Source organism: Cyrtonyx montezumae, unplaced genomic scaffold (genome assembly GCF_038088225.1).
Source record: "Cyrtonyx montezumae isolate F1298 unplaced genomic scaffold, pur_monq_1.0 scaffold_6, whole genome shotgun sequence".
Lineage (NCBI taxonomy): Eukaryota > Metazoa > Chordata > Aves > Galliformes > Odontophoridae > Cyrtonyx > Cyrtonyx montezumae.
The window spans coordinates 14,285,609-14,429,787 of record NW_027072067.1 but is presented as its reverse complement, the minus strand read 5'-3'; the positions used below and the strand labels follow the sequence as shown (position 1 = coordinate 14,429,787).

At 38.5% G+C, this 144,179-nt stretch overlaps 1 protein-coding gene across 1 annotated transcript; it reads left to right on the top strand.

Annotated features, from left to right (window-relative positions):
* The first annotated feature begins 34,484 nt into the window (after nt 1-34,484).
* Nucleotides 34,485-140,956, top strand: SUCLG2 (succinate-CoA ligase GDP-forming subunit beta). The gene is made up of 11 exons (XM_065749572.1): nt 34,485-34,606; nt 58,555-58,696; nt 87,211-87,310; nt 87,438-87,528; nt 91,483-91,635; nt 92,614-92,703; nt 95,090-95,186; nt 100,182-100,343; nt 101,390-101,532; nt 136,147-136,267; nt 140,693-140,956. The coding sequence occupies exons 1-11, from the start codon at nt 34,523-34,525 to the stop codon at nt 140,806-140,808; spliced, it is 1,299 nt and encodes a 432-aa protein (XP_065605644.1). The 5' UTR covers nt 34,485-34,522; the 3' UTR covers nt 140,809-140,956.
* The last annotated feature ends 3,223 nt before the right edge of the window (nt 140,957-144,179 follow it).

The following is a 144,179-nucleotide window of genomic DNA, read 5'->3' as shown; positions in this document are numbered from 1 at the left end:
TGGGTTGGAAGAGGGAGCAGGGAGTTGGAGACTCCTGGTAACAGATGGTAGAGCAAACCTAACTCTGCTCTATGCCCTGGGAATGACACCCATACCATCATCCCCATTCTGGCTTTCAGGGAGGCTGAACATGGCAGTAAAGAACACAGCTTAGCAGTCTGCACAGGGGAAGTCACAGGAGACAGCTTGGCTGAGTCCAAATAGAGTGTGCTGGTATGTTATGCAAATATTAATAACAGCTGCCGGAGATTTGGAAGAGCCAGCCAAGTTGGAAAATGCCCTACACAACTGCCCTTTTGTAACCACATGGCCAGCACTTACTCTGCCCATGCCAGACACTATTCTCTGTCTGAGGCATTACAGTTGGCACACGTACCCACCTGTAACGCTGCCAGTACCTGGCAAGCGTGCTGCAGAGAGCAGTTGTTCTCTAGTCCCTTACCTCACCACATTCACTGAAACCCCTCCAAGCCTGCCAGTGCATGGCAAGGGGGGAAAGGGGTTATTCCCTCTTCTCTGCACTGAACACAAGGAACTAGGGAGTGCTTACTATTTGATAGCACTTCTGGCTACAGAAATATGCAAGAATATGTTTCTGAGAATGTAGCCTATTACAGACCACTGCATTTGTCTCCTTCAGCTGGTTGCAGTGATAAAGCCAGCTAAGCAGGGCCCCTCACACCTTTGGATGGATTAGCCCATTGGTTGCCACACCAAAGGCATGTGTACATGTGTGCCTTTGGGTTCTGTCAGTGCATCCAAACTACTGTTAAATGAACTGATCACAAAGCAAAATGCAGCAGCCAGAAAAAGCACACATCTCACCAGCAGAGGTGGTGCTGGGCTTTGTTAATTAATCCAGCTGTTACCTTGCCATTACTGCAATAGTCTCAACACCAAGCTACATTGTTTAAAGCTACCCTTGTCAGTTTATAAGCTCTAAACTCATTGCATTACAGACATACCCTGAGATCACATGGTGATTACTGCCAGGAGGAGGTAGAGAAGCATGCCATAGCAATAGAAACCACTTCATCTGTGAACACTGCATTTTTGGTTAGTGATAGAGTACAGAACGCAGCAGGCTCAAAATCCAAAGTTTTTGATAACCTTCTTACATTCCTACATCTTTTCTTGGTGCATAATTATAACTGTGTCTATATGTACTCATCTCACGCACCATAACTACTACTGAATGCATAGGTTTTGTTGAAGACAGAACAGTACAGAAAGAAATTTTTCCACTTAAAAGTATTCTGCTCCAATGAATCACAACTGTCATTTCAAAACCATTTATTGTGTTAACAACGTTTTTTCCAGAGACTGTTTCATGTAGACATTTGGAATGTAAGGATGATTGCAGAGGAAAAATAAAGAACCATGCAACCATAAGATCAAAAATCCACAAAGATTTCAAAACATATAAAAAGAGATGCATTTTTAAAAGTCCTGGACATGCAAAGTACAAGAATCAGATTTAATTCTCATAGCTGTAAGGCTTTTGCTTGCTATTCATGAGAACTATGGAATTCGCTTCTGCCTGACATCAGAAATGCAGATTCAGTGAATTCATTTAAGACAAAATTGAAATCTTATCTTTTTAGTCTGGCTTTTCCAGCATTAAATGCAGCTCATTTTTAAAGCTCCTAGATATTATTTTATGTAAAGCTGTTTGAGATCCTTTGTATTTTCTGCACTGTATATATTTAGGTTTATTGTATTTAGTTCACGTACATTATAAAATACAAAAATAGTTGAAAGATGACAAACTGGATAATGGGAAAGGCAAAGTAGCTATTTGATAATGCAAAAGAATAAATACTGCAGAAATAGAATAAGGATACCTCTAAACCATTTTTTTAACTACAAAGAAGTATTTAGTGAATGTGCTACAAGGAATCCTATATCCTAATTCTTTAGCTGGCTTGCACAGCTCTGTGAGTAATGGGGCCAATTAGAAATTGTATGGCTCCACCATACAACTACTCCTCTCTTTCCAGAACACAGCACTTCCCAGCATTCCTCTTTTTTCTTCCTTAATTTTGAAGTCTTCATCTATGCTCTCCTCATACGCAGTTTATATCAGCTGATTATGGACTACAGTACCAGTGTTACCAGACTGGGTGGAACAGATGAGTCTGCTCCAGAGCCCTAACAAAGCAAGGTCAGCAAGTCAGGATGGCAGAAGAGCAATCATTAACCAGATAGTTAATAGAAGCAAATTTCAACCTTGCAACCTTTTCTGAAGGCTCAGAAACTCTTCAATAGTCCTATAAACACCCATTTGCTCTCAGGTGCTGAGGGATTTGATTTAGTAGTTCAGTGGGTAGGGATGGTGATAGGAGGATGGTTGGACTAGATGATCTTGTAGGTCCTTTCCAACCTAATGAACCTATGAACCTATGAATCGTTATTTGTAGAATCATAAACTACTGCTTAAAATGTTGTGTTGAGTATGGACTTCCCTAATATTTAGCACTGCACATACATAGGAACCTGACAAGATTCATTATGTTATTGCTTGGGAAATGTCTAGGAGCGAATCAGGTCAAAAAAAGAGGAAATCGATCTAATTTATCTCAGTAGATCACAAACTATAAATATCAAAGGTGATTTTGGTGAAATCTGTTATAACTTGAATATTCTTTGAGTAAGCCTGCTCCTCGTCGAGTAAGCCTGCTCAAAGGCTGTTCTGCAACAGTGGCCACTGAGAAATAACAGCACTAGGAGTCTTGAATTGTAAAAAAGGCACAAAGACTTTGAACTTGAGGAACCGAAGCCTGAACATTATAGTAGAACTAGCAATAATCAAAAAGCAAAGGTCTTCATTAAGGTAAATTGATGTTGCTCTAGTTAACTTTATTTTAATCAAGCTGCTCTAGCAAGGAATTTTGCTTGTATCTTCTACGTTAAAAACCCAATATGCAGTATAAAATTTCAACAACTTCCTAAAATAATATTATCTGAGCTAAATGATGTCATGACTGTGAAAAAAGCACAGTACACAAAGAGCAGAAGACGAAAGGCAGATGGGTACAGTGAGTAGAGAGATCAAGGTGCAAATATATAATTCCAAATATTCTAAACAATTTAAATATTCATCAAAATACTATTCTGTATTTTACAGTTCATTCACCTGCAACTTCAGGAGTCACACGATAGCAGGCATGGATTGAATTAGGAAGCCCATCTATTCCAGCTTGGTATTCATGAAAATAGGTAAATAGTATTTCCTTTTTCTCTGGGTTTCCCATGCCATGCAGAAGAACGAATGATAATAATCATCCTTTTTATGATGCTTTGAGATCTATGATGAAAAAGTCCTCTGCCAAAGCTTAGATAAAGCGATGGTGTAGGTAACTTTCTCACTGAGTCTGTTCTTCCTTTTACGCAGTGTCAATCTATGTGAGGTGTCCTTCGGAAAATTGTCACAATTTCTATGACAAACTCACGTTTGTCCCCAGGTCTCTTAAGATCTGTGTCTTTTCATTCAATCCCTCTGTGAGTCCCACATGCACAGATGATCAGCGGGCATGTTTCTGAGCTGTCACACTAGCCCTGGCTGTCACCATTTGACTGACCAGACTCGCTGTGAAGGGTCTCTTCACACTTGCTTGAGGGCAAGCCTTACATTTTGAAATGTATCACATCTGTGATAATGACCTGAGTTGTGGCATCAGACAGATAAATGCATTGGTTTTGTGATTCAGATTTAGTTCTGGAGTAGCTGAAAGGCAGAGAGTCTGGAACCAGACAGTTTTTAAAATAACCCAGTTCTGACAGTACATTCATTTTATGCTAGGTATATATCCCTCAGATTTGCAGAAGTTCATGTGCAGCCTTTCCATGTGTGCATAGGTCTGAACTGGTGCAAAACTCGCTTCCATTGGCACTCTCCAGTCTAGACTACATTGTGTTCTTGGCACACACAGTAACTATTTTCACTGCATCCTTGTTAGCTTGTTCTTCCAGGAAATGCATTCTATTTCCCATTAAGTCCTTTCTGCATAAAGTAATTCTTACATCAAGTAGCCTGCCAAGATTTATTTATCCTTGACTGACCTTTGCTGGGTTAGTCTGGCTAATGCCCTGTCTATCAGCTCCGTTACCCACAGTCTGGTGCTGTTATTGAGGGCAATGCTTTCCAGGAAATAGACATAGCTCTGCAAGCAGCCACTTCACTCATCTAATATCCTAATGAGGTCTATACAGTGTCAAAATCTCCATGTTTGATCTTTAAGTGAGAAGCCGCTTGCTTATTTCTGTCCCAGGTGCAATGCTTCAGCTCTGAAGGCTGGATTTCCAGCCTCTTCTGGATGGGAACAGTTCTGCACCAGAGCCAAAATGCATTGTTCAGATAAGGCTGTGTATGGTAATCAATGTCATCCCAATCCAGTCTTTAGGAACTTCGTGCAAAATCTAAGAGCACTGATGTCTTGAAGATTTAACTGGAATCCTGGTTGCTCTAAAAGAAGACTGCACAGAGTTTTGCTTTCTGCCAAGGAGCAGCAGTAAGTTTATAGCCCTGCCAGATCTAAGAGGTCATTTTGTCTGGCATCTTGTGTCACACAGTCTTGTGAATTTTATCCAGTTCAGATACTGAACCCATTACTACCATTACTGTAACCTTTACCATTTGCTAAGTAGTATGATACAAAGAGTTAACGTCCCAGGCTACCAATAGGCAGTACGTGCTTGGTTTTGAAATGAAAACAATACAAGGACATCTAAAAGAATGTAAATTGCATCACTGCTGAGAATCAGGAAAGCAATGTGATGATTCCTTGTCTTTGATCTGCCTTGTTGTGTATCACTGTATTTCTGAAATGACAGAAAAGATGTACATTTCAAGGCACCGAAATGTCTGAACTACGTAGGAATTGTGGCCTTGAATCAATTCTGGTTTCATATACTGCGTCTTCACAGGCAATACTTCCAAATCAATTCCATCTCTTAACTAATTGTTTAAAAGCCGTGACTTCATTCCCATGTTATAGGAATATCTGTAGCAATCACAATTAAAGCAAAAATATTTACAATAGCGCACACAAAGGTATTGACAATGGTAAAAGTTTCCACATGCAGGTCTTTTGCTTCTGAGCATGCATAAAATAGCTTTCTAAAGTCTGAAGTGTCTATGTTAGAAAAACACAGGGTACCTACTTTAGCAAGAAAACCAGACATCATTTATAATTCATGTGAGTATATTGAAGCTTTCCACTGCCATCTAAGAAAGATGGTTTCAAATCTATGGAGTGCAATAAGCCAATATTCTGAGTAGTAACTTCTATATATCTCATATAGATTTTACACAGGAGATCATTTCTATACTGAGATCTTCTCTTCTACAACGTGATACATTCAAAACCATCATTTTCTCTGCATATCTATCAGTGCTAATTTGTCAGTTTGTACTCCATGTTATTTTCATAAAGGCTTTAGGGACATGGATTTGTTAAACAGATTGAAGACAGAGTTAAATGTAATCCGGGAGTTATCAGAAGCAAGAGGAATTGTTATCTCAATATTACAACTATATTTTTATTCATAGCCAATATAAAATCCAAAGAGAAATAACGATAGCTCTGGTCACTTCCTACTGCACTGATGGGCTGATGCAAAATTGCAGTATATCACTCAGCTATTTCCTACAGCCACATAGAATTTAAAAGCACAACAAGCCAGCTGCTAAGGGAAGTTCATTACTGTTCAACCACAAACAATTCAGTCCTACTCAAACACGGGCAGAGATTGTATTTTCCAGTATGAGAAATTTGAACTATGGCTGCCTGCAAGGCATCTAAGATATCCAAGACTTCTTTAGAACACAAGAGCAATTCCATTTTCAGCTCATTTTATTAATTCTCCAAAACATGTAGTCTCTTAAATAATCCTCTGAAATTGGAGGGTTGATGTTAAATGACTCTGTCCTAATGTATAAAATCAAGTTTTACACTTCAGTCAAAACTCGTGGAGAACTTGATTTCTAATAAAATTTCCCTCCATCTCCACTGCTGGTGACAGTATTTAGCACAGAGCAGAAAAGGCTACAGACTATATAATGCATCACAAATGACTTTATTGGCTGTAGTGTACTTTAAAAGGCTTTGTTGTGCACTTGATTAATTTGCAAAGCAGTTTATTTCAGATACTGAATCTGCTTGTTCTGAAAGATTATTAAAATTAAGCAGAAGAAACAGAAGCAAGTATCCATTATTGTCTAGAAATAATGAATGCAAAAGAGGCAGGCACTTGGGATTCAAGGAGGTGACATTAATGTTCAACATTTCAAAAACAGCAGCATATCAAATTATTGATGGAAAGCATTTCACGACTGTCTTTAAGAGGCAGGGACTGTCTAGACACGATCAGATATCAAAGTCTACGAGTTTTGCGATCTGATCGTTTTGTTTCCCTTTTGCAGAGGTAAAGAGGCGCCTGTCAGTGTTTGTCAGGCTGCAGACACAATGATTACAACAACAATAAGAATAACTGCTCTCTGTAGTACTATCATCCTCTGAATAACTTTGTCAGAAGAACTCTGTTGCAGTTTGTTTACTTGTTTGTTCAGTGGTTTGTTTGCTTTTTATCTCTTGATGGTGGGGAAAATCTGTGTTTTGTGACTCAGTTACAGTTCCCATTGGACAGGGATTTAAACACAGATCCCAAACCAGTCTTGAACCACAATGGAGACACTAAGTGGCAGCACCTGAGGAAGCTGATTTATAAAATATTCCAGACCAGGCAAGTTTGTTTGCTTTTGTTTGTTTGTTTGCTTATTTGGGCATAAGGGATACAATCTGACTTAACTCTTCATTTGCATTCTTCATCAGCTTCTCATCTCACGATTGTTGAACAAGATGCTGGCATGATGATTGTAACAATAACTGCTCTTTTTAACTTCAGCCTCTGATAATGGATTTCCAAGTGATGTGCTATAAATTTAGCACGTGCCAACAGCGCTTTTAGGACACACTGTGTGCTTCTTTTATAATTATAATTCCATAAATCTGTCAATGTTTCTTTTTTTCCCAAACTCCATAGTTGTCCTTTTATTAACAGAAAATGGCAATACCTTCCTCCAAAGGAAAATTCAAAGTCAGATCAACATTGAAGTATGTAGAAAGCACAAAACAGATGAAGCTATAGTTAGGGCATTTGATTTGCTTTTTCCTTTGTAGTGGATTGTGTGGACAGAACTTGCTAAAGTATACATAAGAACAAATTCCCAACTTGGTATTAGTGTTTGATGTGGTTTAGACAATGATGCTGATGTCATTTGGATGAATACCTACGAGAAAAATAGGATAAGACAGCTATTTAATGGGAGACTAAGTGATTCAATGTGGAACGTCACAACTGTAGTTTATAGAAATAGAACGTGCTCTGACTCCTGAAACCGAAACTGTTCCACACTGTACTATAATTTTATATTGTCATCTCCAAGCTTTCAAATGACTTTTAAGTAATGTCATCACATGATACTGTGTTATGACATTTAAGCCTCTGGGTAAGAATACCAAGCCTGCGTCAAGTCATGCTGTCTCATATCCAGATGTTAAACCACACGAAGAGATTTTCAAAGGCATTAAAACCACACTGTGCCCAACTGCTACTTATCCATCTCCACTCCTGTGAAGACTGGTCTTCCTACTGGAGAATCAATTTGAATACTGCAAAAATGATAGTCTTCCCCATTATTAAGAAGCCTTTAGACAACTGGTCAGTAGCCATTGCTCATGGCAGCCAATGCAAGCTTCCAGTGGAAACTCAGACTATTAATACAAATAAGCTTTGTAAATCTCACCTATAATAGGTGTTTCCCATTTCTCAGCTTAAGGAAATTTTGGGGGTTAACTAGTGAGGTTGAATTTTGCTTTACAAAAGCAATACCATGCTGTGTTGAGCATTAGATGCACACATGTTAGGAAAACATACTTGCCCTTACAAAGTGATCTATATAGATTGATCAGAAAAAAATTGTGTGAAAACTGCAGCAGAAGCAGGAAGTGAATTCACTTCTAAACGTGCACAAATCATCTTTCTTTTGCATGAAGTCAGTAAGTTAAAGACAAGAAAAAAACTGTGAAAACTGCAATTTAGGCAACTGGGTAGGATTGAGGATAATGAGCGAGTGCCTTGTAATCTTTGCATTCAGTTAAAATGCAACTGCTCCAAGGACTTATTCCCTGAAACCCATGGCATGATGCTGAGCCCTGTTTCTCAAGGTCTGAAATACAACGTTGTCATCACTTTGGCACTGCCTGTGAGCTACTCTTAAAACTTCACAGCTGGCATTTCTCTTACAGATGCAGCCACTGGGACATTTAGGTGCTTAAAGGTGCAATGGGCTGTGTATGATCCGTAGCAGCAGTGAATCCCCATATCACCTGCAGTCACTGCATGACAGCCTGCTTCACATAGAAGTGTAGGTGTCAAATATGTTCCAGGCCTTGCTGGAACTTAAGAGACTGAAGCAACAAGCCACCTGAATGACGGGAAGGTTCAGGGCCTCAAACTGGCTCTAGTCCTGAGTAATGTCCCATGGTGTGCAGCACCAAAGGCCTTGATCCACTCCTCTCCCCGCACCTTGACAAATAACCCTCACAATATTGACAGTGCACCCGTGGGATCCCTAACAGTGCCTAAACCCCTGAGGGATGAAATACAAACTTGGGAGTCTTGGATTGTTTTTACATATTTAAGAACTTTTCTCTGCACATCCAAAGTCCCAAATGATTTTGGATTCTACAGCTGAAAATGCAGTGCTTTTTAACTAGACTATATGTAGCTGGGATTCCTACTTAGTCAAAGGTCAACCATGTCAGTGCCTGATCTACGTCTTCCCTTCTAACTGCATAGCTTCGATTCGCTATGGACTTCTGATACCTCCTGATCTGTATTATGAATAATGACAGGTAAGCAGATAACACTGTCAGGCTGCCCTACATCCATCTCCACACGGTGAACATCAGCTCGTCAGTAGAAGCCCTGAGCCTTTTGTCTCTGAAGAAGCCTTCATCTGTTAACTGCTTCTTAATGAGAAAAGCGTGTCTAACACCAAATGGGAGGCTTTATCAGGCAAGGTTTACAACACAAAGACAAAGGAGTCATTATTTTAAAAGTTAGTTTATAGCATTGCACACAATTGACCACAAATGTCAATTGCTAGGAAGAAGAGCCACAGGATACTTCATGAAATCGCAACCATTGCTCAGGGGCACTTATATTTGAGTCTTTCTGACAACATCTACAACACTCTAATTGAACTGCCTGGACATAGAGGAATTGCTTCTTGCTACTGCAAAATAGCTAGCAGAATTACAAAAATGGCGTTCCACAAAAACATAGTGTATTTTCAAGCTTTTGAAATGTCACACTCCTGGGCACCAATTTATCTGAGTTACATTGCAACATTACAAATAGCCAGCAAGTCCTACAGGGCCATTTTTCACAATAAAAATACTTCCCTAACTGCTATTTTACTTCAGTAATGATTGTATAGATCTGTTTATTATGCATTTATATTTTTCCCTAAATAATACCTTACTGTTGGCAACATATTGAGGCAGAGGAAAGTGTGTAATATTAATGGGGCTAACCACTTGTTTCAGCGTAAAAATATTTCTCACTTTTTTTTTGTTTTGTTTTTGTTTTGAGAAAAAAACCTGTAAAAAATCCATAAAGAAAACAAATAAATCCTTCAGCAATTTTTCTCATTTAATATTACTTCTACTTGTATCAATTGTCTTCAGGACAATGGCCATTACAATCATAGAGAGAAGATTGCATTGATTGCAGAATGCCAGGGAAGCTGTACTAAAGGTCAATAAGGAAAAGTGGTACATCTCTCTGCTGGAGCTGTGATTCAGCCTCTTGAGATTACTTCTTAAGAAATTTCCGTTGTTTCCTCTTGTATGTAGGAGCACAGATAAGCTGCCACTTTTATAAAAGCACAGCCAAAAATACAGACAATTCAGCTTTAATGCACCTGTGCTGTACTAGTTACACAGCATCAGTATGGAAGCCTCTGCCCTTGGAGCCTTCCTTCATTAGCCCAGAGATAGCAGCTGTTGCTGGTGCAAATGCTGCACTTGGCCAGGTTAGCTGGCTCTAAGGACTGAAACTGGGATTCCTAGCTCCAAACGCTCTAGACATAGTGCTATGTCTCCAACTAACACTCTTCTCTCTCTTTTCTCTCTCTTAGGAGGAAGCAGCACTCCTCACCGAATACACAGATCTGAATTTGACCATGTAATACATGACCCTTTTGGTACCAGAAATTGCAGCAGAGAGTTAACTCACTGCTAACCAAGAGCAATATCAAATCGTGAGGTGCTAAAGGACACATTTTTGGGGGGAAATATTAGTAGTAGGTGAATGGTTGGACTAGATGATCTTGGAGGTCTTTTCCAACCTCGGTGACTCTGTGATTTACACCCATGCATCTAGAGCACTGTTTCCTCTTGCACCTGGCCTCAACCTATTGAGCAACAGTTATTAATGGTAAATTAACATGCAATTAGCAATAGCATACTAATTAATACACTTCGCAAATTATTTTCATGTGAAGGTCAGGACTTGATTTCAATGGAACCTATGCGATTCCAAGTGCATCCTTTAATTTATGTGCACATCTTATATACATTCATACTCCCCTAATGCTGGGAATTAGAGGTGCAGCTGAAAACAATAGATATATAGGAATGGACTTAAAGTCATATTTTCCTTGGTACTATTGAAACAAACTAGTTCCTAGTTCCTAATTCCAAGTTGTTATTTAGGAAGTTCCAAGCCAATGAAGAAATGGGATAAACGTAACCTATTATTTTCCTCTGACACAGAGTAGATCCTGTTTTAATCCCAGCTTAGCTCAGCGTATAAGCATGTACCATGAAATGCCTGCATTATAAGTACAGTAATCCTACATTGCAAGACAAAGTTCTGTACCTCCAGAAGATGCCTTAGACTATGTTGGACTGATTCATATCTGAAGAAGTTAGTATCACTACATTGCCTACAAAAGCAGCCTAAAGGGAAGAAACATTTTAAACTCCACCTATAATTAGCGGGTATGAACACCCACTCTAAGCCGAATTTCTCTGACAAAGGAAGGTTTGGGATAACATCCTGGCTTTAAATGCCAGCAACTTCCTAACAGAAGGAGCCGTTAAAGGAATAGCTCTGCCACTTGAAATAATGGCTGTTTTTCAAAGAATTAATTACTGCCAGCTTGCTTGGCAGAAAGAGCAATTGAAAATAGCTAGTGTGTCTTATATAAGCGCAAATTGAAATGTTTTAGGACTCCTTAGCCTCATGGTCTGATGTCATGCAGAGGTGAGAAGAGACTTTGGATAAGTATTTTTTACACGGCAATAAAAAAGTTTAAGTACTAATAACTACTGTTCACTGTTGGCACGATTTTAATACAGCACCCTTTGTCTTTGATTTTTAGAAGTGTGGTACTACAACCTGGAGAAAACAACATTTATTCTTTATACAGACATGAAGTAATTCTGTGCATATATTCGAAACATATGCCTCACCATGGACTACTACACTAGCTGTGCATGTCTATAAAATGGACTCAAAATAAACTGGTAAGCTTCCAGATTAATTAGCAAATAGAAGAAGTAGAAAATAGTTCAGACAGTGGTTTTGTATGTGAATAACGTCCTTGTTACAGTCTACATTTATTTTTACTTTTAAAATGTATTTCAGGAATGGTTTGAGGAATTACAACTATTGCTATAGAGAAACAACAGACTCAAGAAGAACCTTGGGTTAATCAAAAACTAGCTAGAAGCTAAAAAGCCAGAATACAGTTATTTTGAAGTGAAACGTGCATGTGACTCCCATCACATCGAGACAGGCTATCAGCAGTCATTAGTTTTCTAACATTTCTTTCTAAAGAGATTTTCTCTGTTTCTTTGATCTCAATGAGTTACTCCTCCCTCTGTTTTGTGAAGTGGGAACATATCCATGCAGCAGCACAAAGGAAGGAGGCACAAATAAGGGTTCAGTGAGGAACATGCAGACATGAAGAGATGCTGACCCACAGTCAGCCTCGTGGCTCAGGATGCTGAGGCTGATATTCAGCAGGTGCCAGCCTATTCACACTTGTTAAATTCCCCAAATGTCAGCTTCCCATGACTGGACTTTAGTGTCTGCACATCTCAAGGGACAAAGGCTCTTCCTGCTGCAGCTGTACCATGACTTTGCTCAAGTTATCATTTCTCTCACAGGAAAAAGTTTAAGTGACTACGTGCTGCTGAAGAAATCCAACAGGAATTGCTTACAGTTTCCTGCCCTTTCCTCTACTCTGAGTTTCACTATATGTCTGCCAACAGTGACTGCATGCTTCATCTATCATTTGATGGGAAAGACAATTGTTTTATTAAACAGTGAATAATTAAAAAGCAATATGCAAGAATGTAATAAAATCTGTGTAACTAGTCAATGTTTATGTCAATGGCAATTCTAATTTCTAGGCAGTAAGTAATAAAAATTTTGTCTTCATTATCTACAAGATGATTCGTGTATTATAAAAATAATTCCATATGGCTTTGGGTCAGCAGATAAATATCCAGTTCACGGGAAGGTGATCCAGCTTAGGCACTGAACTGAGAAGCGTTATTCAGGGAAAATAAATTATAGTTTACTTCTTCAGGTCTCTAGCACATTGTGCAGAAATGAGTTTAGTTCCTTTGAGAATATCTGTCATATTCAAGCAGAGAAGAATACCTTAATAGGATGTGCCCATTTCATAATGCATACAAGCAAGATGTCTCTGGAGGAAGGAGAGGAACTGTCTTGTGTTTAGAAGTTTCTGAGAACAAGCTTTGATAGGAAAGTTAGAAATCAATTACAAAAACTAATCTACTCAATGAATTATTAGTGTTTGTTAGTAAAGCAACACCGGTGTGCCATAATTTCATTAACTATAACAATACACATGCTACACTGCATCCTAGTCTTCATTTTCTTTAGCAGGAATAGCAGCCAGTTTTTTAAAGCCTCATGCGAGTCAATGATTGGCAACTAATCAAATCAAAGGAAACAAAAACACTAATCCTAAGGATTTTACTTCCAAAGGAATTTAAACCCAAATGGTACCTATCAGTTGTAGTGTTTGACAGAAGCACGTACAAGCATAGCAAAAGCAGCCTACAGATTGAAGTGAGATACCTCTGTGAGCAGACCTCAAAAATGCCTGAACATATTTCCAAAAGGATTTGTTTACGCCAAGAAAAACAGTCTTTCTTCAAATGTTGTTCAAGGTGCCAGGCATGATACCAGGTCCCAGAGACAAGGCCCAAAGCCAGACACAGGCAGCTCATGTGTGGACTGGAAATGAGCTGAAAAGCACAGTCTGGTTCACAGAGCTCAGGCTGAGATCTGTATCTGTAATCTCAACCTTCCATGTTCCTGAGTCAGTCTGAAATCAGGCTCCTTGCTCCAGACCCCTCCCCTACTTGCCTTTCTGAATGAATTTCTTGTTCAGAGCAGAAACTAGGGGTGATTTAACATGCAAACAGCACAGCTCTGCAGCAGCAAGCACATGAAAGATAATAGACAATGTAAAGTAAGCATCAGAGTTTGTTTTGCATTTTGAGCGAGGACATAGCTACTGAGTGCAGCATTCCAATACAGACTGCATCTGACAGAGAGGGAGATGAGGATAAAAACACTCCATGATGTCTTCTCCAACCATACAGTACCAAAAGAGATGTCTGATTGCCTACGTGTAGAGCAATGGCAAAGCACAACGTATCTCTCCTTTTTAGACTTCTGTATGCCCTATAGAAGTTTAGACTGAGCAGCAGAAAATTGCTCATATCCTCCCCCAGCACCCCCTGCCTCCCTGACTGCAGTTACACCATGCCCTGCAAAGACTTTGTAACACCTCCAGTCATAATAAGAGAGGAAACAAATTATTACTTCCCCAGCACATCAGCAGAAGAAGCACCACTGGTTTCTCTGCAGGAGCTGCATATCTGCGCTTTCATTAAAGTTACAGTGGAAATCTCACCCTGCTGAAGTCATCAGGAGTTTGGCATGCATTTCATGCCCTGCAAATGACTGTTACACCTCTTGAAAACACTGGCTAATATCTTAGCATCCCCAGGCTAGTAGAGACAAGAATTTCTAGTTAGGAGATTATCTCACCAATAGATTAAGAGGTTTTAGAAAAAAAAAATATATATATAACTACAGTGGGGACTGTTCAGTAAAGAACGCTCTGTATAACACGAACAAAAGCTCCTACCTCTATACCAGGGACAGTCTTTATGCAATTGCACACAAAATATCTTCAGATGACTGGCAAAAGTTCATAGTGAACACATGGCTGGGCACAGCCCCAGCTCACAGTGCACATCTGTCCAGCTGTATGCTGGCTGTGGGCACTCCAAAGAGGCTGCACAAGGTTTCACAGCTGCAGGATCTCCTCCTCTCTGGGCTTCTCTCAAAGGTCCCCAAGCTCTATAAGTCCATGTGTTATCCCAGGAGACATTTTAAAGCACTGGGAAACATGGTGACACTTAATGGAACATTCTTATCCACGAGCACACAAATGTTTAAAAGAAAATATTTTTTAAATGTGTGCAGCAGTGATTTGACATCTTCACATTAAAATTAACTAATTTTACAGTGTTACCTTCTGGCTGATGCTCATGACAATTTAGAGCTTGCAGTTGCAGCCCATTGTAAAAGGGAAGGGCTGTAAGACTGTGTTAACTGCCTATTTAGGATATAAAGCACCACACAGTACACAGATTTAAATTCAGGTGCAGTATAAGGTCAGCCTTGAGTTGTATGTATAATATGTTTGTCAGGCACCCCATGTGTAAAACTGACAGCTCTAACCTAGTTGCCACAGGCTGTTTTATACAGTTGGGAATATTATGTCTTCTTGGCTTCGGTGATGTACACTTGAAAATAAAATTGTTTTATTTGGAGGAAATTTGGAAAGCCAGAGACTATTGCAGTAATGAAATGTACTTTCTAGCTAAAAAGGCTACTTGGAATTAATTTACACATCTCATGCCACAATTACATGTAATACTTACACGTTAATAATATCAATAATAAAATAATGAAGCTCACATAACCCAGATCTCCTCCCGTACAAATGACACATGTGAAGCCTGCCTTTGCTCTGCTACATCACAAACGTGAGCTGAATGCTTTGAGCACTCCAGTCCCTGCTCAACGCATGACTGAGAGCAGAGCAGGGAGCCAGCAGTGCTCACAGCTCCTGCAGCACTTGAACCACGTGTTTTCTGCAGGATCCTGAAGAGCACACTGTGCCATGATTAAGGGATTAATTTTCCCTCAATAACTTTAAGACACAAGTTGTTTTCCCCTTTGCACCATCATCCTGTGAAGCTGGCAAACTGTGGCCGTACCGATTCCTAGTCAACATTTAAGTTTTGTATTGTCCTTGTTTTATACTGCAACAGGGACAGAATAACCCGACCACTGAGGGAAAGTTTGAGGTGGGGCAATGCTCCAGCCCAAACAATTTGGATTTAAACACCTGTCCACTTCTCACCTACAGCAATCCTGCCTTTCAGAAACAAAGGGGTAACTGAAAGGGTTGCTCTGAAGAGTGTGCCCGTGAAGAAACTGAATCATAAAGTAGCAGTATAATTTGCCAAACCCATATAATGAACCTGGGACAAATTTTTTTCCTAATCTATGACCTGAACAGAAAGCCCTCTTTCAGTTGCATTCAGCCAGCAGGACAAATCAGAGGAGAAATACTGAACAACAACTGCAAAAATGTCAAAACCAGGGGCTCTGAAGAGGACTCACCAGTGAGTCGGTGCTATGATACCATCTCTCCATTATGCCCTAGAGCTTTCTTCCAGAGAACAACAATGCTGTTCCCCATCATTTCTCCCTCACTTTCTCAGAAGAAATGGCTGATGATTTATCAGGCCATTGCACACTGATATAAGAAGTTCAGCTCTTCTTAGAATGGTCTGAAGATGCCAATATTTTTTTTATTAGCATTCCTGGGAGTCAGTTTCTCAGCTGGTGCAAAACATGGAAACGTACCAATTTGCATCACGTGTGGATTTTACAGCTGCATTTCTTATAGAAAAATTCTCAGTATCTTTCAGTCACCTCCCTAAAAGGTGCAATTCAGACTGAATATTTATCATCCTTCTATATTTCTTATCTTCACTTTAAATTGGAATGGAACATAAGCTGTCTGCAGAGTAATCAATTGCTATAGTAAACATTACTTTAGCATACAATACAGTACTTATCTCTGTTCGCTTTAATTAAATCTGTGGTGTATGTTGTCATTTGTCTATGCAGAATAAGTGTTCTCAACAGTTAGAAAGTTAACTCAGGTAATTAAGTCTTTGGTTTTAGAACAAATTAGGTAACAGGTTAAAGTAGCCTGATTTTCTTCAGATGGTTTTCTTGTTTCCCATATGGTTGCAGAGCAGTCATTTCTACCCATCAACACCTCTGATGCACAGTCTGCATTACTGATCTGAACAAGCAAAATTCAGCACTCACCTGTAAAGATAGAAAAAATATTTATAATATTTTACTGTGATTCTGTGATAATATATAAGAAAGGCCACCTTTATAGACTATATTTATCTTCTTATGATGAAGATTATTCCAAATCTGATGTTTTACTGAATACATGAATTTTTTAAGCTGGGAGGATCACACACAGGCACTATGATACAAAATACTTTGCACCATTGGTTAAGGGCAAAAGAATGAACAAGACACTCAAAACAGAGGTAAGACTGATGATTTCAAACATTTAAATGAGCAAATGTTTAGATTTGAATTGCTAATGTGCACAGGTATATAGCACAAGTATGAAATCTAAGGGTCATATGTTCAGCAGGTGTACATCATTAAAGGTCCTTCTACATCAGAGAAAAACAGGCTTATGTCAGTAAAGTGTCTCATCCTATGATCTAAAGAGAGAGGCAGTGTGCTGCTATCTGGGCAATGGCTTTAAGAAAAGTGCAGCCAAACCCAAGTCTTTCCTTCACTGAGAGAGCTCTCACAAAGGAATTTTAACTAAAGAGTTTAGTTATTGAACCTAAGAGACACTCGAAAGTGAGATGTCCAGAAAGCAATACATAACTTCCTCCAACTGAGCCATTCAACCCCAGTTCAAAGAAGCTGGCCAAGTGATGCAAAAGCCCAGAATCTGCACAGAAATCAATGACAAGTGAACAATGCACCAAACTTGATCATACAGGTTTAGGACCTCATCCTGCTTCCCAGATAATATTCAGGCCTTGGCTCGCTATCAAACATGAAGCATAGTTTCTGAAGTAATGGGAAGTTGGAGTCAGTGATCTTTAGAGGTATCCTCCAACCCCTACAATTCTCTGATTCAGTGATTCAAATGCTGTCACACACACAAATAATCAACCTTGGACTATCAGAAGCAGTAACAAGCACAGCAGTGGTTGGAAAACATTGCCTGAATTTTTGTGAATGCCCTTTGGAGGTATGACATTTTCCTCTTGTGTAATATTTATAACAGTATAGTCACACCACAGAGTTAGTGCACGTTCTTGAGAGAGAGGTGAGGAAAACATGTTGTGTTCTATGGTAGGGCCCATGGGCACTGATATAATTTCCCTGCATCACAACAAGGCATCTGTAATATCACAGCAGAACCTACGATTGAGTTGGAGTTAGCACAGCTATCACAGCACTAGTGAAGTGCTGTCATTTCAATTTTTCATGCTTTTTTTTCCTGAGGAAAGTCTCATCTCCCAAGTCTAATAGTTTCAGCTAATAACCATCAACAGTTGTAACAATGGAAAATGTACTGAAAGAAAAAGGAATGAGCTACACTGATGGAACCGAAGTTCACATTGTTGGTCCAATCCTAAGTTGAGGGAGTGGGGCAAGAAGGACATAAAAGCCTCTTCTGATCAACTTCCTAAAGGAAAACCAGGAAGCCATGCTGCTTGTCCTTCATAGTGGAAAAAATACCAATGTGACTAAAGGTTTAGGGTCGTGAAACCAAAATGAACAAGAGTGAAAATGCCTTGGGTTTTAATCTCAAATGAATTGACATTTGGAAGTGTATTTTGTGGTTTAAATTAGAATATTTCCTATTGAGAACGGCTGTTTACCTTACATAAATAATTAAAAGAATTGAACTGTCAAAAATATAAGTTTTGCCAGGAAATTTTCATTTTTCTTGAACCTATATGGATATGACATGCTTGAGAATTGGCCCTAATGAATTTGCTGGGATATTACAAACATTAGTAACAAAGTCACATACCACATCAAGAGTCTCTGCATGCCTGTTTTCCATATCAAATTCTACTGGTACTTTTATTTGTGCAAACTCATTATCTGTTCCTGGAGTTGTGCTCATGAGAAAAAGATTCCATAATTGATCAGTACAAGGGACAATACAACAGAACCTCCTTGGAAAAGCTTAACATATTGCAAGATCTCTTTCACTAAGCATCTATTTGACCTGTCTTTTTCACCCCTTATTAACATATTATAAAGGAGAAAGAACAAGATCAGAGCAATGGAAAGCACACAAATGAAGGAGCTTACAGAAGGCAGTGCCACCCATGCATATCAAATTCAATTTCCAAGCAATCTACTTAGACAGTAATGGCACATAGCAGGGAATACAACATTATACTACCTTTCCTTCAAAGACCTCAATGTGCTATAAAAGCATAAATTTATTAAACCTCTTAACACCTGTAAGAGGCAGGTAAAAGATCTGGGTCTACTTTATCTGTCTTTGATCAGGAGCCACAGCAGCTGTTTAATGGTAGATTGCAGCATTACACATCTGAGAAGGAAAAGTAGGGAAAGAATTAATATACCCAATGGAATACTTGAAGGAATTTAATTCAGACTGATCCTGCATTCTTACACAAACTATTCCATAAGCTTTATAAATCATAGGTACTTAGGGTCTCTGTTTTATATACCATCAGTTCCTCTGGAAGGCACTGCTGACCATATCACCAGGGCACAGTTCCTCCTTCAGCTCACAGACAGGCACAGCTCATTCTAAAACCAATTAGGCCTTCCTGCAGAAGTGGGTGAACTGCATCTGACTCTTTTGTCAGTTACCTCTCTTTGTGAGTTGCAAACAGATTCCCGTGTCAGCTACAACAACTCTTCACAGTACAAAAACACTAGCTTAGAACAGTAGAAATAACAACTGGTATCTGCAAGCACAGACTATTCCTTTATTATTCCCCAAATAAACTTTACATAGATTGACTTCAGTAGTTAAGGTTTAACAATAATAAAGAAAAATATGTAAACAAAATTAGATGCATGTGTGAACATCCAGACTACCCTGATAGTATTCATTCCTTTCCTAGCTGCATAAGATGAATATTATGATTTTCATAAAAAAATTGTAAACTGTAATGCACACAAAAAATGCTTGCCAGCTGCCAAAATTATTCTCCAATGATGCTAAATAACATTCACTGTCATTTTTACTTAGACAGTATATTAAACTAATAAATTTGGAGATGAAATACTACATAATGCAAAAGGAAATATGTTTATTTTTCTAATAACTTCTATGTTTTTTAATCAGTTCAATGTGAATTCAATATAGCCAATCTTCTCTTGCTACTGCCTTCGTTATTGAAATCAATTCTTCAAAAGGGAAGGGAATAAAATATATGAAAAAATGTAAATGTCTGAGTTGCAATCAATGGAAATAATTCCAGTCCACTCCCAAGAACCAAAGCAGCTGTGGGCTCTGCCTTCAAACTTGTGCAAAGGTAGAAGCTGGCTCCCAAAAAAGTACTCAGATGTGATGTGGTTTTGACACCATGGGCATGACTCAGACTGGTGAGTATGCAAATTTGCCTGGCACTTCTGATGACTTCTTTATCCCTTATGGTATTCTCACAAATAAATGCAAGAATTGTTACCTAAGCTCATAACCAAGATAATATGAGTCTTCTCTCCCTTATTTGTTACCTACTAAGAACTATAGAACAGTACCAGATATTACATAGAAGAGACTAAGAGCTTTAGCAATCTCCTACTGTTGGAAAAGATAGGAAATGGTTCATGATTTGTTCTGGCTGAGATGCAGAACAACTTTTCAGTGACCAAACAGCAACAACTCCACTCAGCTTAGCTACTGGACTCAGGGTAACACATTGAATCACAAGTCCTAGGACAGCCAAGTTCATACTCTATCACTTAAATGGAAACTTGGGAATGGTAGAGAGAAATCACAGTCAAACAGAACTATTTGACATTTTATTTTTTTGACCAGAACGTCTCCAGAAGAAATCTGTTTTCTCATCTTTTTCTGTGTCTGAATGTCAGTTTACATCTTCAGTTGGTCCTATGCAGTTTTTACTAGGGAAAGGACATTGGCTCTTCCTTGTAATAGAAAGAAAAGAGTTAGCCTGTCAGATGTTCACCTACAGTTCGCTACTTGAAAGCATCTGAGGCCCAGGGTGAAAGCCTCAGATCAAGCATTCTTGGCCTAAGTAATTTGGATAGGGAACAATCCACCCAGCTGGGGAGAGCTTTCTTAACAATAATGGAAAAGATCAAGTGACTGAGCACCTGATCACCTAGCAGTAATCATTATCAGAAACCTAGAAAATACAATGAAGACAGCAAGTAGCTTCCACTCACTGAATGCACTGCTCAGAAACATTCAGCCACTGCAATCTTCAGGTGCTGCTTCCAATATGCTTTGTCAGGGTGGCTGACTCTAAGCACTGCAAAACAGTTGCAAGGTTGAGGGGAAGACATGTAAAAAAGGATTCAATAAAAAAAAAGCAGAACACAAGAGACCCCTGTGTAAGGTTCAAGCGACTAGCACTGATACTTTCCTGAAATACTGAAATATCATCTTAAATAAAAGTAGCATCCCTGAGTGAGTTTGTCTTCACAGACTGTTTACTGATTAACATTCAGTTTCTTTTATGCATTGCAGGCATTTTTGACATCTGTAGCTTGTGTGAGTGCTACTAACTTTCAGTCTACACTTGAATGCATCCTCACCTGACAAGTTTTCTGAGAAAAAGCCCCTTCTTCCCCCTCCTACAGGGATGTGCTTTTTGAATGGAGTACATTGAGATGATTTCAGCTGAATGGGTGTCTTTTAGAGGTAGACTCTCACATCTTTTACACCGAGTTCTTAATTTCTTTTGTGATAGCAAAAGCAGAGCCTATTTATTCAATTACCATGTGCCAGAGCCTACAGGCTTTGCATACTTCTGCCTAACTAAAATAACTCGCTCCACTGCTGAAATCTAATTGAAAGAGTTCTGTGCAGTCCCATTATGAATTATTCTGTGTTATGCTCAGGAGGCTAGAGGTTGTGAAACTAGTTATATCAGCAAAGCTGGCATCTGATTTCATTAGCTTACACTGTAATTGCTTTACATATGATGGGCCTGATACTACTAGTACTGCTCAGGGAATATCCACTGTCTTTGTGTCAGAGCTGTCAGTTCTACTTTGGGAGCTTATGGCCCTGTGATTTTGCACATCATTCTTCTATCCAGACTATAATGAATAGTACTACAAGGAGTATCTGGCTGACAAAAATATTCCAACCAGTCAACTCAGGACAAAAAACCATGTGTACAACTTACACAAAAAATGCTTCCACCAGTCTACTCTAGCCTAGTAGAGATTTGACCTACATCATTTCAGACTGCTCTTGATCATTACAGTCCTTCTGTTTCTTTGGAAGGGCTGGGCATGACATATAGAGGTGGTTAGGCTGAGCTTCACTTCCCTTTTAAGAAACTTTTTTCTTATACCTAATCTGAGTTTGAAATAATTTTTCCTTGTTCTGTCACAACAGATCCTGCTAAAAAGTCTTTCCCACTATTTTTTTTAGCTTCTGTTTCCTTGCTTTGACTACAATAATTATGTTTCATAATCCACACACTTTTTAGCTCAAGGAATTCACAAGGAATTCTGCAGGCAATCTCAAACTATAGGCAGAAGACATTCTATTAATTTTTTAACACTGTTGGCCAGTTCTGTATAGTATTCACAGTTGTCTTTCCCACTTGTAAATTCTCTGAGCATCTGCAGTCAGCATACCATGGAAAAGAATATATCAAGCATTTCAAGAAAAACTGTGAGCTTCAGTCCTCTCCTTGCTTCCATAGTTAAGGAGATCACAGTGTGCCTTCTTCTGAAGCTTCAGATGATGCACACAAGGCCTCTTCACATGTCATTGACTGAGCTAAAGCTGACATGCTCCTGGGGATCCAGACCATCAAACCATAACACCAGTACTAAGAGTCACAGCAAGAATCACATTAAACATCACCTAGCACATCAACCCAGATCCTCTCAAACTAATTGGATAAAAATAGTGCAATTGTTCCAAACACAGCATTCTGTATGATCTTTGCAGTTCCAATTAGGAATTTTCTTTAAAAATATACACAGAAGTATAAAGTTACTGGCATCTTTAATAGCTTGCCACTCAGTTTCCTCTGACTTCTACTGAATGCTTAGGAATTGTTTTGATATAGTTAGCATACAATTGTTTCAGTAAGAAAAGAAGGTAAATCATGAATGCTTTTTAGGCACCAGCTATAAAACAGTTGGTCATAAACCAGCTAACTTGCTGCAGAACATAGGTTGATTACAACACACTCCACAAAAACGTTCTATAGGTGTGATATTAGCATACCTTACTACATTTGCCATTGCTTCTGTTGTAGGAGGCAGAAGGCAGCAATAAAGCCAGAGTACATTTATTTGATGCTATGTACTTGTGGAATACTCCTTTCATTTATACAAAGCTCCCAGCTATCCTATGATTGTTCAGTTTGGGGCTTTTTCTTCATGCTATACTGTGCAATTTTTTGGAACACAAGATAAGAGTTGGCCATGCTTTGCTACAAAGACTTGTTCTAATGGGGTATAAACTGCCGATTGATCTCAAGCAAGAAGGCATAATTACATAAACAACAATGCAGTATTTCCAATGAAGTTAGACCAGGAAGTCATGAAGGCACCAGCAACACCCTGTCAGCTGATGGCAATGGCTGACAAAGAAGCATAGCATCCCCTGAGACAGAACAACATGGCTGAATCCAGAAAGGCATCTTTCTGCACAAGAAGGCACTGATGGCAATATCATCAACTACACTAAAACCAGAATCTAGCAGAAAATTGACCTGTAAGATCTGAGAACACTCTTAAGGCAGTTGGCCATCTAGATATCGTGTAATAATAAACCACAACATATGCTCATTGCTTTTTACTACACATTGCTATTGGATATTTCTACATCCCAGAATTTTCTTTTTTACGAAGCTTATGTATTTTATTGTGGGAATAATATCACTAGTGAGTAAAATAAAGGTGCTCCATCTTCTGTGTCACTCAAACGCAATAAAATTTGCTCTGAGAGCAGTTCTAGCCCCTTCTGTTAAGGCTCAGACTCTCTTCCAACTTATCTGATAGAAAGCCTCTTTATCAGGAGTCCTATATGAATGTATAAATCCTAGAAATGTGCTCAGAAAAGTTCACACTATTCAACTAAAAACATTAAAGAGGGCACAAAGGGAGGATAATCCTTTCAGGATAAAATATGATTTCTGTGCTTCCTTTGGAAAGAGTAACAACAGGCCACAATCTCAAGGGAAATTGTAAATTCTCCAGGGAACAGACAAGATAGCTGAAAACTCTGAAGATTAATATTTGAATTAAAAGGTTTCAAATTAAATATTCACAATAATTCTGTTGTTGATTCATGCCTTTGCATTGTAACTATGTTAGACTCCAGTACAGAGATAAACAAGCAATGAACTGGAGACCTCTGGACCTAAATATATCAGCTATTTCTTCTCAAGTTTAATGACCAACCCTGTAGCTAAAAGCGGTAACAGCATATCATCTGTGGATTGGGACCAGAGAGGATAAGGAAGAGGTACTGACTACTGGCCAATAAACACTTAATCATGTCTATCCATCTCTCTTAGGGTTTTATACTACTGTCCATCACTGTACTATCTGAGCACCTTCATGTAAAATCAATAGCAACAGTGAATTCTCCAGGGGATGTCACAAACTCTAACACATCTCCCATTTCTGGGAGAAACTTCATGTTTGCATAGTCATGCTTTCTGATTTTAATGAGACTAGTCTTAAGTACTATATGAAGAAAGCTTCCTGTAATGATACAAACATTAAACTACTCCTCCACATATTGCTGCTAACAAGAAGGAAAAGGTTCAGATACTTCATTTTTTCCTAAAGCTTAAAAATTCACCCAGAATATAACTCCCAAAATCACGAAAAAGCTAGAACATTGAGTTCCCCTATAAATTATTCCATACAAGTGAAGCCAAAATGGAATTCAGCACTGATTTCCTCCAAATGTTAAGCAACATTCCTAAAGAGTGTCAGTATTTAAAGTAGTTCTGTTGCACCTATGCAGAGACTTACACAGCATGTTTTGGTACATTCTTTCACTTAGTTTGAACATATGATGAACAAATGACTTCATAGTTTTCCCATCATCTGCACCCTTTTCATCATTTATTATCAAAAAAAGGGAAGAGACAGATCTAGAAATGCTTCCAAAAAGAGCAGTCTCATTTCATAGAGGAAGCAATTTACTATCTCTCCCATTTACATCCTTTGTCAGTGTTAATCCTGTATCACTGTACCTAAATGATGCTACTATTGTCTACTGTCATATTGATGTCTGCACTCCATTTCTCAGCATACTCAATGCTTCACATCAGTTATGAACATGTGTTTACACATATAGACAGTTTCATTTAGTATCTGTTGTCAGACTGAGGTTCTGTTATGCTAATTCTTAATGACATATTTAAATACAGTTTTGATTTTCAACAAATCTTTCTTTTCTTTAAGTTCCCAAATGCTAATGATTCCCTAGAAAAATCAGTCAAGATGCCCATCAGGAAAAGGGTGGGCAAACAAATACACCAATAAAATATATACATACTTCTCTTTACAGTTCACTGAGACATGGTAACAAAGAGCTCCTCTCCTAAGTTTCAGAGCTGTTGTTTCATACCCACATTTCATGAACACAGATGCCATTTCAGATGCATAACTGAAAGCTCTGACAGCAACAAAGTTCCCTTCATGAATCAATGTTTTGTCTCTTATTTCCACATTTGAGGAGCAAGTTAATATGACCATTGATATATTAAGAAAAACTTGCCCTGAATATTCTCTCTACTACCATATGCCAAACACTGGGGATCTGCAGACAAGAAACAAAACAGTTTGAGACAATACATGGGTTAGAGTATAACGTATCTCAACTCCCTACTGACCAACTGCAATACATATGCCAGCTCAGGTCAAGCAACTTCATTTCTACCATTCCATGTGACTGTACATTTCAGATTTGAAATAACAGTTGCTTGAGTTCAGAAGTATTCTCTTAGTAAGCTTCTTTGTTTCCACCAAAAACTATTTGACTGTTGCTTTCTTGCAATTTAATGTCCAGACTGAAAATAAACTAAGCTTAATTTCCAATTACATCAGGAATAAAAAGTAAATGAATTTCAGTTTATTGCCATGCATATAAGCTTTCATTAACAGTGAAGTTGAATCACAGAATTATAGGGACTGGAAGGGACCTCAGGAGATCAACTAGTCCAAGTCCCCTGCCACAGCAGGCTGAAGTGTAATATGTAGATCACTTCGCTTTAAGGCATAACTTCTCCAATCACATACTTCATAGGTCTATACTACAGGTATTTTCTGGATGCTTGCAAGAGGATCTTGCATGTTACAGTTTGGCTTCCTAGGCACAGAAAATGCCTGATATTGAAGGAGGAATCTTTAGTGGGATTGTCTCTTAAAATGGCCTCTAATATATAACAGTACTTAATAATTGGAATGGGTTGCCCAGAGAACTGGCAGAGTCCCCATCCCTGGAGGTATTTAGGAGATGGGTGGACATGGCTCTAAGGTACATGGGTTAGTAATGTGCCTTGGTAGGTTGGACTAGATGACCTTGAAGGTCTTTTCCAATTCAGATGATTCCATGACTGTGCAATTCCTCACCCTGCTTTTGCCACCTTTTGGGGGCAAATTGCACCTTGAGGGCTCCTCCTTTCATGCAACAATCGCCAGCCTTCCTTTCTTCTAACCCCAAAATTAGAGTTACATCTGTTCCTGTGTTTGTATGTTCTTTTCCTTGCTAATCACCAAATTTCTTCCCAGAAAAAACTTCCATAAATTTTTAGAATGCTACAGAACTGCAGAAGGAATGACAACAGTGAAAACATCATAGCATATCCTCTTATCCCCCAACCCTCAACCTTATATTCTCTGTAATTAGAAAGCAATTTCATTGCTTTTTGTTTTTCCAGAATAACTCAACTTTAAGCAAAGAACATATCTGGAATTACTTCTATGTTTTAAACATAGAGAAAAATGTTCTAATGAAAGTTAAGCTGCACTCTTTCCCATAGCATTTCCTACTGAGAAGGTTACTGTTTTAAAAAGTCTGTTTATACTGTACCATCTGTTAGACTTCTTTAAGCTCACTTTATTCTTTATTGTGTGCTGTAATTAATGAGGTTTTCTGTATTATTACCATGGTAGCTGATGTTTTCCTTTATAAATGAGAAGCAATAGTTCCCAGATGAAAAATTTGTTTTACTTCAACAAATGAGGGGAGTTTCCTTGAGCTAGGACCTTTTTTGTTTAGGTGTCATTATGGTATCTGAGCAGAAGCCTTATAAATAGCAGAGACCACTTGCCTAGAGACACCACAAGAATTAAGTTTATAGATGAGCTGGATTAAGTTAGTATGTCAACCTAATCTGTAAAGGATAGTCACCATAAATGACTACTACATAGATTGGCAGGTAACAATGGGAATGAGGAAAAAAGTCAACATCAAACCCCTCCACAAGCTTTTGCGTCAGAATATATCACAGGTAAGGTCATGATGTTGATGCTTTTTGGACTAGAATAACAGTTGCTGCAGACCCATGTCTCCTCCTTTTTAATTTTATTTTTCAAGTTGCAAACCATCTTATTTTCCTGGGGTACAACTGAGTGTTTATAACTACATCAGCATTCTTTTCAAGAACAACAGAAATTGAATACCAAACACGAACACTGGGTCAGTTCCACATAGCTAAGGAAAAGTGCCACGTGATTAAATGATCTCTGGCTTTCCGTTCATCAGTAAGCATGCTAACCTAAAAGAGATGATTCTTCTTTGAATTTCTCTTTTCTTTAACTTCCATCTGTGAAAAGTACCCTTTGCTCTGCTGTACATAAGAGACTTCTGAACTTGCCATTTAATCTTGGCTAAGGCCTAGGGCATAATCAACATTGTCTTAAATGACCTCTGATGGTTGCCTTTCAAAAACTTAACAGCCTACCTTCAAAAACACATTTCTCCATCTGCCCGTCAAGAAAAATGACCTCTGATGGTCCACACTCAGTACTGAGGGATGATTTTCCTCATTCGGGTGGGGTTCTATAAAGCTGATTCTCACTCTTAGCCCTTAGGAGTTTTTAAGTACTACTTACTGTCAGACATGCTCAATTTGACATCACTGGGCTACATTAACAACATAAACATGCAATTAATCTTCATTTGCTATTAATCTCTGTAAAATTAGGTGCACTGAAACTTAATTTTGAATAGCACAGGAAGAAAATGGAGGCATTATGGAAAAAATATTGCAGACATTATGTCACAAAAATAGTAAATGATTTTTTCCTCCTACATTATCAAAAAATATTCTGTCAATAAAAGACTGCATTACATATACACACACACTTATACAAAAATATACAGGTAGTGATTTGTATCTTTGACTTACTGTTCCCACTGGTCTGAAAAAGAGTAAGAGGCTTAATCAGGATTTAGTAATAAAAAGTCTATAGAAGGTGCATTGCTACTGCTTAGATCTGTGCTTCTAATATAAGACAGCAGGAGTCTGGCTGTTCCCTATATTGTGATATGAGTTAGTACAAAGACTAATTGCTGCTTTCCAGAAACTCTGGACAAGAGACAAATCTCTTGCCAAGCCTTTTCTTTGCCTGTATATTGACTAAAACTTATATTTACATGCTGTATCACAAGATTATACATAGCATTAATGCTGACTGATTAAATCATAATTATTGCCAAACAAATCCTTCACAGAACTCTGATGTATTTTTCAAATTTCTCAATTATTTGTTGTTCTTAAGTAATGAACTGAGTGGTTTCAGTTTCACAGAATGAGAATAGCTGCATTTTCAGCTGAAATGTGACAATCAGTTGCTTATGTTACACGAGTTACACAACACTGTTTTGTTACTTCTTCCTGGCTGGCAGCATTATAGGTGATTATTAACTAAAATAAAAATTTCATTAGAATTTAGGGGAGTGTCTGGCAATATATTTTTAATTATAAATACCACCTGATGACTTGGGCATTCTTACTGCTAAACTATATTATGCACTTATATTCATTTATATTGGTTAACTACTCTGGTGTAAATTTAATATTTCATACATATGGGTCACAAACACTGTAATAACTACGCTCCCAGAGACCAGCAGAGATAAGATCAAGACAGTTATCCTTTCAAAGTCTCATATTTGTTGGGAATCCTACTTTGAACTGCATAAACCACTCATAGCCTTGAGTAACAAGCAGTCATTTCAGTAGGTAGCTTAACACTCACTAAAAATAAGTTAAAGTAGCTAAATCTAAAGTGAATAAATGAGTAATTATCTCAGAATACTACACTTTAGATGCACATTACCTTAATTCTAAACATAAAATCGTCACAGCCTTTAAATGAGCTGTCCTTGTAGATTTTCAATCGTTTCCCTGAATTTTTATTACTGTTTGCATTTTAAGCCTAAATGATCCTCAAAACAAATCACATACCTCCTATGGCAGTTGTTTTTAATGAATTGCTCTTCACTGCTTTTCTGCTCAAGACAAAACTCAGCTTCTTCTGAAGCACAAACTGACAGTACGCAAATACCCACTGGGGTAAAGTCTTGATTGTAGACTCACGTTTATGCATCAAAACACACCCAGGTTTCCTAGAGAAACAAAACCATCAGAACATTCTTAATAAATGTTTTGTTTCTCCTTAATAAGGACGAACAATCAATGTAAGCAGGAGCTATATCTGCTTTGTGTTCAGGTATTGCAGATTTCTCTAGTGGAGCATTTAGATTTTAAGATTTTTTTTTTTTTTTACACAGTGCTGCAGTTCTCTGTTAGGCTGTTTAAAAAGTTTATGGTTTCCATGAACTTCCATAACCACTGAACCACTTGCTGATGTCCAGCCAATTGTAATGAAAGTGAAACCTGCGTCCATGCCAAGGAGGTTTTATTGAAATAGGAAGACACAGCACGCAATCTACAAAATCCACTGAAATGGTACCCCATGACCCCAAACTAGCTAGCACAGAAAACTACATTTAAATCAATACTTAATTCGGCAGAAAAATCAATTTCTCTCCCTCTGCAATCCATAAAATTCATCAGGAAAAAATTACCCCTCACATATTATCAGTCCCTTCAGCCTACAGGCTTAGAATTTAATTACAATAGACAATTTCAAGCCCTGTAACAGGTTGGGGGTGACATGCTATAAAGTATTTTGCAACGTATCAGTTAAAACATGGATTAGATGTGATGTGAACACCTATAGCTTTCCTGATTTCTCAAGCCTTCCTTCACCAAAAAAGCAAACATTGCTCATAGGAATACTATTTAGTTACAGCTGTCTCAAGTGTCACACTGTATCCCTCCACCTCTGGAAAATGCTCAGCTTTCTGCAGAGACTGTGCAGGACTCAGACAGCCCTACCTAACAGTGAATCCATTTGGATTCAAATTCTCTTAAGGTGGGTCATCTTGCCTTTATTCTACATGGGTATTCCAGCCCAGTATGAAACAGAGAGCTTCACTACACGGCACACAGAGTCCTTCAATCCCTATTAGGAAGCATTTGCCCTTGGGTATTGGATATTGCATATTTAACTGTTTGGGCATCTTCTTCATCTGTGAACTTTCCTTTACACTCTAGTTAGCTTGCTGTTGAATATGTTTTTTAAATACAATGGCTTACTGATAAATATGTTAATATAATTTACAGAATATATTAACCTACTTTCTGTTTCATATTTGATAAACCAGTGTTTTGTTTTGAACAATATTTAACTCAGTAATAAACTGAATTACTTAGATACACAATAGAAACTGGCTTTTCATTACATCACTGTTTTGCTGATGATCTAACCCCATCTCTTTCTCTCATGTAAGAGAAAGGTAAAAAGTAGTGGGTTTTTTTTTTTTTGATTGTTAGATACTTCTTTCCTGAATTTAGATTGTCTATATTTTTAAAGGCTTCAAAGTCTCTGTGGAGATACAGCCACATCTTATCAAAGAGGTCCAGCCTCTCAGTTTTTCTTCCACAGCATCCCACAGCTCAGATCTCTACACTTTTTCTATTCACAGCCCCATACTGTCTCTGACAGAAGCTCAATAAAATTGTCTTTCTATCCACAATATCAGGATTCTCAACATTGTTGAAACTGAGTGTTATAGACCTATAGTCTATCTCTGCTGAGAAACCTGAACTTCCCTGCCTGCTTTATTAAACAGCAGGCCGCTGGCAAAAGGAAGATATCATTTGTAAATTGATGCATCACTTCTACTGTTTTCAGTCAATTAATTTATGACATAATTCCTTAACGTTTCCTTTTCACTGAGGAAAACATTTAGATATCAAAAAGAAACATTACTGCTCTGCCACTGCTATCGGAATAGCCTCCCCTGCTAAAAATATTTTTAAAGTAGGTTGCTTCATTACTTTTTCTCTTTATTACTACATTTTATTACTTGAAGCCTTCCTCATTTTAGGTACTTATTTCCTGTTTCTAGCACTAACTACTCTGTCAAGTTATCACACAGCATCACAACATGGCATTCTGACTTCTCACCCTACCATATACAAAGTTAAGGATCTGTTTTGAATTCTCCCTTTATTCTCTTGCTCTTAGCCATATACAAGCTCCACTAGATATGTCTGAAGTGCATATAACTTGAAAATGAGAAAGGCAAGCTGTTATTTAAATAGAAAGACTGTCTGACAATGCAGCAATAGATACAGCTCACATACACATTCAAGACTTCCACCAGAAAAATCCAATCCTAGGTCATCAAAAAACATTCCATCTTTCTAGCTTTCTGGAATCCAGACATTATATTCAAGTAATTATTTAACAAATAGAAGTTTTGTGGCTGTGTGCTATGACTGAACTCACTGACCTGGAAGGTCATTTACAAATTCTAATACTCTAATTTCCACATTTTAACTTTCATTTTCTGTCATAGCACTAAATGCTCCTATTTTTATTTTAAACTTCTGTTACTCGTCCTTCACTTAGTGGTTTATTTGCCACTTGAAAGAAGGAAAAGGTCATGGTAAGTTCTGTATTTAGAAGCAAAACAGGAACAGAGAAAAAGGATGAGGAATTCTGAAGTAAGAATCAGCCCTGTAGGCTGAGAGGTACCTGCACATTTTAAGACTCAGCCTATGATTTTATTTTCTCTACTTCAACTACATTCAGCGGTACTACCCTAGTGAACCACCTATAGTTTCATTATACGTGCATTACCCCTGGGAACGTTGCACGCAGAACATCTTTTACACAGCACAATTCTACAATGGAATGGAAAGCACTGCCATAATAGCAAGGTAGCAAAGTCTCTGGCTACAGCCAGTGAGAACAAGCTCAAATGCTGAACCACAGAAACGAAGGAAAGGAGCTACTTACCTTTACTAGGCCTCAGGTTCAGACATCCAGGAAAAGAGGCCTTCACCTCCACTGCCAACCCTTAAATGAGGTTTGGGAGGGGGTGGATCCTGGCTCCAATTACACGGTACATTGCATGCACCTGAGCTGTGCTGCTTTCTCACCAGGTGCTTGATCACTATTTTAGTAGGCCACGACTTAGCATTTGTGCTATACAGAGAAACATACTCCTCAGGAAACGTATCTGGATATGAAGACCACGTTTTGCTGCTGATACAAGTGTGATTACTAGGTAACATATACACATAATGAAATGTCTTTCCATCCATTGTTAACAATGTTCTGAAATCAAGGCTGGAACCCATCAAAAACAGATTAAGGCAACTGTATTATCAGTGATAAGGAAGGCTCACCAGGCTCACAGGTGCTCCAATGAAGATGTAAGACTAATCATTTGAATGAGGAAAGATTTTTTTGTCTCAATTTTATTTCCATCTAAATTAGAAGACTCTACTTTCTGTAAAAGCATAAATGTTCCCTGCTTCATTACTGTAATAATGGTTTTGTTCCTGACATGTATCAGCATGAGCTCAGTTACATTACTCAGGAAAAATTATTAAGAAAAAACTCCATTCAGCTCTGCTAGCTATAATGAGTTTGTATTTGTCAAATGGCTTTATGGTTAAATGGAAACTTAATGATAAACAACCTTTCTGAACCTCTGGGTACACCATCCATGTGCTGGATGTGGTGCTCATCTTTAGCAAATAATGTTTTGGGAAGTAACCTGTATGGATGAGAAAATGAATGTACTATTTCATCTTTAATAAACATTACTGCCATGAACAGGAAATGTAAGAACATTAAAAATGTGCTTTTTTCCACCTGTGATAACTTTTAGAGGGAGTGTGTTTTCACTTAATACTACATAGGCTTAGGGATAAGTTCATAAGAGCATTACACAGCACATTATACAATGTTTTTTTTTCAAACCTTACTGAGTTTCAAAAACATTACTGGTTGTTTTGCATTAAGCGGACCACTGTCAAAATGCTCGACTACAATCTAGCTTTATATGCATCCTGGGGTGCTGCACTCCCAGGAGAGGTACAAGGAGGAATTTTGGTAGCCTAGAAGGAATGTGCTTTGAAATCAGTCTCCCTTGTCCCCATTTTTATGTTGCTGTGAGAATTGTGCATTGGGAATGCTTCTTAACTGATTCCAAATTACTACATCACAAGTGAGTTTCCTGACAATAATCCACATTGGTGATCTCATCTCAAACATTCACACACGTATCCTTTTACCCCACATGGCGAGAAAGCTGGCTCTTGCTTGCCCTGCTGTGTGTGATCTACTCAACATATATTGCTTTGGTTTATATTTATTTAGGAGACTAAATATGAAGACAGTGAATCTTTATACTTTTTCCCTTCGTACATCAAAAATCAGATATCTTCTACCCTAGAGATACACAAAAATCATCTCTTGGTGACAAACACAGACTGTGTGTTTGCAGTGTTTTTCCATTTACCAAATCTAAACAATAAAAATACAGTAAAGAAGGTTCTCCACTACTTATATTAAGCAGTGAAAGTGCTCCACGTAGCATTAAATGATAGTGTTGCATGCAATGCACACGCATTATCTGAAGGCTTATATACCTGTTATATATCTAAACCTAATACAGACAGGCATAATAGTTTGTATGAATAGGAAACACTGTGCTTATTGAGCCACAGTCATGAAACTAAAAATGAAATTATATTCCTCTGTCATAATACCAAAGGCAATATATAACATTTTGAAAGAACAAGCATGCAGTAATACCTAGGTTAATACTGGATACCATACATTATTGCTCAATGCTATCAAAAAGCTGCATCTTCAGATTCTTTATTGAAACATATTGCATTACTTAAATTGTTGAGACAAAGACAAAACTGTTCAATTTCAGCTTTTCCCAGCATCTCTGTTTTTGTTTTTTTATGAAATTGCGGATTTTTTTTTTCTAATAGAAGTGTAATTTATTTACTGATTAAAGTCCTATAAAGGAGATATCCAGTCCTGATTTTTTTTTAAGACCATGTTTAGGATTAAAAGTCCAAAGTCTTGACAGGAAAATTCTCCTTTGCTCGCCCTCACACCCTGGATTAGAAGTTTCACTGCCAAACACTGAGCCAACAATGTTCAGCATTGTGCCTTCTTCCAGTGCTCATCTCTGCATTCATTCTTCCATATAGGCGAACTTAATTTGAGCTGTAATAAGGGTATCTCATTTGCTGGTCAATTTTCCAGTTGTCTTTTTCTTTTGAAACCCCCATCATCACTCCCCAGTTCGTTGTGAACTGTTTCAACGCTCCGTTCCGCACGGAGTAACCAGAAACAGACAGCCGGTCTTGGTGTAGGAGCTTTGCCAAAAGCAAGCCACGCAGACACGTCACACCTGCGTTCACTCCATCCCCACGTGGATGGGATGAGGTGATTTAGTGTCTCAGACTCAATAGCGTGAGTAGGGCTTAGTAGGACGAGTTCATAAAAGGGTCAAAATTAAAGCAGCGCTTTTAGTCTGGAAAAAAGCTACCGCAAGCAGCACCGTAACCCCGCCGCAGCCTCCCCTCCCCACGTCCTCCCCTGCAGAAGGATAGGACCCCGAGGGCCGCGCTGCGCTTCCGCCCGCGGAGCGGGGCAGGGCGGAGACAGCGGCGGGCGGGCGGGCTGCGCGGCCAAGATGGCGCTTCCCGCGGCTGTGCGTGCGGGCTCCGCTCTGCGGGACCTGGCCCTGCGATCCGCCCGCATGCGGGGCAGCTTCCCGGTGAGTGAGCCCCGGAGCCGCCTTGCTCCCCGTCCTTCTGTGCGCAGCTCGCCGTCCCTAGGAGCCTTTCCCCCCCGGCTCCCGCTGGGCTCTGCTCAGCCGCGTGGTCTCTCCAGCTTTTGCTTTCCGTCCGCTGTCGCTGGTCGGGTTACGACTGCGAGGGATGTGCTGAGCCTGAGACCCCGCTGTGTTTGCAACAGACAAACGCGTGTTGCTGCAGACAAGCATACTTGTAGCATTAGGAGCAAACAAACTATCCCTTCTCGCTGGCCCGTACCCGGGGCAAAGGTCCGGGAGCAGCGGAGTGCGGCTCTGCCAGAGGGGTTCGAGGCTTAAATTGGTCTTTGGGAGGAACTTGCGTGGCCTTTTGGTGCTGGTTAGTTTGGTTTAGGTGTCACTTGGCCACTTCCAGTTCCACTTGCGAGTTCACTGGGGCAGCTGTGCTCAGCTGGTGGCTCGGGCTCTCACCGCTAGGGTTGGGCTGCACCTCCACCGCAAAACACTGAAGACAAAATGACATGCGTACATTTGGGATAGTACTGTTCCCTGCCCCTTTATTTTGTCTTCTTACCTACCAGACGGTGGTCTTCTTCGGTCCGTGCTCCTGAACGTTGTTTCCCCAAAAGCAAAAGCCTCCTGGGGGAATGAAGCTGGCTTCGAGCTTGGATGCTCGTGGCTGTGTGCCATCTGAGCTGAGTGGGATTTACAGTATAGGTTGTCCTTCAGCCTGGGGAAGCTTGCTTTTCTGATGCTGGGTGCAGAACTCAGAGCAGTTGAGCAATTGGTTTATTACACATCTATTCCCTATGCGTGTGGCTATGCGTTTTCACTTATCAGTGTATATACATGACGATCTTTGCCTTGATTAGCAATCCTGCTGCTCCTGGCAGGGTTTGGTGCTCATGCTTTGTGTTGAAGGTGTGTTTCTGTTGTAATGGCTGAATGACTCTGACCCTACAATACCAAACCCAGAAGCAGGTTCTTTTTGTTTCTGTAGAGCTCTGATTTGGAGAGATCTTATAGGGCATATCTGCTCAGATTCTCAAAATTAGTGAGAAATTAATGTGTCAAGTTCTTAAACGCGTTTCTATGTGACTTATGAGATGGAGCCATTGAACTAGTATGGTAACTGACATGTTCTTGTGTCTGAACTGCCAGGTAATAAGAGCATCTCCCAAATTTTTCTCCTTCCATACAAACTGTTTTCAAGAACGCATTTTATACAGTGTAACAGCAAATCAATTCCTTTTTTTTTTTTTTTTCTCTGAAGAAAGGCATTTTTTCTATGGAAAGGCCTTCATTTTTGTGATTCTGCATTATAGAATTCATACCTAAATCATCCTCTAACTTTGATGGTATCTGACTTCAAACTGCAAACCTTTCTCCGCGTGTGGTGCCCTGTGTTGCAGTGCTACAAGGTAGCAAGGCGTGGGAGAGTCCTCCCATTGAAATCTCTGCTTTCGTTTGTACCATTCCCTACTTAATTCCGTCCAGAACTTGCGCCAATAACTTGATTTATTTACCATAAAACAGTAAAATCTGCTTTCTCCCTCAAAGCCCAACGCAGCAGCAAATAATCTTGAATTTCTCAAAATGTTTCTCCTGGGATTCCCCTCATTATTCCATGTTTGGAAAGCTCTGGTCTTGCGACCAGCTGAGCATGTGCTGGAGCAGTTTGTTGGAGCTCTGGTACCGGGATTCTCAGGCAGAAGCACTGTGGATCAGTTTTGTTTCTGAACCAGTGCCTTCTGCTGTTTTCATAACCTCGCCTAAGTGGATGCCTGATGAGATTTAAAATCTTTCCTCATAAGCTTGATGATAGCAGTGGTGTTTGTACATTTTGTGGCAGAATTACTCATTTTGAAACCGCTGGTGCTGCTCACAGCTATGTTGAAACAAGGGTTTTGAGAAGTTCTGTTGTGTGCTCTCATAAAAATCTATGTGAACGAACATTTGTTTTCTCTGTAACTTTAAGGGTGGAATAAATGATGCTTGATCCTATCACATGAAAATATTTTATCATCCTCCAACTTTCCCTTTGTTTCTTTAACTTCTCAAATCTTATTATTTTCCTTTTTCTTTTTTTTCTTGATGGATTCAGTTCTTTGTGCTCTTGGAGTTTAAATCTGACCAAATGTTTCAAGAAGATAAAAGATAAATTTCGGTTGTCTGCAGTGCTTGTGGACAAGCGTATTTAGACCTGCTCTTACTGGAGCAGTATTTGTAAAGAGCTGTGACAAACGCTCCAGGGAACATTCTGCAGCAGAATTCAATCTTGTTGGCTAGCAACAAATAGGCTCCATTGAAGGCTGTTTATTTGAATGGGAGTTGGATTCGGCCCTTTGGGAAAATGCTGTGTTTTCAAAATAGCTTCAGATCCAGTGAATTTCAGCGATGAATATAAATAAGGAGCAATTAAGTCAGAATTGTAATAAAATGCTTAAGGTAACTCAAATTTTCTAATACAATGATCACTTAATAGCGAGTGCATTATGCAGCCCTATCCTGGCCTTCTAAGCTCATCCGCAGTCCTGCCGTAATATTTCCAAATTTCATGCATGTTGAAAATATTTCATAATAAATAAGAAAAGATTGGATGCAGCAATGTTCCTGTTTTAAAATCTACTGAATTCTGTGTGGGTTAAAAATAGACAAGATTGTTCACTGCAGATGCTTTCAGTTCCTTAAACTTGACAACTTGTGAAGCCTCGTTAATGCTGAACAGAGGAAGTTTTGTCTTTGTTAAGAAGTTATCAGCTCTAAGTGAAGTTAATGATCTTCCATGCAAGGGAAAACGTTATTGAAAATAACTTGTAATTTATGACTTGAGCAGCTACTCATTCCCCAGAAGTCTTGCTTTTTTCTTGTCTTTATGTTGCTGTTGAAAGTTTCTTGAAGGTTCAGTCTGCTTCTACGTTTGGCTTTTCCTGATTGTCAGTCTTGCTTTAATTTTTAATATTTTACACTTGGGGCAGGCATTACATGAGCCTACTGACTTCCATGAGCAATATTTTTTATGTCCACCTAAATAAAAAAAACCCTACATTCTTTGAGCTGTAGGCTGCACTGAAATGCCAATATGCAACAGAAGTTTGGCCTGCTCCTTCTGGTAGTTCCCTTAAACACACCTCCTTTTTGGAGATGGAAATGAAGTTGTGGATATAATCTTAAGACTAATTTAAATTGTTTTTGTTTTTTTTTAAATAGCTTTATACTGATGAATCTTCTGTTTTAGAGACAACATGCGTTTGTTTACAGTGTTATCTAGAAGCAGCAAGTCATTGCTGTTTTCTATTTTTATTGGCCATTCTTTGTACTTCCATCTAAGTAGAGGATAGGGCCAATGAGCTGAGAAGGGATAGGCTTCATGAATGTGGCATTTGGTTGAGAACTACCTGGGATGCTTATGTTCTTAAACCTGGCTATAGATCAGTGAACTCTTTCACCTTCTGAATTCCCAACCAGTTCACCCAAAGATAGCTTTTGCTTAGGTATATTTAGGATTAACTAAAATTTTTGCTATAAATGCAAGTGTTTTTTCATTGATCGGCCTCTTGAGGTGTTAGGTACTGTTGTAAGAAGACAAACTGTGTTTCCTTTATAGGTGTCTGAGAAGTTTTCTTCTTTCCTCCTGTTATTTCTCTCTGGAGTATTGTCAGTGTGTATGACTGTTCACTTTTTTTGATTGTTTCTTTCTCTTTCATTTAGTCTAATGTTGGCTGATGACTGCCAACAGGAATGCTCTGAGGGATGTGGGGAGATGGTGGGATTCTTTTGGAAAGTGAGGTGTGTGCAGAAATGCTTGAAGCTTGGTTGTTTCTTGCAAGTAGAACATTTTCCCCCTTTTGAATATTTATTTTTAGTTAGAAGTTGATTTATTGCCTAGAGATGATCCCCTACCCTGTCTTGAGGATGCACTTACCTGGACAGTTCTGGGATTACTGAACCCTTCCTGATTTGTTGCTGTGGTCCACACCTGCAGCAAGCAGTTCAGCTCGTTATTGCCTCAGACAGTCCAATCTTTCTGTGCATGCTTGAGACTATAATCTGCAGCTTTGAGCACATACCCTAAGGATTTTCTGCGGAAAATTCCCTTCTTTAATATTCTCTGCTGATGAAGCCAGTTTCTAGCCATCTGTGTATCAGAGCTGAATGCTCATCTCCCACCTCAGCATTTTAATAAAACACAGGACGCAGATAGGAATCAGGTTGTCACCGCAACTGATTATGACAGTAACTTTGGGAATGGTAATTAAACACTGATCCATAATTAATAGTGAGTTATTGATCTTATTTTAACTAGGTAACAGTAAGTGTAAGTATCAAACTGAGGGGAGAAGTTAAGATAGAATACTGTGAAAAGTGTTGTTTGTCTTAAGGAAGGTGGACCAGCCACAATACTGACCTTCAGCATTTGGTGGGCATTAACTCGATTTAGACCAAGAGGATTTTTGTGTATTTGTTTGCTTTTGATGATTAAATTGTTAATGGGGTGATTTTTTTGTCTGGAAATGGTAGATGTTTTGAGAGCATCAGCAACTTCACCCATTCATACAGCGTGCATTTAGAATACTTGTGGAGCAATAAGGAAGCTTGTGGGAGCAATAACTGGGAAAGATGAAAACAGCAAGGTAGTACAGGGATAGGTAGACTGAGGAGTATAAACAATGAACAGGAATCTTAGTTCGTGTCAGGAGGAGAGAGAATCACTCTTTCTATAGTTACTTCGCTTTGGTGTTTAACTCCTGCCCACTTAAATTCTTTGAGAGATGTGAAAGTTTTGGAACAATTGCCTGGAATGGAAAATTGTGGACAAGTTTTTGATTATATGTGGTAGAGTTGTCTTCTTGCTTGAGACTTTTGACTAAAAAATCTGAAGCTGCAAATTAAAAGCCAGGAACAGTTGCTCATGGAATGCTGTGTTGTTGGTTTTTTTTCTTCCTCTGAGGGATCCATGGGCAAAAGAACAGCTTAATTTGACATCTGCTTATTTAGTGGCAGCCAAGAAAGCAGCTACAGCTTTGCAAAAAAACAAACAAACAAACAAAAAAAAAATCCCCCCAAAACAACGAAGTTTCTCCTACATAGTATTGGTATGAAACTGTCTGGGAAATTACAGTTATGGGAAGGATTACATATGCAAATTATAGATAAGTGATAGGTAAAGAATACAGATATCTGTGAAAATTACAGATGAAAGTGCTATTAAAAGCAGTAGAATACTTTTCATTATCAACATCTTCCTTGCTTAGCTGTTTAAGGTCTGAAGATGGCATAAGAAATTTATTTTCCCCTGAATTATTTAGCTTCTTCAACTCTGCTTCTCCAAACACATTGGAAACAGTGAAAGTATTTAATTAAATTCTTTCATGCAGAGTTTCAGTTTGGGTTTGTTTCTCACTTAGATGGCTCATTTTAAAATAGTCTACAGCAATGCCGTAAATTTAAGGAATAGAGGAGCTGGTATTTAGGGCTTGTGTTAAATGTGTTGTGAAACACTGTGAGAGGGCTGGGGAATAATATGTACTCTGAGAGTATTCTTTTAGGGCTGCATTTAATTTACCTGAGATCTGTGTTAGGGCTGCTATAATTTTGGGTTTTAGGAGCAGCATAGATCTTATGTCAGATGTCAACCAGGGATGGAGGAGCCTTGCTGCACAGCCTGCCTATTAGGGACCTTTTTCCATGTCCTTTCAGTAATTATTTCTCTAAGTAGTGTTAACGGAAGTTACTTTGGTGGATCAGTTTTCTAGCTACCATGTAGCCTATACAAGGAAACAAAGCCATGACACGCAGAGGAAGCTGAGGGGTTACTTAGTTTAGATTCAGGGTTGCAGTGTCTGGTCATTTCTCAGTGCTTTGTGGTGTTGCTGACCCTACGGAGTTGGTGCTTTACTTCTTGTCCCCCTCGTGCATGGGACTTGTGACTTCAGTTCATTACTCTGCTGTCTTTTATGAGCAGCCACTTGGGTTGACAGTGGCTTCATTGCTGCCCTTGGTTGCTTAGTGCCTGATTAATGTTATCAACTTGCAGGTAGGTAGTTTTTCTAAAGAGCTACTTGACGGACGTTTTTCTGGTGAAGGATTGCTCTCCCCTACCTCTCAGCTCGCTGATGAGCTTTTATTGTGCACTGCACTTCTACATGTCTGAAAGCCTCAATCCTCACAAACAGCTGAGCACAGGCGGTGAATGTGCTTGTGTTTGCAGAAGGCGAGAATCTGCAGATAGCTTTGTTTTAAAGATGACTTAAAATAGACTTTCATTTGCCTGGAATGTTTGATCAGTGGTGTAAGAAATGTAGAAATAGACTTTAAGGTCAGTCTGTTTGATGATGAAGAGATAATGCTGCTCGTGATGTCCTAGACTTGCTTTGAGATTAGAGGATGGCAGCAGGGTGAGTTTTCAGAGTGAATAATGAAGAAATATTAATAAAGAAGAAGTGTCCTGCAGAGTAAGGAAAAGTGCTCGTAACCTTTAGTTTCCTATTAAGAAGCATACTTTCATCTTCTGTTCTGTGACAGGTTTTGGTTTCTGTGCAGCAGTCCTAAAGAAGCCAGGAGACTGTCTTCCTCTTGTACATTTGTTTCTTTGCATTCATTTCATATAGGTCTAAGTCAAGTGGTCTAAGTAAAACCGAGTGCTTTTAACAATAAGAGGTGGTTTAAACAAAAGCTATACATCAGTCAGCTTTGTGATGCTTCTGGGATAGAAAATGTTGCAGTCCATTCCATACAGTGCACTTGTTTGTTAACCACTTACGACTTAGGCATGCAAGTAAGACTGTTACTGCAGATACTTCTCTATATTTCTCTACTGCTGTGGACATTTGCATGTTTATTGCTTTGGAGTGTTAGGCTGCTTAGTGCTCAAAGCCGTAATCTCTGTGATGACATAATTAGGCAGCGTGGAAATTATCATGATTTCACTGCAAGTATTGAAGAGCAGGAACAAATACTGTGATTATGTTTCATATTTCCTTCTGTATGTTGAGAAATAGAGCTCAGACGATCTTAATTGACACTTAATTGGTGTTTCTCTTAAAATACCAGTGATTTCTAATGCTTGACAAAGTATTTTTCCAGGGCATGGCAAGTGCAAGAAGCTTCTTTGATAGGTATGATTATTTGAGTCAGGAATTCAGAAACATTCCTGATCAACTTACTGACCATGCTTTGAGGTTCCTGATAATTCAGGAAGCTTAATTAGGGAGAGCTTTAGGAAAAACTCATAGTGGGCTCTTTATATTCATACTCTTTATATTTCATGGTTGGTGGCAAGGTAGTTTTTTTTTTCCTGGCTGTATTTAATATGTAGGACACTTCTTCATATTTGCATAAAAATATGATTTAAATCTTGTAAAAATGAGGAATCTTAAACACTTCGTAAGGCCAGAGCAGAAATAACGTTTAAAATAGATGACTATTTCTGATTTATGTGAAGAAGGTTACACAGTTCCCTTTTTGGCTAAGTAATGCATATCACCACCAGTCTGCCTTCATTTACAAAGGCAGGTAATGTATCATGGTATTTTCTGCGACTGATGACTCAGTTATATATGGTGGTAAGTTTGTTTTCATCAGATACTTCAAAGCCTTTATTATTTTAGGTCAGGAAAGTGTGCTTTTCTAAAAGCTTTGAAGTGTCAAATAAACAAAGTGGGCACAATTTGACTAAGATTAATTACTAATGCAGAGGAGTGCTATTGATAGCTAGCACAATGAGAAAAGGAGAAGCTGGATCTGTGAATTTGTATTCTTATTTTATTTTTTGAAACTGATTCCAGAAGTGCAAAGCCTTTAAATGCTAAGCAGAGTGCATCAGAGAACTTGTCAGTGTCTAAAATGCGCTGGCGCTAAATTTGCAGCAATTTCTATTTTAGTGTTTGTATGTAAATAGAGGCCTTGCCACTGCCCTGTATTGTGGGGCAGGGCTGTGAGGGATTTGGCCATGCACCCCTTAATTTGAGATGAATCCGTGGTTGCCAAACAGAACCTCATGCTGAGCAACAGGTGGCAAGGTGTGGGAAAGGGAGCTGTGAGCTCAGGGGCCTCCTGTTGTGGGGCTGTTCTTCCTACCACTGCCCCTTGTACTCCTGAGATCTGCAGTCCTCAGTAAAAACGTGTCCACAGGCACTCATGAAGGTTATCTGGGTGATAGCTGCTAAAATCTACCTTGTAGTGCAAAAGGAGGTGGGCTCAGATGCTGGTTTTCGAGATAAGGAGAATAAAGCTGACAGAAAGAGCTCAAGTCTGGCCCTGTCCTTGTTCCTTGTACTCCACAATGGAGCTTAGTGGGTGGGAGAGCATATTTACAGAATAGCTGTCAAGATCCCTGTTTGTAAGCAAGCTGTAAAAAAAGTCTGTAAAGTATAATCATTACTGGAGGCTTTAAATCTGTAGTGAGTGAAGGACTCATTTGCGTTTATTCTTGTCTCTGCTTCTATGCATGAAATGTAAACAGAAGGGCAAATCAGAAAGCTGTGGTGTTTTTGCGACTTGAAGACACACTGGAACAGAATTGTGTCGTGTTCTTTTTATTTATTTATTTATTTTCCTTGAGCTAATGGTCCAAGTGAAGTGTGGTGTGTAGGAACACAGCAGCACCACAGCACATCATTTCTAGGGGAGAGCAGAGGCTGAGCTTGCGAACAATCAGTTTGCAATCAGACTGATTATAAAGGGACAGGAAGGTGGACAAGGTAAAAGCAAAAGAACATAGGACAGAGTTATAGAGAAAAATGTTCAGGAACTCTTGAACTAAAAGTGTTACTTGTAGCAGCAAGCTATCAGGAGAGCTATTAAGGGAGGCTTTATGGTTTTGTTAAAATAACTGTTTAGTTCTTCCAGCCCCACTTCTACTCAGGGAAACTCAAAGTTTAACTAAGCCTCACCACTTTATCTGCAATGCTCTGAGATATTCAAGACATTAGTGAGATGCCTCTAAAACTTATACAAAGACTTGTATTTTTCCCATGTGCTTTCCTATGACTGAAATAAAATGAAACAGGAACTATCCGGGGATTTTTCCATTTTTAATCCGATCTCTTTGACTTTGTACATCTGTTTCAAGATAGAGAATAGTGTGAGCTGGTTTGGTTCTGCTTTCCTTAGTCATCCTCTGATTGTGGTATTTGTTAGAGCACCTTTCTGGGTTGGATCTGCTGGGTAAAGGTTTAGAAGGTGGGCTTTGATGAAAGAGATAAACAGAGCAAAAAGCCTCGAGAGCAACCAGAGACTTTGAAAATGATGAATGCACTCCTGATGTTCCAACGTCCAACCAATTGGTACCAACACAAAGAGAGTCAAGGGAATGACGAATCAAATTCAGGAGGAATGCTGAAGGGTCACTGTTTGTCTAAACAGAATAGCAATCAATACATTGCTGAAGTTAAATATATATTTTGATGGCAGGAAATATTGGTTTACAGGTGGAAGAAGCAAATCCTCGGTGAGTCAGTCTGATTTTAGTTTGGGATCAAATCCAGCAGGCATATTTCTTTGGTAAAGCCATATGTAGGTGGGAAGTTTTTAACTTGCCTCTTGCACAGAACTGAACCTGACAATTCACTCACTGCCAGGCTTTTATTATTCCTTTATGTAGCATGCAGTTATGTTTTTGTTCATTTGAAATAACTCAGCCATACTTTCTAGGACTTTATGGAACTCATCAGTGCTGCCTGTTGTATGGGAACTGCTGAATCACGGCCTGAACCACTGATTGGTCACCTGAGGTGAGCACCAAGTCAGCCATGGGGGCACAGGTGAAGGTGATATACCTGTGTGGGTGGAAGGGGTGGAGCCTAGTTCCTCCTCTCTCAAACCCCATTTAAGGGCTGACCACCACCAGGGAAGGATCTCTTCTTGGAGATCCCTCCCATGTGGAGTCCTCTGCGAGCCTTGTCATCTTAAAGGTGAGCCATCTTCTCTTTTGTATTACCTGTATAACTGTTTGTATAGAACTACTTGAAATATACCATCTTCTATACTATTCCCTGGTGGAGTATCGTCATTAGGAGTTATTTACTCTACATTTGGCGAGCCAGGCAGCTCTAACTAAATCCATAATGTCGTTTATTTGGAATATGTTTAAATGGGCCAAGGGGGAGAACGTTACCCCCCTAGAACAGACAATCCCTGGTCTAATTCCAGGATTCATGGGGTCACCCTACTATGGATTGGCATCCGTTATTGAGAAATGGGGACCCATGCGGGTTCCAGGGACTGCCGCTCCTTCTCCATCTTATTTGACTGACTACTTTGTAGGATTAGATAAAGACATACTTATTACTAAGGAGCGGCGGTTAGCTGCCTCTGCAGTAGCCTGGCCATTAGTAATGGCCATACTCAAGTTAGATGTCGCAAATGTTAATATGGAAACTGAAAATCAGTTATTACGAGACCGTATTGAGAAACTGGAACAACAGCTGGGTACGTTAACAACCAAAAAGCCTGGCCTAAATGTCCCCACAAGACAAATAAGGAATATATTGGTAGAAGACACCCCAAAATCAGAGGAAGAAGACTCTGATATGACAGGGGAAAAGATCTCTAAGGCAGATCTCGAAACTCCATCTATGATGGACCCATTCGAGATTCGGCCTATTATAACTCAAAAAACAAAGAAGGTACAGGATAGACCAGCAGGGGTGCCTCCTGACCAATGGCCCCCTGCAGAAACCTGCCTCCATGTGACCGCTCGTCCATATACAGCCAATGAGTTGATGGACCTAGTACAACGGTTCCATCAGAAACCAAGAGAAAGCATACCATCATGGCTCCTAAGGTTATGGGATGCAGGAGCTGAAAGTGTTTTAGTAAATGGAACAGAAATGTCAAAATTAGCATCTATAACGATAAACCCGGCATTAAGACAAAGATTATATGCAGCTGTCCATTATAATGAGGAAAACCATTCTATTATAGATTGGTTGATGGCTGCATGCCGCTTGACATGGCCCAACAAAACCGATATCCCTCTTAATACTGGTTTGTGGTCCTCTATGGAGGACCTCCAGACCTATATCAGAGAACTGGGTATGAGGGAGGCTCTGTATGCGGACACTTTTGAAAGCCCCGATACGGAAAAATTTACAGCGGGCATGAGAGATCTAATACTACAGCAGGCCCCCTCCCACCTATATGGGATGTTGGTTTCCATATTAAATCCATTGGTGGCATCAGAAGCCATCGTACAGCAGGCAGCCCAGTTAGTAGCAGACTTAGGGGAGACGGAGCGCGTAAGAACCAGGCGTAATGTTCGTATAGTGGAAGATGCTGAGGCCTTCCCTATTAGAACTAAAAAGCCTGCTCCACGGATGCCCCGATCAGGCCCCGTACGGGTATCCCGGAGGACTATGTTTAATGATCTCATACGGGCTGGGGTTGCATTTACCAAAATTGATGGGCAACCCAACCATGTTTTGTTACAGCTGTGGAAACAGCTTAGAAATGATCAGAAATTTCAGAGTGCTCCCAGAAAATCGGGAGTACGAATTATAGAAAAAACACCAACAACAACCTGGAATTTGGCTGACTTTATAATACCGAACAGAAGGAAAAAATATCCGCAGGTGTCACAGGCTACAGTGCCTGAGCCACCTGTGGCAAAAGATTTAGATCTGGCAAAATTCATGGATTAACGGAAAATTCTGGTCCCCATAGGGCCTCTAGCTGTGACCGGAGGCCCTATGTAGAACTAACAATATTCTGGTCCAGGACAAATGTGCAGAAGGTGATGGCTCTAGTGGATACTGGCGCAGAAACATCGATTATATATGGAGACCCAACGAAATTTAAGGGTAATAGAGTGATGATTGGTGGGTTTGGGGGACAGACTATTCCAGTCACCCAGACGTGGTTGAAACTGGGGGTTGGGCGTCTCCCGCCCCGGGAGTATAAGGTGTCGATTGCCCCAATTCCAGAATATATCTTGGGCATAGACATTCTATGGGGTCTGGCTCTCCAGACAACTGTGGGAGAGTTCAGACTACGGCAGAGGTACATTAGTATCCGGGCAATACGGACAATATTGAGGGGCCATGCGAAACATGAGCCCATTTGTTTGCCAAAACCACGCCGGATTACTAATGTAAGACAGTACAGACTCCCGGGTGGACAAGAAGAAATATCAAAAACAGTGCAGGAATTAGAGAAAGTAGGTATTATAAGGCCTGCACACAGCCCATATAATTCCCCCATATGGCCAGTACGGAAGTCGGATGGAACATGGAGAATGACGGTGGATTATAGGGAACTGAATAAGGTCACGCCGCCCATCCATGCGGCCGTACCCAATATTGCCTCCTTAATGGACACTCTTAGTAGGGAAATTAAAACCTACCATTGTGTCCTGGATTTAGCGAATGCGTTTTTTAGCATACCTATTGCTAAAGAATCACAAGATCAATTTGCATTTACGTGGGGAGGCAGGCAGTGGACCTTTCAGGTCTTGCCACAGGGGTACGTGCACTCACCAACATACTGTCATAATTTGGTGGCACGTGACCTGGCTGATTGGAGGAAACCAAACAGTGTGAACCTATACCACTATATTGATGACCTCCTGTTAACATCCGACTCACTGGAAGCAGTAGGGGAGGCAGCAGATTCATTAACTGCCTACTTAAGTGAAAGAGGATGGGCTATCAATCCTCAAAAAGTGCAAGGTCCAGGACTGTCCGTAAAATTTCTAGGGGTAGTCTGGTCAGGAAAGACCAAAGTATTACCTGATGCCGTCATAGATAAGGTTCAGGCATTTCCAGTCCCTACAACACCAAAGCAGCTGCAGGAATTCCTGGGTATATTGGGATATTGGCGTTCCTTTATACCTCATTTGGCGCAGCTGCTGAGACCTTTATATAGACTTACCAAAAAGGGCCAATTATGGGACTGGGGGAGAACAGAACAGGATGCTTTTCAACAGGCGAAACAGGCAGTTAAACAAGCCCAGGCACTGGGTATATTTGATCCTACCCTTCCAGCTCAGCTAGATGTTCACGTAACTCAAGATGGCTTTGGCTGGGGCCTGTGGCAACGTCAGAGTTCTGTTCGGACCCCCATTGGATTTTGGTCTCAGGTGTGGCATGGAGCAGAGGAAAGATATAGTATGATTGAAAAACAGTTATTGGCTGCCTATTCTGCATTACAAGCGGTAGAGCCAATAACCCAAACGGCCGAAGTTATAGTCAAGACTACATTGCCAATCCAGGGGTGGGTAAGAGATCTGACCCACCTTCCTAAGACGGGGGTGGCCCAGGCGCAGACGGTGGCACGATGGGTTGCCTATCTCAGTCAGAGGAGTAGTCTATCTTCCTCACCGTTGAAAGAAGAGCTTCAGAAGATTCTTGGCCCAGTAACGTATCATAGTGATGCACCAAAACAAACTTCGGTTGCTCCACCACAGAAGAGTCCCGTCCAGGAAGGAAAATATCCTATTCCTGAAGATGCCTGGTACACGGATGGGTCCAGCAAGGGCAACCCAAGTAAGTGGAGAGCAGTAGCGTACCATCCTGCCACAGACACAATCTGGTTCGAAGAGGGGGATGGTCAAAGCAGCCAGTGGGCAGAGCTGCGGGCGGTGTGGATGGTTATAACCAAAGAACCTGGTGATGGTATCCTGAATATTTGCACAGATAGTTGGGCTGTGTATCGGGGGCTCACTCTTTGGATCGCACAGTGGGCCACCCAGGATTGGACTATCCACTCCCGACCGATCTGGGGCAAAGATATGTGGTTAGACATATGGAATACAGTCAAACACAGAACTGTGTGTGTCTACCATGTTTCTGGTCATCAACCCCTACAGTCACCAGGAAATGATGAAGCCGACACACTGGCCCGAGTTAGATGGGTTGAGAACTCTCCATCTGAGAATATCGCTTACTGGCTACATCAAAAGCTGCGGCATGCTGGGCAGAAGACCATGTGGGCAGCCGCTAAAGCGTGGGGACTGCCCGTACAACTATCGGACATCGCTCAAGCATGCCGAGACTGTGACGCCTGCTCTAAGATAAGACCGAGGTCGTTGCCTGAAACTACAGCCCATCTTGCTAGAGGACACAATCCTCTACAGAGGTGGCAGGTTGATTATATTGGGCCTCTCCCTCGGTCTGAGGGGGCGAGATATGCCCTAACCTGTGTCGACACCGCGAGTGGGCTAATGCAGGCCTATCCAGTACCAAAAGCCAACCAGGCATACACTATAAAGGCACTCACAAGGTTGATGGCTGCCTACGGGACACCGCAAGTCATCGAGAGTGACCAAGGAAGTCATTTCACGGGTGCAGTGATACAACGCTGGGCAGAAGAAAATAATATTGAGTGGCGATTCCACCTGCCATATAATCCAACGGGGGCAGGCCTTATCGAACGTTACAATGGTATTCTCAAGGCTGCCCTGAAGACAGACTCTCAGTCCCTGCAGGGGTGGACAAAGAGACTCCATGAGACCCTGCGGGACCTGAATGAAAGACCTAGAGATGGCAGACCCAGTGCCTTGAAAATGTTACAAACAATATGGGCCTCCCCACTTAGGATCCAAATTACAGGCACCGATAATGAAGTGAAACCTCAGATTGGCAATGAGAACAACCTTCTGCTCCCTGCCCCTGAGGACCTAGAACCAGGTACCAATAGAATAAAATGGCCCTGGAAGGTGCAGGTAGGACCACGATGGTGCGGCCTACTTGCACCTTGGGGGAGATTATTGGAGGTGGGGGGTTCGGTAGCTCCTCCGGTTATAGGTACATGGCCTACTGAAATAATGGTTAACACTCCAGTCTTCATTGCTAAGGGGACCCCTATCATGTCTCTGTGGCAGATCAGGACACCCCCTTTGGTGCCTGATATAGTCGTACAGCCACAGACATCGGGTCAAAGGGTTTGGTACAGGCGACCAGGGCGTGCCCCTGTACAAGCTGAAGTGTTAACCCAAGACAGGAATACGGCCTGTATCTTGCCCTGGAAAGCGGATCTTCCCCTCTTGGTACCTCTAAAACACTTGTATTACTCCCCATAAGTCTATGAATCACCAGAAGGAATCAAAACAATACTGCAGTGTTCCAGAGTTGTTATAAGACCATGTGAAGCATCTGGTGATGGTCTAACCGGGACTGATGACACGTAAGATGGACCTGCACTGTATGATTACATGCTTCCAGTAGATACCACCGAGCACTGGCCCAAAGAAGAGTTCGACGGATGCGCCGATCATCACTCATATCAGATTACATCAGCATGCGTTGCGACGGGCAATTATGTAAGCGTCGCGATGTATTGGGTCTCTGTATCAAGGGGAACTCACCTTATGGTTACTTGATCAGTGGTTCATGTCGTGAAGGGGTGGAGTGTATGGGAACTGCTGAATCACGGCCTGAACCACTGATTGGTCACCTGAGGTGAGCACCAAGTCAGCCATGGGGGCACAGGTGAAGGTGATATACCTGTGTGGGTGGAAGGGGTGGAGCCTAGTTCCTCCTCTCTCAAACCCCATTTAAGGGCTGACCACCACCAGGGAAGGATCTCTTCTTGGAGATCCCTCCCATGTGGAGTCCTCTGCGAGCCTTGTCATCTTAAAGGTGAGCCATCTTCTCTTTTGTATTACCTGTATAACTGTTTGTATAGAACTACTTGAAATATACCATCTTCTATACTATTCCCTGGTGGAGTATCGTCATTAGGAGTTATTTACTCTACACCTGTATACCTGTCTGATAAGGCTTTGGTAACTTAGCATAATCATTAAACAAATTCTTGTTGTGTTAGTAATTGCTAACTGCCTGTTTCTCAGTAGGTAAGTGGAGCCACTTGGCTGGCGATGGAAGAGAAGGTAGGTTTTCCTAAAATGGATAAGGTGGCAAAATGTCTTCTCTAGCTTTTCATTTAAAACAGTTTCTGTTTCTAAAATTGGCATGTTACTAGTATAGTAACTTTATTTCTTGTTTGTAACTTTCCTGATGTTTCCTGCTGGGATGCGTTGTGATTTCTGCCTTCCTGTCTCTCCTTTGCAGTGGCTCCTATTAAAAGAACCTTGCAACTTGACAAAAGGAATAGGTTTTTCCATGAAATTTGTGAAAGTCTTCAGGGAAAGATTTATCTAATCACTTTTTCTGTTGCATGAACTAGAATTAAAAGCTAGATACAAACACCTTCTATAGTTATGTATTTTTAAAAACCCTGCTTTAAACAGGGGAATTGCAGCCTTGTAGCAGCAGGCTTCTCCATTCTAAGGAATATAATGCTCTTAGAAGCTGTTACATTAACACTGGTGCAATAAAATCCATGGGGGGATGCCAGCGTTGTACAGAAGAGTGGTGGTGAAGTGTAAACCCATGTCAGGTGTGGCTGGAAAGGTGTGAGGCAGGACTAGCTTTCTCAGATGGCAGGAGCACACAGGGAGCAATTGACTGCTTGTGAATGCTGCTCTCTAAATGTCACTGAACTGCCTCTGGATTGAGCTGATGCACTTCTGCATATGTGTGACTTAAGGGTGGATTAGTGTTTGCAGTGACTATGGGATGCTTGGTTTTGAATAAACTCATTTGGATAATTGAAAAGCAATATTAAGGCAGTTCTGGGCAAAGATTTTCCAAAGCAGGATTTAACCTTGGGCTTTGCTATTGAGATTTATTCACTCAAGGTAGCAGCTTGATTTTCAATAGTATGAACTTCTAAGCAGAAACTATTGCCTGTTCTGCTGTTTGGAAACTTCAGATTCACATACCTGAAAACTTACCATTTTGAAACTCTTGGCCGTGCCCTCAACCATTTGACTCTCACTTTTGTAAACAGTTTACCACCAAAGATCCTAATAATAACATTAATATTTGGTGCTGCTCTTTTAAGCAAACCAAAAGTTTTTCTCCTTTTTGTTGAGCATACAAATAGTCGCTTCATTTAATGTAGGTACCTTGTTTCAAAGAGTCACACAGCTGTTAGGAGTAGTAAGAATTACCCACCAGAACCGGCTGCCTGGCTTTAGCACACAGCAGCATGGTGGGATATTTCATGGATTTTTTTTATTGGAAGTTGTGTTACATAAAACTCAGCAGCTACAGCAACAGTTCTCACTCATTGTGAAAAGCGAGTGTACAGGTCAGTGGTGTAAAAAAGTAAATTGCTCCTGTGGTTTATTGATCAAAATGCTGTAGCCTTAAAGAACTTGGAACCGTGAACTCTTTTTCGCTCTCTTCTTATGAGGCATAGTTCATTTTACTGTGCAGAGTGCTTTGTGTGGTGCATTCTGAGCAGTAAATTTGGACCTGAAAGATTTTAAGCTGAAGCAACAGTACTTGATATTAAGATGATTTACAGCATTTTGATATAAATTTTAACAAGAAAAAAACATTTCTAACCACTGTGGGGGGGGGAGGGGGGGGGAAAGGATGGGAAATCTGTTTTTCTCAGGAAAATCTTCAAGGCTTTGTCTTAAAGGATAAAACTAATTCCATAATTAGTCAATAAATGTATCACAGAAGCATGGATTGAGGTGTTGCTGAAAGCGCCCAGTGATGGGTAAAGTTGGACTGTGCTAATGTCAAAGTGAACTCACTGCTGTATTGTATCCAATCTCAAGCCAACGATTTGGAGTGCTGGTGGAAAATACTTTCCTCTGACTCTGAAGTCTGGGGGCCTGCTTCTGTCTTGGAAGGTGAGAACTGATTCATGACAGCATAGATGATGTCACCTGGGAAGGATATTCACCATCATGTTACATAGTATAGGTGCACAGCATTAGTTATCTTTGGGGAGAAGAGGATGTGTGGTTTGACTTAACATGGCAGACCATAGAGCCCGTCATTCTTACCAGGAGTCTTTCTTGTTTCTTTTGTACCTTAATCATTTGTTGTAATTTCCATATGTTTACATTTCATGACTTATATTTGTGGTAAACTTTCTGTTCAGTGTACTGCACTTTTTTTTTCCCCAAAATTTTTGTTTCTGGTCAGACTAACTGTACTAATACTTGATTTTTAACATCCGTGCTGCCAGCAAACTATGATAAGTATTCTAGTTTGTTTTCAGTTCCTCATATGGCATAATTCAAGTATATAACATTAAAATGTATTGCTCTCTGAACTGGTCTGTAAGGAGGCCTGCTACTTAGTTGTATTTTTGATGCTCCTTTTTGTTATGAACTTCTGCTACGACTTTGTCAATTACAGCAGCTGTATGCCAGTAAATATGATAAAAGTTTATTCCTTATATTGATGTATGGTATGCTGTTTCATTACTGTCATCATGGTGTATCTGTTTCTTTCATATGCATCTGGAATTGTATTACACAGATTGAATAAACTGGAATGCTGTAGAAATGTGATGGGTAAGCAAATGAGTTTTTTGACTAGATGCTTTTATTTTATATAACAAGCTATACATGCTTTTCAGTTTTGAGACAGGATGCTTCTGAAAGATCTCCCTGTAGAGAACCCATTTTTTCTCCCTATGTGGATTCTTTGTGGTATTACTGTTACAGCGTAGTCTGTATTTCTGAAACTTGATGCAGTGTACATTTCTTGTAGAATTTGCACTTATCCTGAGACTTTGTGTTGGTAGAGTCACTTTCTGCTGCACAGGATCTATTATGTCACTTCAGTAGAGGGGAAAATTATTATGCATTTATTTGACCAGCTTTACTTCCAGGTGCTGTTAAGTGGTCCATATTTGCTTCATGTAGTTAATACTGGTTTCCTACTATGGATGGAAAGGGAATGTTGGCTGTTGCTGAAGTGTGTCTTGAGTTTAACGTTGGTGCAATAAAGGCCATTAAACTGAGTTCATGTAAACAGTAGAGATGTTCAAGTTTTATAGTTGTGTCAAGGGATGTTCAGTTACCTCTGAAATTTTGTGAGTGGTGATTTTATTGTTGTTTTTTAGCAGTGCTAATTGCATATGGCATTTTCTGAAAGTACAAGGTTCCACCTGAAAAGATTTGCTAAGGGAATCTGTATTTTCAAGGGTACTGTGTTTTAGAGAAATTGTCCAACTCAGTGTGGGAAGGGACTTAATGTACATTTGTAACCAATATATCTCCATACAGAATTAGGCATGAAGTAATATGTTTATATTGCAACAAATTCTCTTAAGACCAAAAGTTCACAGCCATCAGCATTGTTTATTTGGCTGAATTGGCCTCTCCATCCTTCTTCTCCATTTCCTTCAAATCCTTGTAGAGAGGGAGAGTTCAGCATTTCATCCACATTTAAGGGAAAAATGTGGTGCTTACTAGGACCCCCACAGGTGGCTTCACCAGGGTAGCAATAGAATGAAGAAACAGGCTGAGCTGGCACCTCAATGTGCAGATTCCTAAAAGGAAGGAATAGTGGTAGTCTAGTTTGATGAAGCTTGCGTTACTGATGCTCTTCTTATTTGTGGATACGTGGAACATTATTCCTGAGCTATTAACATGCAACTTCACAACTTTTTCTGAATACATTAAGGTAGTTTCTCGTGGTTTTTAAAAAAAGAGCACACATAAAAAGCAAGCACTCCAAGGATATCTCCTGGGTCATCTGAAAGATGTTGTGTGTCAGAGTAGTTAACGGTGCGTATATATAAGGACCGAATTGTCTCTTTGTAATGTTTACTAAATATTTTTTTTTCATGTATCAAAACTGATTTCTGCTGTAAAATGTGCTTGTAGTTCTGCTCCGGATTAACTATCTATATAATTTAGCCTGTCTTTTTTTTCTTTCTTTTTTGTTGCTAGCTGAAGAAATGGTAAACTGAGTAGTGGAAGAATTTAGTCTGGCTGCTCTCTGAATACATTATTAGTACACTACTCATAGTATTTTATATATAAAAAAAGTAGAAAAATAAGAGGTGATGCAGGTTATGTGAACAATCAATTTTTTTGTGAAGCAGTAGTCAATAAACAATTACACTATAAAGCACACTGCCTTGTTTAGATGGTCAAGAAAAGATGTTTAACTTCTTTATGTGCCTGTGTCACTGATTTTAGTAATGCTGTACATATGTAATTGGACCAGACACATGGTAACTATGTATAGAAAGCAAGGGAACATAAGGCTTGTGGAGAGCAACATAGTGAACTACTACTAACACTGCTTTTCTGAAAGCCTCATCTGTCTTCACATATTTGTTGAGTCTGACTTCGTAGCAAAACCCTTGTGGAGAAGGGAACCCCAAACATGTATTCTTGATACTTGTGAAAAGTGCCAAATAATTCTAGCCAGCAGGAGAAAATCCAATGTGAATCTTGGACTTGATGAAATAATTCTGTCTTCCTTTTGCTTCACTTTACTGTTCAGCTGAGGCCTTTGCTTCCACTTATTTCAGTTTTGAGGTTTTGATGCTGTTGCCAGGCTCTAAGAAAATGTAATCGGTTGTAAAAGAGCCCTATTTAAGTTTTTGTCTCTTTCCTAAACTCCCGTATTAGGAATGTAGTCTTAAAAATATCCTACCAGAAAGAGCTTAATTCTTTTTTAAAACTCTTGTAATTATTTAAAATCAGAAGTTATATAAAATCATGGGTGTATCTGGTAGCGATGTTTTGCTTATTTTCATGAACTCGTTTATTTTTGCTTCTGCTTGTGATTTAAACTAAAGAAGAAAAGAAAAAAAAAAACACACTTTCAACTTACCTGGCATATATGATGCTCAAATAAGAGTTGTTCTCCCTCTGTACTGTACATACAAGACATTACAAGTTCTTATTTAGAAAGATCCATTTTTAAACCTGCTTCTGTTCTTTGGGCTGCTCAGAGCTCAACAGGGAAAAAAAAAAGTTGAGGTATATTTACTGTAATGAGAATGTACAAGTTTAGTAAAAGGTGTTTTTAAATTTCTTTTATTGTTAGGAAAAAGTATAAAAGAATAATAGCAAAATGTCACCAGTAGAAGGTTTTGAAGTCCTTGCCCATCTTCTTACAGAGGTGAAATATGACATTCTTTAGGGATTTAAGTTTCAGTGAAGGCCTCTTACTGTTTGCAGTTTTTTCTCTGCAAGGAAGGATGCCTGCGATGAGGTTGGTACTCTTTGTGCTCCGATGCAACATTCCCATAAAGAAGCAGATAAAACATAGGTATGTAATAAGAAGCTTGAGCATAGCTGTAGAGTCTTGTGTTGGTTGTCTGAAGGCTGTACCTTTGTGTGTTAGCACTGGCAGACTTTATGTATTTCTATGTAGGATCTGTGGAAATTTGATGCCCAAGAAACTTCACTGCTTTAAGGCCATCTCAAACTCTTATGATTTCTTGTTGTAAATGTTTTTCTGGGGGTCAGGAACTTCATCTGGCAAGGATTTTTTTTAAGAGTCTTGTGCTGATTCCTTTCATTGCTGTCCCTTTTAAATCTTTCAGACTTCTATTGCAACCAGAACATCTTTGTACTGGGAATTGGTTTGTGGAATCATGTTTACTCACATTTCTAACATCTTGTGGTCACTTTTTTTTTGTGCTCTAAGCCCAAAACATGTTTACAACTGTAGCGTGTTTTCAATATAGTCTTGAAAGAGCAGTCATCTTCAGATTCAAGGCTTTTGCTTTATTTCATCTCTTTATTTTGCCTGCGCTTCTCAAGACATATGGTGTGTGTACTGCAAGGGCTTTAAAGTAATGTTTTCATGTTCTTGCTCTTCAAAGCTTCTAATACAGACTTTGTGTCCATTTCTGCAATATCTTGTACTCTGCTATGCAGTGGTGGGCTGTGCTAACGCTTCATTAAGTCTCGTTTGCAGCCAGGACTGTTTTTTGTCAGAGCTCTGGGCTGAAAGTCTTCACTTGGCCTTCAGAAGTTGGTCTCCCAAAGAATCATGTAACAGTGACAGAGGGAAACAAAGTTACATGCTTTCTAACTTTCTTTGTATGTTTCTCTTTTCTGTGCCAATGTTTCTTTTTGGATTGATTGATTGGCTGGATTTTGTCGCTCTCTGGACTGCTCTGCTATTTCTTTCAAATGTGTTTTGCTCTCGTTACTGGCAAACTGTGCATTTGTGGCATCAACTTTTGGTTGAAATTCTCTGTCCTGTTTTAAAGTGAGCTTAGAATTGACTTTCAGGTCCCCTCTTGGCTCCCAGTGTTAATCCCTTTGTGGAAGTAATAGCTGCTAGAGTCTAACAGAGATCTTACAATATGGAAAACAACCTGAAAGTCAGTCATTACGAAAGTGAGTTTAAATTGTAATTTGAAGGCGCTGCATAAATGTAATAACACATTGTCTCTGGGTAGCGTGGAGAAATAAAATATGCTGAGGTGCTGGTATGATACCTAGAATTAGACATAGCCATACAGCATACTGATAATATGCCATTGTATTCTTCTAAAATTTATTAACCAGGTTGCATTTAAAAGAGCTTAAAGTGTGTAATTCTGAGCTTTTTGTAGCTGTTTAAGCTGTGTGGGAGTCAGTTTTACAAAAAAAAAAACATGATTATATACAGCAAAAGATGGGTTTTGTATTTCCTTTATGCATCGGTCTTTTGTGTTCTTTTTCAAAGCAAGTACAAGCAGGCAGAGGTTTGCTTTTGATACAGTGCAACATTTAAAATTCTAGTGTTCTGATAAAGGGTATGCATTATTGAACAACTTTAGCATGGAGGTTTTTGTTTTCAGTATGAAGTTACATTAGGATAATATTTTTTATCATGCTGTTAGAGATGAAAGTATTAGTATAGTAAATAGTTCTCTTTGTCTGTTTCTGAATATGCAGTACTAGCTTGCATACGGTGCCCCTGAACTTCAGCAGGAACCAAGAGCTGGCAGTGGGCTCTCTGCCAGGAGGACAGCACTTTGCCTTTCCATGTGGGAACAGCATCTTTCTCAGGCATAAGTCGTGCTCATACCATTGCCAGCAGTCAGAATAACAGGATAACTTTTCAGAGTAACTTCTCTATTTCTCTGTTTTTCTAGTTGATATTATTCTTTTGTATTGTGATAGCGGGGCTTGACTGATCCAATGGAATGCCTGAGACACAGCCTGACTTACATCTATTAGGTCTATGCAAACGTGAACGCTTTGTTGTGGAATTCATATTATTGTCAATAAATAATAGTTTTAGAAGTGCGTTTTCAACACCTTCAGGGGAAAAAAAGGTCAGTTAAATTTTCTTGTGATTAAAAACAAAAAACTTAAAACTGCACCTACCTCAAATGTTTCTTTAGAGCTGGGCCTAAAGCATTTATTGTGCTTGTTACTGACTTGAGACCATTGAATGCATTACAGAATTGTAGTAATAACACAATGTTAACGGTTTCTTAATTTTTGTTTATATCTGTAACAGCTCATTGTGTATAGAGAGAATTCTTTCTGTATATCCTTCAGTGAGAAACCTTTGGCTTCTGAAGTGTCAATACAAAACATTTTTACCTCTAAGACAAGCAAAGCATGCATGGCTGGTGCAGTTGTTCTGGCTTCTTCTAGAAAATACCCTTTTAACCAACTGAGGATAGGTAGTGGATCACTGAAATAACAATATGCTGCTTCCTATGTGATGGTGCTAATTCCCTGCCTTTTTTTTCTTCCTTGCTATACTACAATAAAAGCATATAATAAGTAGAAATAATGTCACTAGAAGAAATCATGTAAAATTTAGTGTAAGTAGAGATATCTAGTATGAAATGATTTTGTTTTTTTTTAAGGTAATGGTCTTTTAATAGTATTTTTGCAGCACAGGCTACCACAAGATCATAAGTAGTTCAAATGAAGTTTGCCAGTCCATGCTGATCATACTAAATGTAAGACATTTTAGCTAGCCAAGATCACCCAGGGAACCTTATATAGCTTAATATCTTCTGTAGCTTTCAGAATATCTCAAAGCCATAAACACTAAGAGAAGATTCTTAAGTGCATCAGTAACATATTTTAGCTTTCCTCTGAAACAGTGTTGTTCAGCTGCTGGCTTGAGATAACCACAAGGCCGAAGAGCTCAGTTAACTGTCTGATGAACTGTTCTTAATGAGCATTATGTTATTTTCCCCTCTCATTTTTCTAGGCTGTTCAGTTAACCCCTAGACGATGGCTGAATCTGCAGGAGTACCAAAGCAAAAAGCTGATGGCAGACCACGGGGTTACAGTTCAGAGATTCTTTGTGGCTGATTCTGCAGATGATGCCCTGGAGGCTGCTCAGAGACTAAGTAAGTTGACTGATAATGGGAATAATTTGCTTCACCAGATAGCAATCTGGAAAATAAATTGCTTTCTAATACGTTGTACACAATCTTCAAATTGATGTTTATTGAAAAGGTTTGATATGTTATCCAAACCATAAATATTTATTTTATTTATGATCAGTAGTGCTTAACAGAATATTTTCTCTGAAGTTTACTTCTTAAGGGTAGGAAACATATAGCACAGAGTCTTTAATTGATACTAAGTCATTTTGCCAATTTAGAATGGAGAATGCCCTTGTGAATACATGTTGTATACTTGATTAAAATGTAAGGAATTGAAGTAAACAAACTTGTGGAAAATGTTGTTTGGAAACATTTGCTCTATTAAAAAGCAAAAGAAGAAAGAGGTTTTGAACTCTGTTTTTGAAGATACTCAGAACTGAGTTGCATGAAATACTGGGCAACTTGCTTTAGCAGGCCTTGCTTTGAGCCACGTGGAATGAATGAGGCAATCACCAGAGGAACCCTTTAGCCTCAACTATTCTATCATTTTATAAAGGAATAAAATATGTAAGAGAGAATTACATGTGTGTTTGTCCACATGTGTTATTCCATCTGAGGAAAAGAGAAAAGGTGAGTTGTGTTAATCACCATCACAAAAGGATTTGACATTGGTCAGAAGAGGAGATCATGGTTCTGGAGACAACATCTTCATTTTAGTGTAATTAAGATGAGATTTTGGATCAGAAAGGAATTTATGTAATACCCGTTATATCCAAAGGAAGTATGTTCAAGTATGTTTTTCACCCAATTTTAGATGTAAGGAAGTTCTTAACTGTATTTTATTTTTAGTTTAACAGAAGTTAAATCAGAAGTGTAAAAATGAATGTACCGTAATCAACATGCCAGAGGACAAATGTTATTGTAGTCTAATTCTGTAATAACAGGAAGCTTTTTAATGCTTTACTTAATGCACAAGCCACTTAGTTCAGTGTATTTCAGTTTTACGCACTGGAAAGTAAATAACAATTTACTGGTCTCAAAGATCTCATCAGTCCTTAAATAGCTGAATTAGGATTAGCATCATGGCTTGATAAATCTTTATAATGTCATGAAGGTGATATATTTTTCAGTAATCAAAGCCTTTTCATGTCAACTAGAATATTTGAAAATATATTTGAAGCAAAAGCATTAAATGCTACTGTTATGGTCATTTGTCAGTACAAACTGAAAAAATGCTGGCACAAAGCAAAGCTCATAACATTTGAGGGTTTTTTGTGTGTATGGACATCCGAGAAAACCAGAAAATGCCCTACGAAGCTGTGGCAGCTTTTGTCCACAAATCTTTCAGTGCTTAAACTCTCTTCTCAGTGATTGAGCTCATAAATGGATTAGCCTATCCAATAACTATAACTATTCTAGATCCCTATAACTATTTGCAGAAATAAATTGCTCCATTAAAGGCAGTAGGCCTTTTCTGTTCTATGATGCTGGATTTATTTTAAATAACCTTCTCTAGCTTGGTTGCTTTGCAAATCATTTTGGTCTATTAAAAAAGCAAACTGTAGAAATTCAAATAATCAAAAAATGTATTTAATAAAGATTGTTAATCAAACTCAAATCAATTGTATGCATTTTAACTGGGATGGCTTGTGAACACCTTAAACATTGTCTGTCAGTGGTACCTTTCTTCATTTTGAAGAGTTATATTCAATCTGTCTACATTAACCCACAATTTTTTAACACACAGTAGAGTATGAAAGCTATTTCATGTTGAAATGACTGACACATCCCATTGTTCCACTAAATAATTAAACATCCTTGCAATCATTCTGTTACTATGCTGTTGTATTTCTAACATGTATTTGAAAACTAAGAATCAAGAATGTGTTCTGTTTCTGTTGTTGTACTAAGGTTTTATCAGATTTATCTCCTCTGTGATCCGTCAGGCAGGTAGTATCTCTATCACTCAGAATTATCTGCATGATGTCTGCATGATCTTTTGTCTTCTGAATATGCAGCTGACTGATAACAGGTTTGGAGCATACTAAAAACCTTTAGCCTACTGCAAGTACAAAATATTCCAAAATAAGGAATGGAGGTGGCCTTGGGATGTTCTTGACAGACAAACATTCTGCAGTAGAAGGAGGCGAAAGGAAAGGCCAGCATCCTTGCCAAGGCCTGCTCAAAAATCTGGTGTTTTAGGTATTAAATGCCACAGGGCCACTGTCTTTCACTTTCACTTCTCAAACAAGAAGGGATACTTGCCAGCATACTCAAAACTTATTCATACTGAAAAGGTATTTTTCTAGTGAAAAAGATTCTTTCTGTAGGCATGTTTCCTTGAATACAGGAGAAGCAGTATTTTCACTAGATAATCTTACAGCATTATGTCATTCACATGGGTCTGTGTATGTGGTAGTGGGTGCAAATAAAGGGGCAGAAATTCCTGATTTGACAGAGTGTAAATCTGAAAAATAATGAAATCCACTACTTTCTCAAAAAGAGAAGACTGAGCATGTTGGTTATGGTATATATTGTATTGCTGCAGTGCTTGTAGTCATTGGTTGTGTTGTTGGATTTCCTGTTGAGGGAAATGGAAAGGGGTGGGATTAGACCATTTTTGCTGCTGTCTTCACTTGTCAGGAAGGTGTTAATGCATGTGTTCTTGAAAGGCTTTACTTTTACCTGGTATCAGCAGTTTTATTATAGTTTGCACATTTCCTCTATTGCTCTGTTATTAATATGTATACTGAATACACAGAATATTAATTTTCTCAGAAATATTTTCAAAACCTACCAACAGTACAAAAGGCAGTCTACAAGGAATTTTTAATGGAATTAAAAGATTGGTTGTTTTTTTTTCCTAAGATAAGAATGGCAGATGTGAGGAAAATTAAAATGACATCACTAATATTGACTTCAAAAGAAGTTGACTACAGTAAGGAATACAGAATTAGACCCCAAGGAATTAATTGCCTTTTACGTGCTAAGCAATTTTCAGCTGTAAGTCTTGTGAAGAAGGTAGTATTTGCAGAATATCAGGAAATGTGGTTACAAATGGCTGCATGTTTCATGCTGAATTTCCTAAGTTTTCAAGAAAGAAAAAGGTGTTGTGCTGTTTTGCTGGATCAGTGAGGTATTGCTTGATCTGCCATCTGAAGAAACACAACCTCTAAACAAGTTCTTACAGTTCAAGTACCTCTATTTAATGGGAAACAAAGTGAAGTGTTTGGAAGCTGAGCATTCATTTGAAATGGTAAGGCAATCTAGCTTTTCCTGTACTCAAAGTTTTTTGATCTGATTCTCACTAAATGCAGTTGTACCTTCAGAGCTCATTTATCTGGGGAAGGAGTTTCTTTTTCACATACAAGTAGCAATATGAGAAAAGGAATAAAATGCTTATCTATGCATACGTAACACCCATTTTATTAGGATGTGAGCGTTTTCATTGCTTGCATTGGACAGATGCACTGTGCAACATTTAGGATCCATCATTTTCCCTTCCCTTCCCCACCTGGGGTACTTAAGTCTACTTCAGCTCTTGCACTGTGCTTTACGTTCTGTCTGATGGTGAAGTTGTTAAGGGGAACCATCATTTTAAACCAGTAGGTGGACAAAGCTGAAAGGGATTATAATTATGCTGGAGGGGTGTTACTATGTACTGTCAATTGGCTCTTTGAATCAGTAGAGAACTTACAGAGGGGGTTGAAAATGCTGAGTATCCTAAATGGATGGTAGAAGCTTGGCATGCTTCTGGCATTTCTTTTCCTGATTTTTAACAAAAGCAATAGAGTGCTGCCTGTTGCCACTTAGAGTGTTTCATTACATTTAGGAATCAGTCAGGTGCAGTGTTCACACTCTATCACAGAGAAATGCAATTGAATTGAGTGCAAGGCCTTTGTTCAGTCTTTTCTTTTTTTTTCCTTTCCCTGAAGAAAAATATAAGAACATGTAGTCTCTGCATATCCTATTTCTATTGTCTTATGCATGACAGAACTCTGCTCTGGACTAAAGGCAGGCTTTTTATATCAGGCTAAAGAGATAACTACTTCATGAGCAACAGCAGAGGATTACTGAAGCCTCTTTCTGTGAGATAATTTACCTGTCACCATTTTTTTACATCGTGGAGATTTCAGTCATGTGATCTCTATTCCTTCCTACTTCATGCAGGGATTTTTTCTGTGGCTATGCTTACTTTTAGATGAAGTCTAAATTTGTAGATGCTGTTTTAGATCCCTTATTTCAAAGTTCATCTCTGGTACAGATCAGAAAACCACTTGAAAGCAGTGTATGTTTAGAAAAATCAAAAATTGGTCCTTAGGTTGGTAATTTTCTTTTTTTTCCTATAGAAACCCTAATCCTACAATTAACCTATGCTTTAATGTTATTGTGTGGTTCACTGTGTAGTAATAATCTTTCACCTGTGCGTAACATTTCATTTCTCCAAAAGCTGCAATGTACTGTATGATTTTAGCTAGTTGTTTTCAAAAGCCCCTTGGATTATACTTCTTTGCATCTCTTGAACAATCCCGTCGCTGAAACATGCTGTTCCACGGAGCTGTGTGCAGCAACTCAGCTCTGTTAAGGAACTGCTCTCCCTAAAGCCCTCTTACGTTCTCTGACAGCTTTTATTAAAGTTCTTTGTACCTAAGTTATGTCTTTCTAGAGCTATCCTTTCAGACAAGATGATGCTATAAGTTATTGTCTAATATGATTCTATTCTCAAATGGGTGTTCAGAAAGCAACCTCTTATATTTAATAGGAAGCCAGTGCTGGTTGAGTTTACTCTGGACCTCATTTACTATTATTGAGAACAAGCTTATCTCCTGCACTGAGCGATCCAGTTAATGGATTAGCATTCAGGTAATGGATTTTGCATAGTCTAAGTGCTGAAATCCAGTAGTAGAGGATATCTGCATTTTGCTGCAAGTTCATATTAGGAAATACCTGTTTTTTACCCTGCTTCCACTCTTTGTAGATGCCTCTTGGATGGAGTTTATGTATTTCATTATCCATTTCAAAGCATCGCAGAATTTGCTGTGGTCTGTGGTTTTGTTGTCTTTCCCTTTTCCCTTTTTACAACCCTTTATTTATATATTTATTTTTAGAGACTTTTTCTCATTGTAACCATTTGATCTCTTTCTATTGCCATTTTACCTTGTGACTTCTGATTGAGAGCTGGCTCTTCCTTTTTGTTGTGCAGAAGTCTGATATAGTGTATCTTCCTTACAACAAACTAATGCAACTGCTACATTCTGCTGGAAGGTAATACATATTTGAGCACACTCACTATCCTTTTTCCCCCCAAGTGTTTTGCTTAAACCACCATTTATTTGACAGGCAGCTGCAAAATGAATGTTTTTGCACATGATCACTAGCACTTCTAACAATATTTCTCTCTATTGGTTCACATTGAAATGGTTTGATTTCTGCCTTTTTTCCAAGTTTATTTGTGCCAAGAATATTAAAAATCTCCCTCGTGTCTGAAAATGATGCAAATAATAAACTTAGTGTGTGGGGGGGGATTTGTAATTGTGGTTGGACTTTGATGATCTTGAAGGTCTTTTCCAGCTTGAGCAATTCTGTGGTTCTGTGACCAGTGTGTCAGGGATGCAAGTCACTTACCCTGTCTGCTGGATGAAGAAACCTGGGAAAATCAGAGGACCCTTCTCCTGGATGTGAGCCCTAAAATACCACTGCTGTCTCCTCTTCCTGTGTGTGTGGTTGGTTTGTTTATGACCCTTGTAATTCCTGCTTGTTCTCCCTGCTCCCCTCCTGCTGAGTTCTGTGCAGTGAAACTATTCCACAGAGGCTGCTGAGAAGGGGCAAAATATTAAGCCCTGCAACGTTTAAGCAATGTAATGTCCTTGGTAAGCCCTGCAAGGGCTCCATCACTTGGCTTTATATGCATGCCTGTTTCCTTCTCAGCAGTGTTTTTGCACAGAAGCCCCAAGCACCTGTGTGGAGAGGGACAGCTGTCCAACAGCACGTGCACTTGTTGGTAACGGCCACACATGTTATGTCCTGCATGCCAGAAACACTGACAAGGCAATTTCAGCTTTCCTATCTGCAATTTTGGGTTTTATTCTTTTTGAAGCAAAATAAATGAAAGAATGTTGTCCAAGCTTACCACTGCATGCTGCAGTGTTTCAAGTCTTGCCTTTCAGATCCAAGTTAAATTATACATTTCAGCATTTTTAATATCTTAGAGTTGGGAATTCTTTAAGGGTCCCTGATTCTCTTGAGGACTTAATGAAGTAGTTGATTTCCAATGCATGGTAATGAAAAACAAATGTGTTTTGTTTGTCTTACCTGCTTCTTCCATTAGAAAACTACGTGCTGAATCTAAGACAGTAAATGCAAGCTGGAGACTGCTTTTGGTAGTTGGGTATTTTACAACTATTCTTTGTCATCAAATGTCTTCATATTTAATAGATTTATAGTAATATGAGTAATGGCTTGGGGCCTAACAAATCAAAATCTCATTTCAGATGTTTGACACTAATGTTGTTCTGACTTATTGTTCCCTGTGTTAGATTTTTGATCAAATTACCAAAATAGCTACTTGGAAGTAAGAACACAAAGGAAAAAAGGCTCTAGAAATGGGATACTGCATTTCATATTTAAAGCACGTCATAGAAAGTGGTCACTTACAAATTTCTACTGAGTTAAATATATTAGTGGATTTTTGTTTATAAAAGAAGGACATGACAGAAGCCATAGCTCTTGATACAAGTATTTTAAAAGGTTGTAAGAAGTGCAGTGTGTCACAGGGAAGATACAAATCGAGTGCTGGTGTTGATTCTGGGCTGGTCACACTGTATTTTACAGTTCTTCAAGGTAGTTTTGCAGCTGCAAAACAATAACCAGATGTGTAATTGGGAAGCAGCTGCATGAAATTCTCATTTTTTATGCATGAAATCAGAGATGTTAGACATGCTTTATGCGTAAGATAGGAAAAACTAAACAACCCTTTTTTTCTCTGCAGCTCTGTAAAGGAGAGAAATGACCCCTTCTATACTCTCTGGATACCCATCTGCTTTAGAATGTTTGGGGCTGATTACTGAAACCAAATTTTGTTGCTACTTGCTTCTCTGGCTTGCTTGAAATGTTATAAAGCATTTGTGTTGTTTTTAATTTATAAAGCACTGTTGTAAAAATCCATCTGTGACACCAAATAGTCATTTTTCAAATCCACCTGTGTTTATAGTGGATGCTTTTATCCAAATACCACAGTGTATCCCCTTCTGGGAATGTCTGCTTCTGATGGAAGATGAATGAGCTGTGCTGGGTTTTTGGTTTTGTTTGTGTGGGTTTTTTTGGTTTTTTTTTGTGTTCTGCCATCACTGACTGTGTTTACTGAGTGAGTTTCAAGGCAGAAAGAAATGCAAATCTTTCATGTGATATAAAGTATAGCACTACTGAAAGAAGTGCCAGCTTAGCTTAATGATCATTTAGTTATCATTAGTGTTTTAACAAGGTGTATGGCTCAAATAACATTGTCCGGAAGCCATAATGTGACTTTTACTTCTCTCACTTCCTCTGAAGCCTGATTAACTTTTTAAATAAATATCCATGTTGATATTAATTATAGCTCAGCACATTTTCATAACAAACACTGCTAATGCTATTGGTTAAACCTGTGATGGAAAGATCTGCTTCTCAGCTGGTGGCTTGCAGGTTGCCCTCTCTGGGGCTCATTACTATGGCTGTGTTGTGTTGTGATCTTTGTTTTGGGGTGACCTTGATCAGAGGAATTGCAGTTCTTCTGTTTACATGGTATGAACTCGCAGCAGGAGATGTGTTTTAAGTATTAATTTTGCAACAGTGTTTATTGGTTAGAAACTGGAAATGAGATGACAGAGCCCCTCAGATTGATGGCTGTATGATGCATTTAATCTCATGTATACTAATGTAAAATATGTAATTGATAACTTATGTCTGTAAAATATTTTGTTTTTAAGCTGTTTTAATGGGAATACAAGTAGTAAAATTAAGTTGAATTAGTATAAAATGTAAGAGTAAAATGATGACTGTCTAGAGATGAGAATGTTTTACAATTAATCCTTTTTTATAGTGTCTCTTAGGCCCTTAGTGGCAAAGCTTTTTCATATGGTCAGCAGTTTGGTAGCAGTTGCTTGGGTGAAATAGCATATTTATTCCTTCCTCCATTCTGTGGATGTTTTTACACTTGAAACTGATTTTGTTTAAGGCTGCAGTTTCATCTGCAAGGGGGCAAAGATGACAGTAGTTCTGATATTGTCTCGGTTAACTTATCTTGTGTACTTGCAGAGACCCTTACTTCTGTAATCTCAGCTCAGAAGAGGGACATAATAAAGAGCAGGAGGAACTGGGTCAAATGTAATGACAGTTAAACTGGGGAACTTTGCAAAGAATGAAGTTTGAGAAATTATAAGTTCTTTCCAATCAGTAGTTAACACTGCACTGAAATAAACAGCTCTTATTCAGAATTCAGTTAAAGAAAAACATCTAAACTATTGCTCCATTTTATTTATTTTTTACTGTTTCTTGTGCTGAGTGCTATAGGCAACTGTCCTGGTTATTGACAAAGGCATCCAAGAAGGGCATTTCTGTGCTCTCCACCAGCAGCCCATAGCTGACAGCATGTAGCAGGAAGGTTCAGTTGTTAGATAACCACTTCCAGTATGAAAGTTGAAGCGGCATCTTGTAAGTCAGTTGTTTCTGTTAAACACATTATACTGTTGGTCTTTATGGAATAGGAGCTGTTTTAAGATGGGTGTGATTGGTGTGTAAGGATATTAACCTGTATGTTTGCTATACAAATACATGGTTTTGAACCAAGCCAGAAATCTCTGTTGCAGCTGACCTGGCAAGCTGCAAAATGCTCATAGAGCTAACAATAAGCACCAAGAGCTTTGTACTAGGATCTCCTTCCTCCCTCTTCCTCCCCCAGCCTCCTCTGGCCTATTGAATGAGCTTAACAGTGTTTTGCAAAGGTTAGTATGACTTGCAAGAGCTTTTTTTTTTTGTCTTTGAAGATGGGAGCAATTTACGATCTGATATTCTGAATAGCAATTGATAAGTGTGACCATTAAGAGGCTGTGATATTTTTTGTGCAGATAATCTCTACCTAAGATGATATGGCAGTTTTTTGAAGCTGAACTGACATTCCGTTAATCTGCTGCCTCATATTTGAGAAAGTGCTGTGAATTTTAAAATATGTTTATCTACATTTCTTCAAATATTTGCAGTTTAAGAAAAGTAGAACGTTCAAACACACTCATGAAAATATAATGTGTCTTTGTAACTGCTGAATTCAGTCGGGAGATGCTATCTAACTTCATGTACCATGGTGTATTTTAAACGAGGCATTAACTCTCAAGAGTATCATCATGAAAAACACTTATAGCACAGCTAACTTCTGGAACTTATTTAAGTTGCATTTGTTTTGTTATAAAATTCCAAGTTGACCATGTTACCTATAAGTGGTGTACTCTCCCCTGTCCTGCTGTTCAAGTCAGCTATTGTTTCCTGCATTATTGTGAAGGAGAACATTTTTCTTGCACCTCCCATGGGCTCAATTGTACTGCTCACCTGAGTAAGATAAATAGGGCCAAACTTCAGGCTATAAATCTTCAATATATTTATTGTTCTAAATGCTTAAGAACAACAGGATTTTTGCAGAGAGTGGAAAGTAAGGCAACCTCAAGAAGTTTACAGTATGTGTAGTAAACTATATATAAGTGGTAAAAAGAAAAATGAGGAGTAAGAGGAGGTGGTAGATAGCAAGAAGGGAATGTTACAGCGGTGTAACTATGATGCATATGCAGAATTATTTTGGAAGAAGGTTTGGGGGGAAAAAAAGGTTGGATGCTTGAACAGCTGAAATGTTCTGTGGAAAGTTAGGGATTTTTCTTTGTGCCAGAGGCATCATTTATTTGCTTTGTGTATTTGACCATGTTCTACCAGTTTCTCATGAATGATCTGTTAGTACTATTTCATTCTACTATTTTTTTTTTTTTGAGTTCTAAGGGGAAGAGAGAAATCTTACTTCACTTAGCCCCATTCTCAATCTATTCATGTCACTGGGAAGACCATTCATTATTTCCCTGCACTTCCCTCCACTCCCTGCCAAATCTCATCCCTTCATCCCTGCAGGTGTTCATCTGTGTGTTTGAGCAGCAGCTTTCTTCATCTCATTGCCTGTCAGGTGTTGAGCATTGTGCTCTGCTGAAGATTGTTGTCATAACAATCTTGATTCTGCACCTGCTTATTCAACATCCTCTTTTGTGCCTGTTAGCTCAGAAGAATCTTCTGCACAGGGTATCTGCTTTTTTTTGTTGTTGTTTGTTTGCTTTGAAAGCTCATTAAAGCTTTAGTGTGAATTTTCTTTTGGTTACCTGCTTTTCCAAGTTTTACCTGCAGTATAATGCAGCTTTTGTTTTATATGTGGTTAGGATAGGAGTGGAACAAAAGAGACTTGAGGCAGATTACTGCAAATTTAACTATCTGATGAAAAACTAGTATACTATACAAGTTTGCCCCCATAAATAAGGTCTTATGTCTCATACCATAAAGTAATCTGCCATATACATTGAGTACTTAACATATAACAGATAAACATTCTTTAATATAAATAGCTTTTGAGTGATAGTCTTATTTGAAGTCCATATGCGGATAGTACTTATTTAAATTATTGCTTCTTTAATCTATAAGAAATTGTTGCATGCTTAAAGATCCTTTCTTATTGAAAAATCACTTTGCAATTTTGGGATGAAAACCATTTTGTGTCTTTCTACGTTGCTCGTTGTCCAGTTTCTGAAGAAGTCTGCCTCTTCTGGGTTTGTTCAGCTTTGTGACTGTTGTAACAATCTGATTGTTATGGATTCTGATTAATGGCTGATTTTATACTTTTTGACATCTACTATCCTGTAAATAGTGATACGTATATATGCACCTAAAAGGGCATGAAGCATTCCTTCAGAAAGGAATGAGCTACTAAAGAAAGGAAGTAAATGGGTTGACTTAAATACTAGAGGGAGACTTTTAATGGGTAGGTTCAGAGGTAGCTTAGCAAAACTACTCAAGTTGTCTATATGATGTTGTACTTGTCAGTTGTGCAGAGAGGAAAGTAATTAGTGCAGTCAGCAGCAGGCAGGACAACGTTAATTATACATTTTCTTGCCTCTCTGTGAATTGTTTCAGCAAGGTGGGTAAATTATGTCATGAGAGATATTTTGGGAGTTAGCTGTGACTGCTGTTTGCACAGATGTAGTTTGCACTGCCTCAAACAGCGAGCCTGAACTTGATCTTGAAGTAAGAAGGCTGAAGTGGAAGAGGCAGGAGAAGCACAAACAAGACATCATGTAAGAATTCTGGTTCTTTTGGAATAGGGCGATTTTTCTCTACCTGACATCTCAACAAAATCTGAAACTATTTTCTGCAGTGCAGAAGTAAGTAATAATGTATTGTAACATTCTTCAGCAGATAGAATTTTAACTTACAATTTGTAAACCAGGCGGACACAATTGAGTGTGTGATTTGAGAAGTGAGTTTTTCCAGTGCGATAAAGCAACTTGCTGACCTTCAGCCAATGAATTATTAACCTGTTCTTAATAGTTGGGATGTCAGGGGGTGTATCTGGTTTTGAGGATTCATACTGTGGCCATGAGGATGGTGCATAGGTCATATGTTTGTCATTTAAGTAGCAGATTGACAGAACATTCAAACTCTTGGCTGGACCACAGTCATGAAGATGGTGTATAGGTATGGTTCTCTTCTGCTGACAAGCTTAACGCAGGTTTGATTCACAGTCCTCCTCATCTAAAGCCAAAAATTAGCTCAACAGCTCTACAAGAATGTGAACATTTGAGGAGTACTTGCTCACCTGTTCTGTTGATCTTTTTGTCGGTTCAGCACTGGTTTAAAAGACGTAAATCAGCCTTGTATTCTTTGCAAACATAGTTGCTGTTTATTTCAATTTCAGTGTTTTGATTGTTCCCTTTATGTGTGAGTAATTGAAAAAGCTGCACATCTTGGAATTTGATACAGCTGCCCCCATGTTGCCATGCCAGGACTCTGATTTCATTAAAACATGCAGGATGCAGGTTCCAGGCATATGCCTACTTGGAGAGTCCCCCCCAGAGCTCATCTTGCAGTGAGTCTAAATGGAACTGAGTGGCACTGATTTCAACACTGTGTTGAGATGCATCTTTCCCTGTAAATGCTGACTGCCAGACAAGAAGCCAATGCCTCCCAGGAGCCTGTACATTTATTTATGTAGACTTTACTCAATGGTACGAAATCTGGAGAACTCGAAGTCTTAAGTGTAATGTATGTAGTTATATCTTTGCTACAGAGGTGGTGAGTGATTGAAGCTTGAGATAAAAATGGTAAGCTGCTAGAATTGATCAGTAGAAAGCTTGCCTTCCCTCCCTGGACTAGGGAATGTCTACACAGGATATCGTAGTGCATGAGGAAGGCAAAGTAATCTTGTAAATATCCAGTTCAACATTAATTACAAGGCTAGCAGAAGTGCCTAGTGTATGTACGTGCCCATGGCCTTTTCTCTCTTTTAACTGATTAAAAAGAGCCTTTTTCACTACTAAATTTGGTTTTCTTGTGCATCCTCCTTTCCACAAGATTTAAAGAAGTAATAATATAGTTTAAGGAGAATCATGGTTTGTATTCTTTGGGTTTAAACTTGTCAGTGGTTGGCCTTGCTACAGACTGCTCAGTCACAATTACACAGCATTTGGTATGCTATCCACCCACTGTTCTGAATAAATCCTGTGTGACAAATCAAATGCTGAATTGATTCAAACGAAATGCTTGGGCAAAGCTGTGTAAGCCTTCACAAGTTCATGGAAGAAGATTGATTAGGAGACTGGAGCAGCCATGGGAAGCAGCGGATGGCTGCACTCTGCAGAGCCTGCAAGGGGCATGCTGCTCGTGCTGCCTGTGGGAAGGGGCACATCCAAAGTTCTGGAGCTTCAGGAACAGTTCAACGTGTTGTGAGCTCAGCTTCCTTCAGCAGCTGCAGAATTTGTGCAGGTCAAGTAGGAAGTTTGCAGTCTGCTCTAACCAGTGATAGCTGTAGATGTCAGGGAACCATTTTTTTTCTGCCTACGTCAGCGCTTCATTCTGAAATGCAAATGTAGCCACAAAGGAATTAATTACTAAATTTGGTAGTCCTGGTGATGCAGTGAGTTAAAGTGCATATTTAATAATCTATTAGCTTGCAAAATATTTCTCATTTAATGATCAACCTGCTGTTTTGGAAGGAGATGATAAACGGTGTGATCACCTGCTGGCTTAAGGGGCTCACTGAATGCATCGTGAGCATGGGGGGACTCCAAGATTTTGTAGTTAAGTCTCAGAGATAAACCTTGTAACTTACGTGGAGCTCCAGGAGAAGTGGTAGAAATTAAATACATATATAGGAATTTTAACTGCATTATTGTTGAAATGCTTTTGTTTAGAGATTTTTTTTCCCTGTAATTAAATCTAGACTAATAGTGAATTTTGGATTCAACTTAAGATTATGGTTATAGTGACTACATAAACTTGGCTTTATGTGTATCTGTCTCTATACAAGCTGTTTTCTCCTTCCTTGTGGGCAAGGTTTTGAGCAAAACGTGATTTGCAACCTAGTTTGACTCAGACACGTAATAGCCAGGACTGCTGCTTCCCTGAAGTTCAGCTTCTGGAACTCCAGAAGTTTTCTCAGGTGTGTGCAGTCCTCAAGAGAACAATTTTGGCGAATTTTTAGACCCATTTATATTTTTAAGTTTATTATGGAACCACAGTCAGTACACAGAAAACATTCCTTACCTGGACATATTTTTTGCCAGAACAAAAACACCGTTTCTTTTGTGTATAAAATAGGTTTATGTGGGAAAGTGAAGGATCTTACATAAAGTATTGTCATTTTTATTTTTTTTCACCTCAGTTCAATGGGGAAAATCAATTTTTGGTTCTTCAACTGCAAAGAAAGATCAAAAGATAGAATTGGCAATCTAAACAAAGGGTGAGGTGGGATGGGCTGCTTGCATGCCTGTTCCCTGGTGTGCTTCAGGCTGCTGCTTTTCCAAGCAGAGTACATTTACAGAAGAATCAAGTTATGGGATTTCCTGTATTTTTTTTTTCTTCATCTAAATCAATAGTTTGGGGAGTAATAATAGCTTGAATATAAAAGTAAAAATAACATGAGTTTATATTGTTTTATGGACTTCTGTTGCTGATATAAGCAGTAGTTCTCAGATATATCAGGGTTCTCGCTGCAGAATACTTACATTATAAAGAATTATCATTGATTTTACTTCTCTAGAATCCTTTTTTAAGGGTGGTACATAATGCATTTGATATTCAGGCCCACGTACAGCTTGGGCTAGTCTTATTCTTGCTTAAATGCTTGGTTGGATGCATATTTGAATAGTCATATAAAAACTAATTTCAGTCACTGTGTTGGGAAACTTTATAGAGATTGGCTTTTCTGCTTTGTATTCAATCATATTTTTATCTTTAATAATAAAATGTGATTTATTCTTAGAGGCATGTATTTACAAGAGGAGGACATTAAGTTGTCAATGGGAGAAAGAGAAGAGTATGTAAACTTTAAAAGCCTCAAACTGAAAAACAACTTTGAAGACTTTCATTTAATAAAATGTATTCTGCATAAATTAAAAATAAACAGGTGTGGCTCAGTTGGGACAAGCAAATTGTTTGTAAATACTCTGAGATACCACAGGTTTCTTTCATATATCTGTTTTGTATGCAAAGGGGTCTGGAGGCATAATTGACCCCTTGACTGTAGGAGCCCTGAGACTGTAAGGTGCATGCTTAACTGCATGTAGCTGAATTGCTTTGTTGGGTATAGAATACTAGAAGTAATGGGAAGACACCTACTGACCTTATGATTTGCATTGTGTTGTTACGGTAATTCAGCATGCTTGAGAGAGTAAGAAGTGCCAACTGCAAGTTAAAAATAGTTTGTTTTTTTTTAAGTAGTGCTTGACTTTATTTCTGCTTTTTGAAGCCACTTACTATATATACACCACTAATCTTGCCACGTAATATGTTAATTCAGTGGATACTATAAAAAATAAACAGGCTTCATTTGACTTGAGGTGCATCTTTGTAGGAAAATACTATTTTTAATCTATTTTTGGTGTCCATATGTTTGTGTCTTTTCCCAAGCAGGCAGAAGGTGTTTACATTTGGAACTCTGTGCTTTGGCATGGTAAAGGTGCAAATAACAAGAATGCTCATTTCAAATACAGATGATCTGGAGTTTCAAAAACAACAGCATAATCTGTCAGCTCTGGGTTATTTTGGAGACAGGGGTTCTCAGGGCAGGGTGCTCTGCGTTGTAGCATTTGAACAATGGAACCTCTATAAAAGGCTTCAAAATGATTGCCAGAGATTGACTTGTAATGCTTAGACTAGGATTTTTTTTGATCCAGGCTTCCTTGAGCACTGTCTTCCTTCATCAAGTCAAGTGTATTCCAGGAAACCTTTGAGAGCAAACCCTTGGGCCTTAAATTTGGATGCGTGTGTGATAGGTTTGCGAGGCTGAAGTCAGTAAACAATAAAAGTCTGACTGTGTTTGATCTGGGTAGATTTTGAGCCACCTTAAACTACTTCTAGTTCACATACTGACATACTGCAGAATTAAATCTTAATTTTTGATAGCTGTTCTGAATTAGGTGACTGATAAGAAACCATATTAAAAAACGATGGAAGATCATGCATGCTTTATTACTATTAACTGCTTATTTGCAGGATTTCCTTTGTCTGTTCAGCGAATTGTGTAACAGGGTAATCCTTGGAGACTTTGACAGGAGGCTGCCAGCTCTGCCCACTGACTGTGAGGAGTCAGGGGATGGCATCACAATGCCACTTCAGTGCTTGCACAGGAGAGCAGAAGTTTGTGAAGCTCTGCAGAAAATATTTTACTCTTAATTTTTCATTTTATTTGTTGCTGTTTCTTCTTTCTTTAGGCTAGGACATTTGAGGGCTTCATGAAAAGTTTACTACAAGAAACATACATCACTAACCTGGATGGCCATGACCAGAGCCTCAAGTGTCTTGTTCTTTCCATCAACACCTTTCTCTGCAGTGTTGGCTGAAGCTTTTCTCTAGAGCTGTGCTGTGCAGAACTATCAAATATCCTACTCCTAGAGGAAATTACTTGATTTCTCAAGATGATTCAGGTTCTTCACTCTGATATTCCTCTCTTGATTCCATGTATCTTGTCCTGTTATTTCCTCAGGTTATGAGCACATGGATGTACTTGGTCCTGGGCAAGGTGCACGTCTATGCCTTGTTCTGGCATCTTCTCATTTGACCTTTGGGATGCCATACAGTCTGCCTTGGACGGTTTTGTTTAAGTCCATTTCCTTTCTAACACCCTTCCCATGCTGAAACACAGGAAAATGTTGATATTTTAACTTTGGTGCAGGTGAGAAGAACCTAACCTCCATTTACTTGCTGCTGCTTGAGTGTTCCTTTGGCAGCTGCAGACTTGGTTCTGCAAGCGTCAGCTGAGGTAACATCAGAAAAGCAGGTTGTGTTAGTCAATTGAAAGAAAGGATGTGATTGTGGATGTTCAGCTTCAGATCAGCGGTATAATAAAGTAAAAGAAAATTACTTGTATGTTATCTGATTTCATTTCTCGTGTATCCAATATGTTTACCTGTAAAACTAGTCCAGAGGCTGTGTATCTGATTTGCTTTGAAGAAAAATCTGTTGATAGCAAAATGGTTATGTTTGTGACAAATGTGAAAAAGTCTTCCCTCGTGAAACAATAGAAATGGGTGTATAAAAAGGGGGGAAAGAGCTTGTGCCAGAATGGAACAGCTATGGAAGAAAATGAGGAACAGTTTACATCCATTCGCTTAGGGTATGTGCTAGAGATAACGTTTCTTGCATGGTAGATTTGAAAACTGAGTTTGATTAATAATTATTTTTATAAAACAAAATCAATTACTGATCTTAAAAATGTCACTTTGGGATGAATGACTGTACACCCAGGCATATTTTTTTAAAAGCAGTATTTTTGTCTGTAATTTAGCAGGTAAAATGCTGCTTTTTCAGTATTTCTTAGTAGTTAAAACACTAGTGATGTTCATAGTACATCACTGACATACAAGGAGTGACTTCTGTACTTCTCTGTTAATTGCTAAAAATGCATCCATACGTGAGAAAGTTGTCTTCATTCAGACTGCATGTATTTTCTCAAGCAAAATACAGTATTTTTGGCTTAAAGATACACGGAATATTTAAGAGCCATTCTGAAGAGCAAAGTGGATTGTTCTGGCTGTGGCTGAGGTTGTATATCTTCAAAGAAAAGCTGTAGCCCTTGTCTGACAAGGAATTATCTGTGGAGTGTTGTTTTGCACTGAAGTGGATGCCATTTTTTTTTTTTGTAGTGCTTTGTGTTGTCCTAATACAGATGAAATAATTAAGGCTGTGTTTCAGGTTGTTGAAAACCTAAAGCAAATACCAGCTTTAAATGCCCAATAGAATACCAAGGAAGGAAAAGGTGAGCAGAGGACCATGGGATTTGATTTGTTCCCCTGGTACAGATGTTGGCCTCAGATGTATCAGCTGCTATATATACCTTCCTAGGAAAAAAGATCCCAGCTCCAGGGCTCACTTTTCTATTTCTCTAACAATGTATCTACAAGATCAGCTATTTAAACCAGATTGACTTCAGTGTGAAAGTTGAAGTCTTCACAATGGGAAGATGAATGCATCACTCAATAGTAAGCATAGTGCTAAAGTAACATTCAAATTCTTAAATTGTACATGTTACCTAGGTGTAACTATAGACTTGCCATCTCCTGAGCAAGGAAGTATTGTGTGTCTGTCTTGATGCAGGTTGGTGAGATGTATTAGACTTACTTGGAACATGCTTGTAGATTTGGGCAGTAGATCATTATGCCTTCTCGTGATGTTGCTGAGCATTCTGTACTCCCTTTTAATAGCCAAAATTATAAGGTAAGTTTGTGCAAAATACTATATGTAAGTGTGTGTATGTATATATGATAAACATTTTTAAATAATGTCAGACCTGTGAAGTATTTAGGTAGGTATTTTTCTTGCTAAGTGCTTCTAGTTTATATAAGCATTAACTGAGGTTACAGGCTTGACATTAATTGTGTGTGTGTGCATTATGCAAACAACATTTAAAACTGAGGTCATTTTAAATAAAATACATAATGGAGTGCAAGATTTTTTCCCCTCTCTGTCCCTTTAGTCACCATCATTTTTGTATTCTGTACTTTGAAGTATGAATATTTTAAGTCTTTGTTAATGAAATCTTTATGCTATATGCATGCATGTACAAAATATACATAAGTATAAACGTACATACAGAAGTAGTACAAAGATTGTTAGAGGAAAACAGTCCTGCGGATATGTATGAGAAAGGATGTTTTGTTTTATTCTCTTTGGCTTATCTTCAGTGTAGCCTCAAAATGTCTTTCCATGAAAGATGAATATGACAAAACTACACTCTTGAGAATTGACAAAAGATCTTAGTATACGGTATTTTTGAATGCAATCATTCAGTAGATTTAAAAATAGGTATATTAAGAAAGTCATACAGTCCCCATGACTTTAAAGTAATCCATTGATGCCTAAGTATATAAAATATTTTATTCCTATTGCTCTTTGCTTAACGAAATCTCTTGTCAGTTTTATCCCCAGGAGATGTGCAGATGATAGGACTCATTTATATTGTGAGTGAGCATGTTCACATCTGCCTCTACTGGAGGTGACCGTTCCTTTCCAAGTACCCAAGGCCAGTGTGTCTTCTGCATGATTGGATGCTTGTGCCGAAGAAGACAGAATTATCTGTCCATCAGTGTGACTCCCTGTAGTGGGCAGTAGTGAAAGCTGTCATCCAAAGTGCTTCTAAAGATAAATTCCCTCACCGTATGGAGGTCTTACTCCAGAAATGTCCAATAAAGCAGGTAGCCATCTTATTTCCATTTCACAGTAAGAGATATTAAGAGTTTATCTTGTTTCAAGTATCTAAATGGGAGTCTCAAATGTAACAGATAACAAATAAGGGTGTGCAGAAGTTATGACAAAGGTCAGGAAGGTGGCTGTTAAGAGATCATTTCAAGCAATAACTTAAGTTTTGTGTGCTTCAGAGTAGAATACTTTCTCAGTTGTAGTTGCATGCCCACACTGAATAGTGTCAGTTCTTACTTGCTGGAAAATAGCAACTCCTGCAGTAAATCTTGCAGGCTCCCAGGTCCCAGCCCAGTCTGTGGAGTGTGGATGGGATTTCTCCAAAAATGCTTGTTTGGGTAGGGACCAAGCTGTTAACGAAAACAGGCACTAGGTAAAGCTGAGTATCAGAATCAGAACACACGTTGTGCCACACTGATCTTCGTACAAGCAGTTGTGAAGTTGCAGTTTCAGAAGAAAGACCTTAATGATGAATTTTGAGGTAGACGCAGTGATTAATTGGATTATCCGAAGGTTAGCACAGACTGGAAATATGTGAATGGTCGAGAAGCTGAGGAAGTCCTTGGAGCTTAAAGGACAGCTGCAGGCATTCCTGAGCTTCATTTTCTCCATGCCCTTGTGATCAAAAGTATTTTTGTTTTTCTTTTTTTTTCCTTTTTTTTTTTTGGTGCTTAAAGATTAGAAAATAACTTCTAGCTGTTACTTACGAAGCACCATATGGCTCTGTAATTTTGGTTTTCAGTGGAATGGGGAAAATGAAATTAATTGAAAATCACACTCGAAAATCAATTATTAAGCTAATGGAGCTAACAGCTTGCCCAGTGTCCTCGTACAGATCGTGTTGTAACTCTATAGTAACAAGCAACTCATAAATAAACCCACAAAGCAAACTACAGGGGTAAAGAGAAACTGAGACAAGAAGAGGGACCGTACATTGGTACAGTGGTATGGTCATGGATGTTGTTAGTTCATCTAGGAAGCCACTGGTGAAAACTAAGGATACTGTGTATTTTGATAACTGTTTTACAGTGTGATCTAAATAATGAATTTGTGAACAGAGAAGAAAATAGTTACCTCTAGGGAGAAAAGGTTTTTATCCCAGTTTTTACTTTCTTTTCCTTTATAAAGCTAATCAAATGAAAACTTGTTTGATCTACACAACTAAGTTGTTGCAAGCTTAACTTCAAGGAGTAGCAGTAACAAAATTTAAAACTTAATGTGCTTTTCTCTTAACCTTTCCTAATAGGCAGTGAGTCTTCTCAGCTAGGTCTCTAGCATTTGCGTTATCTTGTTTTCACCAAACACTCAAAACTGAAGACTTTTTTTTTAATACAATAGAAGAAATACTCCAGGTACGAGTGAGAATCAACAAATATTTCTTGGCTTATCTGGAGCACTCCCTAACTTGTCTTTCTGCACTGATATTGAAAAGTGTCTGCAGATGGTATGAAATTAAGAAAAACTTCAGAGAAGAAAATGGAGGGGGAAAAAATCTAGAAAAAATATTTAAAGATAATTATTTTTCTTAGATGGCCAATTAATACTGGCAGAGACCCATTCTTAGAGATGTGTTTTTGAGTGCTTTTCTGTTGAATGCCTCAGTGTACTGCATGTCTGTGAAGAAATTGTATAGGTTGGTTGTCTTTGTAGAGCTCTAAGTGGCTGTCATTCAGATGGCAGACTTGACACAATCTTCTAAACAAAGGGGGTTTTTTTTAGGCCTTGAATTTAAATTCACCTGTGTGTCACTGGTCAGTGAGATGTCCTTCTGGAGAAATGGGTGGAACAATTAAGTCTAAAATATTGAATTAGGTAGTAACAAATTTAGGTAATGGGTCTCTTCTTTGATCTTATTCCAATATTAGATTATTTTGGTCATCACCCTCATTTCACATATGATGAGTAAACAAAAACAAGCAGAGGGTAATAATGCATCCTCACCCTTGTTAGTTGTGCTTATTTTATTATTGATTCAGTCTTACATTAAACTATATACAGTTGTGCTTACCACAGATGAAAATTCATCTGCTTGCAGTACTTTGCTTGGCTGTTGCCAGAGGGCTAGGATATTTCTTTTTCGTACTGCCTAATGCCATAATAAATATGCTTATTTTCTTCCTGCAGTGTTTCTGTGCTTTAAATATGTATTTCTCCTTTTTTTTTTTTAATTTCATCATTTCACCATTTTTAAGCCTTCAAATGATGGGGATTTTTTTTTCTGTCTGTTTCAAACTTGGTTAACTTGATTTTCTAGATCTGGGGCTTTGGAAATGAATAAGCTTTTGCTCAGAAGTCTGCCATTAGTCAACCTTAACAGGAATGAAACATCAGAGCCAATTCAGATCATTTTTTTCTTCTTGGTTTTTCATTTTGCACTAGGTGAAATTTGTTAATATTCCAGACACCAGGGCCATACCTGTTCATCTATGAAGCCTCACTTGTGAAAGCCCTTTGCTCAGCAGCTCTGCTCCTTCATTTTACTTCATCTGGATTTCAGAGCTGTTATCAGATTTCTACTAGAAGCCAAAAAAAGCTATTTTAAATGAGACAGTATTTTCATTGTCTTTTGTGATATTCATTTGTTTACCAAAAAGAAAATGCTTCCATAAATTGACTAGATTTGTATAGCATATTTTTCTCATCTAGTGATGACCAATCTAGCATGATTTTCAGCTAAGAACCTTTAGGTATTTTTACTTAAATCAGTAGAAAAGTTTTAGGCGTGAAGCTTCATTAAGAAATCTTCACAAAACATGTCAAAACCCCAGCTCGTGAAATATTTATGCGTGTACTCAAATGCTAAGACAGCATTAGCGCATGCTTAAAATTAAGGAGATAATGAGCTGTTTTGATGAAAGTGTCAGTATTGTGAATTCATGCTCATCACTCTCAGTTATTATGAAGCAGAGATGACGGCTGCTGATGCGATGAGAAGTGCCGCGGGAGCAGGGAGGTGCCTGAGGCCGGGCAGCACTTGCACATCTTATGCTCTTGGGTCAGTTGGTGTCAGGGCCTCTGTCCTGCCCCACTGCTGCTGCCAAACATTTAGAAATTGGTCCTAAAGTAGCTCCTGATTTCCTTCTTGTGTGTTCTCACGCTTTTGAAGGCGGTTGATTTGGTGCTCCAGATTTCTTTTAGCTTTGCCCTCTGCTGTAGTGCCTATCCTTCAGATCTTGCTGGGCACAGCAGGGCTTGGTTGTAAGGCTGTGCTTGGCCAAGGGCTGAGTGACAGATCATGACCACATGTGTTACATTATGAATGGGTTAACACTGCTGCAAATAATGGTGGTGATGTAGCAGTTATCTTTACTCTCTGTATATTTATTCGTGGGTAGATTGTTTTTTGTTTGGTTTTTTTTTCATTTATGTGGGCTTTGTTTCTGTGTGAATTCCCTGCTATTTTGCTTGGGCATCTTATTTTGTCCTCCTTGTTTAAAAATGTCATATCCTCTATTGTAACTCTTTTATGTCTTAGAGTGAATTATGGGACAACTAATGCACATTCCCCAGTTTTTCTGTTCTCTACACTACTTATTTTCAAAATAATCTCTACTGTTCAGTAATGGATAAAAGTATCAGAATTGGTCAAAAAGGCTTTTTTTTTTTTTCCTGGCTTATCTACACAGTCTCAGAGAATGAAGTTTTGAAATCCTTCCAGGAAAGCAGGTGTGTGTATTGTTGCAGCTAGGCACGAGAGCAGAGTTGGTTCTTAATGACTGCTTGACTTCGATACTACAGATTGCATAAAACCTGTTCTCTGAATTCCATTAAAACAAATGGTGTTGTGGTATTCAATCAAGAAATTAAGGTGAAGTTGAACTGCCTGAGTCTGCTAACTTTTGAAATACAAGTATTAAAAAACAAAAAGACAAAAAAGAGATAAGGCAAAGGAAACTTGAAACTAAAAAAAAAAGTGTATAGTGAAATGATTTTACGGAGAATTTTCTTTGCTTTTTTACTTCCCAAAGTTCATAATCTAGTTTTTTCTAAACTCTGGCTTTATTACAGAGTGAAATCTCCATTAAAATTAATGAGATCTTAGGTTGAAAAGAGAAACTTGTAAAGGTTGAAAAAATATCACCAATAAGATGACTGATCAAATACGAAATGTGCGTGTGCAATGAAATAATTTTAGTGTGAACTTTTCTGTTTATCTGGCTTAATGTACATATTTTTTCATTCTACTGGTTGTTTGTTGTGTAATTAATCAGCTTTAACTTAAATATATTAAGTGAGAATACCTGATTATTTTTACTTTGCGGTTTAAAGGTGAAGTATTAACAGTGAGCTTCAGTGTTGTTGATTTTTATCTAGCTTTAAAATTTTTATCCCTTGTGGAGTTTATAGTAATGGCTATGAAAGCAATTAATAACGGTACTGACAAAATCAGGAGACTGACTAATTTATCATTATAGATTTTAATGAGGCTTATAATCTAGCAATAAATATACAGTATATTCAAAACCATGGCATCACAAAAAGGATGATTTATTTAATTCTAAACTAGTCTGGGAACCAAAGCATATAGTAAGTAGATGCATAAAGACATAACTCCTTTTTGGTTTTAGGGAGCAGAAGACTGGAAGCAACGAAGGAAAGAAGTTTAACTTAAACTCAGAAGAGAGATGAAAAAATAGAAACTGACTTTTCAACTTTGTCCTAAAGATGTTTAAGCACACCAATAGTTTGGTAGATGTGGGAGGAATCTTCTTGTGGTCCGCTCCCATTCCCCATCTCAGTTCATTTATTTGGGAGAGCCTGGGAGCCATTTTAGGAACCCTTGGAGCACTCGGCATTTGGGAGCAGCAGGAGTGGTGGCAATAACTGCTCCTTGGGAAAAGTTGTATCAAACTTTGGGGCAAATCCACGCAAAGAAGCCTAAATCTTGAAAAGTTCTTGGAGCAATGTTAAGATTCAGTGTTTAGCTTGGGAATTATGCTTTTTTTTTTTTTACCATTCTTAGCTACTATCATATTATGCTTGTTATCTATCCTTATAGATTTTATGCTTCTCCCTTCCTTCTCATGCTGAAGTACATAAGAGTGTCTCTGGACAATAATGTTGTTAAGTACAGTAAGCACCTAGCAGGATCCTGCCTGAGCAGTATAGACAAATTGCTGGTTTTTCCTAAAGGAAAGCTAGAAACTCCTGCAGTAGCATTAAAATGAGAAAGAAAAAAATAATAGAAAAGAACAGGTGAAACCCAGAAGGTTTCCTTACTGAGAGGGAAAGTTTTTCCTATTGAACCAGATAAGGTCAAATTTGAGAGTTGGGTTAATCTCTGCCTTCCACATATCAGAGTTCCCCTTACAAGCTTTAAATTGTAGGCACCATTTGGGGGAGACTGGGAGGTTATCCAGAAACCTTTAAAGGACACCTTTGCATCTACATTAATGAGGAAGCTGAAGCAGGAGAGGCTTACCAAAACCACACAGCAGAGTTGGCTCAGTGTTCGTGGTCCCATTTGGGTCAGTGACCACACTCTGCTTTTGTAAGATGTGAATTAGGCCTGTCCTGAATGTGTCTTCATCACGCTGTTCCCATGGGTTACTTCCATGTCTTCTTCAGCGTGTCCTAACCTCATAACAGGAGAGATGCCTGAGCTTGGCCCTTTTCCTGTCATCACTTGCCTTACGCTGGGGCAAAAATACACAGATGTAATATTCAATCAGGCTCTGCGTTTTCAAGAGGTGCCAACGCTAATTAATTTTCACAGAACCCCTGCAGACTGAGAAGCTGAGCTGCAGAAGGTTGCACAGTGAGACAGAGATGTCATTAGGATGCTGTGTGAGGCCACCTCCTGCTCAGCCCTGTGCTCTCACTGCAGCGTGTGCTGCCCTGACGGAGTGCTCTGGGATACAGATTTCTGTTGTTCAGCAGGCAGCAGTGAAGGTCTAGTGCTGTGCAGGATTACATTCCCTATTCTTTAGAGCAGCTTATTTTTGGTAAGCTACAGCACACTTTAATGTGATTGTTAACATGGCTAATTTGCAATCACGCAGTCGTATCAATAATAATGGAAAGTTGTTCACAGGTAATAAATTAACATACCATATTACAAGCAGAACTGTGGTTCTTACTATATTGTTTCACGATCAAGAATTCAGTAGTTAAATATACACAGCAGTGGGCTGAGAACAAGCTGTTCATTTTTGCTGCAAGCGTTACCAGTGGACCAGAGTAATCATAGCTCCCAAAAGCAGGACTGATTTTATTGATTCTAAGTAGGCTTTCATTATAGAGCTGAGCCTGTTGCAATTGCAAGGAGCAGCACTGCCATTGGTATGCCCTGCGTTGACTGCGGGGAAGGAGATGTATTGCTGAATGCAATGTGGGGAATGCTTTTGCCTTTGAGTTTTGTATTCTGTTCTCCTGAAACAATGGAATTTAGTTAAAATAGAAGTACTTAAGGCTTTTTCCTCTATTCTTAGGTTTAACTTGTTAGCAACGAACATGGTTGGACCCAAGTACACTTGTGAAATTTTTAACTTGGGGGACTGCAGGTCGGTCTTAGCTTATAGCTTCTGGCTTAGGCATGAGTTGTGATTTGCTCTTCCTAAAATGGATGTGTATATGTTTATATATATATATATATTTTTTTTTTCCTGCAGGGTAATGTAAAAGGGTTATGTGTATATGATTCAATAAGTAAACTGTCAAATCTGAGATAATGCATTCAAGTTGATATTAGTTAAGAACACATCCTGTTACCAGAAACGTGTCTTTAGTCTGCATGGAGAAGTTTGCAACTGTTTGCTGCTAAACAAGTGATGCTTGAAGGTTTTTTTATTATTATTTTAAAGGTTAAAGAAAATTTTAAATCTGTGGTGACAGATCGGTGTTCACTTAAGAAGCAGTCTGTGTGGGGTTTTCTGTTTTGTTTTGTTCGCTTGCTTTTTAATTTTCCAGATCAGTCTGTGGACATAAGCAGAAGTTCATTGTGCTTTATGGAGGTGTAAAGACACATTGTTTCTGCTACATTCTCCTCAAATGTAGAATTTATAACTACAAAACCGGCCCTAAAACAAAACATTTTCCCAACCTTCCTGCAGCAGTTTGGAAGGCTGCTAATTGAAATTAATTACAGCTTTTTGTTTGTAATAAATTGAGTACTGACTTGATATACTCCTTATTTTTTTATTTGTTTTTTTTTGCTAGTGCCTACAAATGAAGATAAAGGTGAATTAATTGCTTTACATATTCCAGCTAAAACCACATTTGTCTTTTGGGGTAGATTTTCATAATGGTTTGGGAACTCAGACAGAATATGGCATTCAGACGACTTTATGTGAACATTTTCAGCTCTTTAAATAAAATGGTGCTGTTAAGTAGTGAATCAGCTTGGTAAGTACTGAATGATCAAGCCTAGTTACTGTAAAATAAGATCTGGCTGGTTTACTTCATTTTAAAAGCTTGGGCAAATAACTACTGAATTAAATTGCTTCCTGTTGGTTTCCCCAGGGCAAGCAGAACCTGCCATACCGTGCTCTGCTGAGCTCCCACATTGATTAGTTCCTCAGGTCTAATCTTTACGTGGATATGCTTACTTTCTAGTGTGCTTATTTATGGTTTTGATAGTTGTTTTTCTGAAGCCATTGCGTTGCCTTGATAGTCCTCTAGTGGATTCTAAAAATGTAGACGTTAATTCTTTTCTCTGTCTTGGTTTGTTGTAGTCAAATGAAGATAATCAGCACTCCATACCGTGCCATTAGGAATAAAAAGGAGCTGCTGGCCTAGGATCTGTGCACAGGGAGTCATCAACACTCCCCTGACTGACATCATGTCTTACTGACATCCCAAACCAACCCTGTCAATGTGGTTGGCACCTAAACTGATCTAATTAAATGCTTGCAGCATCTATTAACAGTACTATATCAGATTCTTTATCAGAGCAGCTATTATAACATTAGGGTGTACTTCTGTAGCTTGAAGTGATTTATAGTTTTAATTCATCCTAATAATTTGTGTGCTTAGAAAATGCTTGGTATAAAACTTTTTGTTGCATTTAAATTTCCTTGTTATCTGCCTTGGAGTAGCATGAGTAATAGGGAGCCAAGAACATATATTCAAATGCATGAAGTATTTTCAAGGAGGCTTTTAAAAGTTCAGAGTGATATATGTCAGGTGTTACTAAACAGTTAAATATGTGGAAGGGTTTGGGCTTGAGAAGGTTAGAAATCAGTCACTCTTGATACAGTGCCTCCAATAGCTATGTTAAAAATACGTTTCTACCCTAATGCAGAAAATAGAATATTTATTTCATAATATTTATTCTGTCCGAAGATCCAACTTGCTTTCTATTCACTGAAGTTTATGTTACTGGAACTTTGAAATGATGCTGTGTTAGAACTGATCTTCACCAAAAAAGAGTGCAGCTCTGAACTTGTATTCAGGCCTCTGTAAGGTATTTGTATATAGTACAACCCTAGGAAGCCCACGTTTGTTTGGCTGTGAGTATCTACGTGCTCTGTGCCATGTAAGCAGCAAAGTCTGTCAATTTAATGTGAAATTACCACGCTTTCTTGTGTACTTGTATCAAACATTTTGATTCAAGGTGTGACCTCATCCAGGAATCACTGAAGTCAGATGTTTCCCTGGAGTTCAGAGGGAATTGTCAGTCACAAAACAAAAATGTTAGCCTTTTCTAGGCACTGTTTAACAGTGTGTTCATATTAGGACCTCACGTTTTGCAAAACACCTGATATTATTTTGGCCACTGAGAGAAGTGGCGGCATTCATTATTGATAAACATCTTTATAGCCAGCTAGCTGGCCTTAATTTGTGGTGCAAGAGTTGTTTTGGAGTTCAGCTGGGTTTTCATTGGTTGTTTTCTTCTCCGCCATTCTCCCCTTTAACTCAGAAGGATGTGAGGATCCCTTTGATTTGGAACATGGATCTTATTTTGTTTCTGTGTCTCACTGCACTTTCTTGTCATTGTCAGACTCACATTACTACAGATTGAAATGATGTCTTGCCTCATGAACAAGATAACATGTTTTCACAGTTAGTGCCCTTGTTCTACGTTTACATGTCCTTTGAGGATTAAGATTTTTTTTATGATCTCATCCATAGCCTTGCCTACACAAACTCAGAGAAAGGACTGGAATTTATTATCCTTGATGAGCATTTTTGTTCTGCATTCAATACAAAATATGGCTTGATATAGCCTTTAAAAAAGCCATGCCAGAGTGTAAGCTGTCAAACTGTGTACTGGTGGTACAGCTTATTGTGCAGGTCATGTAGTATTATAGCATGATTTTGGTCTCAATCTTTATATATTTATCTTTATATTTATATAAAGATTTATATTTATTTATATATTTTTATTTATTTATTTATCTATTTATATTTATTTGATATATTTATCCAGCTAGTAGGTAGTGTCTATTTATTCTTCAACATCTAATTTGTTTTTCTTTTTGCAAGGTTGCTTTAAATGATGAATTTAACTTTCTCTTACTGTTTGAAATTCTCACTCTTTTTAAACAATCTAACCTGGAAATGCTTTTAAGCTTAAGCTGACAAGCTCAGTAAATGGCACATGGTAGAACATTGTTTTTCTTTTACAGAGGCAAAGGAAATTGTTTTGAAGGCACAGATTCTGGCTGGAGGGAGAGGAAAGGGTACTTTCAACAGTGGATTGAAAGGAGGAGTCCATCTAACCAAAGAGTAAGACTTGAAAAGTGGAAGAGCATGCACAAATTGTTTCTATAATAATATCTAAGCTGTTTGCAAAAGCTATGTGGATATCTTCTACTGTCTTTCAATAAGCTACCCTTTTTACTTTGTTTTGTAGCCCTAAGACTGTTGAACAGCTTGCTAAGCAGATGATTGGGTACAATCTGTCAACAAAGCAAACTCCAAAAGATGGTGTGAGAGTGAAGAAGGTAAGGTTTTTGCCTCTTACAAATCAAGAATAGCTGCAGTGTATATTAACATACTGGGGTGTATGTCATAGATTTTTTCCATTCCTTTACCAATGTTGCGTTGATTTCATCCAGTTTATGAAAGAAAACAAACAGACTACTCTTTCTTGGTGTACATGTGTTTATCAATTTCAGTATACTTTGTAGTGAAAAAATAATTACATTTTTGCTACCTATGAAGAGCAGAATCCTTTCTCACTGCTTTATCCTTCATCAGAGGTGTACTCAATGCTGGCAGAACTCCATATGACATAGCTCTACATGCTTATTGACTTTCTGCTTAAGGAAGTAATATATACCTGGTAATTTGCAGTATAATGATCTTTAATTCATTCACCACAAGCTTTGGGAATAAATGTGTCATTATGTGTTGGTCTAAATAACAGAATCGTAGATAGCCCTTCAACAAGATTCACTTTTAGCTTGAGGAAAGTCAGAAAATCCTAGCAACTACATACCTACTGTATATATTTTATGTCTTGTTTCATTTTTCTGAGCAAAGTTCTTCAGACAGCTATGTAGTTTAGACCCACACTGTACCTGATGCCAGGGGATAATTTGGCATGAGCTGAAAAGAACTGCAGTTCACTTTCTAATATAATTTGAACAGCTTGGTATTAGCATAGAAGGGGAACACTTGTCTGGAAAGCTGCTGTCTAATGAGGGCTGCAGGAAAGTACTCAGGTAATTCTTCACTTGGGGAGCACAGGCAGCAAACTACCATCACTCCTGACAAGGTGTTGTTAAAAGAAGTACTAAAATGGAAGGAACAGTATTAAGGTATGTCTGTCAGAGATTGTGATAACACTAAGGATATAAAAAAGGATATATATATATATTTATATATATATATATATTTCCCATGTAAAGGCACTCTGCTTTGAAAATGTTGTATATTGCAAACGCAGTTTTCCTTTACGAATTGATTCTATCATTTTCCCATAGTTAAACTACTTAAAAATGTATCAGGTTGTAATAATAAAAATAAAATAACACAGGACATTTCTCTCTTCTGTATTGAATGCAAGTCTGTTCAATTACATGTTCATGTTCAGTTCTGAAAAAGAAACTTTCAGTTTTTCTTTGGAATACATAGAAACAAAATTTTGATAAAAATGGAAGAAAGGTCTGATTATTATTATTATTTTCCAGACAGAATTTAAATTAAGGTGCCAATTTACCATGTACAAGGTAGCTATTGAGTCAGCATATATGAAGCCTGTTGTGAGCCTGTGAAGTACAATTTCAGTGGTCCAGGAAAGTAGACTTGATAGCATGTGTTTTTTTGCCACTGAGATATAAGAAAACATTGCAGGAAATACTGCAAGTGTTTTAACTGGATGTGTAATAAATCTGTGCCATGCTTTTCTCGAGGAGAATTAGATCATCCATTGTCAGACATTATATACTGATGATACAGTTGAATTTTGAAAGTCTTAACCTAATTCATATGTTTGTCACACATTACCTTCTGCAAAGCAAACAGTCAAAGCAGGGAGTGGAAGTCACACAACTTAGATGTATTAGCAAGGAAGAAAAGTTTTTTGTACAATTAGAGTAATATGAAACTGAAAATGGAGTTTTCAGCTTGCTTTCTCAGCGTGTGCAACTACTACAGAATTTAAAGAGTGTTTGTTCTTTTTTAGATTGATGTTCCTTAAATAAATAGCAGTCTCCTCAGTGACTTTATAACTTGGAAGCTGTTTTGTAGGTTTACATAAAATCCTCCTGTGGCAGCTTGGAATTTGGAGAGCCTGGTTATCTGAGAAGTCAGTCTTTTCTTATCATGACAACCTGAGAATTTGCTACCTGTGTTTTCTCCCCGAGCAATAACAGAATTAATGTTTTGAATATTTGATTCAGTTATAAGAAAGCCATTACAGTTAGGCTCATGAAATTAGATGTGACTTATATTTTCAAGTGATGTTTTGTTTTTAGGAAGCAAAGCTTGAAGTTATAAGGAAGTTTTGGGGAAAAATATTTTTCCCTAAGGCAGTTTTAAAATATAAACCATATTTATATAAGCTAGCGAATAATACTTCACATTCTTTGTCATGCAGAACAGCCAAAACATTAGATACATTAATAGTTTGTAGATTCAGTTGCACCAATCTTAAATGTTCACTGATGTGTTTGCTTTAGTTTTGTCATGTGAATGATGGGTAGACTTTAACAGATAGTGTTCATAGACCTTGAATGCCAGCTTACCTGTTTTTTCTCAGTGTTAGGTAGGGAGGATGGTGTAGGAAAGTAACTTTTTGCTGGGAGGGATGACACATTGCTCAGTCTGATAACGATTTGTATTGGCTGTCACTGAGTACACAGACCAGCAGTAATTTGTTGTGGTAGACAGAAGTATTCGGTGACATTGGCACTGTTAATTCACAATGGTGAGGACAATCATTTGGCTCTGAAGCAGCAGATAGTAGATTTAATAATGTAAATTCCACCTGCTGTGATGAAAATGTAGTCCTTGAGGCTTGTGCTGATTTCTACTCTGAATCTGGTCTGGATCCTGAGGGCTCTGGAAACTGAAACTGCAAGAAGTTTTGTTTGACTTGTGTCCAAAGCAATTGACTCACATTTTTCAGATGAATTCATACAGGGTATGTACGAAGGTGAAACTACTCATGCAGGTAAAAGGTCTGATTGTGACAAATCTAGATTTTTTGCTTCTAGTTTGATGAACAGTGGCAGTTAACTGAGTTATGTTTCTGAAGTAGGCTTCTAGCATCCCATTATATAGAAGCCTTAAATAGCCAGATGCTTGTAAGAAATGTGATATGGTAGTTTTCTGTATTCTTAGTTGTCTCCTTTCCCTTAGTTTTCTTTAGTCTACTTTTGAACAGTTGGTAGTTTGAACTATTGCTTTACTTTTATCCCATGTTATATAAATAAAGCGAGGTTAAAGTAGAAGGAAGCAAAATTACTGTAAAGAATATTTTCTTCCAAGTCAAAAGAATAAAGAAATAGTATCTTTCCTTCCATTCTGACCACAGAGGTCTTCGTTTAATTCCTTATTTCTTACTTTTTTTTTCCTGTTCTGTTAAGATGTACAACCTGGCAGAAGGTAAGTACATTCTTTCTTATGTACTCAGGAGTAGAATGTCAAAAAAGCAAGTTGAGTGAAAGTACAGTACATCTTTCTTGTTTATAGTCCTTGAACTATTAAAACCCCAGAAATATTTCCTTGATGGAACACAACTTGCTGGGTAGACAGTTTTAAGACTGCAGGTGTGTGGATTCCTCTTGTACTTCATAAGTTTGAACTACTGAGTGATAGAATTAATTTCACCTTATGCTTCACTCAGAGTGATGATCTTTGTCTTCGGTCATTTTACAAAACCATCACTTGATACACAGACTGTGTTAGAAAGACATTGCCATTTACTCTTTAAATTATATTAAAGAAATGTTTTTCATGATTTCTGCTGCTTCCATTGAAAGATACAAAATAGTAGCTCTGCTAAGGAGAATTGTTGTCAGAAGGAGAAGGTGTAGTGAGAATTGAAGTGCAAAGATGACTGCTTAGCTTCCAGATTGAAAAGCAATACAGTATAGCAGAGCAAAGCCTCAGTCTTTGTGCCTGAGATTGTGGTGAATGTTGTGATCATAAGAACAATTGCTAATGATTATATGCAGATGTTTTTTTAAGATGAAGAACGTCTGGGGGAATTTGGTACTCTTCCAAAAAACGGAATTACAGTTTGGAAAAGGTTTAAAAAAAACAAACAAACTACTTAGTTTCTGAAATAGCTTTTATAGATGCATCAGAAAGCCAAAGTGCAAAAGATTTTAGAGCACTCACTACACTGATACATCAAGGAAATAAAGATGTGTTGGGATCAGGTGGCACCAGCTCAATGGACTACACAGAACTGTTGCTGTTTTCTTCTCCCCTGTACTGATTTTTAGGTGATGGTTGCAGAAGCACTGAATATTTCAAGGGAAACATACTTTGCAATCTTGATGGACAGAGCCTGCAATGGACCTGTAATGGTTGGCAGTCCACAGGGTGGTGTTGACATAGAAGAGGTTGCAGTTACTAGCCCAGAACTTATCTTTAAGGTATTGAAATAATATTTTAGATCCAGCATTTTCCTTATTAGTTTTCAAAAATAATATCATATGTTTTTCCTTTTTTCTCAATTTATGCCACTTCCATGTATGGAAAGAAGATATCAAGATCCATAAAAATTGCATTTCACTAAATAATGGGCTGAACCTATCATTTAATAAATGATGAAATGTGCAAAACACTTGATTTTTGTCTGCAGCATGATTAGCAAGACCATAAATTTGGCTGTTACATGATACATTGAACTTAACATGTGAAATGTTTTATGACTGAGTTGGTGCTTTGCTTTCAGGAAGGTACACTGTTCTCTCACAAGTGGGTCATTGCCAAATGATTATTTTTGTGTTTTTTTCAAACTGGCATAGTTGTTAATTATAATAATAATTATTACTACCTGGGTGACTTTTGCATTTGCAATACAACTGCAGAATTGCTTTCTTAACATTGATTACATTTATGTATTTCTTTTTAATATTACTGGGGCATGATAATGAGTACTGAAGCTACTCATCTGGGAAAATAATTGATACAAACAAGTGTAATTATGCAAAAAAAATATAAAAATATTTAATGTGCATTTTAAAATTATATAAACTTTACAGTGTTACTGGGCAGTGGCACCATGGCTTTGAAAAGATTCCAGAAGATGTCATAAAAATTAACAGACTAAATATTCGTCATCGCCATCTGTACAGTAATTAAAAGTGAAAACTGGTGTCACATTGTCTTGTCAGCAAGCCGCCCTGAAGATTTATATATTTTTTTGAAAGGACTGTTTCATAGATAGTGTGGTAATTATAACATACCCTATAGGCAGCTGCTATAGCCTCAGTCTTAGAGAAACTTTGGCAAACAGCCATATTTTAATTACTAATTTGCAAATATATATACTAAGTGTTTTCGTTTTGAAGTTATAATCTTCATTGCAATTGAATGCTTAGTTGTATTTATGCATGTCATTGTTACAGGAGGAAATAGATATTTTTGAAGGCATACAAGATCATCAGGCATTGCAGATGGCAAAAAATTTGGGATTCAAAGGACCTTTGCAACAGCAGGTGACTTGACTCTGCTTCCTCAGTTTTTACTGAAGTCATTTTAGCTGAGCTATATGGTAAATGATTTCCAAATGGACATGAGAGGCTAAGTTTCTATTAGATCAAGATCATTTTGACATTTTAGATTCTAAATTGCACCCATACTTGTCATCAGGATTTAGCAATTTGAATAAGGTCCTTGTTGTTCCAAACTGTAAACCCTTGGTCTTCGAAGCAATTGATGACAAGCTGCTACACCATGTGAAATTATTTTGATTCCACTGAAATGCCATTAGAGCTTAGTGAATAACGTGGGTACTTCTTTTTTTTGGAAGATCTAGCCCTTAATGTGAGGAAAAGTAGAAGTGTATCTTTTTGTGTAATGGAAGCCTTTCTTATTACTTGAACTCAAAATCAAGCTGGAAAACTACCAGCTTGTTATATTTGCAACATCTTTTTTTCTTATATTTACTGGAATTCCACACAGGAAACAAGTACTCAAGATATTTTCCCTTTATGAATCATTTTGCAGAGGAAAAAAAAGCTTGTTTAGTTTAATGTTGATAACTGAGAGACAGATACAATATAAAGCTGCTTTAGCCTTTTTTTTCCATAGTGTCATTTTTGTAGAACTCTTTTATTTCTAATTCAGCAGTTTTAATTATTTTCTATCCCAACTGTGCAATTAACAAATGCATAACCATTAAGTTGATTAACACACATTTGAAGAATTGGCTGTATATTTAATGAAGAGGAATGATTTTGTAGAACCTTTCAACCCTTGAAGAATTCTAGTACTTAATAATTAACAACTATACATGGTCTTCTCAACATTACATTTAAATAATGCTGCAATGCATGCATTTCTTTGTTTGTGCTATCAACAACTCAGTGGAATTCTCTGAATCATAGGGATGTGGGTTTTTATTCAGATGAATCCTAGTATTTACTTATGCATTCAGTACTTCAAGGTTTGGATTTTATGCTTTGCCTTGGAGAGGCTTGATAGAGGGAAATGGTGACATTAAGCTCCCTGATTAAGAGAGATACTGAAAGGTAGAGCAGCCCTTAATAAAACTTAAGTGATTCTGGTGATGCGCTGTGGCAAAATATAACTCTTTAGAGAGTCTTAAGACATGTTGGTCAGAAAGGATGTCTGGAGGTTGGCTAGTCCATCTCAAAATGAAGCCATGGCACACATGAGATCTCATCAGCTGTGACTTTGTCTAGCCAAATATTGACAACCTCCAAGACAAAGGTCCCCTGACCACCCTGGTCGCTGTTCTCCAGTGTTGTAGAAGCTTTGTAGTCAAAAGTGTTGGATTGCAGGTTATGTTATTTAGGCCCAGGACCACCTTGGGAGCCCTTTCCTGATCCCTGTTGACTTAAGAGTATGGGCACCAAAACTGGATGTAGTGCTTGAGGTACAGCCTTGTCATCACTGACTGGGACAGGGTCATCCCTTAACTTGTGGATCATGTTCTTCCTGTTGCACAGCAGCACTGGGGTTGAGTCTTTCTGATTATAACGTTTTCTCATGTGAGTTAAGTTGTGGGAGAAAACTGACTTTCATTTGCTTATTACGAGAGGTCCCAAATATTTTTGGTTCGTATTCTTCAGTTAAATGATCAGTAATGAAGAAACAAATTTGAAGAGTTCTTTATTAGTGTACTTCTTCATCTGCAGACTCATTTCAGCTAATAGCTTGTCACTGTGTAATGAACCAAAGGGAGTTGTTTTTTTTTTTAATGCAAGTTTGTGTTGTTGAAGGCTAAGCTGTTCTTTTAATGGAAGAATGTCATACAAACAAGCAGCTTGCTTGTTAGTACGCAGTGGCAATACTTTGGCCCCAGAAGTATTCACAGAGAGAGAGGTGGTGAGAAGCAATAAAGAACAAGGAAGCATACCTTTTAGGGAATAAACAAGCCTACTTCTGACATAATTTCTTGAAGAAAACATCTGAGAGTGATGTGGGAAAGAGAAATACATATTTTTTTCTAAAATCACTTATATTCATGGCCTGCTTTATGGATTCTGAATTCAGGCTGATTAGCGTGCATGCAACTTAGATCTCGGTGTACTGGTGAATGTGTCATTATAGACTGGTAGGCACTTTTGAAATGCAAGTAGTTCATACTAATCATGCTGTTTATTTTGTAGAAAATCTTCTTGTTCATGTAGTCTTTAAATGCATTTACTAAATGTTATGCAGCATCATAATGCTACTTTATAGCTATTTTAGATAGTATTTATATTTATAATTAAAACAGAAATAAAAGCCATAATTATCTACAGCCAGTGTGTAATTTAATACATTAAAAATAATCAATAACAGCTTACTTTTGCCTTGAAAACATTAACTTTTATTTTTTGGTGTGGTAATTGTAAATCTCTTGATCAAATTTAGGCAGCAGATCAAATTAAGAAGCTTTATAATCTTTTCTTGAAAATTGATGCCACTCAGGTTGAAGTGAATCCCTTTGGTGAAACTCCAGAAGGGCAAGGTAAGAAATTAAAGGAAAAGAATGAATGTGTTAGAACTCTTTGTTTATGCAAACTATAAATTAAATTGCATGGAAGATGGTGGCAGCAGCTTTGCATTAATTTCATTTTGTAATGTAATTTAAGCAATATTCATAAACATTCCCACAGCAGATTTTACATTTCAATATCTTTTGTTATTTAATTCAAATAATGGAAGTATCTGCTTCTACATGTTATGCATGGTAAGAGACAGCAACGTTTTTTTGCTCTTTTTGTACAAAGGATTTTTTTCTTTTGCTTTTGCTTTATTGCTAATACTGCTAGAATTACTGAGGTTGTGAAGGAAAAAAAATAGGTTAATTTAGGTTTATAAACTGACAGCAAACTTAAAATTCAAAGTGCGTGACTACACAACCAGCCAGAGAACAGGAGAAAGTTCAGCTGAAATGGCAAGTTTATTACATCCTTTGGGAAGAAAAAGGGTAATTGATATACTCCCACCTGGAATGTATGCCCAAGAAGAAGTTGTAGGGTAAACAAGAGAAAATGATTTGGCTTTCACATTGGTTTTCCAACTGAAACTGATTAGCCTGGCCAAAGGCAGAGAGAAGAGGAATTAAAGAGGCTATCTTGTACACTGAAGTACACTAGGGCTGATCCCAGTAGATCTGAGTTACTACCCGGCCTAGTGACTTCCTAGAGGAGGCCTTGCTTAGGGTGGCTCTGTGGGATTTGAGAGAAGTCTTTGATACTGGGAAGAGGTAGTGGGCATTTTTTGAGTATTCAAGTGTTCTTAAGTGAGGTCTTAAGACAGACAGTTCCAGCTTCTCACGAGCTTTAGAAAATATACCTACAGATTGAAATGGAAATCAGAAGATGTAGAGGGAAAGTTTTTGCCCATTTTTTGAGACATTTGGAATGTAGCTGTTTGATTGCTCTTCTGGAAACTTCTGGAAAAAAGCTGCTTTGTCTGATAAGACCATGAATTCCTCACAGAAGTCAGTAAGAACTGAAAAAATTAGCACTTATAAAGTACCTTTTGTGCCTACAGCTAATTTGTAAAATAAACAGCTTTTCACTAAAAATCCATATTTTTGGCTCTGTTGTTAAGGAATTCAAATGCTGAATTGTGGCTAGAAACAGCGTAGTTCTTCCAGTTGTCTAACCTTGATTTTCCATTTTTATGAGCAAATCAAATGCAAGCAAACTGACAGAGAATTTTCTGTAGTTTAAAATGAAAGTTCTACTTGTCATGGACTCTGAAAGTCTCTGAAAGATTTAAAACAAATACTCCAAATTTCATTTCAAAAGGTACTGCATTTTGTCATAAATGCAACATTTGAATTCTTTAGAGTGACACCTGTAAGACAAATACAACAAAGAAATATTATGTTTATGTATGAGGGTAATTCAGTGATAATGGTAATGGTGATCAGAAGTGTGTTTGCATTGCTTTTTCAGTGTTTTATTTTTTGACTTAATGAACTCAACTGAGACTAAATAAGGCAGAAGGAAATAATGCTTAAGTGCCCGAGTTGTGCTTTGATAGCAGAACTGTTTTAACTTCCTTTGTTTTCTGGTGCTCATGCTACCATAATCCTTTACCTCTCTGGGTGGATTTTACACTTTGAGGATTATTTCCCCTCAGCACTTTAACTCTCTTTGAGAATCTTTTGCAGCCATGTGTGCTCAGATTTCCAGCTCATTTGAGGTACCATAATAACGTGCAAATGGAATCAATAGTTGCTTCATTGTAAACCTCACTCAACTTGATAAATGGAAGTCAAATTCTTAGCAGCTAATTCTAGCTCCATTGGTTCTAGGCCAATTTATGAAATGTGTACTGGAGGAGAAACAAAAAACCTTGCTGTCAACCAGTACAGCCTGTATTTTAAATAGAATTGGAAAAATTGCCTTCAATTGTTTGCTTTTCTCCACCATCTGTATAGATTTACTGGCCTCATTAGAACCATCTGGAAATGAGAAGACTTCTATTTCGTGTTGCACACAGTAAAGTTATAGCACAAGAATGGTGCAGTGACTTGTAAAATCAGTGATCTAGAATTTTGAAGCTCTAGCAATGTTCACAGGTGACATTTTTGACTTTTTGAAATTGAGTACATGAAAAAAAATTACTGGAATATTCCTACAGGTTATGAAGTTCACTTCAGTACAGATCTAGTGCTATGGTTTTTTTCTGTAGTAGTTTATTTTCTGGACTCAAGATAACTCATGTTGAAAAATTTTTAAACATGCATTTATATGCTTTCTCCTAAAAACTGGTTGAACAGTTGATGACTATGCTGTTTTGACAGAGGAAAGGATTGAATTCCCTGTTCAGCACATGCATCATCTCAGCAGTGATTCCTGCAGGAAGTGCAGCTTGGATATTAGTGAACATTGGACATGTGAAGGGCAGAGACTGTGTTGTCAAGTAGCCACAGAAAAAAAGATTTTATTTGGATGCTGAGGATGGTTTTGGCCAACAATGAAAGGAAAACTGGGAGAGAAGTAGGGCAAGTGAAGGAAGGCATGGTTGGAGTGAGAGGAAACAAAACTGTTGGACCTGAAAGCTGCTGTATGGGACCATGGTGGCAGTAGCTTTGCACCCTTGCTGGAGGCTTTGGGTGTTGCTTGTCGTTTTTGCGCATTTTGAGGCAGCACTGTGCAAAAAGGGAACGGATTTGACCAAGTTGCAGTAATGAGCAAGGCACAATTTGAAGGATGCGAAGACTTTTCATGCTGCTTTCATCCTTTTCTCCAAGGTTTCTCTCCATGCGTTTTGCATCCAGGAAACTGAGGAGCAGCAGAAACAGAGCAGACTTCAAGCTGTGGAAGCTGTATTGCTGGCAGACACACATGCAGACTGCCCTGTGCTCTTTTTTTTTTCTGCTTGCGTTTTCTCCATTTGAAATGTCTTAAGAATAAAGATAAAACAAATGGAAGAACCATTGAGCAGCTTAAAGCAGTTATATCTAATGATAAAATATATCTCTGCGTACGAAGAGCATTATTCTCGTCAAAGTAGTCGTTAAGATGGATTTATTTCTTGCTGTGTTTTGTGTTTTTCACTTGTGTGAATTTCCATTAGAAAATACATTATCTTATGTATTTCCTTTTGTTTAATTCTGCATCACATTCTTTTTGTTAACACTCTTGGGTCAAAAGCCTGTAACTGCCAGGTTTTTTTGGTTTGTTTGTTCTCAGTGTAAGCTGTTGAATTGGCAGATGACAAAAACAACAGAAATACTCCATGAATATGTGTTGGAGCTTTTTTAATATATGTTCAAAAGAAAATTTCATTTCTGAAATCTGTCATGCATGTAACAATGGGCTTTTGATGGTGAAAATGGTTTGATAAATATTACGAAGTGCTTTTTTGGCTACTTTGTACAGCAGAGTCCTTTGTTAAATATGAATTTTCTGTAGAAATGAGATTCTATTACTGAGTCATTGAGGATGCTCATGTCTAAGGCAGACTTACAGCTCTGAAGACTCGGAGCATTTTTAGTCTAGTTTTGAGGGTTTTGTGGTTCTTTTTTTTTTTTAACAGTTTAAAGAACTGAAAGCTTGAAGAGGAAAAATGGTACAGGTCTCTGTTAACAAAAAATAGGCTTAAGGTATTTCTCCTTTTGGCAGTTTTCCACATGATGAGTTGCAAGGTAAGATCTAGACTGTCTCAACAGAGTTTTATTACGTGTGAGAATTTGTGAACAGTTTTCTAAAACGGAAGTCTCTAAATTAGAAATCGTTTTAACTTTATCTGTTATTGGTTACAAATCAAAGTTATGGGGGGGGGAAGCAACAAAGCAAACACTAAATTAACCTACAGAAGAACAATCACATTAAAAAGCACTAACTGACCAGTAAAATAATCAAACCAAGAAAACCCAATGCAAATCAAGCAATTAAATGTGTATATATTTTTTGCTTGCTGTGGTATTTTCGTTCAAGTTAAATCGTTATATTCTTGTACTGAAAATATATTGTTTAGATATTTTAAATGGCTGTCTGTATCAAATTGTTCATTTGTTATTGGCCTCTCAATGCAGAGACAATGTACAGTGCTCATGAGTTAGATGCTCGTGTACCGTATATGTATTTCAAAGCAATAAGAATCAAAACACAGCAGAAAGGAAGGCTACTAGATTTTTCTGGATGCAACATTCGAGGACATTTAAATCTGGCTGGTTTGCTTTCAGAAGTCAGTTGTGCTGCAATCAGTAATTATCTGGAGCTAGTACAACCAAAATTACAGAAACAGTAAAATAAGTTTATAGTCTTGTATTTACTTAGAGCACTTAAATCTAATGAGGTTATTTGCCTGTTCAAACCCATAAACAAGTTAGTAAATAGGCAAATAACCCGTTTACTCAACATGCATTCCTATTGCTGTTTGGTTTTATGTGATTATTATGCCTACTAGCTAGTCCTTGGTATTTCTTTAATATAGTCAAGGATAGCTGTTTTTTGCAACCACAGTGAACGTTGACATAATCATGTTTTGATCACATTTTTTGGTTTAAAGTTATTTTCATTTAGATCTTCAGGAAAATGAACTGTGTATAGATGATAATATTAACATTCAAACAGTTCAAAAAAATTTTTAAAGACTGAAAAATTCAAACAAGTGTTAGTATTTGCTTGGATTTGCTAAGCTGTTATCGGATACATCTGTTCTACTTTCAGAAGACTGAAAGTAGACTGCCTTATAAATCTGCTGCAGACTGCCTGTGCAGATTGAACACCTGCATTCGTAACTTAGTTCTGTTCAAAGCAAACACAGAAAGTCATGGCTTGACAAAGGCATGTGACTGCGTGGTGTGGAGGCACTTGTATTTTTCCCATGTATTAGTCTGAAGAAAAGCTTGTACTTCTCTACTGATCTCAATGCAGGAACTTCAGCATCAAATCAGAAGGAAGTCTCTCTTTCTGTAGTACTCAGCAATAGTAGTATTTCAGAAGCTCTGACTAATCTCTAAATGCCTATATGTTGTTTTATATTTTTTCTTTAGTTGTTTGCTTTGATGCCAAGATAAACTTTGATGACAATGCAGAATTTAGGCAAAAAGAAATATTTGCCATGGATGACAAGTCTGAAAATGAGCCTATAGAGAATGAAGCTGCCAAATATGACTTAAAATATATAGGACTGGATGGAAATATTGCTTGCTTTGGTAAGAACAAATAAATCCAAAAGACATTTGAAGTCATTCTTATTTGTTCAGTGTAAAGACTTTGTTTACATTCTGACACTCAATTCACCCTTGATAATACTTCTGGCAGAAATGAAACTAGAATTGTGTGGGAGCTGTGCTGAGGTCTGCAGCAGGCAGACAGGGTTTGTGATGTGTTGAAGAGAAGGTGAGCTGAACAGGAAGCTGGTGGGGCTTTTGTTTTTAGCTTTTAAACAGAGTCAGTTGATCTTGCCAGTAATTAAAAACAAAACAAGAAAAGCAATCAGGATTTGATGATTAGTTTTAGGAGGTGAGGCAGTGTAACTTAGGCACTGCAGAAGCTTGTCTGAAAACATGGTGTTCCCTTTTCAAATAAATAGAGAGAGAGATTTTAATCTCAATATAAAAGAGAATTGGCAACACTACAGTAGTTTTTATTATTACTATTATTACCTAATATTGCATGTTTCTGCTAAATTCCAGATGACACAGAAGCCTTATTTTATCCATCAGGGGAAATATACTGGGGACAAATAATTCTCATCTACTTAAGCTAGCATAGAGGATGTTTGTGCCCGTGGCACCACTCCTAGACTGGTGCAAACGCAAAACAGAAGGCAGTTCTAAGGCACATCTGATACCTGTCCACAAAATTTAGTTGTTTGCTTCACAGTGATACTAAACACTATCTCTTGCTGTCACAATAAACAGAGGGGAGCTCGTGTTGGGATCACTGTTCTTGAAAGATTTTCTTTTCTTTGAATTTCCACAACTTCCTTTCCAGTGCTCATACATGCTGAAGGGAAAGGCCATGAGTAAGTCATAAAATTAATAACATCATAAAGAAACCTCACTGTTGGTGTGTATGCACCTGATTTTCAACAATGTGTTGCTATGGATATCCTTGAATAGATACTCACTCTTACGGATGTCCTTGAGTAGGTACTGACCTATTGAGGCATATTTGTGTAATTTGTTGGAGCATACTGACGTGGTTGTGCTAATGTCTTTAACCCTTTTCACACATCACATGTTTCCAATTGCAGTGAATGGAGCTGGTCTTGCAATGGCAACTTGTGATATCATATCTCTGAATGGAGGGAAGCCAGCCAACTTTCTGGATCTGGGTGGAGGTGTGAAAGAAGCACAAGTGTATCAAGCATTCAAACTGCTGACTGCTGACCCGAAGGTAATAAATACGTAGTAAGAAGTTCTGCATTGGTTTTGGACAGGAAACTCCCCCGTGCCCAGTAATGTAGCTGTGTTCCAGAACTAGAAATTGTATGCTGAAAATACACTTAATAGCATGAACACAGAGGATGAATTTGTGGTGAGGTTATTCCTAGCTGTGTTGTGTTGCGCTGAGTGAGAAGGAAAATTTGATTTAAGCAAACAATTGTGAAGATTGATTTGTGCTCTTTTAAGCTTGGGGTATCCTGCTCTTCATGAAAGGCTGCGATCTGATCCTGGTGCACTTTTTAACACTTTCTTCAGCAGATGAAGGTGCAGTTACTCTTTTCTTAAACAACAGAAGACTTTACCCAGTGTGAGTTGAGCAGAAGTTATTTCCAGAGATGTGTGTTAGCATGCTGAGGTCATTGATGCCCTTTTGCAGACTGAAGCAGAATAGCTACTGAGAGGCTATTGATCAGACATCAGCACTGGAGTGGTGCCAGCCAGCCTTGCCAACGCATGGTTGTGCTTTTCTGTGTCAGAACCTACATTGTTGTTGATTTTTCTTTTACTTCGAAACTCTGTCAAAGGGCTTTGATCGTCATATCCATTTTCAGCACCTCAGCATCTCCACTGAAGTCCCAATTTCAGCATTTTGCTTCTTTTTTGTGGATTTGGCTGTTTTTTTAATTCTTCCTTTGTCTCCATCCCTTTTCCTTACTTTCACTGTATGCTATTAAACCACCTAAATGTCACCTTCCTGTGAAAATTACATCACTGTAACTAAATACCCTTGCAGCAGTAAGCAACAAAATGTGATTTTTCAGATAGGAGAGGATATTGTTTGCAGCAATACTTCAAAGTAAAATCAGGAAGAAAATCTACAGAATAAGCATGTGTAGACTTTATATTGCAAAACTTTAGGAGCTGCAAATCTTCTTTCATGTTTTTAAGGCATGCAGTACCTTGATGTCTCTACTGGAGTCATCTACAAGATTTGAAGCATTTTACCTGGATCTTTTTCCATGCTCACAGACCTGTGTAGTGCTGACTTTTTATCTGTAGAGGTCTAGGTTTACACTGTTCCCAAGAGCCTCAGTAGGAGAGCCTGTTTTGTCTAGTTAATGATCTTGTGAGGTTCAGGTAATAAATATATCTAAAAGGACATAAACCTGTTGAAGTAGAGAAGCAAGTTATCTTGTGTAGGGCAGAAGGGAGATAGGGTGGGACTTGGGGTCCGTGGTAGGAATTTTGATAGTTCTCTTCATTGTATGGTGCTAGTAGACACTGATACACTTGTGTTCATTTGTGTCAGCTTCAGGTATTTTCAGGACATTAACCATAGATTTGTGTTTGTGCAGTGCATGCTTAGTATGAAGATAAAGATTGGGCTGAGATGTAATTTAGCCCTGAAATTTGTGTTAATGGTGGAGAAGCAGGTGTGATAAAGGCTTAGGTACACAGCTTACCTTATGATTATCACTATGCTAATACATTTTTCTGTCTGCTGCAACAGCATAAACAGCAGGTACTAATTTTGGTGATGAAAACTGAGTTTAAGCCATCTTGAAACAAAAAGGCATTTCAGCAACTCTTAGCTATATTATATCTGCATACCCAATATTGACTTGTAAATCCCTAACCTCTTTCCTTTCTATATTCCCTTACTTAACACTACCACGGATAACCCAGAGCATAACAGGAGGCTGCAACAGCTCTGGCAGTCACACCAGCCTAACCTCAGAGCTCATGAAGCTTTTCTTACTGCTCTGCAGTTGAATGCTAATGTGAGTTAACTATTAAAACAAATTAGCATTTCATGCTTTGTTTCATTCTGCTCAGAAAACTTGATAAATGTCTCTTATTTCCTTTTTCCACCTGCATTTGTTGGTTAAATAAGGTAACTGAATGAATCCTTTTCTTAGGTAATGTTAGGTTTTCAGTTCCAAGACTCAATAGTGTCTAACGTAGCATTCACAGTTTGTACCTAGTCAGTAATTTCCTTGTAATCATTAACCTGATTCCCACCTTATTTGAGAATGTAAGAAGTTTCTCTTGGGAGCTCTGAAGCCAGTTAATTCTTGCCCAAAAACATGGGGCTTTTGAGGAGTGGATAAAACAGACAGTCTGCAGGGCTTCAATGTCACTGGTTGTGCTGAAATATGGCACTGGCAGGATTAAAGATGCTGCAAGAATTAAAACTAGTTTTAATTCTTTAACTAAAAATTAATTTTTAAAACTAAAAACTAAAAAATTACTAAAACTGGGGTTATTATTCGTGAGGAAAAAAGATCTTTGCTGGGCTGTTTTCAGTTTAATCTACCTGCTGTCAGTGTCTATAATTCTTTAACAGAAAAAAAAAAGAAAACAAACAAAAAGTTGTGTTTGTTGCAAAAGGTTACACAGTGGCTTTTGGGTGAAATGCTGTCTTCGGAGTCAGTGACCCTTTTATGCTCTGCTGGTCTTGTTTGCAGCCTGCCATATCCAATACTTCCTAGGTCAGACAGGTCATAGCAATGACTCTGAATTCCTTTCTTTTCACAGTTTAAATTCCAGGCTTTTTTTTCCTTCCTGCCTATCTTGTTTCTCTGAGTTTGTTTAGTGTGCCTGCTTGGCAGGAATGAAATGTCTCCTTTTCAATGAGTAAGAAGAATGGGGAAGAGTGCTTGATTCTTGGAGCTGGAGCTGCTGGAAGGCCCCACGGGAACTTATTGCTCCTCTTTGTCCAACAGCACATAGAAGAGGTTTTTCACTCCGTATTTCGGACACTGAGTGTTGCCTGGCTCCTCTCTGCATGCATGAAGCACTGGCATTCTCACTGCGGTCCCCATCTTTGAGCACTCCCATACTCTTGCCAGGCTCAACAGGTGCACATTTTTATTCATGGTGAAGATGTAGACTGTTGTGTTTACCATGTAACTGTAGCACTCCATGGTTTCCAAAAGGCCAAAGCTGAAAACATGGTCTTGTCAATAAATTTGTCTTCCAGGTCACTGTGGCTTAGTGACCATCTCAGCCCTCTGTTTTGCCATGGAGCTGCCCACAAAGATGGCGTTCATAAATTACCCACAGGTTATGTTCTCAACTTTTTAATACTCACTGCAGAGAGGAATCTTCCTGGGAAGTTTCAGACATACTGTCATAACAGAATAAATGTAATATTGTGTAGTATACTGGTATAGGATGCCTGTTAACGCTCACATAAATGGTATGTGTTTCAGATATGTGAACGAGCTGTGTGGCTATGCAGTCTTTTCTCATGTTTTTGGTGGCATGCCATGCCTCTCCCTCATTGTTCCTTCTCCCTAACTGAAACTAAAATACATAAATGTAAGCTGTGGGCAGGTTTGTTGTGCCACTGACTGTCTGAACTTAATGATTGATTCCTAATAGAAAGTGACACAGAAATACAGGAGCTGAAAGGCCAAAATTGTTTTTTGTTGGTGTTGTTTTTGTTCTTTTTTTTTTGTCTCCTGTCCTTGATGGTGCTAAGAAAGATTTATCAAATCAATTGCTGTTAACAAGAGTGTGCTTGCCATATAGGCAAGAAACTATTGACAGATTGACAGACGTTTCTCTGGAAAAAAATGCTCTGAATTGACATCTGGTAACTAGTATCCAGGGAATAATTAATATCAGCCACACACAAAACTTTTGATTCCCCTGTAGCCATTCCTTGCTCCAAATTCAGATGATTGTTTACTCAGTATGGAGTGTGCATTCTTATTCCTGTCACTTTGCTTATGTCAGATGCATCTCTCTGTCCATCTCAGTGATGGGAAAAGTAACGGCGCTGATGTGTCTCACCATTAAGTGGCAATGTGAAGCAGAAGTCTCAGGGCTTTTATTTTCCAGGCATCTGAGAGAGTGAAGAGAATTCTGAAGGAAGGTATCATTAAATCATAATTTTGCAATTCAGTTATTTTCCAGCTGTGCTTGGTGTGAAAGTAATACTGCTTATCCATCCTTATTATAGAAGATATTTTTATGACTGGTTTATCCTTTTGACTTGAGGGATTTTTAGTATTACTTTTCTTAACGTTGCAGTCTGCTGTGTGGTAACAGAAGGCATAACTCTCTACTAAGAGGAAGGCTTTGTGTTACTCTTCTCAGATTTCAGAAATGGAGAGAATAAGAAAGAAAGCTGCGTTTTGTAACCAGTTTTATCCCAATTTGGTGTAACTAATTCAGAACTAATTGGGTGAACTTGTTCAGTTCAGACATTTCAGAAAATCTGGAGGCATTCAGACCATTTGTAGCGTAGTGACTGTGCTGGGGTGATTCTGGGCTCTTTGCTCTTCTCTGCAACTTGAAACAAAGACTGGCTCCCAGTTTTAGTGGAAGAGGGTCTTTTGAGTATGGCTTCCAACATGACTTGATTATAGAGCGGAGGATTTTGTTCTGGAAGTTATGCAAAAATCTCTTATTCAGTGAATCTGTGCCTAGTGTTTGTTGTGTTACAAACATGAGCCAAAAAGGAGTTTTTGGCAGTGAACTTTTTCTTCTGAGAAATTGTTTTCCCAACCAATTATTCCATGTAGCAGGCAAAATCTTGGACAGTCTTGGAGGTGAGCAGAGAGAGTGGAAGAGGAAGGGAATGAATGCCATCATGGGGCATACCTGATCCAGGATTGGGCACTGAGACATTGTGATCACAGCAAGTAAGAATAATACCAGCAGCCAAGTTGTGTGTGCAGACAGCTTGCACAGCTGTTAAATGGGATCTGCAGAATGTCTGTTCCAATATTTGTCATGCCAGTCAGTCAAGACTGTCAAGTCTGTCTTATTTATGATGAGTTGCAGCTTGAGCATCAGAAGCAACATCCAGAAATAGAAAAGAAAAAGAAACAACTAATGTGATTTTCTTCGAGTGTTGTCTTTGTCTTTTGACGAGAGTGGTTGTTACTGTTGTTAGTTCTGTACTTTTATGTGGAGTTAGAGAAGGGTGTGTTGGGGTGCAGGGGGTGTAAACTGTTAAGTTTAAAAGTCAGGTTGGGAATAGTGTGTAGAGGTTTTAACAATTTTTAACAGTTTAAATGGCAGCACTTGCAGTGGTAGTGAGCCTTGTCATAGAGAGTATGCTGGATGTGGGTAGTTTGCTGTGTATTTTCTGCATTTCACTGACTAATTGCCAGGAGTGGAATTCTCAATGTTATAATAATAAATCTATAGGATCAGAGAACCTTTTCTGCGTCATACATACAGTCTATGTCAGCATGTATACGGGCGTGAATGAAAAAATGAAATGTAAATAGCATTCAGTTATAGTCATATAATAGTGTTAGCATTGGATTTGTTTGAGTTGTGAGATTGCATGTCATTTCAGATAATGCAAAGGAACCCTATTCTTACATAGTCATTAGGAATCCTCTTGCTTTCTCATTCAAATATCATGCACCCTTTACACGCTTCATTACCCAGCTCTTCTTTACACAGCATGAGAAGTCTTTATGGCTTGTATGTTTTTCTGATTCACACAAGAGGGTAAAGCATTCTATGCTGTTAAAGAATATGTTAAAGAATATTCTATGCTGTTAAAGTTATGAAGAGTTACTGTACTGAAAAATGTGTAATAGGCTTCATGCCAATAGTGCTAGACCTGCAAGCAACTCCAAAAATTGGAACTGACCACCATTCTCATGCTTTCACTCAAACTAGAGCACCCACTGGCATGCTTCAGCTGGCAGTCTCCTTCCTCAAACTCTCACTCCTTTTTCCACTCCTGCATCTCTCATAAGCATCTCTGTATTTTTCTGACAGTGCTCTGAGGCCCAGGTTAACAGAACCTAGTACTTGCACAGGTGCTGACTATAAGTGCAGCATTCTGTCCTCTGAAAAGCACCTTATAGTTCCAGCTAGGTGTCCAAAAATGATGGCACTTCAATTTAGTGGATTCTTGTTAAAGCTCAGACTTTGTCTGCTATGTTTTTGCCCCCTTTATGGGTTATAATACTCATCTTCCATAGATCTCACTGCTCTCGAGATTGATCACAAATTATAGAGGCTGTTGAAAGAATTCGAGTGCTAAGGAAATAATAAATTATTGCTGTTCTTTTACTGCTTCTTGCACAGCCATATCCTAGTGGCAGTTTTGTATTCACCATTGTTTTTGTATAAATGAAATATTCAATTACAAAAAAAAGATCATAGTCAATAAACCTGTTCTTGTGTACTGACTTTGACATTTGAGCAAGGTGGTGTCTAATAAATTGTTGCTGTATATTGCAGTTTTCAGAAGCTGGATCTTACAACATCATCTGTGTTGTCTCCTAATAGTGTTGAGGGAGCTCCTTTTGCCTTAGGGGTGCATGAACATGTATGGTGAGGCTGTCCATTTTGTTATTTAAAATTTAGAAAAGATTGCAGAGTTGGAAGGTGCAAGGTGAAGAAAACCTTCAGTTGACCTGGTTATCTGCCCAGTGTTACAGGTCAGTGTCTGCTGTGTAAAGGCAGCAAAGGAAACTGGGTTAGGTGTTCTGAAAGCTGTCCAGCAGAGAAGGGGATTGAGTCCTACTGTAGTTTACATAAGGAGCTGTAAGACTATCCAACACTGCAAGCTTTAAAGAACTGCCCTAATCCAAAACTTAACCCAGGGTGTTTCAGGAGGACCTGATCGCACAGTGGGGCCAATGAATGCACTAGAGGTTTCTTTTCCTGGTTTGTTTCATACGTACTTTGGCTTTTTAAGCCTTTGGAAGTTTATGATTACTATCATAGGATGACAGTTGATAGATGGAGAAAAGACCAATTAGAGCACAGAAACATTTTGTAAAGATGAGCATGGTTGAAAAAGGCAAGTTGTCTGCTTTGCATCAGAAATTTGTACAGACACTTTACCTGTAACCAAGGGCACTGGAACACATCTGTGAAATATTAGCTCTTATAGTTCTTTTCCAGATGCTGCAGAGTTTGGGCTTATAGGAGCAACTTAGAACTTCTCCCAAATTCTTGTTAGTGCTGCTTTGGTGAGAAAGCACAACCTATAGAATTTGAACAGGGGCTTCAACTGTCTTTCCAGTTTCACAGCTGTTACTTTAAGGTGGCTAGTCATCTTGTGGACCAATTAAAGTACTGAAAAGACATTTGACTTCATTTAAATGTTTTAATGGACTCCTAGCATATAGCCATTATTAAAGAAAAGATGAGGACAATTATGCATTTTTAAAATGCATAATGGAATTTTCTTGATTTATGATAGTTACTTGTCTTTTAGGAGCATATGTATTATTGAGTCCTAGATAATTGATATGTAAATACTATTTAACATAGATTTGTCATTATTTGTAGGCACTGAGAAATTGAGTGTCTTTTGGCATTTTAAAGCTGATTATAATAATCTTATAATGAGGATACAAAAATAAACTTACTAAGCAAGAAAAAAAACTTGCAGAGGTTTTGCACTTACCTCCTGTGTGTCAGAAACCTGAGTTAGGGAGCAGTGGTGGAAGTTGGTAGCCACATAGTGGTAGTCAAGGTGTGTTAATGGACCACTCTCACTTCATCTGCCAGTACTGGAAATAGTGGATGAGTGTGACAACTGGGGCTTGTAACACTGGGGAGAATCTTCCATTGTTTAAAGAAGAAAATTTTGCATTGTGAGAACCTTATGGTTTCATATCTAATTGCAAAATGAATGATGTTATGCATGCTGCATGTGCAATGTGATGAGCATTTATGTTTGTGTGTTAGTACTGCCAGGTTAGAGGAAATGCCATGCATAATACATCAGAAAAATGATTAATCTTTTGCTGTACTTTACAAAATGATTAAATCTTGAAAACTTATGTGATTCATTTCACTATTACTGAGGAAAAAAGGGGAAGATATTTTAGGAATCTCGATTTGGCAATTCATCTTGGTGAGGTGAGTAGATTTAGATTATTATGAAACTATTCTTACATCATCTAGCAGGCAAAGGAATGAAAGAATAATCATTTAGTGATACAAATAGGAAATAACGTGTTAATAAAAAATTTTAGTTTCCCTACTTAAACTCCTCTGTAGAGAAAATCACCTTTTATTGCTTATTGTTTTAATGTACCTTGAGGTGTCATAGCCACCTAGGAAAGTATTTGTTCTTTACACCAAAATGAAGAAATCTCCATTGCTTGCTGATGAAGCAGACCTAGATGATGAATCTTATATTTCAACTAGGTGCTTTTAGCCACTTACACTGATAGAAATGCATATCAAATGTTTTTAATTATAATTTCCAGAGCACCCTTGATGGATGGAGTACAGATAGAAGGAGCAGAGGTTAGTTGAAGAATAAGAATCAATTTTGAGAGGAAAAAAAGGTGCTATGTGATAAATACCATTTTCCCATCGTAAAATTATCTTGTAAGATCAGAGAATAAAGAACCTGATCTTGCAAAGAGTTTTAGTGTAACACTAGGTCTGTACTAAAAAAGGAGGAAATGGGTGTGAGGCAGCACTGTTTTTAAACGAGCTTGTTTTCTTTTGTCTTTAAGATAAAAAAGAGACCTAATTCTACTACACCATGTTCAGTGATGTGGTTATTGGAAAGAAGGGAAAATTACATGAATAAATACAGATGTATCACTCATATCTGCTGTCACACTTGTGTGCTGGCTTGCATCCTAATATAGGAAACAGAACAATATCACCTATCATAATCTAAGTTATTATTAATCCCATATGCCATCTGAAATGTCTGGCACAGTGATGTGACTAAGAATAATGTGCAGGGCTGGCAAGTAGGGAGCTTTTAAATTCATTTGCATTTTTGGGGGAAAAGATCTATTAGAACATCCACCCATTTGTATGGAAATGGGGTGCTGAGATGCTCTGAGTCTTCTAATGTTTTCTGTATTCCTGTGCATATGCCTTTTCATACAGTTTTGCAGAAGGAAATATATTTTTCTGAAATATGCAAACTTCAGTTTTGGAGCAGGATGCACTCTTTCCTGTCAAAAGGATGTATTTAATTATATTTGAATGAGTAAAGTATTCATTGACTTGTGTTCACACATTCATTTGTGCTGAGGAGCACAGAGTGATGAAAACGCTTTGGAAAAGAGAAAATTATTTGAAATATGGCTTAATGAAAGAGAAGAAAGCTATTTCTTTCCTTTGAATCTCTGTTTTATTTCAGGTGAGACTGAATTATTTCACAACTTCATTATTCATGCTCCAATTCAAGAAGACATTCAAACTTGTTTCAGATTTTAATATTTTATTATCTATTATTCTGAGTGGATGGATAAAGCTGAAATAAATTAGTCTATTCACTTTTAAAGCTTGTCATGTGCTTAAGTACTTGGTAAATCAAGTCCATATCTACTTCAAATGAGTATTTCTTATACTTGTTGCTAGAGGTTTAGCTTCATCTTCTAATAGAAAAAGTATCTCAGTTGTAGGAAGATGAAAATTAGTTCTGTCTCTCAAAACGCGCTGTGTTGTACCCTTCAGTATTTTACTGTACTAGACATTCCCTACAAAAAAGTTCCTTCAGTTGCACAGAAGTTCAACTGATTTAGGTGTTTAGCTTTTGTTCTGCTGTCATTGAGTGGGGAATAGTGGCAAAGAGAGTCTGTGTAAAGCAAAGTAGAATTTTTGCAGCAGTTGTACCTAAATGGTAATGGAAGCAGTCACTTTATCTGAAGGGTTTTATTTGAAAATCCCAGATTTTCAATGGAAACTCTGTTTTTTTCTTTGGGTTGAGGGAAGACTACAAGCATTTTTCCAGGACTGGCAATGAAATAGCTGGTTTTGTGACAGAAGCCTTCACGTAATCTGTGGATGCGTGGTAGATTAAGAATTTGTAATGACAAGAGGAGAGAAAAGAGTAAAAATATCTCTTTAAGAAAACAAACAGTAAGCATTCTTGTATGGTGTAGACAAGATTAAAACTTGCAAATGCTGTGTATTTCTTTTCCTTAACCAAATCTTGATGAAATCACTCTCCCAGAACTCTGCTACAGGCTTGTAACTGGGGGGGAGGGGAAAAAATCAATTATTGGGTAGAAATGAATGAATTTGCAGAGTCATTATTTTATTGTAGATGGTAAAAGTTGGATGCCCAATGCCCAGCAAATCATTTGATTTAAAGGTTTGAGACTGCAATGCTTGACTTCTCATTGAAGAAATATAAAAGAGCAAATTATTGTTTGCTGGAAAGTCGCAGAAACCTTATCAGAATTGTTTAGTTTCTGCTGCACCCTGGAGGTTTTCCTCTTCAACCACTGATTGTGTATGTGCTCTCTGAATTGTGAAGGATTTGTTTTTAATCAAAACTTCCATGGGGCCCTATGCAGTTGTTTCGGGTGTTGGTTTTTTTTTGTATGTAATAGAAGGAAAAAATCAAATAAGCTTTTGTTTTTCATTTCATCTTATAGACTATGGAAGTAATTGAACTGAAAAGATAAAATGAAAGCAGTTTAAAGAAGACACTGCATACATTTCAGCAGTGTTAGCTTATCTCCCTTAATAATGTTAACAATCTGTTGCGCGTCAATAAGAGCACAGATGAGTTCAGCCTTTTCCCCTGCTGGTGGAACACATCTTCCCCTAACTGACCACTGCAGATTTAGGCATTTTATCAAAGAACTTCCTCTGCATGTGGTATCAGCAGTCAGCACTGGCTTTCCCTTACGTGGAGGCTCTCAGGTCCGTGGCATTTTGAGCTTATCAAAGTTAGTACTTCTGTTTGCGCCTTCCTTCCCTGGGTGAGCCCTGGTGCTCATCCAACAGTGCAGTGAACAACAGGGAGCAACATTGGCAAGACTAAACCTGTAAAAGCAGGGATAGGCTCCCTACACTTTGCTGGCTTGGATGAGAAGCTCCCGGAGTTGCTGCTTGAGGGAAGCTCAGCCCTGAGCTTTGGTCTGTTAGCAGACTGCTATTTTTTCATGCATCACTCAATGCCTCCATCACTGAATGCTGCTGTTGAATTCTCACAGTATGTTGTTTGTCATAACCTTATCCAAAAGGGATCTGGTTCATTAAGGGAAACTCATCGTGTCATATTGTTGAGGAGGAGGATAATTTCTTTGTAGAAGCATCTAGTGTTCAGCTGTCCAGCAAGAAAAACAAAATTATGCATCCACTGCTAAGCTCTGACTAGACTTGAGCTCTGATTAGAACAGGCTTCCTTTCTTCATTTCATAAATCACAGGTAGTCTGTGTGCTGGGAGTTTTGATTCAGATCCAAGAAAAAAATTGAATTTTGTGTGTGTGAATATATTTACATATTTAATCTCCTCAGAAAAAAAACAGAATTAAGCATTAAATCTGGGGAGAGATTTTCTGCATTTCACTCTGATTTGTGATCAAATGTGTTGTGCTCTTCTGCTGTGACACCTGACTTGGTAATTAACTGGTTTGTTAGTGTTACTGATTTGAAGCAGTGTGTTGTGCCCAGTTATGCTCACAATCAAGTCACCAAACTTGTGTTATTCTTAGTTTATATTGAAAACTGCAGGAGCAACTTTGTACCAGTTTGTTTGCAATAGAATGTACAAGTGGTATCTTAGTGCTGCTGTCCCAGCAGGGATGTCTGGGGACATATGTCAGTCATGACACGTCTGCCATACTGGGATGTCTTTTTTTTCTTGTCTGTTATTAAGTGGAACCAGAAAGAGCTTCTCCACTGCTGACTTCTCAGATGTGGCACTTTGGTATATAATTGTCTATATTTGCTGCTGTGCACCAACAGATCCATGCCCCAGTGTGTAATTTCATTTTGTGGTAGATAAAGAACATGAAGTACTTTGGTGCTATTGAGGAAACTGAGCATGACTACTCAGTGCCTTGTATCACAAGGGTACAAGGTCTAATTTTTTATTGCTTGCAAAGTCCCTCATTTTCTCACTTCTTATAGTCACCAGTACCATAATACCCCAAGAGAATTCACAACGTGGCTCTCAGCAGAGAATGATACTCATCAGGAGTAAGAGGAACTCCAGAATCAAGCTGAAAGTGCTGTGTAGGTGTTGTGGTGGGTTTTTTTTTCTTCTCTCATAAGAGGAGAGATGAAAACTTTTCAGTGAGAATGATTGCATTGTATCAGCTGCTTCTCTTTTTCTGATGTACTTTCATCAGCCTATTTTCTCCAAAGTAAAATGCCTGAAATGAATTGCTATAATACAAAAGAAGATGCTGTTTTGGTCTGCGTTTCTTTCCCCAGCTGCATTATATGCACTCGTGCCATTTTTCAGTTACCTCGGGGAACTGTGTCACAGAAAGCAGGGAGCTGTTTTGGAAGTCAGATTTTACTCTGCCCCCAAACGCTGGGAAGGAGGAGTTTTTAAAAGCGTTTGTCAGGACAGAGCAGCTCTAGAGGCTTTAAGTAAAGTGCTGATTGCCCTGTCAGTCAGGGCAGAGAGGAACTTGGAACTTCACAGATTGATGCTTGACAGAATAATTAGAAAACTGTCACTTGAAGTAACCACTCTGGTGTTCCCTAAAGAAATGTGCCTGTGCCAAACGTGTGCTGTCCAAATCTAGAGGTTAAATGTTCAGTAAGACAAAACATAGCGTGTCACGGGAGAAAATTACTTGCAGCATGCTGTGGAAGCGATGCCCCTCAAGCCCCTAAGCAGTGACTACACAGTTTATTGAACTTACCTGCTTTGATCTTGCTGGTGTATCCAAGAGCTTTTCAGCTCTGAACTATGGGTTTTAAGGTAACAAGGCACTGAGGCATTATCTAACACCTTGGATAACACAGGGTCTTGAAGAGTTTGAGGCAAAAGCACTTAAAGCTGTAACAATGCTTTCCAATTCTATGGGTTTTACAACAATTCTCCAAGAGTTTTTGAATACCTTCCACTTAAGCAAGAAGAGGCAGCTTGTACCACATGCTTCTTTCTTCATTTTTAGCCCTTTGGGAAACCTGGATGTACTCTTGTGGTTTGGGTTGATTTGGAGGTTGGTCTGAGGAGTGCAGGAGAAGGACTTGTGACGTTTCAGCACGGTTTGGTTTTCATTTGTGCTTGTGCTACATTGTCTGGGTTAAGTGCTGGTGTAGCAGAGATGAGAGATTTGTGCTGGGAAAGGATGCTCTTTGTCGGAGTTGGTTCTGGAATCTCAAACAAGAAAGATTCAGTGGACAAAAGAGGTTTGTCCTATGCCAGCTGGGCTTGCGTGCTCTTGGTGTTGAGGTGTGTCTCATTTGAAACATGGAATTTAAAGAATAATGAACTTTTTCAGAGTTAGTATTTCAGCTGTATTATCTATGGACTTTGTGTAGTAAATACAAAGGATGGTTTTAGATTTGAGTTAAAGGCCTGTACCTCCCTGTTAACTTGGAATATTAAGAAATTGTGCTTTATATCATCACCAAGATCAAATCATATATGGTAGTGGTTTCTTAATTACTTGTTAACTGAAGGGCTGAATTTTGAATCTTTCAGTTCTCTTGAGAGAATTGTAGAGGAAAATCTGCTTAAGTTAGACTGAGTGAGCTTTGGACACTTGGCTTGCATTTCTCAGCCTCAGCTCTGGGGATTCTGAGGCTGTATTTATAGTGGATCTGTCAATCAGAAGTAGAAGTGTCTTTTTCTTAAACATTGTAGGTGTTGAAGGTCAGTGCTTCTGTGGATTTAACTAAGCATAATATTCAGATTTGGTTTTTGAGAGTTATGGGTGAAATTTCATAACTGTCATAGGAAAAGATCTGTTTCCATGAGCAATCAAGGTCCGATTCTCAGTGTCCGATAGCTATAAAACCCCTGGTACTTGAGTGTTAGTGCTGCTTTGTATTAATCTAACTAAAATCAGATTGGATCCTTAATGCCTACACAGTTCTTTCTTCTGCAGAGTGAACTAAACTGATTTTTTTTTCCAGGGAATGCTGTACATAGTTTTGTACATGCACACGTGTGCAATCCTTAGCAGTGCTCACATAACCGTGGATTTTGCAGGCAAATAGTGCATGCTGGCATTGTGCCAGTTTAGGAGCACAGGGTTTGTTTTTATAAACTGTAGATTCCTCTTCGGTTTTATTTTCCAAGTAGTATTTATGACTGTAATTTTTATAGTGTTTTTATAGCTTCAGCTTTCCAGAAGAAAACAGGCTGTGATGGAGACATACAGTAGAGCCACCAAATGCTGAAAATGCTAACACCACAGAGTTCCTGTGGTCACAACAGCTCCATAGCGGCACAACTTGGAAAATCTTAGCAGGAGAACAAGAGGAGAAGTCTCCTTTGTTGACATAAAGTGTTCACTCTTTTTTTCTTTTTTTTCCATCTTATTAATATTTTAAAAGAGCTTTTTAGAGTTAATATTTTACAGTTAATCTCTTTGTAGTGTTTATGGCAAAAAGGAAGAGATTAATTTTTCTCTGTGTTTATTAATTTCTGTCAATTTTTTTCTCTAGTCAACACACGACATTTCTGCCTTATCTTGAAAACAAGCTTTTTCAGTACTGGAGTAAATTTTCTAATTGAATAGATCCAGTTGGCATTCTCTAATAGCTTGTCAATTTGCACATGTTGTCTGACAGCTAGCCCTGTTGCCTTCACAACTAATGCTAGTTGAGTGCCAATATAAATGAGTATGATAATAGTCAGATATGTCTAATCTTCTAAATGTAATGTCAACATTTTTGTGTGCTGTGTTTTCCACACAGAAAAATGATTGAAAAATAATGACATCTTGCTTTGCTTGTCGTCAGCTGCAGTCATTGAACTCTAGAATGTTTTTTTTTGTTTTGCACACCTGAGAATTCAAGTTGGGAATGCCGTGTAAAACAGATCTTATTAGCCAGAGTATGACAATAGGAAAAGAATGTAAATCTTGATGTCCATTTAAAATACTAGGGGAATGAAAAAGTAAAAAGAAAAGAAAGGCTGCCCTTTAAAAGATTGATGGGCTGCCTGGATCAGGTACAGTCTAAATTAGACACATTTGGGTAATTGATCTTCTGAATGAATGCAGATTAAATTTGACTGATTTCACCATTTGAATAAAGACATTATTTTTGCTGGTTTTGCTGTTTTGTTCTGTTGGAATCCGGAGACAATGAAGCAAGTATTTTACCATTTATCACGACTTTCCAAAAAAGAAAAACAAAAAACAACCCATAAATGCTTTGGAGGAAAGGTAATTTCTTACATGCTGTAGTGCTTGGTGTACAAAGTGCTTCCATGTAAACACTGAGTTTAATGGGCCATTGGAAAAGATTTGTTGCAGTTTATGCTGCAGTAGTGAATAGAAGCCCTGGGCTGAAATCAAGGTGTCTTACTCAGAATCCTACATAGAAGAGCTCTTCCTTTTCATTAGCAGTCTGGTCTAAACATGTACATCAGGAAAAGAAAAAGGTCTCTAGAAGCAATGAGGCTTTCCCAAGGTTACTCAAATATCAGTGGCAGAGCCTTCATTAGAAGCCTCATTGTATGGCTTTGAGTCATGCAGTGCCCTGTCCTATGAATCGTGTTATCTTCTGCTACTGGAGATTACTGCTACTGAGTTTGGGGGGGAAATGTAAAAGTAAATGTAAAAGTATGTGCTTATGTATACATATTTATATAGGTAGCAGAGATCAGTGGCATCTTCAGCAGAAGGTGGAGTACAAGTAGCTCCTTTGTTTTTTCCTGTGACAGAAGGAAACTAATCAAAAGCATTCTTACCATTATTTTCTCTTGCTCACGTGCTGGCTGAAGAAGGTTTGATACCAGTACTTTGTCAGGAAATCTACTGACAAGAAGGGAGGGGTTATTTATTAGTGTCCAAAACAAATAAATGCAAATATGCATAAATAAATAGCACTGTTCTGCAAGGCTGAGAGAATTCCTATAAAAATATAGTGACTAATTTCATTTCTTCTGTCTGTTTTGTTGAAATAGCACCCTATGAAGAGAGAAAGGTTACTTCTTGAGATTTAGTGCCCTGAAAATTTACAGGCTTGATGCTTAAGCAGTAATAAGTGAAGCATTAAGGCATTTCGTGGGGATTAATGACTGGCTGGGAGGAGTTGATGGCTCGAAGAATAGCTAAAGGCCATTAACCTCCACTGGTCATTAATCTTGGAAGACTGCCTTGAATGCTGAGGTCATTATTGCTATTAGAAAATAAATATTTGAGGAGGGGAAGAGAGGAAGGATCACAGGTACTTCTAAAATACATGGTTTGAATGGCTTAGTAGCTACCTCCTGTCTATTGTATGTCTTGCTAGGTGAGCAGTCGCTAGCAGTGTTAATCTACAGGCTTAATAATAGTTTCTGATCTCCACTGCTTAGGTTGCTTTTATTATATTCACTAATTCGGGCTGTAACATCAGGATAAATACAGCTTTGGAAATGTGAATGGAACGTGTGTACCGCTGCGTGCTCAGAGAACAGGCCGTGTAGCAGTGCTTTGGAGTTAGCTTTCATGCTTAAATGGGATGCCGTGGCAGCCACCAAATGTCCTTTGTTCTGCAGCCCTTTTCCCTCTTTAGGCATGTGGTACTTGCTTATGTCTTATTTCCCCAAATGTGTGAAGGGACATATCTTCATAGCTTTCCTTTATCAAAGGTGTTTTCAGTGTTTTGTTTTTTGTTGCAGAACAGCACAGTGTAGCATTTTATTGCCTGCAAGTTGGACTTGCTCTATATATGAAAAGGTCTAAAAATGACCTTGTTGTCTCAAATACAAATGAAAACCAAGCTAGTAACGCTGCTGCTGTTTGCAGTTTGTCACCTACAGCTGCAAGCCACAGGACAGTGTCACCTGGAGTAATGTTAACTGCAAATAGGTGTTTCTAGCAACCTCCAAAATGCAGCATCCAGTACACAGCTTGTACAGCGTTTGCAACACGAGCAGTGTTTTGCATCCTTACCACACTTTGCCCTGATAATGCCAGCTGAAAATCAGCTTGTGTTTATCTTTGTTAGGGCTACAAAATTCAGTGAACAAAAGATTCATTTTTTTCATCTGTTTATCTCCGTTCAGCATAGCCTTTTGTAGGTGCTTAAACTTCCCTCCTTTCATGGTCTACCAGCACAGTGAGCTGTCAAGGGCTCATGGATATGTTGATGATCAGTCATCTGTTCTTCGTGTCCATAGTTTGCCATTGCTGTTAGTGTTCCATAGGATGATGCTATGGCACTCTCTTGCTCTCAGTACTGTAAATTAATGGTGACTTTGTAAATGGTACATTTTACCAAGATATTTACTGAAAGTGTGTGTTCCTTTATATTAGATGCCACCTAGAGGACAATGTTTCCAGTCTTCCTTCTAGGACTGCTGAAGATCAGCAGAAGAATTTAGAGGGGTCTGTTTTTCTTTTAGAGCTCCCTGCTGAAAAGTGGGATACCCTTTACTCACATCCAGCACTCATTGAAGCCAATTAAGATTCTCTTTGGATTCTGGGAAGTTCCAGAGGAAATTTTGGAGTGGCAGATGCTGCATGGCTCCTTTTATCCTTCTCTAAGCTAAGGATGCACCTGCTGTGTGCTCGAGTCAATAGGTAGTATTCACTTGCTAGGGGTATCTAGGGAAAGTAAGAGTCAGGATGCTCAGGGCATCTATGAGGAAGGATCACAGGGCTATAACTTTATAACCTTTAGGGTACTGCCTTTGCTTTCTGTGCAGAAGCCTGTGCTTAAATAAACATGCATTTCTAAAGGGTGCATACACGAATACTTGGGAATGCAGTTTATTTTTTTAACTTTACATTATTTGTAATACTTGCTTATGAGCTTGAAATTAAAGCAGCTTTCCCTACTGATTTTACCCTTTTTCTGTTTGACAAAATCTGATTTCTTCCCCACCCCCTGTGTTTCTAATGAACCCTGAAATTGCCATTGCCTCTTTCGTTTCCTTCTTGATGCACTGTCAGCATCAGTATTACAAAAGATGCACTATTTGTTTCCATTTCTCTGACTTTGAGTGCATATCCCCAGAAATACGTGCTTTGATTCCCTTTACTTGCTTGATAAACTCTTGCAGTTAATGCTATTATTAATGTGTATGTAATGCATTGTGTCCAGGATCTGCTCTTCATTCAGTTCAGTGTTTTTGAATTTGGTTTCCTTGTTACTGGCAGCGCTTCAGTGAAACAAAGTTAAAAAATGTGAATCAACTGTTCATCTAGTGTAGTTTTCTAAATGGCAGCAGGTGAGCAGACTTGCATGTACTGGTTTGATACCCGTAACATAGTGCCTAAGCCTAGTGCCTTCTCCCTTTCTTACTCAAGGATAAAAGCAAGTTCATTATCAGAAATGTGCTCAGTATGTTGCCATACTTGGGAGTTCTAGTAAAGCAAGGCTGTATGTACGCCTCAAAACACAGATTTGTAGATTAGGAAAGATCTTTAGATCATCTTATCTGACCTCATTCATACCCTTGAGTAAAAATCCCTGCTTTCAGTTTGAAGTCCTGTGGCTGAATAAGCTATAAACCATTTTGTAGAAGAAATTCTCCATCTTCGTATGCAAACTTCATTAATTTCAAAGGGTACCGTATATGCACCTGTAATCCTTGCTGTGATTATCTGATTTTATGCCTGTGATTCTGTTTTTCACATTACAGTTTTCAGTACGTGTTCTCAAGTTGTAGTATGTTGTTTCTTTCTCAAGTATTTTATAGACAAAATTTACTCTGTCATTTTCCATTCACAAATACATTACAATACACAATTTCTGAAGTTGTGTGAACTTTTGAGTCTTTATTATGGTAGATTTTTCCAACTCTTATTTTCTTGCAGAAAAAGAAGTGAGAATTTCAGTCAACTCTTCAGTCACCAGAGAGCTCTAAGAGGAGAAATCCCTGAGACAGCCGTTGCTTTGTAGTCTTCTTGCACAGATAGGAATATATGAAAACTAGTTAATCATGGGAGATAGTAACAGCAAAATTAAGTTAAAGACTTGTTTAACAGCAGAGCATAATACTTTGTTTGAACTGTATATGAAAAGTGGCCTGGAAGTATTCTTTCTGGTTCCGTTTTTTAAATCTGCCTCTTCCTACTAAAACACTTTAAATGGGAGACTTTACCACAAGTGAAAGATGAATTAATCAATTTAAGCCTAAGGCAAGACAAGGTATATGTCAAGCTACAAGTTTTTGGTGAAAAGCTGTCTGCTGCTTTGGCTGATGTGTGCAAGTTGCATAGCAAGCTATGCAATAGAATTGAAAGCTTAGAAATAAATACGTGTCTGGTGTTGAAAAGTGAATGGAACAGACTTGTACTGCCACTGAGCACTCCTAGAAAAGACTTTTGCTTGTAGAAATGAAAAATTAATGAGAAACAGGCGACAACTTCAGCATCTTGTTATACTGAAGAAAACTGCTACCTGTAGCTTTTTCATAATTGGAAAACCAAAGGGGCTATCCAGAAATCAATAGAATGGTTCTTGTTTCTTTGAGGTTTTGCATCTGAGTTGCAGTGCTCGCAGCTGAGGGCAATGTTTAATGGATTCCATGCTTATCTTTTGTACGTATGGGTTTTCTGACATGGCTTTAGATAAATGCTTACATATACATGACACACAAGAGGAGGCTGGGAAATACTCAAGCTTAGGGTGATGAATGAATGCTTGTTCTAACGAGTGCTAAAACTAGTGATGTTTAAAACCAGGATCTGGGCACCCTAGTGACGTCCATATCCAGCAGTACATGAGCTGAACTGCTGCAGAATTCCTTAACAGGTTGTCCTGCCTGTGTCACAACTAGTAGGTTAACTTAAATGTTGGCCAGCATAGTCATCTGATTTTCTGAGCTGGCAGCACGTAGACTCTTAGTTCTTCAGGAATAAAATGCTTGAAAGAATTTTGGTGCCTTTTCCATGTGAGCCATTATTCCCTGAGAGCATTCACAGCTCTCCCATTGGATGTGTGTGTGGATTTCATTTGTCAAATAATGAACGTGGGGTGTAATATTGGGTATGGCGGGAAAGTTCAGACAGATACAAATAATAGGAATTGTGAAGTCTTGCTGGGTTTTGATTTTCAAGGCTGAACAGTAAAATAAATAAATAATTCAAAAGTGCCTTTGCAACTTCTGCATGAATTTTATGCCGACGGGAAAGCAAGCTGTCAGTGTAAAACTACTTCAGCATTTTCTGCCAGTTCCACTGTTCTCTAGAAGTCATCATCACAGCTGTAGCTATAGGCAGAAATCAGTGATATTGGATTTGCTGAGGTGCAGGTAATCAAAACCTAGCAGGTAATAATGGAGGCAGGCTATGATGGTGATTAACTGGACACAGTTGTTTTGCAGGGATGGAAATTTTAAGGGAAGTTGAAGTCCAGGCCAGAAAATAACTGAGATGATGACACTGAATGAGTGCTCATTTTAAATAAGTGCAAAAAACAATGCCTGTTTCAGAGGCATAACTGCTTAGACTGAGAAGCCAAACGTCCTAGGGACAGTGATATGACACATTCTTGATCTTCCCTTGGCAATTTGCTTGCATGAGACTTCTTTGAAACATAAGTGAGCTGCTACATCCAAAGTAACCTGTACTTCAAGGAAAAGAATATAGAATCAGTAACCACATGGCATAAGCATTACCAGTTTGAGTCAGAATTGTCATCTCTGATAGTCAGTGCATCTCTGATAGTAACCTTAAACAGATGGCTCCTTCCAAGAGAAACGGTTTTGTAATTGCTTCATACGGGATTTATTTAGCCTAAAAAAGTAACATAAAAAACTAGTAAATGGAATCATTTCAATATTGCTGTGTTACTGCTCCCTCTAATTTTCACTGACTCTCCCTAGTTTGCTTCTTTTACACTGCTGGCTGTGTAACTCCTCACCTTTCTAGAGCATTTCTGTGTATCCTAAATGAAACATCAAGTCATTCACTCTAGATATCTGCAAAAATAAATGCTGACCTTTTCATTCTGTTCCTTGCTTTCTGAATCCTACCTGGCTTCATTTAGATCTGTGATAATGCAACTTCTTCCACACTGTTACTACTTTGATAATCTCTTGCAAAGGAACCTTTGGAAGTGCTCGTTTATTTTAATCATAATGCGTGAGCAGCCATAACTTGCTGACACAGATTGTTCTCTCTTTAATTCTGAGTTCTGAAGGCTCTTGGTACGTTGTTAATCAAATGTTTGGATTTTGTCATCTGGCTAGTTGAAAAATCAAGAAATGATGACAGATGTGAGTGGAAAGTTTCTGAGCATTTAAGAGCAAAATGTACTGATTGTCTCAGCAAGGACTTTGCTTGCTTTCCCAGTGCTTCTCATTTCTGATTTGCATCAGTCTTGATTGCGGTAACGCGTTGCCTGGAGTTGCAATTGGGAATGCTTCCATTTCTGAGATACCTTCCATGAGGACATGATCAAAGCTTTTGAGAACAACTTCATCCTGTATAAGCAGAATAATCCCAAAGGAGAGGAGTGATATCGTAATCACTGTACTATTTACCTTGGCTTTAATTATTTTGTGGATTTTCTTCTTTTGTAAAGTGTATGTTCTTCTTTATGCAGTTTCAACTGTGATACACTTTTGCTTTTGGAATGAAGAAGGAAGTTTAGATAGTTGAATATTTTTCTTCGTGGATATGAACAGCAAGGTCCAATCTATGGTATTTAAGTGAAAAGCAAATGTTGCCGATGAAATGGTTTAAAAAACAATTTTTTATTTTGACCCTTCTTATCAAAAGTTCTTAGAAATTTAGATATGCCTCAAATTTGAATCAAAATTGGAACTGTCCAGAAGTTTGTAGAGCAAAGATATTTTTATGATGCTTTACTTTCAATACCTCTACAGTTTTTCATCCAGACTGACTGTAATTCTGAAACAAATTGGCATTTCTGCAAACAGAGGGGGAATAGCCTGCTTGGTTTTCCGTTAAGTCAAATATTGGGCTTTGTAGGTGTCTGGAAGCGAGGTTTTGAAACGTTGCCCAGTCAGTTGTGGAAAGAATTGAATTCATAGGCTTGAGTTGAGGGACTAATTCAAAAGGCTTCTCAGTCTGCAGCTGGCAAAGGATTATAAAAGAGTGTGTCAGTCAGCTGCAGTCAGCGAAGACAAACGACAAAAGGAAACTTTGATAATAAGTGTATAATCATCTGTTGTTATTCAAGAATCATTCTGTTGACTTCCTGGATTATGAAGTTTAATTATTTCTCTTCCTTTCCCACTCGTCTCTCCATCACGCCACTGAAAACCAATTTGTGATACTACAGTGAATTACAGGTACATAAATTAAGTGGTTGATCTCTAAGTTAAACTTCTAGAGCAAGCTTCTGTTAAGTCTGCAAAAGAAGATTTGGCTGTGGGGTTTTTTTGTTTGTTTGTTTGTTTTTTAATTCAGGGGTTAAACATGACAAAGAGTGTTGGAAAGAAGTGGCTTCGTGGTACTCTTTGTGGCATGTGATAAGCTCTTTTGTCTTCAGTGGTTTCGATCATGGTTTTTGTTTGTGTTTTTACCAGCAGAAGCTTTCTACTGTCAAAGATGTCACTTGCACAATGCGCCTGTGTGTTATTTTTATTCTGTTAGAATGCAGTGAGCTTGTGAAGATGCTGTACATCTATTTTTCCCTTTCAAGAGGAAAAAAAAGAACGCATACAAATTTTACTACGATATTCAAAACCATAATCAAGAAGCGTATTACATATCTAGTCTTATTTGGGATTAATATGGGTACAAAGAACTTGATCTATTTACATGAGCAGCATGGTTCTCAGCGTCTTCACATTGACTCCTAATTGTTGCATTTCTGAAGATGAAAATACTGTTTTACAGGAAGTGTAATAACACAGTCTTTCAGATTCAAACATCTGTTGATATGAAAAGCGAACTATTCTTGCAAATTATTTAAGACTGTGAAATTAAATAAGCCCTAATGAGTATTTTTTTTAATTTGCAATTTATCTTTTGTGTTGTCACAATAAGACAGGGTTTCAAGCAGTTAATTCCAATGACAACTTTTCACAGCTTAAGTGTTACCTTATTTTTACATAATTAATCTCAACCTGTGGCCTTTGACATTTACCCACTCACACAGGCATTTTTCAGCTAATAAGACGGTTGGCATCTTAGCAATGAATGCAGATATGGAAGCCTGCAATTAATAGATAACCTGAAACAATCATTTAAGTGGGCCATGATTGAGCTTATTTAATATGTAAGGAGATTTTCTCACTTAAAACAAAGAATAAGTGAATACGTGTGAGATTAGCAGTATGCACCAGGGGTATGCCATTGTCTGGGCTGAAAAGAGCCACGCATCTGTAGATAGTTGATAATTCAGATAATTATTCATTTGTGCATAACTGACTATTTCATAATGTGAGAGGGGTACAAGTTTGGGGTTTTGTTTTGTCTGAATTAGATAGGGAAATGATTAATTACAGAGCTGCATTTGTGTCAAGTTGTGAATAAATATGTTTAGCATTACTGTGGTTGTTTACAAACAAGAAACCCACATTGCTTGCCAACAGTTAGATTAAAATAAAATTATTCAATTCATCACTAATTCTCTGTAGGAAAGATCTTTACATTTGTGTGGTTTGGCACGTTGTAATTAAATTCCTTTAAAACATTTTAATTAGGCTAAAGTAAGCCAGTGTCCTCTTGTTTGCTATTTGTAAGTGCTCTAAGGTGTCACCAAGGCCAGAGCTGCTGAGTGCTGCAGGATTTCTTGGTTTTAGCAGAGCACTCAGTGTGATTTTTAGTGTATATCCTCACTTCATTGATAGGTGACCTTACCAAACTGAACTACTTCTTGAATTCCAAGTTTGGCCCTGAAGACCAAACATAGTACACTACTTCAGACTGGCGTCCCATGGAGATAGGTTTATTGGTGAAGTTTTTCTTCTGCAAGAGAAGGGTCTCTTAAAAAAAGTGCTTGTTGCAAAGGTGTGCAATGGATAAGGTCTTTTAGGATGCACCTGTATCAACTTCTTCCTTCCCCAAAAAATCTGTCTGTCCAGGGCCAGTACTAGTGAGAATATATCCACTGCTGTGGTGGTTGCAGGTATCCACATTTGTTCAGCATTATCCTTACGGAGCTGAACTGTAGCACTAAAATCCTGACTGCAATGACTTAAAAGGCAATAGCTTGAAGTGCACATGGGTTGGCTTTCAGGGCCAGTACATTAGTTCTATGTTGAACTATAGCCATTTTGCAGCTGCTGGATGAGTCTAATTGCTGTTACAGCACAATGTCATTACTGCCTGTATTTCTCTTCTTGCTCTGGCTCTCGATGGCCCAGGACTGTTGTGCCATGCAGTGCATCAATGCAGAATAAATCCAAGTATTTAATAGAAAGAGCTCTGAGTCTTAGGATGTGATTTTGCATCGCAGCTAACTCAGGTGAAAAGGTGTGATCTTGCTCCTCTATCCTATTCATGCTTGGTTTGAATTCCAGCTGTTTCAGGAACTTGCACCCTAAGGTTCCATTATGGTCTAGGTTGGAAAGTGGAGATGGAGCGCTACAATTGCATCCTTATCTTTGTCACACCTGGAGTTCTGTGAGGGATTGAGGTTGCCATAGCTGAAAGGTGTCAGTGGAGTGGCACTGGGGAATCTTCCTGGAAAACTTAGGCGTGGGAGTCCAGGTAAGGAAGTCAGGCTGAGATTCAGTTTAGCCAGGGGCAGCATCGAATGGAGGCAGAGCTGCCTTTTCCATGCTTGAAGAGAGAGGGTGGGAATGGGGTGTTGGTGGGCTATTAAGGAACTAGAAAGTGAAGGCAAGGCTTCCCTGATTAATCAGTGCTGCTATGACAGAATGTGGCTCAGCAGGAAACACCCACTTGGAAGCATTTGTATGTAATCTCTCTTTCAAATTCACTTTAGCTACTACTGTGTTTAAGTACTTAAAAAGTAATTAACAAAATCTACACCCAGTACTGCATTAAACTGCATCAATTTCCTTGCTTATAACCGTTTAGATTGTTATCTTTGAAATAGAGACTTTGAATTTGCATTTATTTGTACAGCTTTGCCTGACTGTGATAGGTTCTGGGCACTTGTCTGCGAACAAGGTTTGCTAGCTGATGAAACAGACACCCAGATCAGGGCAAACTTTTCCTTTCCGTGCATCTTCTAACAAAGAAATGCAAAAAGTGACCACAGCAGGATCCTAAACCTGTAATTTCACGTATGTGCTACCAGCTTGTGGGATAAGAAATCTGTTTTGCGTGTACTTGTTTAACTGATTTTAAAACTAAAACCTACAAGGCAGTGCTGGACTTAACAGCTCACTTAGCATTTAATATCACAATTGAAAGCAATGGAGTTTGGGGTTGTTTTTTTTTTTTAATTTCCTCTTCAAATTCCTACACGAAGGAACCTCTGTCAGGTTCACAATATATTATGATACGGATCACAGCGGAAACTTTGAATTTAGAAGTCTGTTACTCAAGCCAAATTGGATCTTTGGGCTTTGTGATAAATGGTCAGCTTTTGACTTTTTTTTCTATTTAATGTGGGAGTTAAAATTTTAAGGAGAGTTTCTATTTCTCACTGAAGCTGACAGGCATCTGGATTATTTTTTAGTTAGATATGGAATGCTCAGCCTGGCTCTCCTAGATATTTTTTCCTTGCCCATACTGTGAAATTCACTTGTCAAGGAGTGGAATATGGTTAAGTGAGAGAATTCGAGTTCTTTGTGTTGCTCTGTATAGACCCGTTCTGAAGTATAAGAAGCAGACTGTGATTTAAATGCTTCTCCTACTAATTTTAATGTCTATGACTCCCCATGGCTGCCTTGAGCATCTCAACCTTGATTACTCTAAAGTTAAGTTCTTTTATGCTGGCTTATCTGTGATTGTTTTATGCTCACTCCATCTGTTTCTTAATGTAGCTGTATAACTTCTTTCACAGTTCAGATTTGCTGATTTTATCACTTTGGGGTTGTGGTTAAAACATTCTACTCTGCTTTTATTGAAAGACGCTTTGATAAATTTGTGAAAAGTATCTGGAAGTTCATTATCAAATAATTATTTCTCTGAAGCTGATTCCTTTTTTGAAGGCAGAAAATAGGTTAAAAATTTTACTGAAAATGAAGATGAGATGGGTGAATAAGGTAACGTCACTGATTTCTCAGGGCATTTTCCCTCTCTTAATTCTAAGGGAAAATAATACTGTTAAATTGCATTTTATGATTCCACAAGTAGCAAGACAGTCAAAAAAAGAATGGAGAGCCACTTTGTCAGCTTCTGAGTCATCCCATTTCACAACAATACAGTTCTTAGTTTAGCATCCTATTTGTCAGGATGTTATTACTGGTCATTAATTTTTAAACTGTCACTTTTTTTAGATTAGATTACTCTATATAAACCTTAGAAAATGATAAGGCTCATCATCCATCTTTCAGCAGTCATGTTCTCTGCTAAATGTCCTCAATATATAATGCAGGACAGGCCAGTTTTCTAAAGAGAAGTTTCTGGAACAGAAGTTGCCACCTACATTTAGGTGGCAGCAAGCCCTTATGGTGGGCTATTGATTACCTGTTTCAATCATCTACACAATACCATATATATGATATACTACAACAGTGTTAAATGGTGACTGCTGAGATTTGGCAGTACTATAATGAGGAAAACAGATAAAGGAATGGATATTCAAGCATTAACTGCTTTGTTAATTAATTTGAGCAGAGGATGCATAGAAATACTAAAAGATGGATATACCTTTTGTTTAATGGAAGAACATATCTGCATTAAGTAATATTTGGATCTATCTTGACTTCATCAGTCTCCAATAGCCAACCAAAAGTAAGTTCCTAGAAAGAAACAGTAGAAGAGGATAAGTATGTGGGCATGCTTTTTGACATCATCACAGGCTGCCATGATAGAGCACTGGCACAGGCTGCCATGAGAGGTCATGGAGTCTCCTCTGGAGGTGTTCAAGACCTGCATGAACCTGTGCACCCTGGGCTAAGGAGCTGCTTTGCCGGGGGGGGGTTGGACTCGATGATCCCTGGAGGTCCCTTCCAACCCCTACAGTTCTGTGATCCTGTGACGTATGCCCCCTGCTTTCTAGTGATCTTTGATATCCTTGTGTTTACCAGCCTTTGCCTTTCCTGCCATGAATTTATGGCTATATATTCTGGACTAATGTAAGCTTTTCACATCCTTAATATTTTGTGCCAGTCCTCACAGTAACAATATTCTCTATTTAAAAATAACAGAAAAATCCCTCCCACCCCAACCCTCACAAATTCTCTGGAGGTAGGCACTAACTGATTGCACCTTGTCCTTTTTCCTCTCACAGTCTTCCCTAAATAGCATTTTACAGCTTTTTCTAAGACAGAAAGCCCTGTTTTATGTGCTCATTCCGTATCCAAAACATGCTCAGTATCTTTGTTACCCTTCTTTGTACCTTTCTTGATTTTACTGTTTCCATTGTGATTTCACTTATGTGTTAATAGTTAGCTGATTTTATGTGATAGTAATTCAGAACCTAATGAGCGCAGCAGTTCAGGTTTTTGATGACTAGCATGTTACCATAAAAGAACAGTTTCTAATTATTTGGAGATTTCAGGTGTGTATACGCAGTTCAGTACCTGAGACAATGCATTTTTACACTTTAATTAAGCTTCTGGAATTACAAAATCCCTTTCTAAGTTTCCATTGTCTCAATATGAAAAAAAAAGGTGACCTAGATAGGAGGTTGTGTAGAGTATTTCATGTTTTGTATGTGGGGAACGTGTGCCAGATATGTTTCTCATGTAAAAAAATAGGAAGATCTTGGTTACTCTAGGGCAAAAGAGTCACAGTTCTTCATGTTTTCTCCCTTGAGGTGGTTACAATCACTTAGTATTTTGATACTCTAGATAATACAGATCTCAAGTCTTTCTTAATATACGTTTAGAGGTAAAGATGGTTTGGATGGGTGTTAGTTTCAGGAAACAAGTCCCTTGCCATTATGGTTTGATAAGTAGTGGCTGGGCCTGTCCCTTACTCAAAAGAAAGTGTAGAACTGATCAATGAGAAAAGTAAATGGTGGTGTGGTGTGAGTGTTACAATGTGAAGTCGAACAAAAGATGGAATGTTCATGTAAGGAGTTCCCAGATTTCTGTAGGTAGGGAAGCCCTAAGACAGCTTTATAGACTAAGAATTATTTTTCTTCTTTTAAAACAGTTTTAAAATGACATGCTGAAATGTTGCATTTTGTTTAGAAATTTGGCTGGTGTTCTGCAAACATTACATCAGAATTTCAGACCTTGGCTGTTCCCACTGCTTCCAAATTTTGATGTTACTCTCTCACTTTACAGTAAGGCACAATTGGGCTGAACTTCATGTCAAATTCACACCTGTAGCCAGTAGGTCAAGAGAAGGCACACCTGAAGATCTTCCCAAGTGGATCATATGCTTTTTTAATTGAAATAAAGATAAGGACTTGAACTAATCATTGTAACAGCAGGTCTATTTAATAAATCACTTTGTAGCTACTCATGATTGCATCATTTAATTGTTTAGGTCTTTAGCCAATTGTTTGTTAACAAACCCAGATTCACTGAGCAGTGTAACTTAGTGTGAATGATTCATCTGACAGCCCCTGCGCTGTGGTTGAGCACTCAACTTGATCCGCTTTTATCTATCCATCTTCTCCCTCCTTCCAGGAACACTGCATTTTTTTTTTTAGTTTGAATGATGTAAAATCATTTGGCCTTTGGCCTTTGAACGCATCATAAAGCCTGATGAGATGGTGCACAGATCCATCCTGGGGCACAGCATATTGCTGAGATAGCAGGAGCACACGCGTCCTGTCATATGACATTGCTTAGATGAGGACCACATTGCTACATTATTTCTCAGAAAGCTGATCATTATTTGTCAGAAATCTGATTTGAACTTCAGACACGAAGAATGTTAAGGGTAGCACACAGTACAGCTTCTCTGAAAAATTAAAAAGTACACAGGCAACATTCAGCAAATATTGGATCAATTTTAATAGACCTTTTGTAGTCTATAAACCACATTAGGTAAGTGGGTTTGGGAGAGTATTTATAACTAATTATGCTAATACGGTGCAGTCAAATAACACGAATTCCCAAAGTGTTTAATGACCAGTGCTTTCCAAATATGCCTATGAGAGGGGTGGATGGCTGTGTCATGTTTTTGCTACAGTAGGATTCCTAAATCAGGCCTAAACATGCAAATACCCTCAAAGAGACAATTTAAAAACATCTGCAATATTGTACCTTTGTCTGATGCAGACTTGATTGTGTGTTGTTTTTTTCTTGCAATAAATAGTCATGGAGGTAGTCATCATCCCTTAATTTTATTTTGATCCCTGTTTGGATGCACTCATCCAGGGGCTTGATCTTCCTGAAGCTCAGATATTTAAGCAATAGTCAGGACGAGTTTAATTCATGCTTTTTTATTCCTTGTACCCATGATCATTATCCTCTCATACTGGCACCAAAAATGCAATTGTTTTAGGAACTGCCAGCTGCAGTTTTCATCCCCCAAATGATAGTAAAAGCTGTTGTCTTGATTCTCAAATATATTTCAGAACAGCACTGTGGCCTCAAAATTTTTCTTTCCATCTCTTTCCTTATTTTTGTCCCTTATTACCATAAATAAAGATTATGTTGGGAGGTTGCTGTGCTTCCTATCAGTGAAAACATACCTACATGGTTGCAGGCACTCCTTTGCCCACTCTGCCTGTATTCTGAAGTAGGATTCATTAACTCATGTTCTCAACTGCATTAACATGGTTTCCGGACAGGGGCTGACTGATGTCAGGCAGTAGCACAGGCACAGAAAATGGGAAGGTTTGCATCTTCCAAAATGCATCTGAAGCGGGATCGTGTGCCAGGCGCTTGGAATTGTTGTGATGTGTGTGCCCAGTGCATGACATACAGATGGGGAAACCTTCTAGAAGCCTTCTCCTGTGACTTGCCTCTCTGGGAAGTAACACAGAAGTGAATATTCCCAAGGCTGCCTTGCTGTCTGCTACGGCATTTGAGAGTTTAAAGGAGAATGTGCCGTAGAATGGGAATGTTTCTGCTCCTCAAGCTTACAGCTACTGGATGTAGCAACATGAGTGCTCTCTGTGAGCCACACAATCCTCAGGAACCTCTTTAAATACAAGCCAAAATAACAGTGTCAGGGAAACACTCATTGTGCCTTTCCTACCTGTCAGCCAGTCCCCCTGCTCCAAAAGAAAATCCAAAACTTCCCTGAAGGATTCATCAGCATTCCTCTCGTGCTGTGGTATAACGGTGTGTTATAGTGAATCTTAAACCCTGACCCATTTTAAAACAATCAAAAACAATCAAAATTGCATGGCATTGATATTTCTTGTCTGCAGGCATTTTTGCTTTACTTTTGGATGACTCATCCTCCTTAATTTTATCACCTTCAGACTTAAAAAATTCCACCCTAAAGATGCAAAATATCACTTTGCCTCTCATTTTGTAACGTAAAATAGGAGAGCTCAGCTTTAAGTAGGAAAAATAACCCTGCTCTTCTCTCCAAGGGGATTTATGTATTCCCTTTCCACATTGAGTTGCACTGTCCTCTAGTGGATATCTGAAGCAATTGTTTCTGTGTGTGTGACTTCCATGCTGCTGATACAAGAGGCTTAATCGTTGTTTGCAGATGGACGCTGCCTGATAAAAGAAGCTAGTAGACTACAGTAAGATTTCAAAACTGGATAAGAACAAATAACTGTAACTTGCAACAAAAGTAGAGTAACGTAGGGACATTCAGAAACGTTTGGAGCAGAAAGGTACAAATGTATGGCATCCGTTTTGTTTCATGGTGCTGGGAGTTGCAGGTAATCTGCTTTTCTCACTTGGAAACAAACATTTTAAAACTGCCTGAATGAATATAAAGACTAGTGGGGAAAACAGCAAGGATTAAATGTGCCTTATTAGATTGAAAATGAAGAACTATATTTTATGCTTTTTTTTTTTAATCTCAGTATTGCCTGACATACTGCTGGCTTTGTCTTGTTTAATTTTGGGTGAATCTGTGGATTAGTTTGGTAAAATACTGTGTTTTTGAGGATGCAAATTTAGACCCCACTGACTAGCAGGACTGGGAGATAGGATTTGTGTTATAGCCTCGGGAAGCACTGGAAACCTCCACGTAAGAATGGGTTGGCCAACTGCAGCCCATGAATGGACTGTCCTCAATGTGGGTGTGAGCTGTGATGTCCTGGAGAACAAATCTCGTAACCAACACAGGCTGTTTCAGAGAGTCTGTGTATATCTTTAGCTGATGGAAGAGCTAGGAGTGGTTAATAAATGAATTCACTTAGCTCCAGATGTAAAGGTGAGTATGTTTTGTGTTTGCTTTTTTACAGTCAAAGCAAAGTGCAAATGTGCTGCTCTTCGTTAGTGGAGCTTTTAATTCTCTTCAGGTACGGTTTTATTGATAGCTGCTGAGTAGCTACTTTTCAAATAAAATAAATGGACTGAACTTCCAAGCAACAATTTGCAGCAAGGTCAGGGGTTAGAGCGGTGACTTTGAATAATATTTACAGTTCCCTGTGAGTATTTGTGCATCTGTGTGAGCATATAAGGGAAAAAGATGGAGGAAAGCAGGATGGCCCTCACTGGTACCAGCCATGCTTGACCATCATCAAACAGTTGTGAAACCCCAGGATAGTGAGCAGTAATGGTGGGGTTTTTGTTCTGTGAAACCTGGGGTTTTGCCAGAGTTGCAGCATCTGCCATTGATCTGTTATGTTTACTTCCTTGGTTTTTGTTGTTTTGCTGATTTATTTTTCCAGGGGCAGGTGTTTCAAGCACAATTGCAGGCTCTGTCAAACCTTGTCAAGGCTTACTTTATCAAAAAGCTGCCGCAAATTAAAATTGTTTATTATTAAGCAAGTTAGATACAGCTATGCATAAATATTTCTTACGTAACAAGCTATGTGTCTGCATATATGTACATACAGTAATTAGGAGCTGTGAAATTGAGAGGTGTTGCAGCACTTGCAAAGCATCATACAGTACCTAGCATGAAGACAGCAGCAATGCAGCTGTTAATTAAGTTTCCACCACTTTTGCTTGGGGCTGGCAGGCTGCAGGTTGTAACCACCATTGATGGTGATGTCTTAATGCTATTGTGGGTTCTTTTATTTCTCCAGAGGAGTCTGTAATTAATTCTGAGTACGTTTGAGGGTGATTTCACATCTATCAGTTGTTTCACTCGATGGAAAGAGCCCAACCCTTGGATATGCTGGTATCTTGAATTTCCCTGATAAAGTCACTGAAAAATAAATTAATTGTATGAGGGATACTATTGGGTTGATGTGGTAATACTGCTACCAAGTCTTGAACTGGGCAATTGGCCCTCTTACTATTAATCTGTCTTTCCACGTTCGTTGGATGCTGAGCACACTAATGCTTAGCAATTCCAATTAAAAAAAATAAAAATAAAAAAAATTTCTCTTTAGACTTGAATAACACAGAGATGCACATTCTCAGTGCACATGAAATACTGAAAACCTTTTCATCCGTATGCTGGGTCTGAATGTTAAAGTTCTTTCAACTAGAAATGCAAGATCTCGTCAGTCTACAGAAGCATATATAAACAATGTTCACAAGTTTCAGTGAAGTTAAAGTGAACCTCAGCATCACTGGGGCTGATCTTTTGGCTTATTTGGTAGATTACAATAAAACCCAAGATTGAATTCTCTACCTGAATCAGTTTCTCATCGATTGAATCCTTTTAGACCCCTCTCTAATTTAACAGTGTATTTTTATTAAAGTCAAACATACAAACATCAATTATCCAAGCTGCATCTAATTTCCTCCAACATTTTTTTTTCCTTTTGCTGCCGATGGATTAGAAGACCTGATTAGAATTCAGCTTGAAAGCTAAAAAGCAGATCCTTAAATGAGAATGTCTGCATTAGGAATTAAAATATCTGTACTGAGCATAATATCCTCCTCCTTATCTCTAATAATGTAAACACCCTTGGTTAAGTTGATATGTCACATGCCTGATGCAATGTCCCTGATTAAGGAGAATGTGATAGGAAGGGCAAAGCAGTGCCTGGGGCTTGTCCTGCTAGAATGCATCACCAATGTGTTTTAACATCAAAGCACTTCTCATAGGTAGATCCCTACCATGGGGATTAATGGTATGAGACTTTGAAGGGTTCTGTTTTCCCTTGATGTGTTTTTACGTCCCAAGCCCATGAATATTTGCATGTGCACGGGGTAGGTGGTTGGAGCAAAGCAGAGAAGAAGCCTTGTAAGGTTTCATCATTGGTAGCTTCTACAAAGGGAAGGACTTTCTGGGAACTCAAGGGTGAAATAAATAGTTGCAATGACATCACCACGAAACCCTGGACTGGTGAATGCATGCATTTAACGTGACAAAGTGTTGGCTGGCATCTAACCAGGGCAGTGCCGTGAGAAGCCTTGGAGCTGGGAGCAGCAGAAGGCGTTGAGAGAACTCAGCCATGTGGTCCCACTGCCACCTTCATTTTAGGGCTGTTGAACTGGCATTGCAGTTCTGCAGAACGCTGCACATGTCAGCAGTAGATGATGGCTCTGCACTGTGGGTTTCTACAGAAGTATACAGGTGAGCTGATTACTTGTGGGAAGCGAAGCATATGTTGAGATTTTTCCCCTTTTTCTTGCTGTGTTGTGGATGGCAGTATTCCTGGCTGTGGTGAGCTTTCAGTCTGTGTGACTGCACATCTCCAGAGCCAGTTGTCATGTTTTGTCTGCAGAGGAATGCTAGACCTGGTGGTGCAGAACTGCACACGTGTGTGACTGCAGGGAGTGTTCCTGGTGCCAGCATGAGGCCGTCTGCCTGCAGGGCAAAGGGAATCTGTTCACCTTGTGCCATGAGTTTAGCATAACTATGGTTGACATTGTGCACAAGTGAAATCCAGCGTTGTTTCATTCCTCCAGACCTAATCCCCTCTTTTTATGTCATCTTCCTGAGAGTGAGCGTGATTCTGGCAAAGCCTGTATGTGGTGCTCAGGGAAGGTTATTGCAGACCTCTCTCAGCCCTCCAAAAGCTGTGATGGGAAGCCTGCCATGAGAACTTGGTTTCAGGATTATGCTACCTTGACATAATTTTCTGTGTGTAGAATAGTTATCTTTCTAAGGCATCACGCTGTGCTGTTCTCTATTGCAAACATCAAGGTATCTACTTTGTTGTCAATTCTATTTACCTGTTCTTATTACTGGATTTTACAACTACTGTACTTGATTTTATGAAAATCAAATGCTCCTTTCAAGCTGAGGACCCAAAGCATCTAGGTGTTGGAATGGGTGCAGGAATTTCAGTTTCTATAACTGATGAATAGCAGTTGAGGTTGTTATCAATTAATCTGTAGCAATAAGAACTCTTCATTACATGCCTCTCCTTATTAATTAGAAGGGATTTTTACTCCCATTTATCAAGTCAGGGTAAGTGTGCTACCATGTCCTCTGTACTGCTTATAATAAAGCATGCACCCATATTATTTTGTGAAGTGTGCATAAACACATATCCAATATTCTCTTGAGCTCCAAACTCAGAAGATTCTTCCAAATCCAGAATGTAGATAGTTCTGTTTTTATTTTAATTAATGAGTAGAAATTCTTTTCTGCGTAATAATGTTTTTAATGACATAAATTGTATTGCCACTTTAGACCAAGGTATTTAATTATTGTTACATACGACAGAAATAATACACTCAAAACCAACTTCTTTGACCTGCATGTCAGACAGAGAGAAGTTTTTACCCTGCTTTGGAAATATTGCATGTATCTATTAAAAATAACTGTTTCTCACTCTTCTTTCCCACAGGTTGAAGCAATACTTGTAAACATTTTTGGGGGTATCGTGAACTGTGCCATTATAGCCAATGGTATTACCAAAGCCTGCCGAGAGCTTGAGCTGAAAGTGCCTCTGGTGGTCAGGCTGGAAGGTGAGTGCTGGTGGTCCCAGACAAAATCTTCCCTCATGGTCACGGTGTTCTATTTCAGCTTCTGTTGGTTTCCAAGCTCTAAACACTCAAGTCCAGCACACTGTGTTTAATTCTTTATCTATAGCATGTTCTGAAGCCAGTAAACTCTTTCCTTGCAGGTTTCAGTGTCCCTGGTATCAGGTGGCATGCAAAGAGATGAAATTTTGCAATGAAAGCATTATGGTTTTGCTTGTAACATTTGCAATGCAAATAGAAATGATTTTGGTGCAAGTTGCTATTCACTGGGAGGTATTTCCTTTTCATGCGATTTTCGCTGAATGCATTGCTATTATTTCTAAACCCGCAGCAAAATAGTTTTCTTAATTTTTTGTCTGGCATAATTAAAAGAAAGAGGTTAGAGGTGGTGTTTGGAGAGAGCTTACTTCAATGTGTTTTTCAGCCAAGTATTGAAGTGTCCAGGTAAAATCCATTAAAAACTGAATTTTCTAAAGGTACAGAATAATTTGTAGAGGAAATCCAGGAAAGAAATAATAATGAGGTGGGGAAGAGCATTCCTTGGTGATTACTGGCTCTTCTATACTTTTCTTTGCTAAAAAGGCAGTGAGTATGAAGTTCTGTTTCTAATTTCTGAGGAGCATCTTGAAGGAAGAAGAGATTTCTGCCACTGAATGGAAAAAGTGCACTGGCTGAAATCAGCACAGCACTCAAACACTTAAAACATCTCTTTTTACTCAAGTAGCCTTGGAAAAATAGAGTTTTTGTGGTCTCTTTAAATATTCTTGTTATGTGAAAGGTGCTGCTCAATGGCGTTTGCCTGGAAGGAGAATCAAGAGAGCTTCTGCCCTGGGGTCTGCGGCCTTCAGCAGAGCCATATGCAGCTTATGGACAGAGGTCAAAGCTCAATCTTTATCAATTCCAGCACATCATTTGATGCAAATATTGTGTGTTGACTGTCTTCCCATGACTGCACACTCTTTGCTAGGTTTGATAATATTTTTCTTAGGCTTTTTGGTCATTCAGTAGATTACGTTACCATGTTTTCTTAGGAGATTTTGTCCCATTACAGTACAATCAGCTCTTACTTGCATAATATTTACCCCAAAAGCATTTTAATTCTTTCTGTTATTCCCAGTATTACCTATGAATTTGTTCTAGATGCTGACCTCTTATGTTTACAGCTTTCAGAAGTCGCACCTATGTGCTGTTAGCTTGTAACTCCAGCTTTTTCTGTTCCTTAATCACCCAACCCAACTGTACGTGCATTTGGTTCTTTTAATCTTTCCTCAGAAATCAATCCCTCTGGATCCTTAATCATCTTCCTTGTTCTTCTTTGAACTCGTACTGGGTTATCCAAATATATAATGACTTTGAATTAATAGTGAGCACTATAGAGGTAATAAGACTACCCAAGACTTTAAAAACATTGCTGATAACACTTTACACTTCAAAAGGTGAAAAAGGGACAAGCACTTTTTTTGGATTTCCATTTTTCCGATAGAAAGTTCATGATTATTCCCGTAAATCTAACAGATTTGTGACTTGCACTTTAAAGACTCTTTGCCCACATGCACTGTATTACAAATGTCGTGATGACTAGAGTTTTAATCAGTCAAATCTGCCTTGATTTAGTGGGATTCTGTGGACAAATCTTTGTTCTCAGTTGAATTATAATTACAAGCTGTTTTACCAGTGGATAAAGAAAGGATTATTCTTCTCTTTGAAAATGGTAACTTTATAATTACATGTATTTACTTGCCTTATCAGTAAAGAACTCACCAGCTGAGACATGGGATTATTGTTGTTTGAAAGGCTCATAGACAAACGGAGAAACTGCGCATTCCGAATTTTATCTTTTACAGATGTTGAAAACTCACTTCTGCTGTTTTTATGCAGGGCTTTTTTCTTCCTTTAAAATGTAATGTATTTCAATTAAGTTTTGTGAGAGCAAACCAGTAGTGCTGCGTGGAAGCCAAAACTTGTTTCTCGCTCATGTAGCTCAGTTTTTGATGAAAATGGCAAAGAATAAAAAAAAAAAGAATTGTGAATTAGATGTCCTCTTCCTGTGTTGGAAATTTTCCATTCTCTCTCTCAACAAATGAATTCTCTGCTTCTCTCATCCTAGGACAAGAAGAATTGGAAGGAATTAGGACTACTTAACTGTGGAAACACAGAATTGAACTGGCTTTGTTCAAATGCCTAAATCCCTAACTTCTAATATTTAGCCATATGATTCATGACCTGTATTTTTCAGCATCTAATGATTTTTTTTTCTTTTTTATTTTCCTATTCAGAAATCTAATACAAGTGGAATTTTGCTCCAATTTGTCTATCTTGTTCCCAGTGGCTTGTCAGCACAAATGTGGCCTAGTATCTATCATCTGTGATTTTACTATGCCACGTTACCTACCAGGAGTGAAGAATGGGGTATTTCGAGGTCACATTTAGAACTCATTTTGTATCCATCTCTTCCGGGCTCCTCGCTTTAAAAACCTGTTGGGAGTATAATTGGGTGTTTTGTTTTTTGTTTTCATTCAACCCATGCAGTCCCCTTGACTTGTTTCTAACAGCGTGTGCAGGTATAATCCTACAATTTGTGGAATCAAGCCCGGATAGAATATTTATTACAAGGAGCAGTGAGTTGCATAGATTTACTTTGCTAGGGAGAGCAGAGATTTCAAGGTGATAGAAATGTAAATGTGACAGATTACATGTACACAAATACAAAGGTTGTTTCAGAGCCCGGGTTTCCAATGGAACATAAAGTCTTGAAAGTATATACTGATAAAGTTAGAGCTTTCCTGTTTTTCTTTGGAGTATCATTGGTAGTAGTACATGTCAGAAAGAAAAAAAAAAAACACAACTTTTTCTCATCAAAAAGGCAAACTCCTAATAGCAATCAAGTTTAAAAAGTGAAACAAAAACAGAAACAGAAAACAAACAAGAGGGAGGGAAAAAAGCAGCAACAGCAGCAAAGCCCTGCAGCCTTCAGTGCTGTGAATTTTCACTTTCTCAGTGATGGTGTAGGTTTCTTCTGACAGTCTGTGTGTGGGTTCTGTGTACGGTTCTCTGACACCATCCAGTGGCAGGAGGTTCGTGTCAGAATAGTGGCATTATTTATTTGTTTATCCTAACATCTACTGCAATAAGATGCCATCTTATGTACATTCTTAAACCTTTCCACTATTTCCTGAACATTTAATTATAAAACTATATTCAACAGGACATTATAATAATTCGTGTGCTTTCTCTGCCTAAAATCCTCATCATGATGGGATAAAAAGCATTCATTTTTTAAAAATGATGCAAGTGAAATACTTGAAAAATGTTTGGTTGCATGGCCTGCCTATAGAGGAGTATTTAATAAATATGATATGTGACCATAGTGTTCTGACAGCAGTGAGGTTTCTTTTCAGCTCTCGTATTTTTATTCATTTGCATGAACTCCTCCTTCCCTTTGCAATGGACCGTGTTTTGTATTGATTTGGTAATGCATGTTAGACAGCAGTGCAGAGTAGACCCAAGGTATTGTTTTATTCACACCTGCTGGTAAATTAATATTTGCCATTTGCTGAACTGCAGATGTTGAATTGGTAGCTATCACAAACAGCATCTTTTTCTGTGTGGGAAAATTTCCACTACATTTTTTTCCCTGTCTCCATTCGTTCTCCTTATAACACTTGTAGAGTCCTATTTGAGAGGCCATTATAATCATGGGCGTTCGGTGTTTATCGTCGATAAACTTCCACTTCCCAGCACCTCCTGTTCCCATCACGAAGTGCTGGGGCTGCTGCTGTGGGGACGCCATTGGTCTTCCACTCCAGGAGAGGGAGCCCTGACTTGGGCACGCTGCTTAGGTAGACTGGAATTTCTCTACTTCTGCTGTGTAGTTTCAGACATTGTATAATGTTTGCCGAAACAAAGCATCACCCTTTAAAGTGAGCACTCTGGAAGTTGTATGATACAGTGTGTGCTTCTTGCTTGGTTAATAATTAAGGGTGCAATTAGTGTGTAGTTCCAAGTATAATCATAATTCATTTTGATAGGTCTAGGAATTACAAAGTAATTAAACGTTTTGACGTGGCAAATGAACAAGAAACTTGATGCACAGGAGGGTGGAAATGATCCTATAGAGAATCAAGTTGGGGTCTTGTGCATGATCCAGAATGGTATAGTCCACTTGCTCAGTGCAGCACCTGTCGTGGAAAACATCAGTGATCAAAAGTGTCTTTTCTGGGGGAAAAGTCCAGAGAATTAATATTGTCACTGAAGTTGAGTTCCTTCCTCAGTCTAAATCAGTCATTGAATCTGGTGTTAAATGGAATATTGTGTAGTTTGAAGCATCAACACTTCCAGTAGAGATTTAGTAGATGATGTTCACTTATTTGTTAATATTAATTACTAATTATAGCCAATGTTCTTTATTAGGAACAAACGTTCACGAAGCCCAGCGCATCCTGAATGAAAGTGGACTCCCTATCACCTCTGCAAGTGACCTTGAAGATGCAGCAAAGAAAGCAGTGGCGAGTGTGGCCAAAAAATAATTCCTTGCAGATACTCTGTTGGGAAGTGTGTATGTTTTGCAAGACATCATTCCTGTTGTTCCTTCAGAGAGGATAGGTGGCATTTTCCTAGGCTGTGTCAGCATATGGGGGACTTACTTTGTGACACATAGCATTCTATAGACATGCAATTGGGCCTCACTATTTTTTGCTTGTGGTTTCTTGAACAGTACGTCCTCATCTAGTTTTGGTAATTTTGGTATTAAGAATTTTAATAATACTTAATTTCATAAATCGTTTTCTGCTTTTCTTCCAGAATTGCCACTGATAAACACTGAGAAACCTATTTCACAATACTATCAATCATTTTTTTATATTGTAAAGTCTGCAAACTGATAATGGGTTTATATTTTTATGAATTTTTACAACAATGTAAAAAAAAATGTGCTCACAGTATCTATTTTTATTCAAATGAAAGTTTATTTTCTTTTTTTTTTTTTTTAGAAAGTACACATTTTGCCTTAAGATGACTTTCTTCTGTAGATTCACAAGTATACCTCACAATAGAAGAGACCGAGTTGTTGGTAGGAAGGGACCTCCCATTCTTATCCTGAACCTGTGAATAGGTGGAATGTGATTTATTTTGTTTTCTGGGTTTTGGAAATGAGGTGCAGTGTTTCTAGGTGTGACCGTGTCATGTGAGAGGGTATGTGAGGAGGATGTGTGTGCCAAGCAGAAAATGGCTGCTCACTTTTCAGAGTAACCACTTGCATAAACATACCACTGCTGTGAAGTTTCACAATAAGGCGAGATCCTGAAACGGTCTTCTGTCAGAGTCCTGGAATATTCTTAAATTGAAATAATTTCCCCTCCTCAAAAAAATAAAAAAATAAATAAAATAAAAAATTCTGATTTATCGAGAGTAAAACACAGATGAACTTTTCAGTTTTTGAAGTATTTTGTTTCCAAGATATCAGCAATCTATATGAGAAATAAGATCTGAGTTTCAGTACCCAGATACGGACTGCCATTTATTTAGGTTATATGTAATTTTGTACCAGTCCAAGTTCAAGCTGTCAGTTACACGAATCATTCACTCAGGGAACAGAAGACAATACCAATGGTTTGCGTAACTACAGGGATCAGTACGGACCTCACTCAGCACGGGGGTTGCACGGAATCATGAATAAATTGAATGGTGAACAGTGAGTGAGTGCTGTGATTTTATAAATGGACAGAGAAGTTAAAATTTGTCTAATAAATTCTTAATTATGACTTTTGAGCAGCTCTAATCAAAACCACGCTCCGCTTAGAAAAGTGTAAATAATTTTTTCTTGACATTTTCATTAAAATGATCACATTCTAAATAAATTACCTGCACTAATCTCTGCCCCTTCACACAAATAGTAGAAATAGATTGCTGTCATCTGTTTCTGTAGGTGTTTTTCTTCTCTGTTCCTCTCTCTCTCTGTATTGCTCAAGGCAAAAATGTACAGCCATTAGGACAGCAATAAATATGCCACTGGGTATGCACTGAGCAACTGAATGGCACAGAAGGGTGTCGTTAGCAGTTCTTGTGGAGGTGCATGGAAGTGAGAGCTTTGAAGGAAGAAATGTTTACCTCACCATGATAAATACAAAAGCCACTCCTTTCTGTGTTTTAATACTGGAACTAGAGGCATCCTGTGGAAGAGCTGTTGATGCAATATTGTTGTACACTGCGTATCTACTTTGGGTCCCAAAACCATTGCTGTGTGTGTATATGATTATTCTGCAAAGATAACATTATCTACACCAATTGTTTGGTCAAATAAATGGAAAAATGAACCCATTTAATGACTTTGTCCTCTCTAGAAAATATACATTTGTTTGTTGTATTCTGTGTTCTTCCATTCAGTGTTTTCTTAGAGATTGATGAAATTAAACATGTAGGAATTTATATTCACTAACGCCATACACCCTTATACCCTAAAAAACAATCTTTTTCCCATTTATTTTATATAATCTAGTGACAGTACATGTAAGTTTTATTCCTTTTAAGCCATGTGCAGTATAGAACATTAACATTTTTACTTTTCAGCTGTTACACTGAAAGTTTCCTTAGCTCTGGGTGTGTGTTTCTGAACCAGCAGGCTGTGCCTGTGCCATGGCACTGCTGGCTTTCTGTAACTGGAGGCATGCTCTGTATGCACATCTTGCTGTGTGTGGTGCTGAGAACTGGTTTGCTATCACTTGTGTGGGTTGTTTCTCTGTGCATTGAAACGTGTGTAGTTGGTTCTGGTTTCCCTTGCTTTTAGTTGCACACCCTGTGGTTTTAGCTGTTCTAAATCACAAGTAATACAATACCTGGAAGGAATACTCTTGTCTTTGCTCTAGCACGCAGAGTTGCAGCCTGGCACAAGCGAGGTTTGCTGTCCCCAACCCGATGTCCTGCAGTTAGCTCTGAAAGCTGAAGGGCTCTGCACACAGGAGCATTGCCCCTCCTGCAGAGAGCAACGGTGGAAGCAGCAGTAAGTTCCAGTTAATCCCCTTTGTGAGAGTTTAAGTGGGATTTAGTTGCCTTTGAATCTTGAGATTTCAGCCTGTATTAGTAAAGCCCTGTAGGATTGGGCACGTAGATGGGAAAGCAAGATGAAGCTGTTAATGCTGACACTGTTACATCTTTAACTAGATACCCTAAAATTCTCACAGTGAGCAGAGTGTAACAGCTGGGAGTTCTGGAGTAACATCCTTAACATTCATTTACTATCCTGTTCGCTGGGGCTTTCCTTCCCTGTGTCTGGGAAAGCAGCTGGCATCACCAGAATTGCTGTGATGGGAATGGCACGTGGGTGTAGATCTGTCGGAAGCACCTTTTCTCCACAGCACAACCTGTTCCCCATTGGGAGCAGAGCTCTGCCCCTTGCCCTGCTGGCATTCTCAGGCCTCTGGTTGTTGTGACAGCTTGGTCTGCATGGTACCATTGTGCTGGATGCCACAGTGCTTGATGAGTGCACTGAAGGTGGTCAGAAGCACAAGTGTGAGCCTCCCCACTGAGCTGTGCGCTCCAGGCTCAGTGATGGCAACACCACATCCTCTGAGAGGAATCAGCTTAGCTACAGAAATCCAACAACCTACCAGGCTTAGTGCTTCTTCAAGGAGAAACAGTCTTTCTTGCAAGTGAGGAGCTTTAACTGTGGCAAAGGACATTTAGGTCGGACTTGTAGGCAAGAGGTGAGCCAACGAGCGAGCTGCGAAATCATCAGTGGATGTGTTTTGGAGTTAAAGGAGCATCTGCCAGGTCTGCTTTAAGAAGAGTTGATTTTTGCCTCAGGGCAGAGGGTTGGATGAGGTGACCTTCCAGCCTGATTTGTTGGGATTTAATGCTTGTTGGTAAGGTTTTGTTTTGTTATTTTTATCGTGACTTGTAGGTG

Excerpts from the sequence above, each read along its gene's own strand:
- SUCLG2 (XM_065749572.1), top strand. The coding sequence starts at position 34,523 with ATGGCGCTTCCCGCGGCTGTGCGTGCGGGCTCCGCTCTGCGGGACCTG. Across the intron at positions 34,607-58,554 it reads GCATGCGGGGCAGCTTCCCG|GCTGTTCAGTTAACCCCTAG; the intron begins GTGAGTGAGCCC and ends TCATTTTTCTAG. Across the intron at positions 100,344-101,389 it reads TGGAAATATTGCTTGCTTTG|TGAATGGAGCTGGTCTTGCA; the intron begins GTAAGAACAAAT and ends TTCCAATTGCAG.